The sequence below is a fragment of the Carcharodon carcharias genome, chromosome 22 (assembly GCF_017639515.1).
Source record: "Carcharodon carcharias isolate sCarCar2 chromosome 22, sCarCar2.pri, whole genome shotgun sequence".
NCBI classification, from domain to species: Eukaryota; Metazoa; Chordata; class Chondrichthyes; order Lamniformes; family Lamnidae; genus Carcharodon; species Carcharodon carcharias.
Genome location: NC_054488.1, coordinates 53,457,942 through 53,564,158, shown reverse-complemented (window position 1 = coordinate 53,564,158; position 106,217 = coordinate 53,457,942). Strand labels below are relative to the sequence as shown.

The 106,217-nt window shown below is 40.6% G+C and overlaps 1 protein-coding gene across 5 annotated transcripts; it reads right to left on the bottom strand.

Annotated features, from left to right (window-relative positions):
- Nucleotides 1-29,938: 29,938 nt before the first annotated feature.
- Nucleotides 29,939-105,998, bottom strand: LOC121293544 (endonuclease V-like). 5 transcript variants are annotated; one of them, XR_005946550.1, is made up of 11 exons: nt 105,879-105,998; nt 99,960-100,131; nt 97,331-97,465; nt 94,168-94,207; nt 89,672-89,784; nt 77,852-77,920; nt 77,117-77,245; nt 43,710-43,798; nt 42,014-42,130; nt 40,739-40,904; nt 29,939-30,882 (listed from the first exon to the last, which is right to left on the bottom strand). XR_005946550.1 is itself a non-coding variant. In XM_041216569.1 (9 exons), the coding sequence occupies exons 1-8, from the start codon at nt 105,977-105,979 to the stop codon at nt 43,748-43,750; spliced, it is 810 nt and encodes a 269-aa protein (XP_041072503.1). In that variant the 5' UTR covers nt 105,980-105,998; the 3' UTR covers nt 29,939-30,882; nt 43,710-43,747. The 5 variants fall into 5 exon arrangements, 3 of the variants coding, with proteins under 3 accessions (XP_041072503.1, XP_041072504.1, XP_041072505.1); XR_005946551.1 differs by lacking the exon at nt 29,939-30,882 and having other exon boundaries at nt 40,745-40,830; XM_041216569.1 differs by lacking the exons at nt 40,739-40,904; nt 42,014-42,130.
- Between the last annotated feature and the right edge of the window lie 219 nt (nt 105,999-106,217).

Here is a 106,217-nt window from a genome sequence, read left to right as displayed (position 1 = left end):
ATAGGAGAGGGGTGAAATATAAGCTGGTTTAAGGGGGCAGGGGGGGAGGAGGGGGTGGTTGTTGGGACAAGCAAGCAGTGATAGGAGGAGATAACCAAAAGATGTCACAGACAAAAGAACAAAGAGGTGTTGAAGGTGGTGATATTATCTAAAAGAATGTGCTAATTAAGAGTAGATAGCAGGACAAGCAAGGTACAGATAGCTCTAGTGGGGTGAAATAAGACTAAAAGGGCATAAAAGGTATAGATAAATGATCGGTGGATTACATTTAAAAATAATGGGAATAGGTGGGAAAAGAAAAATCTATATAAATTATTGGAAAAAACAAAAAGGAGGGGGAAAAAATGGAAAGGGGGTGGGGATGGAGGAGGGAGTTTAAGATCTAAAATTGGGATTTGATTGTTACAACCAACCTTTGATTGCCTCAGATAAGTAAAATGCAAAACAAAAACAGAATTACCTGGAAAAACTCAGCAGGTCTGGCAGCATCGGCGGAGAAGAAAAGAATTGTCGTTTCGAGTCCTCATGACCCTTCAACAGCTGTCGAAGGGTCATGAGGACTCGAAACGTCAACTCTTTTCTTCTCCGCCGATGCTGCCAGACCTGCTGAGTTTTTCCAGGTAATTCTGTTTTTGTTTTGCATTTCCAGCATCTGCAGTTTTTTTGTTTTTATCTAAGTAAAATGCAGCTGTTTGAAGCGACTTCCAACCACCAGAGGCAGGTATTGACTACTTGGTATAATCATTATCAATGGACCTCCAAGGTCTTTTTGACATTACAATGTCATGTAGAATTACATCTGACGTTGGTCAGAAGAACATTTAATTTACCATGATGCAAAGTAATTTAGTGCTGACAGTAAATCATCCTTTTAAGTCTTCAACACTGCAACTTCTCTTCAAATATTGTAATTGTCTTGTTAAAGTTCTGAGCCTCTTTTGTAAAATGTAAAACGTATTTAGTGAAGATGCTAAAAAAGCAAGCACTTGTACAACATGAAGGACAAACAATCTTCATTGTATGTCCTCACAATTGATTATTGACTTGGCTTTTTCCTAAGATTGGCTGTTAAAATCTGACATGATTTTCCTTAGAAGGAATCCTGAAGATTACATGCAGCATCTAACAAGTAAATGATTGTCTACTGCAGTTGTTATATATCAAAGTGACCACTGTAGGCAGAGTATATTGCTACTAGATGTTGACTGCAGCTGGTTGGATAGGGAGTTGCAGTCCTTTAATAATGACAAATATCTTCAGATCAGGAAGGTGGTCAAAGTGGATCGACACCAGTCAATTTAGAGACTGTAAAAGCAAAAGACTAACTGTAAATCAGGAATGTTGTTTGCAGAAAGATGTTATTAAAACAAACGTTTAGTTTTCTATTTTCCTTTGAGGGGCCGTGGCTATTGAAAAGTACTTTGACACTTAAAGCAATTGATTATTTCATTTTGAGCCAGTCTATACAAAGGCAAAGTGATTTAGCATGATCCTGTTTGTAGTTCAGGAAAGTATTAGTTTGGAGACATTGCCATATTCTCTGACATTGTACAACTATGGCAAATTTCCAGCCCTGACAATCATTCTTTTGTTCTCAGGAGACTTTATCTAAAAGAAAAATTAAGAGAAGAAAGTTATAAAATTGCCTTCAAATTTTTGTAACAAGTGAGCTTTATTTAATGCATAAATTAGCACAAGGTTAGCATCACAGAGAAGCTTTATAAGGCTGGCTGGTGTAGAAAAAGGAAAAATTGTTACCTTGGTAGAGTAAATGTTAGATTTTTTTATGGGATGTGGGCATTGTTGGCAAGGCCAGCATTTGTTGTCCATCTCTAATTGCCCTTAAACTGAGTGGCTTGCTCGGTCACTTCAGAGGGCAGTTAAGAGCCAACCACATTGCTGTGGGTCTGGAGTCACATATAGGCAGACCAGGTAAAGACAGCAGATTTGCTTCCCTAAAGGACAATAGCAAACCAGATGGGCTTTTGCAACAAGTGATAACAGCTTCATGGTCACCATTACTGAGGCTAGCTTTACATTCCAGGTTAATTCACTGAATTTAACTTCCACAAGTTGCCATAGTGGGATTTGAACCCATGTCTCCAGAGCATGTGTTGGGTCTCTGGATTACTGGTCCAGCAACATTAGTGGCTATGCCACTGCCTCCCCATTTGCTTAGTAGCAAACTCACCTCAGAGTCAGAAGGTTGTGGGTTGAAGAGCCTCTCTAGGTCTTGGGTGCATACGCACACAATTTAAGTGCAGCATTTCGGGGGTTCCGCCTACTGGATGCGATATTAACCAAGGCCCTGTTCAGGCGAATGTTAAAGATCTCAGGGTGCTACTTGGAGAGTAGTCGGGAGTTCTCCTGGAGTGCTGACCAACATTCAGCCCTCAAGCAAAACGGATCAAACTGTTAGTGGAACCTTGCCATGTATAAATTGGCAGCGCATTTACCTAAAAAATTACTGTGACTACACTCCAGCAAGTAATTCAGTTACTATGAAGTGCTATGGCTTATCCTGAGAATGCAAAAGACACTATACTAATGCAAGTTTTTTTTTTAAGAGGCTGCTTCTCTGAGGCTGTGCTTGAGGCAATTTGTTGATGCAGAGTAAAAGGGAAAATTTATCTCCCATCTGAGATGGGCTGTGCCTAATCAGGGAGTGTTTGGCATATCCACTCTGCAACAATGACACCCTCTATCCTGAAGTAAATAAAAGGCTACCCTAAAACACAAATTTAACTAAACTATGGTAGGGGACATGGGCAGTAGCTCGTCAAAGTATCTTTAAAAGGATATACATATTTTTAAACATTAAAGTGCAACCACAAAAAAAACACAAGAATGATGAGAACCTTATGTAAATCCTCTCAATGCATATTTAATGATACAGCAAAGGAATGAGTACTTCCTATCTTTCAAACCTGGAACTTTACTTAGAAAACACATCATGGTAATTCAAAATTAGAATGAGTTAAGTTCATATCTTTTTTATAATTTAACCTAATTTTACAAAAGTTATTTTTCTGATCAAACATAAGAGTGCAAATATGGCTTTAACAGTATTAGAAAATGAATTAAAAACTTAAGCCAGTGTAATAGTAGATGCGTAACTGCTACAAAAGTAGTTTAACAAATTTGCTAACTAAAATTAAAAAGGCAATAATATAAAGCTATTAAACTAGCAAAGCTCATGTGGTATTGATTTAGGATAAGCAGGACAAACATTATAAACAACTCAAACTGAATCATTAATGTGACCATTAAAACAGACTGCAAGCCAGCACGGTGGCAGTTCTTGATGTACCTCAGCTTTAATTTGTACAGAGGTGCCTCATTAAAAAATGTTTAAAAGATATTTACTCTCAGGAACCACCATTCTACTTTCTTGCATTAAACAATATCAGAGGTGAAGTCAGTGTTGGAACACCTCAGCCATTCAATAATGGTAGAACATTTTCATAGAACAATAAAAAAGGGAAAAAACGCTCAGTTCCAGCATTCCTGGCAGGATTTCAGCATCATTGACTGTCTTTATCTCCTGTCTTGGGGATTCATTACTGTGAGTGACATTATTTTCTGGGCCATCTCTGCAGTTTTATGTGTGAACTGTGTATGAAAGGGGACAGGAGTACAGTGAGCACCTTGCTGTACATTAAAGAGTTTTTAACAAGTCTCAAGGTTAGACTGGGGGAAATTGTGTTGAAGTTTTGAAGTGCCAGTAACTTCACTCAATAATTTAGATTCAGCTGTCTCAGCAGTCAGCTCACATTATTGCTGGGAGAGTGGGGAATTCAGTCTCAGATACACCATGTGCTTTTTGCAACGATGAAATTAATCCACAGAAGGGATGCACTGATCACAGAAACCTTCCATACTGTCCTGAAATGAACTCAGACCAGTTTGCCTTTCCATTTTCCACTTAGATTTGTAGTCAGGTCTGGTGGAAGGTTACTGCAATTGATGTTATCTTTTACATTTGATGGGAGAGCTCTTTGCAGCACCTTTCAAAGTAATAAAAGCCATGTTTGTTTAAGCTCAGGTAAATATGCAAATACTCTTCAGCTATGCAGTGCAAACAGATATATCTACAACTGAGAAAGTACAGCTTGTGCCAACATATTTGAAAGAAAGGTAAGAACAATTAAAACGGGGGAACCAAACATGATCATTAATGGTCACAAAGGGGTTTGAAATACTTAGAAATACTGGAAGCTTTTGATTCACTGAGACATGGTAGAAGATCTCATCATTATTAGTACCCAAAATTTCAGAAACACTTTGATGCAGATAAATCAAGGTTTGCAGAATTATAGCTTGAGGATTAAATTGCATTTTCCAAGGAGTATGGTATTCAAACATACTTTTATGGCAAACAAATTTTAAGTCAACTCCTTCTTAATAAATCATATATTATGCTGCATCAATTTGGTGCATTAATCCCTGGGTAGCATTATTAAGAACCAAAAAAGTTATACTGAAAAACACATTCAGTTTAAAGATTGTTTTAAGTCCAGTTTGCTGGAGTTCTACAAAGTGCAGTTTTTGCTTATGCTTAAGATGTTCCCTTTGATCACTGCTCCTGTGAGAATTGTCAGGCTTGGCTGCATTATTAACAGGAGATCCCAACTGGGGTCCAGACATTTTCCGACAGGGAAAGATGTTGAATAAGCTCATGCCTTAGCCACCACCAGACAGAAAAATTAAGCATCAGCATTGGAAGAGGGAGAAAAAAAACCCCAAAAAAACTGCGGATGCTGGAAATCCAAAACAAAAACAGAATTACCTGGAAAAACTCAGCAGGTCTGGCAGCATCGGCGGAGAAGAAAAGAGTTGACGTTTCGAGTCCTCATGACCCTTCGACAGAAGAGGGAGGTTAGATGTAAGATTTAGGATGTAGAGTTTAAATACTCCATGCTTTAGTTTTTGTCACAGTGCCTGAGTAGGTAATCTAAAGCCTTTTGTTTTTAAGTTCTACAACATTGGATACAGCTTGTTAAGCTATAAAGGCTTGCCTTCCAAGTGATAGCTTAAAACATGAAAAATGAGGATCTTTCTGGTCCAGTATAAAATGTTTATATCACTTTTATATTCGTCATTGAATAATTTTTTTTCTGTACTTCAGACAGATCCTGGGTTTATCTACGAATGTACATGTTCATGGTCCAACATCTGTAACTGCAGTTACAGTCAGTGATATGGCAGATGGTTCTTTTTATGAAATGTACAGAACTGCAGTCACTACATGCTGTGACTCAAGTTGTGATAAAACTGGTCTACAACGGAGATGAGCGTGAGATGGTGCTATTCAAGTTTGTGATGAGGCGAGATAACCTATTTCTTCTTGTGTCAACAATTCTGCAGAGGCTTGACATAATTAACTGATTTTGAGCTGTTAAGAAGAATTAAGTTAATTTTTGATCTGTCTGGAAAAGAATGTTAATAAATTCTGTCAGCTGTCATATTCCTTGTGAATCCAATGATCTAAAACAAAGCTATCACTGAATATAAAGAATGTAGAGTGGTCAGCCATTGTCTCATTGACTGGTGTAACAGGTTTGAGAAGTTAAATGGCTGACTTCTGTTCCTATGTTCCTATATATACTTTGAATCCAACAGCATGATAGTTTACAGGCCAGTTAGCTTAACATCTGTCATAGGGTAAACGCTGGAAGCCATTATTAAGGATGCTATGGCAGGGCACTTAGAAAAATTCAAGGTAATTAGGCAGAGTTAACATGGTTTTGTGAAAGGGAAATCATGTTTAACCAATTTATTAGAGTTCTTTGAAGGAGTCGCTTGTGCTGTGGATAACGGGGAACTCATGGATGTGCTGTACTTAGATTTCCAGAAGGCATTTGATAAGGTGCCACATCAAAGGTTATTGTGGAAAATAAAAGCACATGGTGTAGGGGGTAACATATTGGCATGGATAGAAGATTGACTGGCTAACAGGAAACAGAGAGAAGGCATAAATGGGTCTTTTCCAGGTTGGGGGGATGTAATGATGTAACAGGGATCAACTTTTTACAATTTATATAAATGACCTGGATGAAGGGACTGAAGGTATAGTTGCTAAATTTGCTGATGACACAAAGATAGGTAGGGAAGTAAGTTGTGAAGAGGGCATGAGGTAGCTACAAAGGGACTTAGATAGGTTAAGTGAATGGGCAAAGATCTGGTAAATGAAGTATAATGTGGATAAATGTAATATTGTCCATTTTGACAGGAAGAATAAAAATAAAGCATATTATCTAAATGGTGAGAGACTGCAGAGCTCTGAGATTCAGAGGGATCTGGGTGTCCTAGTAAATGAATCACAAAAGGCTAGTACATAGGTTCAGCAAGCAATGTGGAAAGCGAATAGAATGCTATTGTTTATTACAAGGGGAATTGAATACAAAAGTAGGGAGGTTGTGCTTCAGTTATACAGAGCATTGCTGAGACCACATCTGGAGTACCGTGTACAGTATTGGTCTTATTTAAGGAAGGATGTGAGTACACTAGAAGCAGTTCAGATAAGGTTTACTAGACCAATACCTGGAATGGGCGGGTTGTTTTATGAGGAAAGGTTGGGCAGGCTAGGCTTTTATCCACTGGCGTTTAGAAGAGTAAGAGGCGACTTGATTGAAACATATGAGATCCTGAGGGGTCTTGACATGGTGGATGTGGAAAGGATGTTTTCCTCTTGTGGGAGAATCTAGTACAAGGGGCCACTGTTTAAAAGTAAGGGGTTGCCCATTTAGGACAGAGATGAGGAATTTTTTTTCTCTCAGAGGGTTGTGGGTCTTTGCAACTCTCTTCCTCGGTGGAAGCAGAGCCTATGAATATTTTGAAGGCCGAGGTAGATAGATTCTTGATAAACAAGGGGTGAAAGGTTTTCGGGGAGAGGGAATCATCCCAGATTTGTACGGTGGCAGCAGGCATGGGAAAACCTACCAGCCGCAATGGCACTTTACGGGCCGTATTGTACCCTTTCCGTCTCATTAACCATGCAGCCTTAGGAAACACGACATCTTACTGGCGGGCAGCCTCCAATTTGCCCGCCAATGCCATTCTTCCTCTCACAGGGCACCATATTTAAACTGCAGCCACGCGCACACTCCTCAAAGCTTGCACACTGCTCTGGTGAAGACATGGCCCCAAAAGCCAAGAGGAGTGCAGCGCGCCCCCCCCCCCCCCCCGATTCAGTGACACATCCCTGGGATGCCTTCTGGATGCCCGCCACAATGCCCTCTACCCCCCTCTCTGGCCGCAGGAAGTCTCATCACTCCGGCTTGGGAGGTGGTGGTGGACGTGGTCAGTGCCAAAGCTGCGCACAAGAGGTCGGCTATCCGATGCAGAAAACAGGTGAACGATCTCATCCGTGTCACCAGGGTAAGGCAACCATCTCATCACTCTCAACTCACACACTCACAAGCCCATCACACATTCACTGGCATCTCACTTACTGCCAGCTCAAAGGACATCGCCACTCACTCTCTCACATGTCCACCTGGCCTCATCTCCTCTGGAGGCTGCCTCCTCAGCCCTCACCATCTTGAGGCCACTTGCTCAGATCAGCGTGTGCACCCACCACCCCCACCACCCCCCCCCACCACGCCCCCCCCACCCGCCACACACCCTAGGATACCCCCCCTTTCCCAGTACAGCACTCACCCTACAGCCTCTTCCCTTACCTGAGGCCACTTCTCCCCCTTCCCCAAGGAAGCCTTAGCCCTGCAGCTGTTGAAAAGTCACCACAGCCTTATGGCTGGGCTGATGGGTGGAGGCCTGCCCCTAAGTCCCCCTAAAAGTGATGTGGCGCTGCCTGCGAAGCCTGGCACTGATGACCACACATGCTGTCTGAAGCAAGGTGGGCAAGCAAACCTCAAAGTCCTGAGCGAAGTGCAGCTCACCAGGTGCATGTCGCTTATGTACAAATGTGAAACATGTTGGGGTACAATCAGGCCGAGGTGTCCAGATGGTCCAGCCAGGGGGGGTATAATTCCAGCGAGCAGGGCTTATAATGAGATTCCAAAGTATTGAAATTAGGTTCCCGACATGAAGCGGTGGAAAACAGGGCCTGCAACTGGAGCAGACGATCGCTTTTTTGGCTTTCTCATCATATTGTCCACTCACGCCCGCCATGAGGATTGGACGATTCCGTCCATAGAGGTTAGGCAGGGATGTGGACTTAAGGTTACACTCAGACCAGCCACAATCTTATTGAACTGCAGAGCAGGCTCGAGGGGCCGAATGACTTACTCCTACTCCTAAATCGTAAGCTCATATGTTGACCGTGCCATTAAATTTGTATCTGGGTGCTTCATCAGAGCAAGGAGTTTCTGATTTTGGTTCAATCATTGTAAGACACCAAAGGAAGATGCTGGGGTGAATTAGGCCCCTAACTCCCATTACCAGAGCTCAGAGTAACTGCAGGGAGGCTAACAACATCACAAAGGAACATTAGAGCTGAGCCATTCTATTCCATTTGAATACATGACTGCTTTGGCAAGAAACTTTGTACTTGAACTCAGAACAACACCTGGCCCAACAGTTCCACAAAGGCTCCGCTTGTTGCACGCTCAGTTTTACTCTGTTAAATGTAGAGTAAAATAGCTAGTTGGGAATCCCGAGATCACTGACTATTGAACCTAAAACAGCCAGTTAGCTCCGGTGTATCTGACTGCGAAAGACACAACACCAAAATAACAAAAAAAAACTTTGGTTGAAATGTCGAAGATTAAAGATAAATCTACAAACTAATACTAAATCATGCATTCCAAACAAGTCCAAGTTGACATAAAAACTACGATATAATGTGAGTCAAAGGCCCAAAAAGATAACAGGGCAAGTGACACATAATTCACTTCACATGGCGCTTGATACTTGGATGAAGAGTAATCCAAGAGAGCGAGGAACCCACAGCTACAGAAAGACAGCTCTATTTTTTTGGAAGGGTGTCTCTTTTAAGCAAGACTAAAGCTTTTTATTCAACAGGCTACGTGTCTGTAAACAACTGGTTTTATCTCATTTTCCAGCAGAACATGGTCAAACACACAAATTATTTTAAAGTGGTCGGTCCCAGTGGAAGACCCTGTAACTAAAGGCCATGTTCAAGTGTTCTGGGAATAGCGGTTGCTGATTTCTGTGATGGGAATAAAAAACTTTTTCTTAAAAGGATGATCAGAGGTTCCTCATGAAATTAAAACAGATCAGACAGCATCGATGTGGAAAAAGAATCAGAGTGAACGGTTCAGGTTGGTAAGAGGACATTATGTCAGTTTCTCTCTCCACAGATGCTGCCTGACCTGTTGACTAATTCCAGCATTTTCTGTTTTTATTTCAGACTTCCAGCATCCATGATATTTGGCTTTTGTAGAAGTTCTTTACGTGCAGATTATTTTTTATTCATTACCCCAGCCAGCATTTATTGCCCATCCCTAATTGAACCATATTCAGAGGATGTTTAAGAGTCAACCCCATTGCTGTGGGTCTGGAGTCACATGTAGGCCAGAACCAGGTAAGGATGGCGGATTTCCTTCCCTAGTGGATTGATTTTTACACCTATTGACAGTGGTTTCATGGTCATCAGTAAACTTTTAATTCCAGATTTTTATTGAATTCAAATTTCACCATCTGCCATGATGGGATTTGAACCCTGGTCCCCAAAGCACTACCTGAGGGTCTCTATAATATTAGTCCACTGACAATACCACTATGCCACCATCACCTCCCCTTGCCTTCCCTTGGATATGAACTTGTTAAAACTGGAACTCCAATCTGCAGTCCAACTAGACCCTGTTAAAAGGCAGATTCTTAATATTTCATTTGGTTACTTTGCACACAAACAATATCCTTCTTTTTCCAATTGGCGGCAGTAAATTTTAAAGCAGTGATAAAATTGCAATGCATCATGCTTAAATATGCAACATAGAGCCACAATTACTACAGATGTATCTTACTTTGACCCTCTCAGCATCCTTAAATCTGAACAGTGTGCCAAGTATTCTTAATTATAATTTAACTTATGATTTTGTGCACCAGCCTCTTTGTTTCAGACTAAACTACACTGATAATCACTGAATGTGACACCGGATCACATCACTGGGAGTGTATAAAGATGTATGTCGGCTACAAACTGATAACGAAGTTTGACTAAAGTGAAAGTCCTGGTGAACAGAAACAATGGCCCATAACTTCTGCCCTCCCCAGTGTCGGATTTGGGGGGAGTACCCCAAAGATGTGCTGGGGAATCCCTCTGGCAAGTTCCCAGGCAAATGTTTACACAGCAATTTAAAACGTCATCTAACTTCTGGGTAACTATTGTAAAAACTCAGACCGACACCACAGGGCTCCCCCACAGCCCTGCGCCCCCCCCCCACCCCCATAAGGTACTCCCCTCACTGATTTCAGCTCCCCCCTGATATCAGATCCCCCCGCCCCACCCCAAGACCTCAGAAACTTCCCCAGACGCTGGACCCCCTTCCTAGACCTCAGATCACCACCCCACCCCCAAACCTTGGACCCCCAGACACCCCCAACCCCATATCCTACCTACTTACCTTAGACACTTACCTTCTCCCCGGCCAGTCAATTTCCCTGGCCCTTTAAACTTACCTGCTTTACGGCAGCAACTGCTGTAAAAAAGGGGGCGTAGCCTCCTGGAATACGCTGGATCTTGATTCGCTGGGACCTGTGAAGATTCTTTCAATACAGGTCACAAGCAGCTCTGGCGAATAGAGGTGGCAACGCAATTTTCAAGACCAGGTAAATGTGCACCTTTATTTCTCATTTCTGCAGGCCAGCACTTTCCGACGATAGCCGGAAGTTACAGTCCAATGTTCTAAAAGAAGACAGAAAGCTCAATAAAGACTATTTTGGTGCAGTGATACTACTATGTGTGTGTCAGAGTGAAGCATTTTTACATGTGCAATGATTCTAAACTCAGTATTTGGAATAAGATATGGTTCCTCTGTGAACTAAACCAAACAGCATGTGATCACATATCCAGTAAGCCCTCTTACATCAATTATATTCCAGATCAGGTCAAAAGTGCCAAGTCAGTTTGTTAGAAATGCTTTAATGTGTGCGTAATGCTTTGTTCTATAACAACAAAATGGGGAAAGAACCTGTATGTGTTTACAAGAGCTCCCTCAGTCAGGGATATAACTTGGTTCTACTGACCGCATCCTGCTCCACAGGTAGAAGTCTAATATAATTGCACATTTAAAGACAGATCTATGTACTCTTCACTCCATACCTTAAATCCTGACTGTTAACATCTGCTACCATGGCTCATCTTTCAACTGTGGAATGAGAGCAAATCTGACATTTGGAAAATCAGGAAGTAAGAAAAACTTGCATTTATATAGCATTGTTCACAACCTCAGGATGTCCCAAAGCACTTTAAAACCAATTAAATACTTCTGAAGTGTAAGTAAGTAATTAGCCATAGTCCACAAGGGACCACAAGCATCTCTCTCCATTAGAGAGAGACAACTCGTTTTATAGCCTTGGGGTACCATCTCCACAAGCGAGGAGTCAGGCCTCCAAGAACTATCACGGACGGTTATGGGAATTGAATCCCGATTATGGGAATTGAATCTGCGCGTTGGCATCATTCTGCATCACACTCTCTCCAACTGATCTAACCAACCACCCCTGTCACTGTTGTAATGTAGGAAACATCAGTTTGTGCACAGCAAGTTCCCGCAAAAGGCAATGTGATAATTGTAGTATAAGGATAGGGTTAATATGGGACTGAGTACAGTGCCATCCACACAATGATGTAAGAGAATATATGACCTGCACCTAAGGCTGTGTAGCATTGGACAGAGCCGTGTGTACATGCAAGCATGGAGACAGCTCCTAGTTTGAAAGTTTTACAGTATATATGTACATAGTTCTTGTAGTTAATAAATAACATACAGTCAACCTACTTAAGACTACAGAACTTCATTAAGACCTACCAAACAGTATTTGACCCTACAACAATAATGATCAGATATTCTGTCCTAGGGATGTCAATTGAGGGATAAATATTGGCCAGCACACCAGGGGGAACACCTTTGCTCTGCTCAAAATCTTTTATATATATCTGAGAGGGCAGATGGGGCCTTGGTTTAACAAGTCACCCAAAAGACAGCACTGCCCTAGGGGTGTCTGTCTAGATTTCTACACTTGAGTCTCAGGAGTGAGACTTGAACTCATAACCTTCATAAACTCAGAGGTAAGGGTACTACCAACTGAGCCACAACACCAACTCACAGAGTCTGTGCTTTCTGTGAAGTTCATGATAAAATGAAAACAATACCAGCAAAAGTATGTGAGAATGGGGACAAACATGTAACTGCCTCCCAATAAGGCATTCTGTATGTATGAGAGTGCCAACGTTCTCTGACTCTTTTTACAGCACATTGTATTAGCACCTTGATCTCTTTTTCTGCTTGGGAATTCTAGTACCCAATAGCTGTAATAGCATATCATTCTGGATTAAATGTCCATCCATAGGTTCAACCTTTTATTAGTTTCATCAGTTCCTGCTGAACATATTGAATAGTTTTTTGCATCTAATAAATTCAGGGTTATTGGAGTGTTTAGACTGCAGGCCAGGAAGATGAGAAACCCATCTTGTGTTGTGGGCTGTACATCTTCCTTTAATAAACCTAATTTAATCACTATTTATTGTTTTATTACAACATCAGTTGATACTTTAAACAGTATTTTTATGGTTGTGTTGAGCAGGGATATCGATTACAGGCTTGTTCATCTTGTCTAATATCTAGCCATAATTAAAAAAAACTAGCTTAATTTACTCATCTACAATTTGGCATTCTTTGAAATGAAGACTAGTAGCATGGGTTCTGGGGCTGAATGTGGATGTAACTGTCTCTACAGGTGTCAACCTTGGCATGGAGATAGCACTGTGGTCTCTGGGTCAGTAGTTGACGGGTTCGAGACCGCTGGCTCAGGAACCCAAGCACAACCTAGGCTGACGCTTTAGTGCAGGCCTCAGTGTTAGAGATGCTGCCTCTTGGATGAGATGTTAAATTGGAGCCTGTACCTCAGGTGGATATAAAAATCAACGTGTCTCTTGCCAATACAACATGGCCACTGATAGCTGTCTGTGTACACGCACTGGTCTGCACATTTTTGGAAATCCAATGACATCAACTTTGCTGTGCTCAGCCTGCCAATAGCCTTCTGTGCATGCATCAGTGATGTTAGTGCATCCTCAATGATATCACTACATGCATGTACACAATCCAAACACACCTCCTTCCTCCTGCTCATCCCCAACTCCCTCCTCACTTTATTCCCCATGACCCTCCTCATCCCCATCTCCCTCCCCCTCCTCACTTTATTCCCCATGACCCTCCTCCTCCTCCTCCCCATCCCCTTCATCCTCATCCCCATCTCCCTCCTCCTCCTCCCAATCCCCCTCCTCCCCCTCCTCACTTTATTCCCCATGACCCTCCTCCTCCCCATCCCCCTCCTCCTCACTTTATTCCCCATGACCCCCCATTCCCCTCATTTTAACCCTCCTCACCCCCATCCACCTCCTCCCCATCTCCCACTCATCCCTTCCCCATCCCCCTCATCCCCGCCCCCTCCACCCATCCCCCTGTAATGCCCCCCTGCCTGACTCCCTGGGGCCCCGATCCGGGACATGGACTCCCTCTCGGTGAGTAACGGGCACTCCGGCCAATCCGCACAACCGTGATGACTTGAGCAGCGCCATCTTTGGTCCTGGCCGCCGCCCACAGGGATGTCACGGAATGAAACGCTAGAACAGCGCATGCGCGGCGATGGTTACAAACACAGCCCAGAAAAATACTGTGGGGGGTTTTTAAGGAAGAGCGGGAGAGGTGTCCTGGCCATCATTTATATCTCAATAAATCTAGTTATTTATTACATTCTTGTTAATGAGACCTCACTGTGCATAAGTTGATGACTATATTTGTCTACATTACAAATGTGACTGCACTTCAAAGATACTTCATTGGCTGATAACTACTTTGGAGTGTCCCGAGAATGTGAAAGTAGTTATATAAAAGCAAGTTCTTCTTCTTTCTGTATGTTTACAGTTACCTTATTTCTGTTTGTGTCATTACCCCAGAGAAGGAAGTCATTTGGCCCATTAGTAATTTTTGAATTAGCACCACAGGGATGTTTATCGTCTTGTCCCTGGACAGCCTGGGGTCTGCAGCAAGCAAGTTGGCTAGTAAGAAGTAACTCTAGCTACATAGTATTCAGCCATACTAGGGAGGGAAACCTGTTTTACATGGTTTACCTGTTTTATTGGTTGCAGTCCTGGGTTTTGGTAACACTGGACAGATGGCCATAGAATTTGTCAAAACTTGAGTGGGTGGGCTGGCATTTTGCAGAACTTGGGGGGGGGGGGGGGCGCGGTCCAGGAGGTTGGCAGCAGTAGAGTGTGGGTGCCAGGATTTGGCCACATGGAGAGGAGAGGGGTGCTCGTGGTCTGCCATCAAATTGGTTCTTCTTTGCTGCTGTTTTACTTTGAGCTAATTGACAAGGTGAAAACAAGAAGTGCATGCTCGACACAAGACTTTTCATACATTCCTATAGATGTACAGTTGTGAATTAGCATCTCTCTGGCTATTTGACTTGACCAAATCCTGGTTTTGAGAACATTAGGGTTGTGTCCAACTCCTCAATTTTGATCATCCCTTGACTACCTAGTATATGATAAAAGTGTTTCCTTTCGTTATTAAGATCCTCTACGCTGGATTTTCATATTAGTTGATGGGACCACATTCTAATGGATTAGTTACACCCTCCTACAACATGACCAGTGTAAGGACTCCGGTCTGGTGCATCATTTTAATTTTTTATATAATTATTTTCCCCTTGGATTCTTTGCTGATTATCTGCCATAGAGAACAAAAAAAAAAGCGTAGAAGCAAAAGCTCAGTTGTTAGCACTCTCGCCTCTAAGTCACAAAGTTTCAGGCTCAAGTCCCACTCCAGGGCTCTGGAGTCAGAAAGTTAGTGTGTTTGAGTGCCACCCAGAAATGTCAGCACAAAACCCAGGTGGCACTGAGAGAGTATTGTTGATGATGCTATCTTTCGAATGAGATCAAGGCCCTGCCCTCTTGGATGGATATAAGGATCGACTGGCATTGTTTTCTAGAAGGGTAAGAGAGATTTTCCTGGTGTCCTGGTCAATGTTTATCCCTCAACCAACATCACTTAATAACAAAAATAACTCTGTCTTCCTTTCCACAGATGCTGTCGGACCTGCTAGGTTTTTCCAGCTATTTTTGTTTTTGTTTCAGATTTCCAGCATCCGCAGTATTTTGCTTTTATCACTTAAAAACAGATTGTCCTGTAAATACTACCTTGGTGTTTGTCGGAGCTTGGTTTGAGTAATTTGACTGCCACACTTTATTCAACTGCGGCTATACTTTGAAAGTACTCAGTTGGCTATAAGGTGGTGCAGATGAAAACAGGGACAAGTCTTTCTTTCTTCTTTAATCAGCATTATTAAAATGAAGGCCTCTGAACTTGTTACCACCTAACTGCTATTCTTTGATTTACTGCAAATACTTTCCTACTCTTTCAAGTTTATTGGTGTCTGGTGTGATGAGGATTGGCCCTTTTTACTCTCAATCTCTCCCTGACCTTCCTCATACGCCTTCTGATTTCTCATTTCTTTCATTCTTGTTTTACTTCTCCCCTTCTCACCGTTACTGATGGATTCGAAACCAACTTCTCTGCCCTGATTGTTACAGAAAACAAAATGCCTGTTGGGGATCATGTTTACATTTAAGAAGTTTATTTTGCAGTTCATTGATCAAGGACAAGCAAATGGGTAGAAACTCCAGCTCTTTAGTCTGATTCTGTGGTACTCAGCAGAAATTGTAATACTCCACATCATGAGGACTCGAAACGTCAACTGTGCTCTCCTCCACCGATGCTGCCAGACCTGCTGCGTTTCTCCAGGTATTTCTGTTTCTGTTTTTGTTTTGGATTTCCAGTATCCACAGTTTTCTGCTTTTACATCAAAATATTGTCCTCCCTTCTCTGTTGGATGAGGTTTGGGGTCAAATTGCTGGCAATATTCATAGCTTGCAGAGATTACAGGTTATTTACATTCATGCTATATTAAACGTTATGGCAATGTAACTAATGCCAGTTCTCTGATTTGTATTTTGCTCTTTCATGATTGTCCTTAAACTCACTGGACTATTATTGAAAAATAAGAGATATTAATTGGACGTGATCAATATCATTGCAAGTAACGTGGCTGTTTGTTCCTAGAAAGCTTGTACAAATCCCCAGTTTTGTAAAATGATTTCAACATTTCTGGAATACCAATAAAGGTGGGACTGAATATCAAGTATTTCACAACTTTTAGGGATAGGATTTGCATTAGCTTCATAAAAAGTACAGCACAGAATGCAGTGCGATCCTGGGTCCTATTGGGAGGTCAACTATATTCCTGCTTAAAGGTTGGCACTTTATAAATAGAAAAAGATTGGGCATCTGCTAGGAGAAAGCATATAACAACTCTGCATTGTAAGTCAGCACCGGTCATCACCCTGCCATTAAGTCTGTGTAAATTCAGCAATCACTGTTTATTTTAAATTTCCCAAGTGCTGTACGGTTCTGTCAATGCAGAGTAATTTAATGGCTGTGTTACAAAGATAGGGATTCCCTAATTTATGATGATCAGGGTACATATAATGCTTAATGTGCAATAATAAAACAGGGCCTTTTGATCCCAAAGTTTGAGTGTGTTTTTAATTTAGACTGGCGATGGCTGGAAGGAGCAGGGAATTTCCTATATTCTGAGTGAATAATAATAACATTTCCATTAGAAATACTGAGTGATTTGTAGGCATGAGTGTCGTTTCTTCCTGGTTCCTCTATGTAATACGGGACCGTGTATATTTTCCAGTAGTTGATTGTTGCTTTTGTATTTATGAATTGTAATATTGTTATGTTTTCCTGGTAATCCAGTTTCAACGAGAAGCCACTGCAGTTCTGACAATTTCTGTTGTCAACGGAAGGTTTAATTTTCATTCCCAGTGGGAGGGAAACATTTCAATTTATGTTATGCTAATCATAAAATGCTGAACAGGCTTGAGAATAGAAAACTAGAAAGTTAATTTTGCCAATGAGAGCAACTTTATCTTTGAAAAGGCTATTTCAGTTCTGCAGAAGCAGTTCTTACAATTAACCTATTACAGGGTTTACAAAATTGATATTTGTTAGAATGTTTTGTACATATCACTACTTATTAAATATAAGTAATTACATTAACTATTTTAGTTTGACTAAATTTCTGCTATTCTGAAGGGTTTTTGACAGAGTGACGTGAGACCATTTAATTCAGTGAAAAGTTGAGGGGATGCGAGAGTGACTGCCCTTGACATCAAGACAGCATTTAACCAAGTGTGATATCGAGGAGCCCTGGCAAAATTGAAGCTAATGGGAATCAGGGGAAAACGTTCCACTGGTTGGAGTCATATCTCCCACAAAGGAAAGTTATTGTGGATGTTGGAGGCCATAACCGCATGGTCATCTCAGCTTCAGGACATCGCTGCAGGAGTTCTGCAGGGTAGTGTTCTCGGCACAACCATCTTCAGCTGCTTCTTCATTGACCAACGTCCAACATAAGGTCAGAAGTGGTAATAGTAGCTGATGATTGCACTGTGTTCAGTACCATTTGCAATTCCTCAAATAATGAAACAGTCCCTGCCCACATGCAGCAAGATCTGAACAACTTTCAGGTTTGGCCTGATAAGTGTCAAATAACATTCATGCCACATAAGTGCCAGGTAATACCCATGCCCAACAAGACAAAATCAAACCATGATGTCAATAGCACAAACATCGCTGAATCCCAACCATCAACATCTTGGGGATTACCACTGACCAATGGAGAGGCTGGTGGCATATTGGTATTGTCACTGACTAGTATTCCAGAGACTCAGGGTAATGCTCTGGAGACATGGGTTTGAATTCCAGCACAGCAGGTGTTGAACTTTGAATCCAATAAAAATCTGGAATTAGAAGTTTGATGATGACCACAAAACCATTGTCAATAATCATCAAAACCCTTCCATCAGAGAAGGAAATCGTCCGTCCTTGGTCATGTGACTCAAGGCAATGTGGTTGACTCTAAACTGCTCTCTGAATAAGGGGGCAATAAATGCTGGCCACAGTGACACCCACAACCCAAGATCAAATTAAAAAGAAAGAAACTGAGCTGGTCCAGCCATACAAATACTGTGGTCACAGGGGCAGGTTGTAGAATTCTGTGGTGAGTAACTCATCTCCTGACTCCACAACGCCTGTCCACCATCTACAAGGCACAAGTCAGGAGTGTGGATGAGTGCAGCTCCAACAATACTCAAGAAGTTTCAAAGCAGCCAGCTTGATTGGCACCCCCATCCACCACCTTAAACGTTCACTTCCCCCACCACTGGCACAAGGATCCTTTGACAGCACCGTTCAAACCTGTGACCTCCACCACCTAGAAGGACAGGAGGAGCAGGATGCATGGAGACACCACGACCTGCAAGTTGCACACCATCCTGACTTGGAACTATATTGTCATTCCTGCACTGTCACTGGGTCAAAATTCTGGAGCATCCTCCCTAACAGCACTGTAGATGTACCTACACCACATGGACTTCAGCCGTTCAAGAAGGTAACTCATCACCACCTTCTCAAGGGCAATTAGGGATGAGCAACAAATGCTGGCCTTGTGAGCGATGCCAACATCCCATGAGCAAATTTAAAAAAGGTGAATGTAAACCCTTAGATTACACAAAACTGATTATGCAGATTACATATAGATACAGTTTGTGGATTGTAGGGAACCCAGTCTGTTAACAGCAACAACCTTGAAATCATTGAGCAAGGACAATCATTGAGGTTGGGAGGGGAATGGAGGCCAGAGAGGGGTATCTGAGGACGGGGAGGGGAGTCGGAGGATGGGGATTGAAGGTCGGGGGGGGGGTTGGAATTGGAGGTAGGGAGAGAGATGGAGGCTGGGGAGCAGGATCAGAGGCTGGGGCGGGAGATTTGTGGCTGGGAAAGGAAATCAGAGACCAGAGAGTGGGACTGGAGACCAGGGCAGTGGAATGGAGGCCGGGAGGGGAACTGGAGGCTTGGGAGGGAGATTGAAGACTTGTGGGAAGGGGATTAGGGAATGGGATCTGAGGTCAGAGAGAAAAAGTGGAAACAAGGAAATGTGACTGGTTGTAGTGAAGCTTTAACAGATAACCTTTCATCGACCAATTCTTGTTCCCACTACAGCCAGACACCTCTCCCAAATCGTGTCTGTGCTGGCTGGAGTCTGTGAATAAGTTGGCTGTAGGGGTTCTGCAAAGCATTACAAAGTGTTGATGTACTGTGAAATTGCAGTCAGTAATTTCAGCCTCAAGAATCCGAGACTCTCATGACTGCACCATCCACAAACAATAGGCTTTTCCAACATTGCTAATAAGTTCAAGTATCCAAGCATAAATTTGCTGCTGGTTACATGCATAAACATGAGCATCACACAAAGATATTCTGAGTTATATTTAGATGAAATATTCTGTAACTAAAATGATTACTCCAACAAAAATGTTCTTTGTCCTATTTCTTTCAATTATCTTCACCTATCCGGATTTTATGGCATTTGTTTAATTATAAATTGCTTCTTCATGGTGTAGTCATTTTCTTGCTCTGAAGCTCCTGCCAGGATCACTGAAAGCATCATGGGAATCCATAATCTTTCTGCCTTGTGAAATTGCAGAAAGAGACATCTACTTAACTGTAAAGTCTGTGAACACCTGTAGTTGTGTCTAATGCAACATCTGCTAGTTTTTGCAATGCTTCTACCATGTTCTACAATTTACGAAGTACAGTACATACATGGGAAAGATCGCACAGGCAGCTCTGGGAAGAAGCAGTGACAGTTATAATCAAAGAGGCAGGAAAGTTACAGAACTCTTTCAATTGTATTCTTTAAATTGTATGAAACCTGGGCATTTGTTCTGACCTTTAACCCCCAGGCTGACATTTTGCAGCCAGGAAGGTGAATGCATTGTCAGCTCCAATTCTGCCACCAAAACCCTCTGAAAATAGCCTCCTAGAGGGTGTAGTGTGACTTGTGCCCTTCTATTCCATTCCCTCCCCCACCCCGTGCCATTCCTCATCCTTTACCCCTTCAGGGAAAATGAAATGTCTCTGACTGTTTTGCACAATCAGTTGCTATTGAAGTACAGCGACTGTTATTTAGGCAATGGTCTCCCTGGAGTCTCTTCTCTGACAACATGCTCAGATTGGAACTGAGTGGGACAAGGATTCATATCCATCTCTGACCTGAGGCATTGCCTACTTTAAAAAAAAGACGAAAGCATATTTCTTTTTTTATGGTTCTGCTCCTTTAATCAAGGGCTGGGTGGAAAGAATCCATTATAGCTTAAATGGCAGGTTTAGTATTGTGAAATGCCCCCAAAATCTTCGCAAGTATGACCCGGCTAATTGGATACCGCAGGCCGTTAGGAGGGGTAAGGTGAAGTGAATGAACGTTTTAATCAAAGAGGCAGGCTTTTGAAGACAAGTAGAGATACAGCAAGGTGAGGGGTGAAAGTCTGAGCTCCACAGTGCAGGGCTGAAGGTTTTATTACTGATAGTGGTGCAGAGGGATGGCGTAAAACAGGGGGATGCACAGGGGTCAGGAGAGTGGAGGGTACAAGTTGGGATCTGGGGCTGGAGAAAATAGCAGAGAAAAGGTGCAATGAGGCAAGGGAGGGATTGACAAACGTGAATGAAGGCGTAAAAATTAATTCGCTGGGAGTGGAAGACAGGGGAGGTTGGTAAAGACAGGGCTGGCAAGGGAGAGGAATCATGTGTAGGGTAGGATATGATTGGCAGCGCACTGAATGAGTTAAAGTTTATATAGGATGTTTAGGAAGCTAATGAGGAGAATGTAAAGTTGTAACAATAGTGGTGAGCTGCTGTCTGCTCCAGAGGCAGCTCAGCCATTTGCCAAGATCCAATTCCTCATCAGCAATGACCCTCAGATTGACTTCTGGAGGAGGAGCAGGGGGGCAGAAAGCAGGAGTTTGGCAGGGGGAGGGGGGGAAACTGAGCATGAGCTGGCAGTGGCCCATAGTAATTTGAGTTAGGATGAGCACTCCTTTTATTTCCCAGTTCTACATTTAACATATGCGTAAATACAATGTCCGTTTATAGTAATGGCCTCATGTTGTCCTCTTAAGAACTGCTGTCTAGGTCGTGTGTAGACCAGGCAACACTGAATGGAGTGTGTCTGGCACCTACCTGCTCTGCGCTGCCAAGTTTCCTGGAGGGGTTCTGAAACAAATGTTATTCCCTCATTTACATATGAAGGGGGCTTAATGTCTGTTTCCAGTAGTACCACTGACCAATGTGGCCCATACCCCAGGAACGGATTGGGCATGAGACTTCTTCCTTCCTCCAAAATGATTCTTGTTGCCCCCATTTTATGCCTGGAAAGTGAGCATAACAATGACCAACTCCCAGCCCCGACCTCCAACAGCCCATGTCTCCTGCAGGTGTCTATCAAATGACTTGGAGCACAAACCAAAAAAAAGACAGAAGCTGATCAAAAAAAACATCACACATCCACAAACAAGAATTGTTTGTTCTTTGAGGCTGAAATGAATTAGATCTTTTTAATAGGTCAGTGTTAAAATAATGGTTAGTGTGATCATTTCTAGTGTGTGAAATTTCCCTAGAAGGTTTGCATTTTGAAGGAAATGAATGGGTTATGATCTAAAGGAGGCAGCATATAAACAGAAAGGCTACATGCTATGAATTATAGTTTTGATATTTAATATCTCTTGTAAAAGTTGTAGGGTGGAATGCTCGGTTTTCAAATGCCAACAATCATTTCAAGGATTATGGTTTAAATGTTGGATGTTGAAGAAGGAACTAGCATCACAAAGTTACAATATGCTGACTATGGGTCAAGAAAGGAGCTGGACCTTCCTGTACCCTGTCCTTATTGTAACGATCCAGAGGAACTTATGGAAATCCAGCCTGCTTCAAGGTAGCAGAGCAATGGGCTCCTCCAGACCACAAATAAAGATAATAATTTAGATTTAATTGTTTTTTTTTAGTAACTATGGCTACTTCCAGGCTTTTAGCCAAAATCTAACCCTAAAGCACTAAGCTTCAGCCTGCAAATGACTGTGCTGTTTCAGCATCGAATGTATGCCAAATTCAATTGTAATACTGCCTATCAGATGCAATGTTTAAAGCACTACTACTTAAGGCCCTTTTGAATAGGAAAAAAAAAACATATGTTTAACACTGAAATGGATTAAGGTTGGAGTTCTTTTCTTCGCTCTGCATTTTTCACCAGATAAAATACTGCAAAGTTGTATATGTACTGCTTGCTATAACTAAGATATATGCAGAGCCAGTTTGGATATGAGTGATGAATGACCTGCTTAAATATCTGCCCTCTACCAAATAGGAGACAGTTCAAGGACAGCAATTTCTGACTGAGTATAACCCAAGTCTCCAATTCAATTCAAAGCAGCTGTAGATCTTTAAGTCTCACTATCAATGAGTTAAAAAAACTGTGTGAGTACATTGCAGAGACTGGCTCAGCCAAATGAGCTGCTACCACCAAAGGAAACTACTAAGAGATATTAATAAGTTGTGGGAATGGGGTAAAAAGTGGTGGATGGAATTCAATTTCAATAAGTGTAATGGTGATATATCGTGGTTAAAAAAACAGCAGTAATTGGAAGTAACTTTGGTTCTGCAGCTGAGTTGAGAGACTTGAGGGTTCAGGTTCACAGAACAAGCAAGGCAGCACCTCAGGTGGTTAAGGCTGTAAAAAAAAAACTAATTGAATTCTAGGTTTTATCTCAAGAGATATCGAATATAAACGTCAAGAGGTAATGATAAGCCTATATAAAACCTTAACAAGACCTCAGCTAGAGGACTGTGTGCAACATTGGGCTTCACACTACAGGAAAAGTGCTGAGACTTTAGAGAGAGTATAATGCAGATTCAGAAGAATGCTGCTGGCTATGAGCAAGTACAAATACAAAGAAAGACTTGAAAGATTTGTCTTTGTCAGAGCAACACTGAATATTGGGTGAGATAAAGGAAGTTGAAAAATCATGAAAGGATGGGGCAGTTTAGATCAAAACAGACTGTTTTCCAGTAAATCAGGGATTGAAAACGAGGGGCTGTAGATCGTGAGAGTTTTAGAATAGAGGGCAGGAGAAACATCATTCAGAGAGTTGTGAGATTGTGCAGTTCACTTCTAGGGTCATTTTGGAAGCAGAAACAATGTCAATATTCAAGGTTATATTGGATAGGGGAATGAAGGAACAAGTTTTGAAGGGATATGGGAACAGGGTAGGTAAATGTGGGGGAATTTTTTTATTCTGTTGGCGTCACTATTGTCCATCCCTAATTTTTTTAAATTCATTTACAGGATCTGGGCATAGCTGGCTAGGCCAGCATTTATTGCCCATCCCTAATTTCCCTTTAGAAGGTGGTGGTGAGCTGCCTTCCTGAACCGCTGCAGTCCCTGTGGTGTAGGTACACCCACGGTGCTGTTGGGGAGTTCCAGGATTTTGACCCAGTGGCAGTGAAGGAACGGCGATATACTTCCAAGTCAGGATGGTGAGTGGCTTGGAGGGGAACTTCCAGGTGGTGGTGAGCCGCCTCCTTGAATTGCAGACGTCCACCGTGCTGTTAGGGGGTTCTAGGATTTTGACCCAACGGCAGTGCAGGAACAACAATATAATTCCAAGTCAGTATGGTGCGTGGTTTGGAGAGGAACTTGCAGGTAATGGTGTTCCCATGCATTTGCTATCCTTGCCTTTCTAGGTGGTAGAGGTCATGGGTTTGGAAGGTGCTGTTTAAGGAGGCTTGGTAAGTTGCCGCAGTGCATTTTATGGATGGTACACACTGCTGCTACTGTGCTTGGTGGAGGAGGGAGTGAATGTTTGTGGATGGGGTACCAATCAAGTGGGCTGCTTTGTCCTGGATAGTGTCGAGCTTCTTGAGTATTGTTGGAGATGCAGTCATCCAGACAAGTAGGGAGTATTCCATCACACTCCTGACTTGTGCCTTTTAGATGGTAGACAGGCTTTGGGGAATCAGGTGAGATACTCACCACAGGATTCCCAGCCTCTGACCTGCTCTTGTAGCTAAAGTATTTATATGGTTGGACCTGTTCAGTTTCTGGGCCGAATGGCCTGTATACATGTTGTAACTTCTATGTACCTTTACCAAAGGCAGAAAAGAGAAAACAGCTCCTGTGTAATTCAAAGTTGATCAAGTTAGAGTTGCAAGATAATAGGAGACCCTAACATAAACTAACACTGATATTATGGAAATCTGAAATGAATCTACAGTTAGTATTGAAATCACTGCAGAATTTAATTTTATTACAGCCTATGTTCCAATCGTTCCCTGGAACAATGAATATATTTAACTAAATTACCTAAGATCCTAAATAACTGGCAATATTTGTACATGACATTTTCTCAGTCACGGCCTGTTGTGTAAATGCTAGCTGTTGTTGCCACTGCTACTGTCCATTTTATGTTTCAGTATTGCTGGTTAGGGGCAGCCTTAGAACAGACACTTGCTGAAGAAATCTTGCTGTCACACAGGGATAGAGAGCCACGTATAATGAAGGAACTCCAATGAATGGACTAAACTAACAATCGGTAGGAACTCACCTAAATCATTTAAAAAAATTGAAATAAAATTAGTTAGTTGAAAGTATGTCTTATTTTTAGGGTATGACTAAATAGAATTTATTGTGGAATAAGACTTTTGAGCGCTTTAATGCTGTGACACTGGCAACTTAGTATTGAATTCTTCCGAGGTCTGAATGTGTTTTCATATTGTGCTGTTCCAGCATAAAGGCTCAACTGAATACATGAATCAAGCTCATTATGGTTGGTAGAGATCCACTTGAGCTAAGGTTCATGTACTCATGCCTTGAGAAGTTGAAACAAACCTTGAATATCCTAGTTCCATCCAATGGCACAATTGCACATGCAGAGGCATGGGGCAAGGACAGCACGTCAGACAGGAGTGAAGCAGTATTGGTTAAACACTGCTTCAATTAGGAAGATAAGGAACCAAAGTAGGGCATTTCACTCCTCGATCCTGTTCCTCCATTCAACTACATCAATGGTGATCTGCAACTCAACTTCACGGACTGGAATATCCCGGCCCCTTCCACCAGTAGGATCTTCCAGTCCCATCGAAGTGACTGGAAGTTTGAATGGCCCGTCACATCTGTCCTGGCAGGATCTGCCTTCTCAGGGCTGGAAAATCCCAGCCACTGTTCCTCCTTTGCTCCATATTCTTTGATACCTTTACCCAACAAACTCTCTCCACAGTCTTTTGGGAGAATGTTACAAATTCCTATGACCCTATTGTGGAAAAAAGACTTCTGATTTCCCTCCTAAATGGTCTAGCTTTAATTTTAAGATTATGCCCTTGTTCTTGAGTGCTCCACATGGTTTCTACTCTACCAAATTCAATTAACATTTTAGAAACCTCGATCAGATCACCTTGCAATCTTCTACACTCAAGGGAACACATGCTATGTTTATGCAACTGGCTGCTCCCATAATTAAACCTCACATTATATGGACTCAACCTGTATTGGTTCTGCACTACAACAACAGTGTAAAAATCCAGTCTAATTCTGTGTTGACCAGTTACATTCTCTGTTTTAGTACAACTTCAACACATTTTACAGCTTTATTATGGCATTGAATAACCCCCCTGCTACCTTTCATTGGTCAATCCAATACATATCCTACCATAGGGTACACAAATGCACTTCCTTGGACTTCCAAACATCTCAGTAGAATCTAATCCAAACAAATAGTTCATTGCACCTTTCCAGTTCTTTGTGGAGCCTATCTGAGGCAGGTTCTAGCTATCTGTAACTTCACGAAATGTTCCTGGATAAACATTTGCACTTCTGGACTGAGTGCTACATTATCGTTAAGGGACTCATTTGTAAGTATGGCAGCAACACTAAATGGTGTTTTGCATCAATCCAGTAAAATGTAACTGTGCATCTCTTCCTTGTAGGTCACTGTAACTGTGCATCTCTGCCTTTAAGGTCAGAGGCATTTAATCCAATGGGGATTTAAAGAAATCTCTGAACATTGGGAGGCTGCAATAAAAAAATGTTGGCATTGGGCCTGCTGACACCAAGAAGAGAGATTCATGTTATGGGTGGAGGTTTTAGCCAGGATGTTAACTTGTCCATTTTTCTTTCAGAGGCTCATTGACCTGCTTTGCATTTCTAACATTTTCTGCTTTTAATTCAGGGTAAATAAAATATTCCAGTAACTTGTGAATTATTCTTGTTTATTCATCATCCATTGACATTTGTGAAGTTTACTAAAATTAGATGAGGTCCCCCCCCGCCCTGAGCACTGCACAAAACCTTCCCTTGATAGAAATATCAACAGCAATCCTTACCTCATTTACAGTAAAAATTATCCTTAATTCATGTTTAATTGATTTCCTCATCAATAATTCAATCCTATAGCAGGATGGCACTTGATGAATCTGCATGACTCCCTTTTTCAAAAAATTTCAGCGAGAGGGTTGAGCAAGTGTCTGTGAAACCGGATACCGATGTGTATCAAACACAGGAAGATCAAAAACAATGGCTACAACAGACCCTGAAGGATTCTCTCTAACACTAGTGCAGTGACGAATATACTATGGAAATGAAGCCTTACTCATGAATGTTAAGAACAAACATCATCCAAGATGACCTTTTCTCCTTCGCTTCTCCACCAGAGAGTTAGGCAGATGTGTTAACCGAGGAGGAACAAGAGCTTTCATCCTTCACTCACTCCTGTGCAAGTACCTCATTATTACATAACGAGCAGCCCTATGAATAAATAATAAGCAAGGATCTCTGGGTACATAATGCAGATTTGACAAGGTCCTCTGTACAAACAGTCCACATACTCAATCCCAAAGATGATTTTATTAAAATTACAGTATTATATTGTTAAGAAAACCTTCCCAAAAATGCTAACCAAGTCTGAAATTCTTAAATTTAAACATTCAGATAATTATCCCAAACTGAATTTTGTGAACTTGACCATTCCATTTAGTAAAATGAATCTCTGGGTTCTGTGACCTTAGCTACCACTTTTAAAATATGAACTTTCCTTACCTCTGATCATTTATAACCATGCCAGAAATCTGCAATCTGATATAAAATTAACCAAATAAAAATAACAGTCAGCGTTTTCAGCTTAGAAATATATATATTTTTTTGTGTCCAAATTCAAAATAGTCTCTGTGTCAGCAATGGCTTCACAGTATGAAAGACTATATTAAAACAATTAAAGAAAAGGGATCATTCTCTGATTAATTAGCCTAACACTTTATTCCAAAAGAGAATGAAATAATACATTTCCTCTCTGCAGTGTTACACAATGGAATTATTAAGTGCAGGATTTGAAAATGACTGCAGTTGCTGCTGTAAGAGTCCCTGCTGTTTCAACCTGCACATGGCATAATCTCCTCGCCACCAGATCTCTTGATTCCTAACAAACAGTGCACACTGTTACACACATTCAACTCAAGATGGGACTTCAGAAATGAGTCTGTCAATATTCTTGTCACTAGCAGGATGTGCACTTTGTTTCCAAATTTCACATTCACTTAAAGCAACTCCTCAATGTTTCAGCTTAATTCAAAATGTAACACTGAATGATGAAAATGTTTAAGCAGTTTCTAGTTAAGGTGGTGAGCATTAGAGACACACCAACTGGAAAGATTGCAGGTGCATTCTTTGGTTTGTGCTAGAGTAGCTAGCATTTTTGGGGAGGCAAGTAGTGGTTTAGAGAGCAGAAAACTAGCTAAGGCACCAGCTCCTTCTTACTATCTAGTGACCTCTATTGGAAGTCTGCAAATGTACCGACGTCTGGGAGGGGAAAGATCAGGGTCTACTATGATGTCTCCCAAACACACACTGTGTAAATTCACAAATGAAGAAAGGTAATGTCAAATAGGGTGTCAGTTACCTGTGGAACCATGTCCCAGTGAGGAGTCAACACATTCAGGAAAGTAGGATAGAAAGAAAGAAAACTGTAAAGGTAGATAAAAGGCTCATTAATATAAGTTGTGTACTTTTATAGAAGCAGTGTTAAGTGCACCATTAAATAAAGTCCATTTATGTTGCTCTTTAATATTGCTGGATGCAAAAACTTAACAGCATAACCCAATTATCCTCCAATTATGACCTACTTCACAATATAAATTCAAACTATTTGGAGTAAAATTACATTTGTGTAGATGTAGGGCAATTTAAATTTTGCTGCATCTTAAGGTTCATGTTGGCATTACCATAGTTATTGCAATATCAAGTGGTACAAACCTATCTATAATTTCTTATTGAAAAAGCCATTGGATTTGTAATGCTACAAAAATGCAACAAATTCTCAAACAGAAAGAATCCATTAACTGTTAACAATGCAATACACATTATTGAGTTGCTGATTAAAAAAATCATTTACCTTCACCAAATAAGATCATTGGTTTCTCTCCAATTACAAACCTGTCTTAATATTTTGCTGAGCAGGCATAATTTTGAGAATACAAGAAAAATAACAGGAAAGAAGTTACAAGAAGATATAGCAACTTGCAGGTAAAATGTTATAATGATTTTTCTGGAAATTAAACACTCCCACCCCACTCCCAGAAAAACACATTTTTAATAATGCACTAATTCCTCCAATTCTAGGTCAAAGATCACTATCAGTTATTGAATTAATGAAAACACCTTATTAAATTGCTTTTATTTTTTATATAAAGTGTTCGCATTATTACAAAAGAATGCACTTTTTTTTAAACTGAACATTTGAACAAATAAGAGAATAATGTTTACACAGGAGGGATTACAAAGCAATAATCTAATTGCGGGGTTTAGATAATAATTAGCTGCAGTTTCCAATACTGTCCGAGTCCTGAGATAAGATTATGCCCTGAGAATACTGCAATTCCTACTTATCTGCATCTCCGCTTGCTAAGGAGCTCTGATTTCACTTTGGTTGCATTTTTCCCTTGCTACTTGGCATGTGCCAATGTTGACTCTAAAATTCAGTGTGTTGTGACACACCACAGTGCATTATCATGCCAAATCACAAGCTAAGTAAAGATTAATGCTTCCACATAGAAAAGTAGAGACTTTGGGGGCAAATTTTCCAACTGATGCTGTTACTGTTCTATTCTTTAATGCCCAACATATTAAATTTCTCTCAGCCCTTTTTTAATACAGGCGAGAGCCTCTTTATTTTATGTTTGTGATCACATGTCCTCAATTTCAGAGATGTTGATCTACCTGTCTTACCTACACAAATTTTCAGAAAGTTGAGCATTTCAGAATCATTGAAATTTCAGCACGAGGCCATTCAGACTATTGTGTCTATGCCAATGCTGATAGGTAGGAGAGTAAGTTGTGGAGAGGACATAGGGAGCCTGCAAAGGGATATAGGCAGGTTAAGTGAGTGGGCTAAAATTTGGCAGATGGAGTTTAATGTGGTAAAATGTGAACTTGTCCACTTTGGTAGGATGAAAAGCAGTATATTATTTAAATGGAGAGAGATTGCAGAACTCTGATACAGAGGGATCTGGGTTTCTTGGTGCATGAATCACAAAAAGTTAGAATGCAGGTACAGCAAGTGATTAGGAAGGCAAATGGAATGTTGTTGTTTATTGCAAGAGAAATTGAATATAAAAATGGGCAAGTGTTGCTACAGTTGTACAGGGCGTTGGTGAGACCACATCTGGAGTAGTGTGTGCAGTTTTGGTCTCCTTACTTAAGAAAGGATATCACTGCATTAGAAGCAATTCAGAGAAGCTTCACTTGACTGATTCCTGGGATGAAGGGACTATCTTATGAGGAAAGGTTGGGGTCGTATCCATTAGAGTTTAGAAGAATGAGAGGTGACCTTATTGAAACATATAAGATTCTGAGGGGCCTTGACAGGTTGTAGAGAGGATGTTTCTCCTTGTGAGAGAGACTAGAGCCTGGGGAGATGGTTTAAAAAAAGGACCTGAGATGAGGAGAAAGTTTTTCTCTCAGAGGATCGTTAGTCTGCGGAATTTTCTTCCCTGAGAGCAGTGGAGGGAGGGTCATCAAAAATTTTTAAAACTGAGTTAGATAAGACTCCTGATTGGCAAGGGAATCAAAGGTTCTAGGGAGTAGACAGGAGAGTAGAGTTGAAGCCACAATCAAATCAGCATTGATCTTATCAAATGCTGGAGCAGGCTCGAGGAGCCTATATGTTTGTAATTAACTGCAACTATCTAGTTATGATCCCATTCCCAGCTCTTCCCCATTCCCTCCTTACTAGAGTCATTTCCAAAGTTATTTCCCTTGTTTTAAGCCGTTAATACAGCAATCCATTTGGCACATTGAAAAGTAGCAGCCTTGAGTATCCACCCACATTCAGATATACACACAGGGTGATCTTATTAAAAATATACATCAATTTAGTGTATTAAAACATGTAACTCTGAAAATATCACCAAATTGTACTAAAAATAAAATGAGGGATACAAAATAAATCAAAAAATATTGGCTAGTTGGGGCCAGGCTTGGTTCTGAATTCCTGTTGATTGTAGGATACCATTAATATTGAGGTAGGTGAGGAGTTCCCTAGCTTTGAAGTCCTGATCAGAAATAGAATCACAAACTACAACTCCTCACCCGGGTGGATTCTGAGCCCAGCTGGCTCGTTTATGTAAAAACCATGAGATTTCGCTACTGATGGTTATGTTTCTCTGGAATGTCCTTACTTTCTCCTGGAGGTAGTGCTGGCAGACTTTTGGGAGCAAGTACTCTGCACTGGAAAAACAGTGAAGAACACAAGCAAATATGTTAATCACCTGATAGTGTATCAGTTTACTCAATGGTTGGTAGAATGACTAACAAATGCTGAACTGAGCCATACACTCAGGCTGGATCTCACATCTGTGCTAGTTTAGCTAATTTAACTAAATTGGTAGTCTGTAATTGGCCTAATACATGGAAACGACAGTCATGGCCCACACTGTACACTATTCATTAATTCTTCTTGGAAAGTGCATGTGAATAACAGAGGAGGGCAGGATTAAGGTTGGCTGTGATGCCCTCCAAACAGCACTCATGCAGAACAGCCAGTTTCTAGGTCCTTATCCAAATGTTCATGTGCAAGCTTGACTGTTAACTGCACAATTTCAGGTGAAGAAAGAATAGATGAGGAAGATAAAAACAAAAAAACTGCGGATGCTGAAAATCCAAAACAAAAACAGAATTACCTGGAAAGACTCAGCAGGTCTGGCAGCATCAGCGGAGAAGAAAAGAGTTGATGTTTCGAGTCCTCATGACCCTTCGGCAGAACTTGCGTTCGAGTCCAAAGATGAGGAAGGATGTTAATTGGATCCAGATGGTGAAGTATGGAACTAGACACAAATCCTTTTCTTGATAATCAGTTGATTTACAGAATACAGCCTTACAAATGTCTGCCTTCTGCCTATTACCCAGTGTCCCTCTTTATATGTTCTTTTAATTATCAGCAAAATAAACTAATCAACAAATAAACTAATGAATACATTAACAGCCCCTTAAAGGGGCATTGTAACAAAAAGACAAAACTATAAAGGAAACTTACTAAATTGAGTTACAATAATGTTCCTGAGGAGTGTTCTAGATACTTTATTAAACAATGACCTTCACCTGTGTATCTTAATATAATTAACATACAATTAACAGAGAATACGTTATCTGTTAATTGTTTATCTATATAATTCAACAACAACTTATATTTGTTTTATATAGTCTACTCCTGATAACTCCATGTGGTTTCTCTCACTAAAAAAGTCACATAAGTCACATAAATATCGCAACAAAGTAGGGATTTGGTGGTGACTTTGCATTTAAAATGGACTTACACTGGATATTCCAGAATATACTGTTAAATAATGAGCTGAATAAGCTTCAGCAGGATTACCACATTTGACATTAACATTTCTTACATGTGTTATTAGTGATCACGGCTGTCACTCCCTTTGTACTTTCCAGAGTTTGATACTTTGGCAATGTGGTAAATCTGTGGCAGTTATGACAGTACTGACATCCACTCCAACAATAGCAAACAAAACTGTCAGAACAAAGCTGCACTTTAAACAAGTCTTAGTGAATCCTGCAATAATGAGGCCTGCAAACAAATTCCTGAAATCTTAACAATGGCAAGTCTCAGTTTGAAATGTCAGAATCACAGTGAGTGCCTGAGAGAAAGAACGGCATTGTGATGAATCCCTGTGAGAAACGTCTGCAGAGGTAAATGACAATTACCGTTTCTGTCTATTACAGAAGAGACAAGCAAAAGCTCATCTTGCAGGAAAATTCTGCAAACGTTTTTGAATAGATCTGTGTACTAATAAAGTCAGAGAATTTTTTGAAGGGAATTGTCTTCATGCAACAGTGTTTGGCAAACTTCATTTGTTTCCAAATGCAAAACACGATGGTATAAATTATATCGGCACACATCAAAATACCGAAAATGACACACTGATCTTCTTTAGCGGCAAAGAAAAGCCATCATTAAAAGATAGGGACAATTTTAATCAATGGACAATTTCCTACAATTACCCATCCTCTTTCAATGGTGATGACTCTTGCTGGTTTATCTTTCAATGGCTGGCACCTATCCTCTGATATCCCCCACCACTGCTGCCTTTACGTGTAAGCCCAAATCTTGAGTGTCTGCAGGCTGTTCAACTGAGGCCAAGCCTGGCTCTCACCTCATCCAACGTCCACAATGGGAGTAACTTTCATCTAAGCAATGGCATTATTGAATTGGCTGCCCATTATAGTCTGCCCAATATCCCCTTCCAAGTCTTGAATGTACAGCAAAATCGGGCATGGTGTATACAATTCAATATTGCCCATTTACACCATTGCGCAATGTTAAAATGAACCCCTGCATTCTCACAGACATTACTGATGTGCAGTCAGGACCTATAACTGATTTTTTTCCTCTCCCTATCTCAGAGGTGCCAGGACCACTTGTAGCAGCGAGAGGAGATCAGCTAACTCAGCACAGACCAGGGTCCTTCTTGATTTGTGTGGCATCAACCTAGATTAAGCAACAAAATTCCCAACTGAGCCACTGAAGAAACTCAGAGTATTTTTTTTAAGTTGGATGGGGATAAGAGAACAAAAGTGAAAGTTAATTAGAACCTTTCTTAAAGCACGGCGATAGTTCAATACAAGTTGAGTTCATTACCAGAGCAGCTCTGTTCCCCTCTTCCAAACTCTCCTAACACCTTAGGACCTCTCTTACTGATTAGATGGCATTGGTAAGCAGAATTTAAAAAAAAGTTAATTAATAAAATCTACATTTTGGCCTCTGTCCTATACTGTGGTCGTAATTGAGCACATTTAGGTAAAGACAATAAGCTCTAATTTTAAAAGTTTTATTATTTTTTAAAAATTTAACCAAGTCCTTATGGTACCAAACTCTAGATTATGTTTGGTTCAGCCAATATCCTTTGCAGTCGGTGACAGATGATGATCAGAGGACACTCTGCTGCCCTTGTTTTCCTGCATTCTCTCTGCAATGCTGTCAGGAGCACCAATCTAATTCTGCAGCTTTCATGCCCGTTCAGTGTCCCTACCATGCCTCAAAATTTGAAAATGTTAATGAAGTTATTCAGGATATATTAATGGTAAATGCTTAAATATGTAATAGTTTCATTCTAACACCTCTCTGATCTGACTTTTAGAATCAGAACTGTATTGTTTTAAACTATTTTTTTCCCCTTATTACTATGAATTAACTGCAATTCTAAATAGGATTCCTGTTTTGTTTCCCAAAAGAACTCTGGAGGACTAGTGGGAAACATAAACCAGGACAGTTGCCAGTCAGGGGCTAGTTGCAAGGAACACTGGGGACTGCCGTGATTCCTGCATGGAGTGAACACAACATTAGAACATGGGAAATAGGAGGAGTACGTCTTATACCCGTCGAGTCTAAGATCATGACTGAACTTCTACCTCAAGCACACTTTCCCATCTTATTCTCATATCCCTTGATTCTGTTAGTGCCCAAAAATCTATCAACCTCAGTAGTGAATATGCTCAATGATTGAGCGTTCACAGCCCTCTGGGGTAGAGAGTTCCTCAGAGTCAACCCTCTGTGAGTGAAGAGTTTTTCCTCAGCTCAATCCTGTATGCCCAACCCCTTATTCTGAGGCTGTGACTGCCGAGTTCTCCACTCTCCAGCCAGGAAAGTAGCCTCTCAGCATTTATCCGGCCAAGCCCTTGAAGAATTTTACATTCAATGAGATCATCTCACATTTTCCTCTCATTATACAGTGATTCTATCCTCCACCCAATACTTGAACGTGGCCACTTTTCAATATCAGGCTCTGATCAGGACTGGAAACCTGAATCTCAGCCCCCTCAATCCGCCAGTGACAACAGAAAGGAAAATTTTAGGATTCATTGTCTTTTTTGAAAAGTGTCCAGCAAATTATTTCTTCCCCTGTCATTTTAAAATGTTAAGACACGATGGCCCAAAGAGCATCGCAAGTGTATCAAAGAAAATTAACTACATGCAGCTCTTATTCTATTCCTCCATTCTATATAAGGGAATGATAATCTTACTAATATGGGTCAAATGCTTTCTTCTGTGTTATAACTATTCTATGGTTCTATATGTTGCTTTGACTTTTTTTTTAATAGCTCTGTTGGAGATTCACTTGGAGACTGTTGGGTGGTGTCTCCCTTTTTGCTGCACTGCTCCAGTTACCTTAACTGTGGGGAACCTCCTTCATGTGCCCCAGAGTGCCTGCAACACAGTTAACATTCTCCAGGTTGCAGAGTGGTTCCCTTAGTGCTTTTAATTTGCAATCTTCCTCCCGTCACACTCTACCGGAGCTGCTCTGGAATGCTCTCCTGTTAAGAGACACCTTCAATTTATTTGACAATTCATTTAAGTGAACGTCAAAGATACATCTGGTAATTGTATTTTCATGTGTAATAAGGGGTAGTGTTGTGAACAAAAAATGCACAGTTCGTGTATTTTTCATTGCTTTCAAAGAATGGCATAAAGTTCTGAAGTGATAAAAGAAATGCATAATTGGTTCATCAGCAAAGAAAAACTTCAGAAAACAGGTTAATATTTCAGTAGGCCCTTCAGCAGGATCTAATTCTAACCTATCTTTTCTCTTTCAGGAACTGATTGATTGCCCTAGTGTGAGTTTCCATCATTTTCTGGTTTATTTCACCCTCTCGCTTTTAAGCATTTGAGGCTTTTCCTTTTAACTTTGAACGGGCTACCGCTCAGGATTATTCCCTTTCGCCGAATGAAAAAAGCCTAGTCTTCTTCAGAACATACAACAATATTATCACATTCTTCAGTCGATAGCTTGACACCAATAACCTCACAAATCTGAATCCTATTTTCCTAACCATTCTCTAGATGGGTGCCACCTCTTGGTTAAACGTGATTTTACATTATAAAATAATAATGAGGTTGTCTGGTCCCAATGCATGAGTACCCATAATCATCAGTGAAAGCACTAGCAGATCGGCTCATATGATTAAGCATAATTGTAAATTTTCAGTGCAATAAAACTAACAAGTGAGAACACACTACTCTGACATAGTTGCTGTAAAACATTTAAGTGTAAGCTTTGAATATTGCACTTATCTTAAGCTGTATTTCATCACACACTAAACCTTGTGTCTGCTATGCAGTATTTATGGATCACTTCAATGTCATTTCCACCAGAATATTAACGAGATCTAGTGCATTCATCTCAGGTTTGCTTTAAAAGCCGGTGTAGCGAATGGAGCATGCACATAAACAGAAATGTGCCAAATTGGAATTTTGTATCTTTATTACGTTCTGAAATATTGCTCTCTGAAGAATCAAGCATTGTGTTGTTTTGTGCATTCAGCAAATTTTTAGAAAGCAATACTTCTGTAATCATAAGGGATGAGACTGAAAAGCTGTGAACAGTGCTCTCAGTATTCCTATTTATTGCTTAAACACAATAATGATGGATTGAAATGGATTTCTGGTTTGTGGCTGCAAAAAACATAATAAAGAAAATGCGCTGTATACTAAAAATTAAAGGATAAGGAAAGCCTAGGGGGAGTACTTTCAGTACAAAGTACTCCTACATCTGTATAATTCACAAATAAAATTGAGGAATATGTTTTCTGCCCATGGAGTCCTGACATTTCTGATTTTCCATGCCGAGCTGAGTTAATAGGGATGGTTTTAAGTGCATCCAGGAACAGCTCTGCTTCTTTAAATGGAAATTAGCATAGTGCACTGGGAGGAAATGTCTGAGCCAAGAAACGTTAATGTTAGCCGGGTACTACAGTCAATAGGCTATCTGGATGTAAAGTTTTCTTATTATGGTCTCCTCTCCCCTACTTCTAATCAGTACAAAGGCCTGATATTCCAGTCTCATTTGCACTAAGTTTCTGATGCACTCTCCCTCTTTCCTCACAGGGTAGTGGTTTATGATTCAGTGATTAAACAGATTTGAATGGGTTAGTAAAGTGTTAGGATCCAATGTTAATAAATTACAATTGATTCCCCACAAAGAGAGTGATCCATGTGAGCGTGTGTTAGAGAGTGTGAGCTAGAGAGGGCGAAAGCAAGAATTTAGGGCTGTCATGCCACAGCACTTACTCTTTAACTTGCACTCTTGACTAGCAAGGTTGCACCCCTGAAATTTAGTGAGGTGATTCTAACTTCTACTCCTTCTGGGACGGAGATGAGGCATCCCAGGAGCAGAGGGGTTGTAAATTGGTGTAGAATCTGTTGGGTTTTCTCCCTTTCTTGGGTTGCGTGGCAGGTTCCAGTGGAGGGCAGAGATGCTTCCTTGGCCCACTCCTTCTCTTCTAACATCAGTTCTGGAGGCATGTCTGGGGAGGATCCTAGGTTCCCCTCAAAATCCAGCCAGACATTTTATCGATGTGATCTGGATGAAGGAGGGATGTGTCCCATTGTGGGTCCCACTAAGAATCCAAAGTGTTCAATTGTGATTTGATCATAGAATCATTCAGCACACAAGGGGGCCAATCGGCCCATTGTACCTGTGCTAGCTGTGGATGAACTATCTCATTAGTCCCAACCTCCTGCTTTCTCACTGTAGCTCTGAAAATTTTGCCTTTTCAAATATTTATCCAATTCCCTTTTGACAGATAATATTGAATCTGCCTTCACCACCCTTTCAGGTAGTAATTCAAAGATCATAATACATTGCATAAAAAAATCCCTTGTTATCTCCTTTTTGGTTCTGTTGACAAGGAAGCAGCAGCTAAAAGGTGAATGAGGAGACAGGACCTCTGGCCACATTTGTTTCACTCTCAGCAGAGAGGCAAGGAGCCACATCGTATTCAAGGCAAATCTTTGAGTGCCCTTGGAACACTGGTATAAGTATGGGTCTCCACCCTAATACTTAAGCAATCCTAAGCCTGGGATGTGGTCATGCCAGAAACAAGGCATAGGGTGGAAGTTCCACAATGCTACACTTTCAGGGGTGTAAAGACAGCAATGTAATTTCAAACCCCATCTTTGAAAAAGTAATAACAATAGTGGTATAAAGATGCTTCAAGGAAGCTTGATTTTCCCTTTGGTGTCAAACATGTCCTTTGCCCTCAAGGACAGTTAATTTCCTGAGAATGTCAAGTCTATCCAAGGACTGGATAACTGTCTGTACATCTCATTCAGGATACAAGAAAAAAATTGTTGTTGACAGATAATCTCTCTTTGATTCTAACCTGCTGCTTTTCCATCTCTATACAACCGATATTATAACTCTCCAGACTTGCTCTTTGCAACTCTGGTAGATCTTGTTCCTTCGTCAAAGTTTCTTGGTTTTAAAAACTCATGGAAAGAATATAGAAATGGTGAGCAGCTATACATGCACATCTGATGGCCAGACACTGCTGGTGTGTACATGAGGGTGGGTCAAAATAGTATTAAGAGCTACAACATTCATGTTCTGTAGTTCTACTGCCAAAATCTTCTATTTTGGGGAGGTACATGTGTCGTAAAAATTTAACCCAACATTCAGTTGCTACAAAAATTCTGATAGTTGATTTCAAATTATTTGTAAAATTATACAATTATCCTTCAAACAACTGAGTCAATGGCAGTGGAACTATGCATCAGAAGCTGCCAGTAAGCTTATAGGGCAGTTTGGTGCTCCCTTCAACTAAACTGTAATTTTAACTACCACTGTTTCTGACAGTTTCCAATATTGACTGAGACAACAGATATTATGACATTAATATTTAAATAACATTTCATTATGTTGGGCAAATGATTTTTTTCTGTCATAAATATTCACTACCTTCAAATCCATAATCAATCCTTCTATATTATTGATACCTACAGGCTGGCACAAGCTTTAATATTATGTATGTTAACACAGGCTCCCAGCCTACAAAACTGCAAAGTCAGATTTTAGTCTTGTTAACATTATCGTAATCCTTATGTGTTGGAATCTGTGGTTTCAAATCTTGAATTTTTTTTTGAGATGGACTTCAAGTGAAAAGGAACACAGAGAAAGGAAACGGACTCTCCCGTTTCTAAGGAAACGAAAACTGAAACTGCGATTGGAAACCAAAATTTCTAGGGAAACTGAACCTGTTTGAAAGAATATACAAGGATTCGGATCAATCCAAGCTCAGTAGAAGCTGGTGACTAGTGGCTAGCTAAAGTTGATGAGTTAGGCAGGCTGAAGAAGACAGAGAAAGGATCCAGAAGCTGAGATTAAGCAAATACATAGTTGTTGCTGTCGTGTCTATTACTTTAAGACAACATTGGTGGATCTACGCCAATCAGACTGAGTTGAGGAGCTTCTGCAGACTTGTGGCATTTTTGGTGAAGACTGTGCACATGGAACTCAGCTTAATTGTGCGCTGCTGTCGACTGGGGTATCAGGTTAAATCCTAGAAGGAGAGGAGCTGAAATTCTTCGTGAGGAAGACAGCAAGTTTTGAAGCACTTTGTGACTGAAATTGGTGATCCATATGCTGAATGGACTGCTAAGCCAATTTGTAAGACTTGTCTTAGTTGTATCTGTCATTTAATGTGTAATTTCTAGTTTATGATTGACCGCAATTTGCCTGTTAATTCATGTTTAACTTAGCTTCATTCTGAGTTTTAGTATATAAGTGGTTATCTCAGATATTATTTAGTGTTTGTTTTGTTTGGCTCTTGTATAGTAAAAATGCTTCTGTTTAAACCATAGAATCTTGTGGCTTCATTCCTTTGGTAAATAACAGATTTTGGATCTCACTTTTTTTTAAGACATGTTATTGGTTTTGTCTGAGATCATAGCACTTACTACTAAATTTCAAAATGCTGACAACCCAAGTGCCATCAGAGTGGTAGCCCCTTTCTCATTTGCAATCTCCAAGCTCTTATTTATTTACTTAATATAGCAATATGTTTTTCTTCTGCTGGATCAGGATTAGATTAAAGTAGTTTTTTTTAATACAATTGAATAGAATTAATTAAATAGAATTAATTGCAAAGTTTAAATATTTTCAAGCAATAGGGAGATGGCGATGTAATAATAATGTTACTGGACTAGTAATCCAAAAGCCAAGGCTAATGCTGTAAGGACACAGGTTTAAATCCCACCACATCAGCTGATGAAATTTGGGTTCAGTTAATAAATCCGGAATATAAAGCTATTCTCAGTAATGATGACCATGATAGCTGTCATCGATTGTTGTAAAAACCCATCTGGCTCACTAATGCCCTTTGGGGAAGGAAATCTGCTATTCTTACCTGGTCTGGTCTACATTTGACTCCAGATCAAAAGTAAAACTGTCCCCTAAATGGGCTAGCAAGTCACTCAGTTCAAGGGCAATTTGGGATGGGTAATCAATGTTGGCCTTGCCAAATCCCTTTGAAACAATAAAGAAGAAAAATGTAAACCTCAAAAGTACACTGAAAAACTTTTTCATACAGTTTAATGGAATTGGAGGACAAAGGAAGGAGTTGATTTGAACTTACTGTAACAGGAGGTAATCAGTATGCATACAACATCAAATTATTATAACTCTAGATGATCGCTGTCTTGCACAAAGGGGCTTGAGAGCAGATGAAGCAGGGTTGGGGAAAATTGGACTGGGGAACAAAGATGTATTTTAGTCTCCTATTTTAACGTGTTCTGTTCCTATTTTTATATATTCGTTTGGTTTGTTTATTTTAAATTTAGAGGTAAGTAGCAAAGTTAAATTGGAATTAAGCAGGCAGGTAGAGTTTGTTGAAGCATTGGAGGGCCTCTGCGTACAAGCTGAGGCGTTGGAGATGCAGAAGTGAGGCACTGCACCACCACTGGTGGCAGGAGGGCTTAAATCATTGTAATGAGGTTAAACAGGTAATTTCTCTAATAAATAATGCAGGAATCTATTATAGAGAACATGTGGCAAAAACATGGCTGGAAGAAGTAAAGCTTTGTAGACAAGTGGCTCTTGTTTTTAATATATTCATAGATGATGTAAAACAAATTTCCCACATCTCTGATATATGGGAACATCCTGACCACTCTTCAGTAACACACGCATAAGCGTTTGTTTCAAGTGCGTGATGTGTGATCATATGTGACACTGATGTCACCAGTTGATACAACTCTTGGGGAAGAAACTTTACAGGTGACCCCCAGTTCTGTACTCACCAGATGTTATTGGACAATCATCAGGAGCAGAAACCCTGGCTGATATTTTTCCTCTTCCTTAGGCAAGGGACGCTGAGGTCAACTGCTCCCGGCTGAGATAACATAACACCGCATAACTCAATAGTGCATGACATAATGCATTTATCCATTGAACCAATTTGGAAAGCTGCATAATTGATTTTTAAAAGAACATCAAAACAATGTTTAGTGGGAACTTCCTCAGGAAATGTTCTTTAAGGCAAACGATGGTAAGGACTGCCAGCCTGGTGATTGGCATGCACATATCACATTATAACATCAATGTACATTAATAACCCTTTAGAGTACTGCACAAAGTCAATTCTGTACAATATCCATAAACTATAAAAGATGAGAACTTTTCAATTTATTTTGAGAATGCAATTGATAACACATTCCAAACTTTTCCTGTATAATATTCTTTAATATAATTCAAAGAATTTTTTATTTGATAAGCTCTGAAGGAAACCCAATTTGTATGCTTCAAATGCAAAGAAATTCAATATATTCTTATTACACGTTCCTTCCATCAGTACTAGCCTATATTAGATTCCAACAGTAGAACCAGAATTTAAGCTGCACTGTCATCTATTTATGTTCTCTGTGCAATCAATGCAGTCTTATAGAATCATAGCACAGGAGGAGGCTATTTGGCCCATCATGTCCATGCCAGCTCTTTAAAAGAGCTATCTAAACGGTCCGAATTCCCTATTCTTATAGCTATGCTACAGTCTGTGTTAGCAATCAAAAGGTTGAAGAAAATTTTAAAAATGCAAAAAAATTACTGAATGTATTAAATGATAAAATTCCAAGTAGAAGTTCACTGAAAGTGAAGGTAGAATAAACACTAAACACGCAACCAAACACAATGGTCATCTAGTTGGGTTGTAGGATAATTTTCCAATTATTGAAGTCAATATATGAATGCTTAATGTAATAATTCTATATTCCTGCGTGGGATGCTTTACACAGGCATTAACCCATTTATTTAAAGTGGGTTAATGCCTCATAAAAATAGCTCATACAGATATGTGCTATGAGCAGTTAAGCACTGTGCGTGAACTTTACCGATTAGAGATTCTACACAACTCAAAACAACGCTTCATATTAAGCTAGCATAAATGCCTGATAACAAATCGCAAGCACAGTGGATTGCAGTCACTGTTGTCCTGTAAGAAAATGCAACAGTTGATCTGCTCATGTGCATGAGGAACCACTCTGTCACAGGCTCCCTGATGAACATTAGCCTATACTTACAGGAATTCCTCAGGCAAATCAAGGTAAGTGCACTTCTGCTGGTATAAGTAGTTGAGAGAGCAACAGAGTAGGTGCAGTCTTGTCTTGTGCAAGTCTCCCTTTTCCTTGGAGAGATTTCTTTCAAAGTGGTTAAACGTAAACAAAATATTTAAAAGAAATATGGAAAAGAAAATAAATACAAGCAATAACATAATAAATATAAGCTGATGAGAGTGGAAAAAAAATGGTGAGAGAAGAGGACAGTAATACGAACTGCCAAAAATAAATTCTAGGTATACACATCATGAACACAGACTTAGGGAGCAAAGGCACTTAAAAAGTGGTAAGATTTGTGTTAGACACGGTTGGGGGTAGAACTTTTAAATAATTTCTCATCAGTGTTCAGAAGATAACTTTATGTGCTTCTAACAGAATTTCTAACTTAACTAGCTTAGTAGTGGAAGCGAAGCTATAAAAGGAATGGAGATATTGAAGACGATGGAACACCAGGTCTGGTTGACAAAGAGAATCCCCTGAGTTAAAAATGAATTAGAAGGTGCAAATTGAAGCTAGTAAACCTTACTCTGATTTTGACAAAAGGCTAAAGAAATGGCTGCAGCAATATAGTCCAGCTAAACCTCTCAGTCATAACATATAAATTAAGTGGACTTCTCTGAAGATATCATAATGTTAGGCAATAGCGAAATAAACTTGATTTTATTTGATACAATTCTTTGCAAGGCGCTTAGAGAAATGCCACTGTGTAATACTTGAATTAGAAAGGGAAATTAACCAGGTAATTACAACTGCTCATCATGGGAATGCAGAGACCAGAGGAGCTCCACGGTGATCAATCTTTGGATCTTTGCTGTTCCCAGTCTTCTCAAATTCCCCCAATAACAGAGTTTGTAAACAATATCTGACTTTGATGATTATGTTATATTGTGTGGGAAGACAAAATGTATAATTGTAGTATACAAGAGAATTCTCTAATGAGTTCTTAAACAGCCCCTGATCTGAGAGATAATTGATTATGTACTAAATGCAGTATTTGGAATGCATACGCCATCAAAATCTTTTATTTTAAATGAGCTTCAACTGGTGTCCGTTATAATACCCACAGTGCCTGTTATGTGTAAAGGTTGTGCCATGATAGGAGTTTTTAATATTTTGGTGTCACCTCTTGCCTGTCACAGATTCAGCCAACTTTTAACTCTGGCCCACAGTACTTTGATCCCTCCTTGTACCTGCTGACTCTGTTGCCCAAGGCCCTAAATTGCTTAGCTTTATTTATGTTTAAAAAAAACTTGCAGGATGATTTAAATTTTTTTTAAAGTACAAATTATTTATTATCTTATGGAATGACCTCCATCCCCCTACCCTCACCCTTTTATTGATCTCCTGCCTTCTCACCCTCCTTAGCATGAAGTGAGGATTTGAAAACAAAATTGCGTTAACGTGAAATGTATAGTGTAAACAGCCGATTAAACTATGTTTTCTTTGGCTGTGACTGAGTTGCTTAGAACTTAAGTACTTGAACTAATTGTGCTAATTCATCCTACTTTTTCTGTTGCTTGCATCATAATCCAATGCTTTCTGCTGCACTACACATGGTTACCTCAGTTGCCTACCTAATACAATTACTGCAGTCCATTCTGGGACCAGATTTCAGTTTCAATCTTACTGGCTACTTATCACGTTTTCTAGTCGGACCTACCTTGTGAGATTAACTTGAGACCGCTATTTCCTCAAACTTCAAGATGTGTTGACCCTTCCCCGAATATATTCTCTGGACTTTATGTCAGCCTGAAATGTGAACAAGAAAAATATTTACACCAGAATTTCCAGGATCAGCTCATTTACTTTTCTGTGAGAAAATTATTTGCGTAAAACACGTGTAAAATGGGAGGAATCTGCTGGGGTGCATATGAATTAGAATTCAGTCTTTAAAAATCTATTCCAGGCTGGAGATTACAGAAATAGTCCAGGGAGCATCAGGCAAGGATGTCTCACAATTACTTTTGAGCCACTTCACAAAAATGTCCAATACAGAACAACCTGGAAGACGCAGCCTATGAAGGGACAAGTGTATAACATGGAGGCACAAAGAAGAGATTTTGCAGAGTCTGATCTGCAAACCCTTCTGGATGAAACACAACCTATGGGAAACTGTGTGGCTGTGACAGAAAACCTACCTACAGAAGACAGAGAGTTGGGATTAATGGATCTTTCTCAGGTTGGAAAGATGTAACTAGTGGAGTGCCACAAGGATCAGTCATAGGGCCTCAATTATTTATTATCTATATTAATGACTTGGAGGAGGAGGCAGAGTGTAATGTATTCAAATTTGCTGACGATACAAAACTAGGTGGGAGGGCATGTTGTGATGAGGACATAAGGAACCTGCAAGGGGATACAGACAGGTTGAGCGTGTGGACAAAAACTTGGTGGATAGAGTTTAATATAGGAAAGTGTGAGGTCTTGCAATTTGGTAGGAAGAATCAAAAGGCAGACTACTATCTAAATGGAGAGAGACTCCAAAGAAGTGCAGCACAGAGGGATCTGGGTGTTCTTGCGCATGACACACAAAAATTTAGCATGCAGGTGCAGCAAGTAATTAAGAAGGCAATTGGAATTTTGGCCCGAATTGCTAGGGGGTTGGAGTTTAAAAATAGGGAAACCTTGTTACAACTGTACAGGGTGATGGTGAGGCCGCACCTGGAGTACTGTGTACAGTTTTGGTCCCCATATTTAAGAAAGGATAAACTGGCATTGGAGGCAGTTCAAAAGAGATTCACTAGGCTGATCTCTGGGATGAAAGGTTTGACTTATCAAGAACGGCCAAACAGGTAGGCCTTCATTCATTAGAGTTTAGAAGAATGAGGGGTGATCTTATTGAAATGTACAAGTTTCTGAGGAGGCTTCACAGGGTAGATGTTGAGAAAATGTTTCCACTAAAGGGGGAATCTCGAACTATAGTTACAGAATAAGGGGACAATCATTTAAAACTGAGATGCAAAGTAATTTCTTCTCTCAGAGGGTAGCGAATGTCTGGAATTCTCTAACACAGAGAGTTGTGGAGGATAGATCACTGAAAATATTTAAAAAGGAGGTAGATAGAATTTTGAAATATCGGGGAGTTGAGGGTCAAGAGGGGCTGGCACGAAAGAGGAGTTGAGGCCTGGGGAAAATTAGCCATAACCTTATTGAATGGCGGGGCAGGCTTGAGGGGCCAAATGGCCTACTCCTGCTCCTATTTCTTATGTTCTTACCAAAAAAGGGCACTTGGGTCATGTCAAATTAGGTTGCATTGGCACTGACTACCAACTTCCTCACCAGACTGCAGAGCAATGCCAGAAAAAAGTTTAATAACCTGATCAGGGCAGACAAGCCTAACAACATCCTGCAACAGAATATCTGGGCCATCGAAACCCAGAAGTCAACTCTGCTCACTGCCCTTTGACTGTACTGAAATGATAAGTCATTGAAAAGAGATGACAGGACAGTGGTTCATTAGATTTGAAAATACATACAGCATATGATGTGACTTTTTTAACATTAAAACTTAAATTTAAACTTTAAAACTTGAAAGTTCAAAAAGCTTGCTATTCATTGGTTAGTTATAATATAGCTGCTGTATGTTGCCTGTGGTGTAATACTCCCTGTTCCAAGTGAGCTCCCAAGCACTCTTATTATGCCAGATCTGTAAAGTGATGCTTCAAGGCTTGCGGCAGAGACAACCTCAAACACAATACCTGCAAACACAAGACCTGGACTGTAACGATGGCATAATGGGGCTAAAATGTTTCGAAGCAGGTTATCTTGGTTTCTTAACAGACTTAGGACTGGTGTAGGTTGTTCAAAGGTGTCACTAAGCAAATGGTGATATACAACCAGCCTGACAACTTGTGAATGTGGAACTGAGCCACAGACTATGTAACATTTCCTGCAATGCCTATCGCTAGAGGAACCCTGCACTGTTGCAGATCTTGCCGAATTCAACAACAAGGCGCAAAAATGTGTCTAGTTCTGGCTGGGCCATGTATAGACTGTCCGTGGACACAATAAAAAAAAACAAATCTTGGTTTCCACGTTTACTGTTAAATACAACAAATAACCTCTTTGGTAAGATTCATAAACATTGTATTTCACATTTCAGAGTGCAAGACAGAAAGAAATGAAAGACTCAGTCACTGTAGAAAAATTATTTATTCAAATTTTTGGTACACAGTGATCCAATCAAATGTAATCTTCTTATCTGGCTACAATAACTTCACTTTAATTACTCTGAGTCCCACTGACATGCCAAGTTGACTGAATTAATTAACTTATAAGCTTACAAAAACACAGCTTATGGCTATTTTGCTCCGTTTGCTTTGTAGACAGCCAATCCATTTCCTTTCTAATTTTAGTGAAAAAGCAGACCTAAGTATAATGTGGGAGAATGCTGGTAGAAAGCCCTAATAAGCTACTTGGCTGTTTAGTGCACTCTGACCATTCAGATCCCTCCAAGTAGAGATTAATGAACGTGTGTAAAAAGTGAAACAAAGATCTAATTTGCTTGCAGAAACCATTATTGATAAAGATATTCCTGTTAGATGAATTTGTGCATCATTTCACAGCTTTGCCGCCAAGCAAAAAGGCTAGTCCCCATTGGGTCTGCTGCCAGTGGCTTGAGCTAACAGTATTACCGCAACATTGAGAGAAGTGAATAATGCATAGTGCACAAAGATGCTCAAGGTCACCAGACTGGCCAGGCCTCAAATGTATTACATGATCCATGAAGAATTGTTGGGACAATTCATCATCTGAAATTCACTACCAGTTGCAATAAATATCAAGACTTCCTTCAATTAATGCCAGGCCCTAAGGGACCATCTCACAGGGAGCCACATTGCTTGCGTTTTTGTCAGGTGATGATTCCCTTTCTTCCCATCCAAAGAATTACAGATTGCAAGCCAATGGAAGTGAGTCAATGCAATTGAATTCTGTAGTGGTCATAGTGTGCCTGTTTCATGCATGTTTCTAAAGTGCTTGCCTCTTGTCCTTTGTGAACATCTCTGGCTTGTTGTACATGTGGCATTCTACCTTGTACTCCCCTAGTTCAAGGAACAGCATTAGAAGCAGGAGTGCTTCTACATGTACATGGCAAATCCACATTAGTACCAGGAGTATCCTTTGCTGGAATTTCTGTGGGATCAGTTTGGTATGAAGTGGTGCTTAATGTCACTTGTGCGCAAAGCTATGTTGTGACACAGAACGTTCACTGACATCAGAACAAACCAGCTGCTTCTATGCCACACCATACATTCCAATGCTGCAGGGAATCGACTCGTCATTCCCCCTGATTTGGGTCAATGTAGAATAGTGAACATCTATGACATCCTAGACTCCCTCACTCATGGCTGTGTGTCATGGACTACGTATGTTGAAGTTGAAATTTCACCTTTAAGTTTGAACTTCAACAAATATGAGAGCCTTTCCTAATGTCTTGACATTCAGTAAAATGCAAAATTGTGTTTACGCATCAATCCAAAGAGGTTATCGATTACATTTAAAAGAATATATATCAATCGAACTGCCGGTTGGCAGAAATGGTCGATCTTAAGTATATATCTGAAAAAAGACTTCCATCAAATTGTGAAATGTTTTTCTTCAGTGAGGAATTGGCTACTTATAACAGCTTCAATAAAAAAGTCATTTTCTATAGGTTCCAGTTTGACTGCAAACTTCCTAAAATGCTGCTAAAAGTGACAACACACCACATAGGAAAGCTCTGAGTGGCAGCAGTATTTAATAATTGATTACTGTGACTTTTCAAATTTGACAGGTGTGATAGAGATTGTGATGAGCAAAGGAACTTTTCCTCAATACACTTTTATGTTGCTGTCCACAGTCTAATGTAGAGAATTTATATCAGACGTGTTGTGGCAAAACTGTGAATATGGAAACTTGATGGCTATTTGCGCCCCTTTATAAATTAGAATGTGAATCAGATATAATGTGATAAGCTAACTGCACTGATGTGATTGATGTTATTCAGTAATATATTAGAGTATATATATCAAGGGCCATTAACAAATCATAATGTATAAACTACGTTACTTACAAAGAGCAACAATGAGAAAATGACAGTGGGTGGAATTTCCTGTTTATTTGCACTCAGATCTGGCGTAAGTGCACAAGATCATAATGCACAAGACGTGCATTATGCACGTAATCACACTATCCCGAATTTCCTCACTCCTATATGCTTGTCTGGTGATCCTGGTGCCTGGAGGCATTTTGACTCATTATAATGGCTCCAAACTCCCAGGCTAAAGAGTCTTACATGTGAATTATCTGTAATTACACTGGTTCAAAACAAGTGCAAATGACATCCAGAATTCTAAGCACAGCAGAAAACAAGGCATCTTGCGATGTTTTATTCTGATTTATTTTTTAAGTTCTTCCTCACTGAGACCTGCTTTGTGCTTTTTATTGGTTTCTTTGAATGCATTTTATTGCTGAGAAGAGAAATATCTCTGAAGCTTTTCGTCTTGCAGTCATCAGGACAAACGCAAGAATGCCGAATTTCAAAGGTATGCTATTTCCCAAAGCTGCTAGTACCAAAGTGTCCAATTGGCTTTGTATAAATTCCATCCCTTAACCCATCTCCATTATTTTGGTGTGTTTGGATGCATTTCACCTAGGACAGTTTAATAGTTTTGTTAATGAATATACAGCATAGTTACCAATGCTATAATTTCTCAGGTCAGCAAATAAAGGATTAGGATAATAAATACATAGCATATGAACTAAAACAAATCAGAAAACAATGATGTCCCAGAGAAAAAAAAATTTTTTTTAAAACCACAGTCTTGTTTTCTACATAAATTGTATCAGAGCCACTCTTTAATGAAGGTATCATCACTGGTCAACGACATGCACAGGGTATGCTGGCTGTCAATTCCAGTGTGCAACTGTTTGCAACAAAGGAGAGGGAACAAAATTAAATTTAAAGTACAAACTCAGTGTATATATTAAAATATACAATGTATGTTTAGCAAGGGAAATTGAATGGTTCTCACAACTGAGTTCCTATCTGCATCCAAGGGGAGTAAGTTCCACATCTCCTACATATTTAAAAGATAGTTAGATCTATAAGGCTCTGCATTTAGTAATACTTCAGTGCTAATTTTATATATGGAAAAGTATGAAAAAGTACTCATTGATTCGATGATTTCTAAAAAGAGCTTTTCTTTTTATTATGTATGTAGCCTCAGACAGGTAATAAACAATCTACTTTTTTTTTACTGGAACGATAGGTTCTTATAATATTCTTTAAAATGAGTAGTAGATATATATCTAAAAGAAGATTTTCCCCATTTCTCTATTGCAGGTATTGGCTCTTGCAGAGGTACAGAGTCATGGGTGCCAGCAGCCCTCCGATCCATGACCCAAATGGCTCTCTCTCATTGTTAGCCATCAAAGGGATGATTTTAACTTTGCCCATCTGGGCGAACCAGGTAGATGTGCAGTTAAAGTGGCTCATGTAACTTATCCATACTGATCTCGCTGCCTTACTGCAAGTTGCAATCAGAAACCTGCACTTGTGAGCAGACGACAGAGGCACCACTGGGCAAAATAGAGGGCTCCTTTCTTAAATATGCAGAATGGCCTCCTGTGAGGTTATTTTAACCAGAGGCCTGGGTGGGGAAGCAGCTGTGGCTTCCCAACAGGCTAACCTGGTGGCAAGAGCAGCTGAGCTAGAAAAAAGCCCCAAAAACGTGGATTTTATTTAAGTTTCCTGACAGGCCAGGGGGAGCAGCGGTTTTCCCTGTCTCAGACACCTCTACCCCTCTCCCATCTGCAAAGGGCCTCCTTACCCCACGCCCCCACCTTCCCAACACTTACCCGAGTGCCAGGGACCACTCATTTGGGTCCCTAACAGTGGCTTCCTGCTAACAGGGGTGTTCGGTTTCTGGCCAGGTTTACAAAGGAAACCAATAGGCCCATGAGGATAAGGCCCAGCAATTAAAATCCCCTGATTTCATACTGTGCAAGCTTGCACAGTTTGCAGTCACTTGGGTCCCCACCTGCACAACTCCCACCCCCAATTAATATCAGGCCCTTAAGTGTCAGCAAGCTATTAAATCATGGGGGGCATCATGGCTGATCCCGATCCTGTCCTCATCTAATGTGCTCCCCACTTTCCAGCAATATTCGCTGGAGAGCCATAAGTGGCTGATTTCCGTCCTGCCTATATCAAGGCCATTGAGGCCACCATAGTATCGTTACCACCACTTCAGTAGATAGCAGCTAATTCAACAGAGGCCAGGATTTAACTGAAGACCTTTCTGGCCTTTACAGCTCGTCAGTGCACTTACCAAGGAAACCATCTGGGCAGGCAAATGTAATTTTAAACCTTTGATAACACAGCTATTGACATTTCAGTTGATAGCAATATCTTCACAGATTCACATGCAATATGATACAACTTAATAGAGGTCAGAAACAGGAATGTCAATCCAGTTCATGTGCAATCTTACGTTTTGGTATATTTCAGACCAAAGAATGGATCAAACAAGGAGTTCAAAGGGCTTCTTATGATTTGTGGCACAGAGAGATTATCCTATCCTCAGAATTGTGAGCAGCGCAATGAAATTCACAGGAGGTAGCAGGAGTGAAAGGCTGGTTTTTCCGAAGGATATCAACACCATAATGAAAGACTTAAAATACATTGTGTAATTCCTGACTGGATTAGCTTTTGGCTTGCAATGTATCATATGTACCTTACATCGAGTACTGGTACAGTTTGTCCTTTTATAAATATAACCTATTCAGAAACTTAAAAATCTGTCTTCTTGAAATCCAAATAACTTGGGTTTACTTGGACAAAGTGAATCACTCCATTCCTCACGGTGTTCATGACAATCATTAACTAAATTTTGACCATCGGGGGTGGGGGTTCTACCCAACAGGATCTCAAGAGCATTAAACTCACAATAACCTGGTCAAATTGTGGGAAATGGGTCAATAGCCAGCTTACATTAAGCTGAAGCCAAATCCATACAGATCCCACTTCTGTAGTACAGCGTTTACATTTGGCATTTGCTGGGTTAAAGGAGTACTGTGAGGAACCTCACTACAAACTCACTGACGTCACAAATACATAGAAAGCTAGTCCCACCAGGGCACGAGCATCACTGCATTTCATGTATTATTCAGGAGAAGCTGAAAAACATACAGCTCAAGAAATTACTAGTGTTTCAGAGGATGAGTGATAAAAATAAAAACAACTGGGTATAATGTAAAGTGATTCATTAAACTCTGCCCAGTAGATTTGCATGTGAAGATGGGTGTCACACACACTCATTTTATTCACTGGAGTCATTAACAAAGAAAATAATCAGTGAAATGTCTTAAGCTAACCCGGTTACAGTGGTTTCTGTCACCACTGCACAGCAATGGTATACAAATCGGTTTTGTTGAGTTTCCAGTAAGGACAAAGGCTGCCACTAAATATCCAAATGTGCCACAGCACAGTTACTGGCCACCTCTAAATTGGAATGAATTAAGTCTTTTTTTGGTTCCTCTCACCTTCCCTTACAAATTGTAATATTTTCTGATTGAGCAGGGAAATAACCTACTTCGGAACCACACTAATGTTTCTGGTCCATTGTGTATAGAGGCACACAACAGATAAGCATTTCCTTCTGCCTCTCATTACCTTCTCTCTCTCCCTTTTTAAAAAAACATGTTATCTCCTCCAGACTGTTCATTTAAGATTAAGAATTGCATGGAGAAGCAAATCCACAGTTTATGTCTTTTGAGCATAGCCCTCCTCTAACATCAAGATGCTGATCTACTGGTTTACCTGGGGGCAATCTTTGAAAGAGAACATTTTGCTTAGCAGCTTGGACTGTGACATGCAGGCCTGTAATATCCTGATGTGTGCCTAATAATGCACCTTACACAAATGACACAAACAGTAAGTAAAAGCAGCAGGCATGAGTGCGCCACATTGAATAACTATTCCACATATTTAATGACCATTCCCATTCTCTCAAAAGAACAAAATTAATAACTGTTCAGCCAAATATTTGTTTTTTGCTAATTAGTATTTGCCGCACAGTTACCTTATACAATAAACTGAATCAGTGATAAATGGGTTAATCACATCCTAATGAATTTACACACTCAATACACCTTCTTTTGATAAATGACGGTGACTGCGGTGAAGAACTTTAACATCTGACTAGTTTAACAATTAGCCCTTTTGCCATTCTCTTGCTTTAGCTGAAAGGTTTGTTTTATGGTACTAAGCCTAACTGTTGAGAACAATTTGTTTTCATTTTTTGGATTAGTATTTTTACAATTTAATGAAAATACTTCCCTTTTTGCTGAAAAGACTCTGTATGTTGAAGGTAAATGAACATGTGTAGGTTATCCAACCCCTCTACAGGTATATAAAGTTGAAAGGCAGGCAAACACCAGCTGGTGCATCAAGCTTGCCGCACATAAAGATGGAAGGAGCATTATGCCTAAACAATCTTCCTTCCTGACTTGGCATTGACAATTTCTTGGCCAGAAGGGTCAGGAGAGGGGTAGGTCAGTGTAAGAATTCCAGATTTCCTGGTCTCTTCACTTTGTTCTAAGGTTCTAGTAACGCTGCAGTGAAGCCAGCAATTGGAAGGCTTGAGAAAGCAGCTCAGGCTGTTTCTTGTTCTCCATTTGCTTGCCACCTCCCTACACTGGCACAGCTGAGGCAGGGAACACAGCATACACAGTTCTCTGAGTGTCTTTCTATTCTGTAGTGCTCCAGATTAATACAGCTGCTCCTGTGTTTTCTTAAATCTGCTCCTTCGTCTAAGATCGCACACAGTGAAACAATTTGAAGTACAACACTTAGGAAACTTGACAAGTTCACATGTAGATTTATTGCACTGATGAGGTTAAATTCCCAATCACAGGTTCAAAATGAACACTAATGACTTATAGACAAGTGGCACACATTTCCTCAATTTATGTCTTAGGAAAGGTCACTTTGATGGTTCAACATGTGAACAATCAACCCTGAATCAAAAGGTCAGAAGGCCGAGACCCAGGGGAGTGCATTGGCCAAATTTGCTTCTCTTGATTGATTGAGTTTAATCAGCTCTTGGCTGTATTGCTAAATGAGGCAACATATCATTGTGAAATGCTGCACCTCCAGGAATGAGAAAAAAAGGGACATCTGGGGAATGGTGTGATTTCCGTGGTGTGGAATTGTATCTCCAAATAACTAATCAAGTGTGACATTGCCAGGAGCTCACAGAGAATGAACAAAAAAGCAGTAATAGTAGTAGTGCCAATAAAGTACAGGCTGGGCCACAGGGACAGCTAGGAAATCTATAAAGATAGTGCCAGCCAAGAAACTCACCCTGCCAAAACACAAACCCAGCCCTCAAAGTTGCTCCTGCCTTCTACTGCTGATTGCAGGGAACAAGCTACAAGTAGTAGTACAGGCAGTTCTGTTAAAGAAAGAAATGTCTGTATTATGACACAGCTGATGGTAAAGGCTGCGTTTTTCTAATCCCAGAGGGAAACGTGAAACAACTGTCATAACCCATTTTTGCCATTTGTATGTTTCGAGATGCAGGCTTTGAATTCAGTAGCGATAAGACCACTGAGTCTCAAGAGGTTTTTTCCATAAAACTAAATATTTATTAATACAAGAAACATTGTAAGCACGTACATATATGTCTACAAAATTATTATAACTACAAAAATCCCCTAATTCATCTGACTCTGAGTGGGACCCCTGGTAAGGCAACAGAAAATAACAGATTTAAGCAGGCTCCTGGCAAAGCACACCCTGAACAATCATATTCAAAATGAGTTTCCTTCAGCTCTGGGTCCTTTGCAGGCAAAGTTGAGGCTTACAGGCTGGAGGCTTTAGATCTTAGAATTCCTCCTCCTTTTACCAACAGCCTTCTCTTCCTTTATACATATTTTCCTCTTTGAATGCAAATTCTCATTGTCACTAGGTTTTATTTAACTTTAAATCTTCTAACAATAAAACCCTTCCATAATACCCAATTTACTGATGAGCTTTTTAAAAAAAAAATTGTTTCTGTGTTTCATCTGGTTAGGTGTAATATTTCACCTGCTCTTTTGAATGGTCTATTTAAAAATGCAAATTGCCCCCTTTACACCTCACCCTATGTTTATCTAATTACCATTTCAAGCCTACTTCCCTTCTAGACATCAATGCCTCTAGACCAGCTGGCTTTAATCCAATTAAGACACATACATATACATAGACACAGACCCACTAAACTCTATTTTAATAATAACTTCCAATAACACTATAGACATTATTATATCTTCTTGACACCAAACAGTCATGTTAATGCAAGAAATGCCAGACAGCATTAGCAAGGGATACATGTAGTTCTATTAATGTGAGAATTCGAGGCAATCCTATTAATGCTGAAGGGTCATGAGGACTCAAAACTTCAACCCTTTTCTTCTCCGCCGATGCTGCCAGACCTGAGTTTTTCCAGGTAATTTTGTTTTTGTTTTGGAATTTCAGCATCCGCAGTTTTTTGTTTTTATATATTTTAATCCTATTAAGGTGTTGGACACAGGTATTGCTATTAATGTTAGAAACGCAGACAGTGCTTTCAAAATGAGGATCCCAAGCAGCCCAATGAAAGGACGAAATTTTGAACAGCCCGCCATGGGAATTTGATTCTCATGGAACTTATGCAGAGCCTTTAAATTTTGGGAGCACTGGCCTCAATAGCATCACTTCAACGTAGGTCCCGCAGTGGGGTGGAAAACGCACAGGCTTTTAATGACTTTTACTGAAACAAATTCAAAGTTAATATCAGCAGTTGGGGTTCTTTACAGTAATGCTTGAGTCTGTCACAAATGAGCACTGATCATGCAGCGTATTTTAATCAAGAACATTTGCAAATTTGATGTAAAACTGAATTAGCTGTCACCATTTAAATTGATTATTTGTTTACGCCATTTGAATACTTAGAACATCATGTACTTTTTGATACAAGTTCCTCTCTCTGCTGCATACCATTGTCTGAGCCAAGAGGACAGCAAGCACACTGCTCCCAGAGCCCTATTTACACTGAAAATGAGCCAACTACTGCGAGATACACGGGAGTGGGGTGGATTTTCTGTGTCTGCATTTTATTGTGCCGCTCAAGGAGCACTTGCTGTTCCCTACCAGAGGACACAGCAAAAACACAAGCGCTCAGAATCAGATGCTAACATATTAACATTCTAACCTGGAATGCTGTGCCACCAACAAACAAGCTTCACCTTCAGGATGTCCTCCCATGTTTTATATAGACTGTAAAGCATGGAAACTGGCCATTTGGCCCAACTGGACTATGCCAGTGTTTATGCTCCACATGAGCCCCTCCCATGCCTCTTTATCTAATCTTATGGAGACAGAGAAGGCTTTACAGCACAGGATGCCACTTACCTGATCATGTCATGTCTGCACCAGTATAACCTTAACTGCATCTATACTGTTCATCTCAGCCACTTCAATCAAAAGCGAGCTCCCTATTCTAACCAGTCTCTTTTAAATTTACTTTCATGTTTTTCGTAGCAGTTTCTCAACAGTTTGCTCCAAAGGCAGTGGGATCAAAGAATCAGCGTGCAGATGATTAAATGATTTACATCAGATTCTCTTTATCAGAAAAACCTGCACATTTTTGTGAATGTCAGAGATTAGAATGGAAAGAGTTAAACAGAGGGGCTGTAGCAGGGCCTGATTAATTCGAATCACCCACTGTGGAGCCTCCTTGTCACCACGAATGGTCCCTGTGTGAATGATTCACTACCTGATTGCCTTATGACTAATCATCATTTCAAGGAACCACAAATACTTGCAATAGCAGTATAAATGCAATTGACCCCATGTTGGCTTACTCCTCCAGTAATCTGCATCTTCAATGTGTTAAATAATGCATGTACTGTGGCTTTGGTTGGCGATATTCTTAAAATAGTAAAATATTTATTAGGTAAAGACAGTGCACAGAGAAACACATCACATGGTCTCATTTCTCATTCATGGTCTGTGTTAAGTTTGGTGATCTCAGTCAGAGTGATAGATGGGGTGGTACAATTAGCTTCGATGCCCCTTGGCAATCTTTGGGAAGGGGAAGGAGTGGGAGAAAGGAAGCTTCTTCTGAAAGCTATGAAGGGACTATTGCTGAAAAATTAATCTGTTTCTTTTCTTATTTACTCATTCTCACGACGTGGACATGACTGGCAAGACCAGCATTGATCGCCCGACTCTAATTGCCCTTGAGAAGGTAGTTGTTAACCACCTTCTTGAACCACTACGGTCTATCTTAGCAGTTTTGATGCATCTGAGTGGTTTGCTGGGCCAGAGGACAGTTAAGAGTCAACCACATTGCTGCGGGTCTGGAGTCACATGTAGGCCAGACTAAAATGAGAGGTTTCCTTCCCTAAAGGACATTAGTGAACCAATTAGGTTTTTAGGACAATCCAATTGTTTCATGGTCACCACTGCTGATAGTAGCTTTTCATTCCAGGTTTACTTAAATAATTGAATTTTAAATTATCCCAACTGCTGTGGTGGGATTTGAATTCACATCTCTGGAATACTAGTCCAGCAACGTAACCATTATACTATGGCACCCAATGACAGGTGTACAGGTTTTGGCTGAGAGCAGAGATTGGGGCTGGCTGTGGCGCTGCACAATACCGAAGTCTGATGTCAAGGCTCAAGTGAGGAATGGGTAATTCAGAAACATCATGGAGGATGGTTGGCAAATGCTTAGGTTTGCCAACCCTCCTGGAATGGCCAGGAGTTTCCTGAAATTGGCATTAATCTCCAGATGGCCAATAAAAAATTCTGGAAGACTTTAACCTGCAACTCAGTGGCGAAGGGAACAGGCACGCAGACCAGACTTTGCCAAGACAGAGTTTTCCTCTCTCTTCTGTGTCCGTTTGGCTTTCGCCATCTTTAATGCAGGTGCCTGACACTGCATGTGTGGGGCCCGTGGCTGCGCCCTATGGGCTTGTGGTGTCAAGAATTGCAGCCACCTCTCACACTCAAACTCTTGGCCAGTTACCCTGGCTGCAAGAGTATAAACTTGCTGGATTTGGTGACATCCCACACAAGACCTCAGTCTGGCAGCTCTGAGCCAACTACGAAGTGCGGACTCGGCGGTAACTGAAATCCTGGCAGCAACCTTCAGTGCTTCCATCCAGAGCAGCCACAAACCGTTCTTCAACAGCCGGAGCCCAGAATCGGCCCACACAACGTACCTCCAGCTCCAGAAAGGACAGGGTCAGATGGAAAGTGGAAGTGAGCAAGCCTAATGGTGTAGAGGCTCTTCTTCCCATTCAGGGAATCGAGGATTTACTTCTAGACTGGGCACCACAGCCGGCTGGAATACAGCAGGAGAGCAGGGCATGCTGCTCGACAACCCAAGCTCTAAAATTCTCTGGGACAATCACCTCTCCAGCAAGTCCAAATACACCGCAAAAGCTAAGGCTTCAGGAATATACTATATGTTGGCATTGGATGATCGCAGCAAATTTGTCTTATTATGTATTCAATAGCGTTCCACTGACAATGGCATGTGTCTGTTTAGCACAATGTACAGTTTTCACAGGTAACATAATTCTGTTGACATTCTATTTGCATACACAGTTTAAGCTATAACATCAAATTATGTACAGTATATTGCAGTAAGATTCCTTCAAAACACTGCTACAATATTGTTCATATGTAATTAGCTGCTGTTGAGTTTATTGCAGCGAATTTAAGGAAGAATTTACAGGAACAGTGTGATTATGTACATTCAATAGGACAACCAGACCTGCTTGTGCCGCACCACTGGCTGCTTGTTCCACACCCAAAACTGAATGCACACCTGAAATATTAAACACTACTGCCTAATGACAGTGTTGCCTGATTTATTGCGTTCCATGTAGACTGCTCCAAAAATGACTATTCCTATCTCTGTCACAATTGGAAGCAAGGCAGACTACAGAGATCTCAGAAGCTTTAATAGGGCTTTGCCTATTATATAAACTGTCATTAAGTACCACAGTGCATATTTATGAATCTATTTATACATTTATTTTGCTATTCTAAAACTAAAGAATTGGCCTGTTAATGGGAAGCAAACACAATAAAAAGATAATTATAGTACTGACTGTGAAACAGTTTAAAATTAAACAACTTAATATTTATAAATATTTAATCTTCGTCACCTGATAATTGAAACATCAAGAATGTGTGATCAGGGTGATTAATCTTCACTCCAGTTACAACATACAGATGGAAAGAAAGCAGCTCGAAGAAGTTCCTTATCTGATCATTAAAACGCACAATATTTATTACAAAATAAGCCAGCACAAAAACAATAGCTCATCACTGACAGCAGTTTGTCACAGAGTGTGAACTTGGGAATTTGGTGAGTAAGGGAATTTGACTCAGTGAGGAAGGAGGAAAGCAGGTAAATGATTGGCTGGTGAGTATTTCGCTCATTTATCTTTCAAAACTCTGGTAATTTGACAGTAATTGTAAGATTTTATTAGAAGTAGTAAGGTTTACTAGCAGTAGTAAAACTCATTGGAAGAAGTAGGGATTATTAATTATAAATTAAGAAAATAATAATAAATTAATTAAAACATAATAAAGATGGCAGGGCAGGTGATGTGCTGTGACTGCAGAATGTGGGATTTCCTGGGCACCAACATGATCCAGGGCAAACAAGTCTGTACAAGTGTCAGTGGCTTGAGGAGCTTCGGTTCAGGGTCATTAAGCTGGAGGCTGAGCTGCAGGCACTGCAATGCATCAGGGAGGGGGAAAAGTTACCTGGACACTTATTTCCAGAACCCCTTGGGTTAGCGTCTTCTGACTTGATTAGTGGTCAGGGACAGGAGCGTGTGACTGTGAGTAAAGCATGTAAGGGGGTCGAGAAGGTTGAATGGAAGAGCCTCAGCCCTAGCAATTGTCCAATAGGTTCAACGTTCTTGCATCTTGTGGGGATGAAAGTGGGAGCTGCAGGGTGGATGAGCAAGCTGACTGTGGCACTATGATACAGGAAGCCATTCAAGTGCAGTGAGTTAACAGGAATGTAGCAGTAGTATGGCACAAAATATTCAGGGGGATTGGCGCAGTTCTATGCAGTCGAGAGTGAGAGCCCAGATGGCTGTGTTGCCTGCCAGGAGCCAGGGTTTGGGACATCTGCTCGGGGCTAGACAGGAACTTGTGGTGGGAGGGAGAGGATTCACTTGTCATGGTCCATGTTGGTACCAATGACACAGGTAGGACTAGGAAAGGGGTTCTGCTTGGGGATGATGGGCTAAATTAAAAAGCAGAACTTCAAAGGTGGTAATCTATGGATTATTACCTGAGCCACGAGCAAATTGACGTGGGGTAAATAAGAGAGATGAATCCATGGCTCAAAGACTGGCGTGAGAGAAATGTATTTCGATTCATGGGGTACTGGGGAAAGTGGGACCTGTACTGTTGGGACAGTGTTCACTTGAATTATGCTGGGACCAGTGTTCTGGTGAGTCACATAACTAGGACGGTAGAGACGTCTTTAAACCAAAGAGTGCGGGGAAGGCACTGTGTGAGAGCAGATGTAATAAATCAAAGGGTAACAACAAGGTACTACAGCAGGGTAGCGATTTGGGTAAAGATAACCAGAGTGCTTCAAGAAGGGACAGAGAGTACGAAATTAAGAGGGCACCAGCAGATATGGAGAGAGATTTCAAAAATGGTAAAAAGAGAGTTAAAGGCTCTGTATCTGAAAGCGCATAGAATTCGTAACAAAATGGGCGACTTGTTAGCACATATAGAAATCAATATGTATCAACAGCCATCACAGAGACATGGTTGCAGGATGACCAAGGCTGGCACCTGAATATTGAAGGGTATTTGACATTTCAAAAAGATAGGAAGCTAGAAAAAGACGGCAGGGTAACTCTGTTAATTAGTCAACAGTACAGTAGTGAGAGATGACCTTAGCTCAGATGAGTGAGATGTAAAATCAGTTTGGGTAGAGGTAAGAAATAGAAAAGCTAAGAGATCACTTGTGGGAGTAGTTTATAGGCCCCCTAACAGTAGGTACACTGTAGCACAGAGAATACAGGAAGAAATAATCATGGGTGACTTTAATATACATGTAGATTGGGCGAACCAGATTGGCAAAGGTAGCCTGGAAAGTGAGTGAGTTCATAATGTATATGCTGGACAATTTCTTAGAGTAGTACATTCTAGAGGCACCCGGGAAGCAGGCTGCTGTAGACCTGGTAATGAATAATGAGACAGGATTAATCAATAACCTCATGGTAAAGGAGCCTTTAGGTGACAGCAATCATGACTTGATAGAGTTTCATTTTCTGTTTGAAGGGGTGAAGTGTGGGTCTAAGGCTAGTGTTTTAAACCCGACTCAAGGCCACTTTAAGAGTTTGAAAGCAGAGCTAGCTAAAGTGAACTAGGAAACTAGTTTAAAAGGTAGGAAGGTAGAAGTGCAGTGGCAGACTTTTAAGAAGGTGGTATTAACACAGCAATGATTTATCCTAGTAAGAAAAGAAGACTCTCTGAGAATAAAGAAGTTAAGATTGTATCAAATTGAAAGAAACACTGTACAAATCGGCAAAGATTAATGGCAGATCAGAAGATTGGTCAGATTTTAAGAACTAGTAAAAAATGACAAAAAAAGAGGGACAAAGCTAGTTAGTAATATAAAAAGATAGTAAGAGTTTCTACAAGTATTTAAATAGGAAAAGAGTAACTAAAGCAATTGTTGGTCCTTTAGGGAGTGGGTCTGGGGAATTGATAATGGAGAACAAGGAAATGGCAGAGGCGTTGAACAGCTATTTTTTGATTGTCTTCAATGTAGGCAACTTAGAAAAGTTCCCAAAGATATTTGAAAAAAACAATCACCACCATCACCAGGGAAAAGATGTTGGGAAACCAATTAGACCTAAAGGCTAACAAGTCCCCAGGGCCGATGGCCTGCATCCTAGGGTCTTAAAAGGAACGGCTGCAGAGATAGTAGATGCATTGGTTATAATCTTCCAAAATCCCTTAGATTCTGGAAAAGTCCCAGTGGATTGGAAAATAGCTAATGTAACGCTGCTATTCAAGAAAGAAGGGAGACAGAAAGCAGGAAACTACAAGCCAGTTGGCCTGGCATCTATCATAGGGAAATTGCTAGTCTTCATTATTAAGGAGGTTATAGCAGGATACTTAGAAAATCATAATGTGATCAAGCAGAGTCAACATGGCTTTGTGAAAGGGAAATTGTGTTTAACTAATTTTTCAAGAGTTGTTTTGAGGAACTAATAAGCATTGTGGATAAAGAGAAACCTGTGGGTGTATTTGGATTTACAAAAGGCATTTGATAAGATGCCACATCAAAGGTTACTATGCAAGATAAGTGGGGGTAACATATTATCATGGATAAAGGGTTGGTTAGCTATCAGGAAGCAGAGGAGGGATAAATGAGCCTTTTTCAGGTTGGCAACCTGTAAATAGCAGAGCACCACAGGGATCAGTGCTGGGGCCTCAACTATTTACATTTTGTATCAATGATTTGAATGAAGGGACCGAATGTTTGGTAGCTAAATTTGCCAATGACACCAAGAGAGATATAAAAGTAAATTGCCAAGAGGAGGTAGAGAGTCTGCAAAGGGATAAAAACAGGTTAAGTGAATGGGCAAAAACATAGCGACAGAGTATAATGTGGGAAAATATGAACTTGTCCACTTTGGCAGGAAGAATGGAAAAGCAGTGTAGTATTTAAATGGAGAGAGATAGCAGAACTCAGTGGTACAGAGGGATCTGGGTGTCCTGGTACTAACAAAATGTTAGTATGCAGGTACAACAAGAGATTAGGAAGGCAAATGGAATGTTTTTGTTTATTGCAAGGGGAATGGAACATAAAAGTAGGGAAGTTTTACTGCAGCTGTACAGGGCATTGGTGAGACCACAACTGGAATACTGTGTATAGTTTTGGTCTCCTTATTTAAAAAAAAATATATAATTGCATTAGAAGCAGTTCAAGGAAGGTTCACTTGACTCGTCCCTGGGATGAAGGGTTGTCCAATGAGGAAAGGCTGAGCAGGTTAGGCCTATACCCATTGGAGTTTTGAAGAATGAGGGACAATCTTATGAAACATAAAATCCTGAGGGGACTTGACAGGGTAGACATCAGGAGGATGTTTCCACTTGTGGGGGAGACTAGAACCAGGGGACACAGTTTAAGAATAAGAGGTATCCCTTTTAAGACAAGGATGAAGAGAATTTATTTCTCTCAGAGGGTCATTAATGTGTGGAATTCTCTTCCACAAGAGCAGCGGAGGCTGGGTCATTGAATTAATTCAAGGCAGAGTTATACAGATTTTTGTTGGACAAGGGGGTCAAGAGTTATGGGGGAGCAGAGAGGAAAGTGGAGACCACAACAAGATCAGCCATGATCTTACTAAATGGCAGAGCAGGCTCGAAGAGTGGAATGGCCTGCTCCTGCGTCCTATGTTCCTATAACCAGTCTCAATGCATAAATGGCTCTTTTTCTGGTTGTCAGGATGTCTTGAGTGGTGTGTGCCACAGGGATCAGTGCTGGGGCCTCAACGTTTTACAATTTATATAAATGACTTGGAGGAAAGGACAGATGGTATGGTTGCTAAATTTGCTGATGACACAAAGATAGGTAGGAAAGTAAGCTGTGAAGGAGGCTACAAAGTGACACAGATAGGTTAAGTGAGTGGGCAAAGATCTGGCAAATGGAGAATAATGTGGGAACATGTGAAATTGTCCCCATTTTGCCAGGAAGAATAAAAAAAGCATATTATCTCAATGGGGAGAGGTTGCTGAGCTCTGAGATTCAGAGGAATCTAGTGGTCCTAGTGCATGAATCACAAAAGTATGCAGGTACAGCAAGTAATTAAGCAAGCTAATAGAATGTTATTGTTTATTGTGAGGGGAATTGAGTACAAAAGTAAGGAGGTTATTCTTCAGTTGTACTGGGCACTGATGGACCACATCTGGAGTACTGTGTGCAGCATTGGTCTCCTTATTTAAGGAATGATGTAAATGCATTGGAAGCAGTTCAGCTAAGGTTTACTAGACTAAGACCAAGAATGGGCAGGTTGTATTAAGAGGAAAGATTGGACAGATTAGGCTTGCATCCACTGGAGTTTTAAAGAGTAAGAGGTGACCTTATCGAAACCTTTAAGATCCTGAGGGGTCTTGACGGAGTGAAGGTGGTGAATATGTTGCCCTTTGTGGGAGAATCTAGAACAAGGCGTGACAGTTTAAAAGTAAGGGGTCGCTCATTTAAGACAGACAAGAGGAGAATTTTTTTTTCTCTCAGAGGGTAGTGAGTCTTTGGAGTTCCCTTCCTCAAAAAGCATTGGAAGCAGGGTCTTTGAATATTTTTAAGGCAGAGCTAGATGGATTTTTGATTAATAAGGGGGTGAAAGGTTATCGGGGGTAGGCAGGGGGTTACAATCAGATCAGCCATAATCTTATTGAATGGCGGAGCAGGCTAGAGGGGCAGAGTGGCCTACTCCTGCACCATGTTCATATGTAATTAACGTATCAAGGTGAGCAACGTCAACACTGAGCCATATCATTAAGTGGTTACAGACGGAGCATACCATTGGCTAGAGATGCAACTTTCACTATACTCCCAAACTTAGCCTTAATCTCAATATTAGAGGGCCAGCTATTATTGCAATACGTACTGCAATTTTTTCTTAGGACATTTTATTATGTTAAAGGTACTATGTATAAGGTGCTGTTGTTCAACAGCTTACTTACCTCACCTACCCCATCACACACATTTTTGCCTCACCAGATAAAGATTCAAACCACATGTTTTTAATAAGTATATAAATGACACAAATGATAAATGCTCATCTACATTATAGTGGAAGCTAGGAAAGCAAGACTTTGCAACATTCCATGTTGTTACACACTCTGTTTAATGCAATACAAACACAATGTTATGCCTCCTGCTTAGGTCAAACTTTCTTCAATTTGCATAAAGTTGTGTAGTGCTTTACCAAAATATGCAAAATAAATTATTCAATTTAAAAATGCAATGGCTGTTGCAGAAGTGACAGATGCTGGGATTTAGTGCATTTAGATTCCCTGAGGATATGACTTTAAGAGTTGATTATGTCTGAAACCACTGTTCTTCATAATTCCCAAAGTTACATCCGTTTTATTTAATGGTTTCCGTCTTAAAGGAGAAATTAGATCATCTGACATTTTTGGATTTATTTCCGAGAAGAGTGGAATTTGTTAATAAGATTAATTATATTATTAAATATTTGCTGAACTTGACGATTCAGCAGGAAAGGCTGTGCTTCCCTCTTGTGGCCAGCTGCATAAATGCAGCTGTTCTCAAGCAGTGGATCATTGCCTGCTGCTTTGATCCCTCCGAGCAGGAGCCACTAACCAGGAATCCTTGGGCGAGTGGGGGTGGGGCCCGCTCACCGATGCGTTAAATGATGCGCGGTGAGGTCGGGCGGAGCTCCGGACGTCACCGTGCCCCGTTTTAAATTTTCAGGAAGGCGGGGGCGCAGCAAAATCAGCTGCAGGCCCGACGACCTGTCAATGGCCAATTGAGGCCATTGACAGAGCAACTGAAGTAATTAGTGGACCTGCCCGTCCAACCTTAAGGTTGTCGGACAGGTCACAAGCCCCGGCGGGAAGTAGAAAAAACATGAAACCTCATCCACAGGCGGGATCAGGTTTCATGTAGGGTTTTAAAAATTTTAATTAAGTTTTTTTTTGGAAATTATGAACATGTCCCAACTCATGTGACATTGAGGGGACATGTAAGGGAATTTTTTTTTTCTATTATTAATATTTTTGAAAGTACTGGCAATCTCCCTGAGGCAGCACTTAGCCTCAGGGAGCACATAGCCCGCCCATGTAAAATGGTGCCGATCGGAAGCGCGTCCGCATGTGCCTCCCCATCAACTTCCACCCACCAACGCAAAAATTCCATCTGCAGAGGGTTCTCCACCAAAACATTGGTGTAAAAGGCTGTTTTCAACCATTTCCCTTATGGCTATGGCAAGAGATGAGGAGAAATGCCATCCCACCCAACTGGAATTCAAAGATTCCTATAAATTAATGCATCAAATACTTACACCTGGTGCAAACACTAAGGCCTAGAAATGTGCATGCAGGGGGCAGGCCAAACACCTGAAAGCAAATGGGAAATTGGTGCTGGCAGCTCAGTATCATGGGTTAGGCATGAAGCCAGTGCGACCCATATTGCTTTTGGATTGCACGCCTGTTTGGTCTTAAAATCAGGATTCTCTGACACTACTTAAAAGGTAGCTTGCATCTCTTAGAGGGGGTAGTGAACTGTGGCTTCAGACAAAAAGAGATGCTCATGAACAGAGAAATGGTTGCAAGGTGTGTTGCTTGAACCCTTAGGCTTGGCAATGCTGCTTTTGAGGGTGTTTGGAGAACAGGAGAGAGGAGTTGCTGCTCCCCTCAGGGGACAGAAAGCCCTCCTGGCAACACCTCCAATGCCGCTGGGACAATGTGACTGAAGAGATGAATTCAAGGACCCTACCTCCCAAGCTGTGGCTGCCAAAGGTTACTGACCGAGCTGCGTTGTCATGTTAAGAATCCTACCTCTCATTAAACTCCTCTCTCCCCACAACATTCCCCTCCCTCACCATCCTTCACTCTCCTACAATCACTTCGCTGCACCACACTTCACATTCTACTTCCATCCCCTCCTACTCACACACTCCGGACCTACTCTCACCAATATTGCTGTTATGTTAAGCCAATGATTACAGTCAACAGTCAAAGGCTTGAAGCAGTCGACAAATTTACCTACCTCAACAGCACCCTCTCCAGAATAATTTACATTGATGACGAATCAATGCCAGAATAGCTAAGGCCAGAGTTGTTTTTGGCAAGCTACAAAAAATTGATGAGAGCGAAGAGGAATTAGCTTTTCAACAAAAGTGAAGGTATCCAGAGAGGTTGTCATTCCCACTCTCTTGTATGCTTATGAGATGTGGACAGTTTACTCCAGTAAACAAGCAACATCACTTTCACATGACTTGCTTGTAGAGAATACTCAAGATCAGATGGCAAGACAAGGTTCCTAATACTGAAACTCTCCCTGACTGACATGCCTAGCATCACACTCTGCTAAAGAAAGCTCAGATAAGATGGGCAGACAAACCTCTTCTATGGTGAATTAAGGAAGACGTTCACATGGAGGCCAGAAAAAGCACTTCAAGGATACCCTGAAAATCACAGAAGAGTTTCAACATTGCCCCGAGACATGGGAGAGCTTTGCACAGGATGGCTCTATTTGACAAACTCATCAGCAAAGGTGCTACCTTCTATGAACCGAATAGAGTCACATTGGCCATCAAGAAACCGAAATGTCGAAAGACCACACCAACAATAGGTGGACCCAACATGCAACGGATCTTTTTGTGCTCAAATTGGACTGATTAGTCATCTTCAAATGCATCATTGAATTCCAGTTGATGTCATGGTCATCTTTGACTACGAAGAATGAAACCACTGCAACATTCACTTCCCACATCTCACATTATGCACATATCATCTGCATTATTCAATCATGACATTCTCAAAACAGCTCACAAGGCTGTCACTCGCACGCTTCCCTATCTTTTGAAGGAGAAAGTCACGCACAATATGAAGCAGAGGATGTTGACTGGAATAGCTGGGAACCAACAGCACGTCCTTTTCCCACCTGAAGATGCTGTGCTGGACATCATGGCAGGTGGCGAAAAGCAACACTGGAGGAGACGTTATGTAGGGTCACGGAGTAGCTAAATCCAATATGGCAAGTGGGGGGTTGCACCTCTGATGCAGGACAACTGGATGCATGCCTCCTCTGCACCTGTAGCTGATCCAATTTCTAGATTTAGATGTTGCCTAGGTGCGATCTTTATCTTACGGTTTTGATAAACGTTTGGTACATAACTGTGTCTTACAAATCCCAGAGATGTTTGAAGTGCACACTGAGTTTAAAGTTCCTGCATTGAACTATCAACTTAACAAGCAAATGATATCTGTGTAATGGATGCACAGTTGTACAATGCTGCCTAATTTTACTGTAAGTTAATATTTGTACCCATGCAAAATGCTTTTACCCGAACATAAACTGTGACACAGGGATTTTGCCCTGGTATCCTATCCTTGAAACACTGGCTCCCTGAGGCTAGCACAGCTGTTCAGATTGCAGCACAGTGGCACTACACAGGGGTTGCGATTCAGTCATATCTGTGTTCCCAGCACTTAGCTCTTTTCCTTTCAACACCAGGGCAAAGTAAAGAATTATCCATTTCAAAGGGGAAGAACTGAGTAGCACTGAAAATTAGAGCACATTGACATTTCATATTTGGGATCCTTATATAAATCCACCTAGGGTGTTCTCACTGATGAAATCAAAACCCTTAAAATAAATTTTAAAAAAAGAGTGGCTAATGTGGAAAAAGAGAATACAAACATAAGTGCTGTGAAATAGATGCTGTCTGTAGAGTCGCCTAAGCACAGAAGGAACTTTATATTTGGGTTAAGCTAACTGTGGCCTGATGCTAGAACTGGAACTAAAAATTCAAAAGTGTTCCTTTTCCATGTACTTTTATCTTGACACCTTTTATCTTGATAGCCAAATGTTACCTGAAAAGATAGCCTGATAAGTGCACAATAAAAATGACTGAGTAACCAAGGGAGATAAATTAAACCTGTTCCAGGGAGACAGGATTTGAATCATGATTACAAAGCTAGGTTTGACGAGTTAACAATGCCAACAAGGACACGAGAAGTAACTGCTGCTTATGTTTAGGATAGGCAATTTGTCATGATGAAAAATGTCAAAATTATCAGAACAGCCCTTACCTGTCTGGCCTACGTGAGACTCCAGACCCACAGCATGTGGTTGACTCTTAAATGCCCACTAAATGAGAGAAATTAGGGATTGGTAATAAATGCTGGCCTAGCCAGCGACACCCACACCCAATGAACGAATACGGAAATTTGAAGATCCACAAAAAAATGAATGTCACTCAATAATGAATGCTAGTGACTATTTGCAGTATTTTGATAACAAAGTAGGAACGCATCAAATTATATCTTCCGGTTGAAACACATATTTACTGTGTGCAGCCAATTCATATAGGCAGCAGGTCTGGGATTGTAGTTGTGGACTCTCAACAACTTGCTGTGCTCCAGTAAATATCTTATTTACTACTGAATTATTTTGATCAGAAAACCTATTACTTCTTCCAGCTAATTTGCTACTGGAAAGTGCCCAGGATTCATGATGCACAATTCATGTTCAGGTTGCTCCCATGGCCCACATACCTAGTGAAGAGAGGGGCACGCAAACATCTTATTGACCAGGCTTCTGCACTGAGGAAGTGGCTCGAACAGGAATGGTGGGCGTACATTACTTTGTCAGCCATGGCTCAGTGGGTTGCACTCAAGCCTTTGAGTCAGAAGGCCATGGGTTGAAGACCCACCTGAGATCAAAATCTAGGCCTGCACTCCAGTGCAGTACTGAGGGAGTGCAGCAATATTGTCTTTTGGATGAGGCCTTAAACCAATGCTTTGTCTGCACTCTAAGGAAACCATAAAATATCCCATTGAAGAAGTGCGGGGTGGTGGTGGGGGGCGGGGGGGGGGGGGGGGGGGGGGGGGGGGGGGGGGGGGGTTCTCCACAGCATTCTGGCCAATATTTATCCCTCACTCAACACCTAAAATCAGATTATCTGGTCATTATCACATTGCTATTTGTTGGTTTGCTGTGCACAACTTGGGTGCTGCATTTCCCATATTACAACAGTGATTACACTTCAAATAAAGTACTCCATTAGCTATAAAAACTTTGGGTCGTTCTGAGGTCATGAAAAGCACTGGCCCAGACCTTTTCTGATGGGGATAAGGAACCCTATTTCTAACCATGATCAGGCAAAAAAAAAAGTACATTTACCTTCCACCGATATTTCAGGGCAGTCTTCCGCTGGCAGATCCTTCACATTTGACCCAGTGCAGCAAACCTTAGGGAGCAGCGCAGAGAATCCATGCAGAAACCACGCCCCCTTTTTACGGCACTAGCTGCTGTATTTCGCTAAGTAAAGAGTATAAATGTCCCAAAGTTGCTTTGAAAATAGCTATGGAGAGAAGGTAAGTATACAAGGTAAGGGGGTAGGGTGGGTAAGATAAGTGGGTAAGGGGGTAGGGTGGGTAAAATAAGTGGGTAAGGGTGTAGGGTGGTAAGGGGGTAGTAGAGTGGGTGAGTAAGGTAAGTGGGTAGGGTGTGTAGGGTAAGTGGGCAAGGGGGTAGGGCAGGCAAGGGGATCGGGTGGTCAGTGGGCTGATGGGAATGGCCATACTGGAAAAGGGTACCAGAAGCTGTAATTTTTACTGGCTTTGAGGCATTTTCAGAAAATCAAGTGACCCAGGGTTAAAACTACACCATGGGGACAAATTTATCATGGAAAGTCATACTGAAACCAGTCACATACCCTATTTCTGGTGTTAGCCTCTTGAAGTCATTTCACCTGCCACATCCAATAAAAAGCACAGCATTTTGACTTTTGTATGATTGAAGTACTAGTTTTGCACTATTTAGTAATAAAATAAGATTTTTCTATCAAAGTAGAAAAGCCCTTTATTCTCTGCAAAAACATGGTTCAAAAAAATCGGAACCTTTGAATCCAAGGCGTTGGAGTTAGAGCAAATTTATTATTTAAAACATCACAAAGTAATAATTGTCAAAGCTGACCATTTTGATTTTGAATGAATGGATGGATGTAAAATGAGATGTTTGCTGTGGGTTTGAGTCTTTACAGTGGAGGACTGGTTCAAACCAGTTTTCCCAGTTGGCCTTTACTGGATCTGGATTGAACACAATACATGCATCTTAAAGACTGGAGAACATTTATTTGAATAATATGAGTGCTTTCAAGGCAGTCAAATTCAATGCTGGCTTTGAATATATAGCAGAGTCATATATTGAACTGCCCGTATTATTGTGGTTCTGTCACAAAATGTAATCTGTGCAATTTATACAATGAACATTATAATCCCATGTGTGATTAAGATACAAATGAAATTATGATACATCAAAGAAAATGTAGCAACTTTGTTACATTAATGTTATGTCCCAATGCAGTTGTTAGGTGTTCAAACATTATTTTGTACTATAAAAGCCGTATGGAAAGGGAAAGCACAACTTGACAATTGGCACTGGATGGAAGGAAGGTTAATTTATTTTGTTAGATGTAGCAATATAAACCTAGAAACCAGAAGCCCAGTTTTTTTTTGAGGTCAGCTTTCTACTTTTTAAGGTACAGTTTCCCCTTTCCTCTTTCTGGGGGTATCCCTGCTACATTTATTGCTTCCCATCCCCAGAGAAGAAGTGGCAACCTGTGCCAATCCCCCTTACAGGCTGGGCAGCAGGGATTTTGCAGTAGCAAATTCAGTGTGTCCGATCAGCAGCTTGTCAAATATCTTTAAAAATATTAAAATGGCAGAAGCATTGAGTGATATTAGAGACTCTAACTGATCTGAGCACTCTTAACATCTTTGTTCCACAACACCATAAACTACTTAGCATGCATCCCACTCAAAGCTACTTTAGCATCATTCAGTATGCTGTGCTACAACTAACATGGATGCACAGTAACAAAGGAACACTTTTCATAATGAATGATTTCAAATTTGTCAAAAACTACTTCTACTAAGAATCTATCATCCCAGCAGAAGATAATTATGAATAGAAATTGTGAAGAAATGCAGAATGCATTATCATCAACTGGCATAGCACGGCTTCACTGTGATACAGGTTGTATTTTGCAAAGTATAGTCACCACCTGGGGTGTAGTTCAGGGCTGCAAGCTGTATTTCTTGTTACTAACTTTTAAGAATCAGTAAACAATCCTATTTCTTCCTTGTTTTCAGTGGGAGCAATTTTCACTTTCACCAACATTGCTGAATCCACTCAATTTTCATCCCATTGAAATGAGATGGAACAAGTCATCTAATCCATGAGGTTACTGTCTAAGTGGAGAACTTAATAACCACCCTTAGTCTTTAAATCCCATTGTACTTCCTATTTGGCTCAATTCTGAAAATTATGACCAATTTATCACAACGTTAAATAGTACAGTATGTAAACCTGTTGCTGAAATGAATAGAGTTAGTGACAGGGATTTTGTAATCCACACCTTTCTAAGGATATTCATGTTTTTTCCATCCACGTCATTTTTTTTCCAAAATATATTCACATATTGATTATATTTTTATTCACAAAAATATTTACACCAACTTCTGCATGAAGCCACAATAGTATTGCGCTTTTGAACCAACTTCTAACTATGTCTTACAATACAGCTCAGCAACCTGACACTTAGGTCTTAGCCAAGGTGGCCATTGAGAAAATCCGAATTTTTTCACATGCTAAGAACGAGTGGGAGCTTTTCCAAGAGAGATTTCTATTGAGCGACTGTGGGACATGCCAAAGCAATATTCTGGATTTTTTTTTTGCATTTCGGCTAAGAAACATGGCTGCTCTTCTTAGTTCAAATTAAACAAAACACTGAACCTACCCAGGCTCAGCCTATCTGCTAGAATGGGGCATTGAGGACAGACTCTGCTCTGGCGCTTGGTCTGGCAAAGCAGCTGGCATTCAACCCCCTCACGAATCCCACATGCGCAGGGGTACAATCATGCCTGTCTTTACTCTGGAGACACTGTCAACAATAGTCATGATTCACTGAAAGGGAGTCTTGATGCATCATCGAAGTGGGAGGAAAATTGATGCGGTACTGAAGCAGAGCCTCTGGAGACTTCTGATCCTCTTCATCTCTTTGATTCTGTGCTTAAGGACCAGTGCTTTGTTTTAAGCCATGTATTTTTCAAACATACTTCACATTACCAATAATTTCAAGGAGTCAATTTCTGCTGTCACAAGTACATGGGAAATTAGCACCTTTGAATTTCAAACCATTCTTGCTTTCCCATTAGAGTGCAGGATTCAGTATTTGTGCACAGTAACCACCTAGCCTTTCTGTGCAATTACAAGCAAAACAAATAATAAGTCTAATAAATACTCCACCTACATTGCCATTTATAATTTATGATATCCAATAAGAGCCAAGATTCTAACATCAGTACCACATAGTGCCTATAAGCTGCTAATGATCTCTCCAGGGTAGTTGATGATTGCAGCCAGGAATTGGAAAATGTCCAATTTGAAATTATCTTTTCAATGTATGGATAAAACAATGAAAATTAATTTCTGGTGGGTGTTGATATCAAAGTGTTCTGCCTATTAATGAAAGTTTTTTGAATTGCAGAGTTTTTATTCACAGGGCTAGAAACAGCTGTTTATTATACAGACAGGACACTGAAACAGGTAATGTGCTGAAACCATTCAAAGTATTACTGCAGGCACAATATGTAGAGCTAACAGTGTATTGTTATACAGAATATCAACAAAGGCAGTACCAGTACTTATATTCTCGTCTGAATCCCCCAGAGCAGCAGAATAACATAAGCTTCTTAGCCTGTTTCAGCATTATAAAAATACCCCATTATAAACAGTTACACCTTTTATAAGTAACTCTTTATTGTGATTATGCTGACAGCATACTGCTTCAATATGTTCTTGTAGATAATCCTGCCCCTTTTAACCAAAAGCTGCACTCACTAAGCTGAAGGCTGTTTTAGAAAGACTTTCATTACTTCTTAATTGCTGACTGTAGAAAGGATGCACTATATTCTCCATAGGGACCAAATTTGGCCACAGTGCACTATTTAATTATTCAGAAGAACAGGCCTTTCTGAGCTTCCCAAAAATTCAGATGGGAAAATCCTTTCAATCTTCATCCACTTATTTCACGTCAGAGTTAACTTGCTCCACAGCAGGGAGATAGAAAGTTATTCTTAGTTCATCATCCTGAATACACAATTCCACTTAAAGAATTTATAAGTCTCATAACAGAAGGCAGCAAACAGTACAAACCTTCCATCCACCAAACTTTTTACCCTCATGTTGACCGGTGTCCACAAATACATTTCCCCTTGGTTCTCTCTTAGTACAACCAGCATATTCCTTTTTGAACTGGGTTCCTTCGGTAATGTTTTCAAAATGGTTATCCTCTCAATTAACTGCAGACTTGGTTCCTGCTGATGATTGGGAATCATTTCAATCTGGATTTGAAATCATTAGGACAGGGGCGCAACTCACAGAAACAAAAACAGGAAAGTGCTCCCTTGAGTACCTCTTCTCTACTTTTACACAGAATTTACAACACGAAAATAAGCCAGTTGGCTTAACTGGTCCAATGTTGCTAATGCTCCACACGAGCCTCCTCTCATCTCATTTGGTCACTTTCGTCAGCACAATCTTCTATTCCTTTCTCCTTCATGTGTTTATCTGGCTTCCCCCCCCTTTTACTCCTCCTTTATTTGCCTCTTTTGCAGGAAACTGCAAGTAGCTCAGAAAAGAACTGGAAAAAAAAGTCAGCCCAACTGCAGCAGCCAGATTATAGCACAGCAGGTTCTTGGGACTGGGATAAGCTTGAATGGGGAAATGGAGCAATAGGTGACAGTGACATGTTCCCCTTCTCCAGTGCTCTGTTAATTAAATGACAACATTCTCTCTGACTTCAATCCAGGCTTCTGCTGTTGATTTTAAATCTCATTTTCGAGGTAACTATCCAGTTCGCCATTCCAATTTGATTGAAGTTGGGAGAAAAAGTTGCCATTTAAATATCACAGCAGAGCACGATGAATTCCTATCCGCTATCACTCTGCTCTGACACCACTGTGACTTTCACCTAGTAACTCTCCAGGCTTCAGCCAAGGCTCCTGACATCAGCAGATTAAGATGGCCCTTACTTTTGTCCCCAAACAGGGTGTAAATTTTGTACTTGAGAGTATATGATAGTTCATTTAGAATGCTCACTGCTATGACTCTGGTCCTTTTGCTCTGAATCGTATGTTTTCATCACTTACATGTTCAATCAAGGCTCATGTTTAAAAAAAAAAGCAATTTCCCACCTTGAAATAACTATATAGGTTACTACATATTCTGAAACTATTTTATGTTATTCATTCTTGTTAGGCAAGGGAATCAAAGGTTATTGGGGTTAGATGGGAATGTGGAAATCGAGACATGAGATGATCAGCTGTGATCTTATTGAATGGTGCAGCAGGTTCAAGGGGCTGAATGGTCTACTCTGTTCCCTTTTCTGATGTTCCTATTCATAGGCAGTCCTCCTTTTACACACGGAATGGAAAGGTTCTCTATTGCTTTATACTCAGATGTATCTTTTGGTAATGATTACAATAAACCTATTTCTAGCAGTCAATGTCAAGAGGTAGATATGGCCTATACTGATTAAAACCACTCCCGATCATAGTAGTTTTTGGCTTTGTCCTTTCTTTGTAGTATTCTAGACAATAACTGTAGATCAAACTAACAGCAGTGCTTAAATTATACAGCAGAGACATGCTGTCCAAAAATAATTTATTACTCAATTACGAAATATCAGCACGCAATGCAAGGAGCGCCAGGCAACGACTTTAATGCTTCTCACTTTCATGGATAGAAACAGATTCTCAGTTTAGCTCTAAAAACAAACCTCATTATACAATGGCAGCTGTTAAATTCACATGAAAAATGGCATTTGCTTTTAGCCCAGTCCAGAGCAGCCCCTCCATAAAAGAAACACAACAGAAAGAGATTCGAGCTAAGCACTTGTTTAGCTTAGCTTCTCACACCAATTTCTAGCTGTATTACTGCCTATTCGGTGGCAGGTGCAGTGGTATTTCATACTCCCAGGGACGGAAAATGTTTGGATGAGATGTTTGATCTTCCAACACAGCCAGCTCTCACTATAGCAGAGGAAAGATTAGCTCACTATACCAAAGCTGCTGCTAATTTACTGCTCGAATGTACCAGGAGGCGGGGGGTCGATAGCGAGCGAGGGGAGAATCAGTTGCAAGGAGGGCTGGCAGTATTGCTTTGCTTCCAGCATTCAGGTATCCGTGCCATTTCTGTATTAGAACCTATGAGCTTACTTTGTTTATCCTTAGTTACCCTACCCCTATCTTAATTCGTCTTTTGTTACTTATTTTCCCATAGCTATATGTGCCCTCACTCCTTGAATTTTTTTGTTTCATATTTTTCTCTTAGCCTTCTCTTTATCTTTTCATACCTTTACTTAGCTCATCATATTCCCTTAAGAACCGAAGATAAGAAATAAAAGCAGGAGTATTTTGCCCTTTAAGCCTACTCTGCCATTTAACAGGATTACAACTGGAGTTTTTTCTCAGCCAAACCTTACTGCAGGATCCCCATATCCATTGATTCTCTTAGTACCCAAAAATATAGCAATCTCTGACCTGAATATACTAAAACTGAGCATCCATGGCTCGCTGAGTTAGAGAATTCCAAAGGTTCACCAACCCTTTAAATGAAAAAAAATCTTATCTCAGTCACAAATGGCTGACCCCTAGTTCTGGAGCCTGCAACCAGGGGAAACATCCTCCTGGCATTAACCCTGTGTTATTCAATTATAAAAGCAAAAAACTGCGGATGCTGGAAATCCAAAACAGAAACAAAAATACCTGGAAAAACTCAGCAGGTCTGGCAGCATCTGCAGAGAGGAACACAGTTAACGTTTTGAGTCCGAATGACCCTTCAACAGATTTACTTAGTTCTGTTGAAGGGTCATTCAGACTCGAAACCTTAACTGTGTTCTTCTCTGCAGATGCTGCCAGACCTGCTGAGTTTTTCCAGGTATTTTTGTTTTTGTTCTGTGTTATTCAATGATGCTTTCTGCCCCCTCACCAATTGTTTACATTCATTTTATTTGGTGCAGTAATATTGCCAATAGGAAGATGTGTACGGTGTAGAAATTAAGTAGGCATTAATGTGTCACCACAGTCAATGATGGTTGGCTCGAAGAGAAAGAGAACTTCTGGGTTTGTGAGATGATGAATGCAATCATTTTCATTTTCTCATGCTTGCTTTATATAAAAAAGCCCTTAAAGAGATACTAATGTACAAACATTTAATGGGTACATTTGAAATTTATCTCTGTTTTTTAGCGGAGCCTTTAGCTCATTAAATAAATAGCTTAATGCATCTGATAAAATAATGGAGAGAAGGATTTCAAACATGCACACTTAAATGTTTTGATACTAATGCACCACGGCATAATTTCAGGGACAAGATGAACGACAATCATCCTGTCGTTCTTTCATACAATTATGAATTTGTGATGAAGCCTGGAGTAAGGTAACAAATTTAGTATATTATTACGAAATCCAAATTTTAGAAGTCAATATTTTACTTTAAAGTGGAAACCACTGTACATAAAAAATGAAAACCCACTCCCTGAAACCCAGTGTACAGATCTAAACAGCTCAGCAACGTTATAGGGAAGCTGAGGCATTAAATATACTGTGCTGAATGGAGAAAGATTCATCTCTCTCCTCACCAATGTTGTTGCTCTCAGTCGAGTCTCTACTTGATTGATGTGCCAGTGTCTACGGAGAAGATTCTTTGGTCTACCTGCTTCGCTCAGTTAGTAGCATTCTCACCTCGGGGTAACAAGACATAGCTTCAAGCCACATATGTAATTCTATTTAATTTAAGGTGATACTCCAGTGTAGCACTAAGGGAATGCTGTATTAGGAAAAGGTGATATTCTTTGAATGAGAGGCTAAACCTAAGCCTGTTTTGTGTGGTTCTTTCAGTGCTCTGGTCAATGTACTTCCCTTGACTAATACCATGCAAATAAATTGACAGATCATTCATTTCTTTGCTGTTTTTAGGAGGTTGATGGTTTAGAATGGATGTTACACTGGCTAATGTAACAAATCACTGCACTTTATAAATAATTCATTGCATAAAATGCTTTGAAATGTTTCAACATGACAATCAGATATATAGCTGCAATTTTTCCTTTGTGCAAAATTTATTATCTCAATAATAATAAAGTTAGCGTTATGATATAAAATATAGTAATCTTAGTAATCACAGCATTGCATCTCAATATACAAACCAAGTACGAAACATAAATACATACCTGCCTAATTGGTTCTGGTACTCTGTATTTGCAGCAGGAGTGAGTCAGACGTAAAGCAGTGTCCAGACTAATTCTGTGACCCACAGATACATAAATGGGTTTGGTGCTTTTCTCACAGCTTTTAAGGGCCTGGCACAAGTAAATAAAGATATAAAATTAGAGTAATCCCATTAACCGGATTAAGGACTGAAATACCTAACCTGTACATCTTGCTTTAGTAGTTACTTGATCACTTTTATTTTATTATTATTCTATCTATGGTTTCTGCTAATTGAGGAATGCTGGAAATGTGTTATGTTACAACATGTGTCAAGGAAGAACTTATATTGATACAGCTCCTTCCACAACTCAGGATGTCCCAAAGCACTCTAGAGCCGAGTAAGTACTTTTGAAGTGAAGTCACTGTTGTACTATATGGTTCTGATGAAGTGTCTACATCTGAAATGTTAACTGTTTGTTCTCGCCACAGATGTTGACTGACATGTTGAGTGTTTCTAGCATTTTTAAATTTTTTTTTACATGAATGCTTCTGTTCACTAAAATGCCCTTCCTGAAACATTACCAAGGTGAGTGATTGAGAGTTTCTAAACATTCTGCAATAAATTCTAAAACTACAAATTCCTCTTAAAAGTGACTTTTTCTCTGTTTTACTGAATTTTATTGATGTACATTGAACAAAAAAAGACTTTTAAAACTATTTGCACTGCACAATGCAGCATATAAATATAGACCTACCATGCCTAACACCTTTCCGGAGTTTCCAGTTAGTGAAAACGCATTACCTCCTTTCTGAAGGTCTTTGACCTACAAAACAGCAATATGTTAATAAAAGCAAGTTTTTACAAGAAATATCTTCTATTTCATAATTAGATTACTGACTAATTTAAGCAACAGTGGATAAATTCTCCTCTCATATCACTAATGCCACTGGCTATGGATTTTCTAGTTCATCAATTTATCATTTTCCAGTCTGATACAAAAACAGAATATTTAGTTTTCATTTACTGTTTCAAAATCTGACTGAACGGGTAATTTCCCAGCCCCCAGCCCCCAGCCCCCACACACCCCCCCCCCACCCACCCACCCAAACAACTGTGCTACTAAGTTTCTAAGAGTCCTGTCACATCAAGGCATTTCGTTCATTCATGGGACAGACATAGCAAATTTAGGTCGTTTGACTCAGACACCCCTGGCTCAGAGCCAGAAGCTCCAGGTTTCAGTCCCACTCTGGAATCTGATGGCTGTGGAAGGTGCGTTCATAACATGGCTAAACAGGTTGATTATCAACTGTAAACGCTACTGATATGCCTATGGCAGGTGGTAAGAGCGGAAGCCTCTCCTGGTCAGCCAAAACCATGTGGTAGCTGCAGCATAACAGCTTCCCCATGTTAAAAGGCTCCATGTAGTTCTTCCCACAAGATGCACTCTGTGACAGTCATCCTCCTTGCTTCAAGGGACTATCAGAGAAAAAGGGACGTTGCAGGCAAGGCCAACATTTATTGCCCATCCTTAATTGCCCTCGAGAAGGTGATGGTGAGCCACCTTTTTCAACCAATGCAGTCCATGTGGGTTAATAGTTTTGACACAACTGAACAGTTTATCAAAACTGAACAATATGAAAACATCAGTGAACATTCCCACTTCTGACCTTATGAAGGAGCAAAGGTCATTGGCGAAGTTACTGAAGATGATTGGGCCTAGGTCATTACCTGCAGCAATGACCTGGAACTTAGACCACTGGCCTCCAACTATCACAACCATCATCATTTGTGCTAAGTGAGACTCTAGCCAGTGGAGAGATTTTCCCTTGGTTTCCACTGACTTCAATTTTACTAGGGTTCCATGTTGCAACACTGGCTGAAATGCTGCCATGATGTCAAGGGAAGTCACTCTCATCTCCCCTCTGGAGTTCAGCTCTTTTATCCATGCATGAACTTAAGTTATAATGAGGTCTGGAGCTGACTAATCTTGACAGGGCTCAAACTGAGCATCGGTGAGCAGATCGCCGGTAAGTATATTTCAATGGATAGCACTGTCAACCACGCTTTCGTCACTTTGCTCAGGATTGAGCAAAGCTTGGGGCACAATGGGTTAAATTGGATTTGTCCTGCTTTTTGTGGATTGGACATAGCTGGGCAATTTTCCACATTGTTGGGTAGATACCAGTGTTGTGGTTGTACTGGAAACCAAAACTGGTTAGGGGCCTGGCTAGTTTGGAGCACAAGTTTTCAGTAATACTGCAGGATGTTGTTGGGGTCCATAACCTTTGCTCTATCCAGTGTGCTCAGCTATTTCTTAATAAGTTATGAAGTGAATCAAATTAGCTGAAGTCTATCATCTGTGATGGTGGGAACTTCAAGAGAAGGCTCATACAGATCATCCACATGGCACTTCTGGCTGAAGATGATTGCAAGTGCTTCATCCTTGTCCTTTGCACTAATGTGCAAGACTCCCCGATCATTGAGGATGGGGATGTTTGTGGAGCCTCCTCCTCTGTTGTTTATTCAGTTGTTTAATTGTCCACCAGCTTTCATGAGTGGATGCAGCAGGACTGCAAAACTTTGATCTGATCCACTGGTTGTGGGATTGCTTAGCACTGCTTATTGTGTGCTATTTCCACTGTCTGGCATGCATGTTGCTCTTTGCTGCAGCTTCACCTCATTTTTAGGTATGCCTGTTGCTGCTCCTGGCATGCTCCTCCTTTGGAGGCACCACAGCAAAGATTCGCTGGATTGGCTCATGGAATAAGAGGGTTGTCCTCCAACGAAACGTTACCAAGGTGTGGTCTAATGGGTTTTGTGTAGCTGCAGGATAGCTTCTATGCCCTTGTATTCTATTCCTCTAGATATAAAGATCAGCATTTCATTATTTTGATTAATTTCAGAACCTGTTAATACTATTTTAATGATCTACGTACTCAGACCTCCGTGTATCTTTGGACGTCCACTGTTACTAGATTTTCACCATTTAGAAGGTACTCTGTTCGCTCCTTTCTGGGTCCAAAGTGGATAACCTCACGTTTGCCCTCAATGAAATCCATTTGTTACAGTTTTTCCCATTTACTTAATCTATCAATACCCTTTTGTAATTTTTACGCTTCTATCTATACTGCCAATGCTACTTTGTGTCATCGGCAAATCTGCCTGATCTGTTCAGAATCTAATCCATTTAGCACGTCTGTAGTGCCACACAACACTTGGGAGAGATTGTGGAATGGTTATTCCTTCAAATACTGTCAGGGACAGATGCATCTGTGACCAGTAGATTGGTGAGGACGAGATTAAGTAAGCTTCGCCCTTGTCTTAGTTCTCCTACCCCCTGCAACAAGCAGATATGCCCTTCAGGACTTGGCCAGCTTGGTGCTGCTGAGTCACTCTTGGTGATGGACATTGAAGTACCCCAGCCACAGTACATTCTGTGCTCTTGCTAGCCTCAAGTGTCTCTTCCAAATGGTGCTCAACATGGAGGAGTGCTGATTCATCATCTGAGATGGTGCAGTAAGTGGTAATCAGAAGTTTCCTCACCTATGATTGACCTGATGCCATGAGACTATTGAGTCTGGAGTCAATGTTGAGGGCTCCCAGGGTCACTAACTCCCAACTGTGTACCACTGTGCTGCCACCTCTGATGGGTCTGTCCTGCTGGTGGGTTGCAGTTTGTTACAAATGAATGTCTTGCTAGCCATTTCAAAGGGCAGTTAAGAGTCAACCACATTTCTGTGGGTCTGGAGTTATACAAGGGCCACATTAGGTAAGGACAGCAGATATCCTTCCCTAAAGGATATTAGTGAACCAGATGGGTTTTTACAACAAACTACTAGTTTCATGATCAGCATTATTATTAGTAATACTATTGACAGTAATTCCAAATTTATTTAATTAGTTGAATTTAAATTCCTCAACTGTTTTGGTAGGATTTGAGTTCATGATTAGTCCAGGTCTCTGGATTGCTGGTTCAGTAACATTAATACAAGGCTACCATTTCAGGTCTGGCTTTAAACCAGAGGAGAAAACCAATTAGGATTGGTGGGGAAGGCTCACCTTCAAGCTAGAATTGCGGGGAGGGAAGCAATCCTCATGAGGTGTAATAACTCTGAATCTCCAACAAATGGCTTAGTCAAACATGGCCCAGGTAAAGAAAACGTAAAAGTACAAGTAATTTTTCAAAGAGAAAAAACAAACTATTTGTCCCTTGGTGTCTGTCAATGCTGGTCTTCCACTACTCAGTTGATAGGTACATAGAAGACAGCTAGGTTGAATGAGTGACCTGGTGACTCTACTGCTAAGCTACCCATTACAATCCATTGTTGCCCTTGGCGACCAACCCAATTAAGACCAGGAAAGAACTAAGCGATAAAAACAAAAAACTGCGGAGTGAAGGGCCACACTGCTGGAGGAAGGCCACATTGATTAAGGGATGGGGAGAAGGCGTTGACGCTTTTCAAAAAAAAGTATATGGGGGACCTGAAAGGACAATGAAACTTACTCCTTTGCTACTCCATTAGTTTTTTAGTACCTGTCACCACACAGCAACACACTGTATGTTAAGCTGCAAACTGCACGAACAAAATGCTCCTGCTTCCCTCCCCCATGGCCATTGTGGCAATTCTAGCTTGAAGGTGAGCCAACCCCACCCATCCTAACTGGTATTCTCCTTTGATCTAAAGACAGATCCGAACTGGTAATTTAGTGTTAATGTTACTAGACTAGCAATCCAGAGACTTGGACTAATCATGAGTTCAAATCCCACAACAGTTGAGGAGTTTAAATTGAGTTAATGTAAGGTGATGGAAACAGATTCAATTGTAGCCTTCAAAAAGGAAATTAGATAAATTGAAGAGGAAAAAATTGCTGGGATATGGGGGAATGGGACTAATTGGATTGCTATTGGAAAGAGCTGGCACAGACTCAATGGGCTGAATGTGCTGTATTAGTCTATTCTGTAATTCTAAGATGAGACAAATATGTTCTATGTGCAGGCAGGAGCATGGGAAGAAAGGAAAATGTGGAAAAGTATATTGTTGTGCCTCTATGATTGTCCACTTGACAAATATGTATTTTTTCATTCACCTGGACTTAGACTGATTATTAGGCAGGTATGTGGCTTTGGACAACTGATACTGGTTGAGATGGCTGCTAAATTTTTAAAACTTTCTTTCCCTGTAACTTGTTTTTCTTTCCATTTCCCTTGCCGTAATAATGTTTCTGAAGGAAGATTTTACTAAAGGGTGACAGTAAATTTATGAACAATCATGATTTTGCAATCAACAGCACACAGATATTGCTGCTCCTCAACAAAGACTAAATTAAACAATCCTGCCAACAGGCTTGTAAAGAAACTCATTACTGGACAAAACACAGGAAATAAAACATAAGGTCTTATTACAAAGTGACTTGAGGATGAGAACTGGCAAGTACTTTGTAAATCCTGGTCATTTAAAGCATATGTACTTTTCCCTTTCTATTTACATTTATCTATTTTATTTAGCCGAAGGTGTCATAGCAAAAATTCTCTCAGATCTTCTTATCACTATCTCCTACTTATCCAGCCTGAGCACCAGCTTACTTCATTCATAAAGATCCCCGTCCAACGGTAAAAGAGTTTAGAAAAATTGGCCTCACAGCACAATGTAGAGGCTGTTATCCTCCTGCAAGGACAGGAGAATTACCAAATCCCTTTCCAAAAGAGACAGAGCTGTAACTTTTCTATGGTTCTAATCCAGGTGACAAGAGACCAGTTAATTTAACATTTGTGGCAGGAAAAAAAGTGGAAACTTTAATTAAAGGTTAAATGACTAAGTATCTAACAGAAGTGAAAATAATTCAAAACATGGTTTTCAGAAAGGAAGATTGTGCTTGACAAGCCTACCTAAAGTTCTGTGAGGTGGCAGCAGATATTGTGGATGGGGAAATACATTGGATGTCGTTTTTAATGGACATTCAGAAAGCCTTTGCCAAATTACTGCATAGAAAACTATTGGTGACAATTAAGGGGTATAGAATTAGGGGACAATAAAAACTGGTTAGAAGTGAGGAAACAGAGAGAAGTCAATGGCAGTTTCTCATAGGAACAAAGGATGGAAGTGGCTATTGATGTTCAACAAGGTTCTGTTCTGGGATAACGTCTGTCAACTGTGTACATCAATAATTTTGGCCCATGACTAGAGGGAGTGGTGTCCAATTTGTAGGTGATACTAAAACAGAAGGGCTAGGTTCTGATATCCAGAAGAAAGGGGATCACATAACATAGCGGAATGGGCAAAAATACCAACAAATGAGCGATGTTTCTGAGGCTGTGGAATGCGTCACGTAAGTTAGTGATTAAAGCAGAAACCATGTCAATACTGAACAGTAGGATAGATATGTAGCTGAAGCACAGGTGGTTGAAATAAAGGGAATAAGGGGATATGGTAACAGCACGGGCACATGGGATTAAGACTCCTGCTTGTGTGAAGGCTAAGCACCAACACGGGCTGATTGGACCAAATGGCCTGTTTCTGTGTTGTCATGTCTAAGCACCTCAGGTTATTAATATTCTAAACCAGCATTTAACTAATTTTGATTCATGCCAATAAAGAAAAAGAAAAGAAACTGGAAGTTCAATACTTCAAATAAATAAGTAATGTGCCTCGGCACGTTATATAATGCACTTCACTCTGAAGAAAGCTGCGTAGTGTAGGAGCTACAGGTGGCACGGTGTGTTGGTAACTGTAGACAGGCACAAATTAGGCCTACAATCTTGGTAACAATTTGTAAATCGTTCTGTTAATATATCCATTAGAACGCAAATTTGGTAGAAGTTAAAAGAGAGAACAAAGCTCAGCAGCATAGCTTAAATTTAATTGCATGCTTTTCAAGTTTATCTTTTGGAAACTTTTCTTTCCTCCTCCTCACTCTAGCTTGTCCCATACTGTTAAGGTTACACCTATATGGGGAGGCAGCCACATGAAGACCAATATAATGGTGCACCCTTGAGAGATTTTTGAACTTAACCATTAATTTGCAATATGCGACTTTGTCAAAAGCATTTTGAAACATTAACTTGCATCCATTAAACTTCTCTTGTCCTTCATGGCAGAAATACCTTAAATTAATTCCAGGAAGTTGGATAACCCAGAACACTCCTTCCTGAGTCTATCACTTGCCCAGAGTTAAATTCAGGCCTCACGTTTGGTTACTTTATCAAAAACAGATTTCTCACATCGTCCTCCACTGGTATTTTATTGATGCCTCCAACTGATGAGAAAATGACTTGTTTTTAGTTTCCAGTTATGTCTCTTCACACTGATTTACTGAGTTATATTTGCCACTTGCCAACGGATCTCTCCTAAATCTAGTGGTTTAAAAAATGCCAGTTTAAGCCTCCCTTACTGCTAACCCCAAATCTTTAAAACTCACTGGTATAGATGGTTGTTAAGAACATTAAAACTAGTTAGAATAGTATCTGCATCATCCAATCAATACCAAGCTTCACCTTGCAACCTTTGGCAATCTGATCTCAGACTTAAGTACATCTGCACCCTTTTCCTCCTGACAGGAACGCAAAGTCATTTTTAACAACAGAAAGTGCCCGGCAACTCAGCAGACCCGGCAACACCTGTGGAGAGAGAAACAGAGTTAGTGTTTCGAGTCCAATATGACTCTTCTTCGCAAATTGGACTCAAGGCATTAATTCTGTTTCTCTCTCCACATACGCTACCAGACGTGTTGAGGTTTTACAGTGCTGTGTGTTTTCATTGCAGATCTCCAACATCTGCAGTATTTTGCTTTAAATCATTAACATCATTGCCCTTATCCCTTCACCTCAGTGACCAGCAATAGTGTTTTCTTTAAATGGTCCATTTTTTAATGCTTTGTCAACAGCATACAGTGGTGGTCTCTGTGCCATTCCTTGAATGGCTGGATAGAGGACCCTTTCCCTGCGCTAACATTGGCAGTCAAAGGCTGGTGAATAGAGCTCTGCTCACTCAGCAATGTAAGTAGGCAATACTGCTGAACTGTGGGCTCACAGCACTATTGATTAGATATATTCTTCATACAGCACTGGCTGGTGAAGTTTTCTCCTGTGTTGTCATAAGAAATGTACAAATGAATAGGTGTAAGACACAAAAGCAAAATATTGCAGGTGCTGGAAATCTGGAAAAAAAACAGTAAATGCTGGAAATACACAGCGGGACAGATAGCATCTATGGAGAGAGGAACTGCTAACATTTCAGGCTGTTGACTTTTCACCAGAGCCATCAGAAGTGAGACATACTCTCTTCCTGAGAAAAAACACTTTTATTCTAAGCATCCTATTCAAGTTAAACATAAGCTTTTGTCGAGTTCCAACGTTGTATTTTACCAATCAGTTCAAACTTTGATGTTGCCAAATTATTGCCTGAAAAGTTGAAGAAAAAGCTTCTACATTAACCATGTTGGCTTAAAGTTAATCTACACGATAATAGAATTCAAATGTAACCTATTGGACAATAGCATTTTGATAAAGCATTGGGCTATGGGCCCTGACATAATCCCAGCTGCAGTATTGAAGACTTGAATTCCGAACTAGCTGCAGCCTTAGCTCAAACAATTCCAGTAGAGCTAACCACAGGCATCTATCTACCTGACAACATGAAAAATTGCCCAGGTCTGACATGTCCATAAAAAAAAACAGGAGAAATCAACTCTGGCCAATTATCACCCTATTAGTCTATTCTCAATCATCAGTAAAGTGATGGAAGGTGTTTTTGACAGTGTGATCAAGCGTCATTTATTCAATAACAACCTGCTCACCAATGCTTAATTTGAGTTCCACCAACGCCACCCAGCTCAGACCTCATTACAGCTTGGTCTAAACATGGACAAAAGAGCTGAATTCCAGAGGAGGTGAAAGTAACTGGCCTTGACACCAAGGCAGCAATTGACCAAGTGTTTTTTTTTTTAATTATTCTTTCACAGGATGTGGACATCACTGGCTAGGCCAGAATTTATTGCCCATCCCTAATTGTCCTTGAGAAGCTGGTGGTGAGCCAGCTTCTGGAACCACTGAAGTCCAGGTGGTATAGGTACACACACAGTGCTGTTAGGGAGGGAGTTCCAGGACTTTGATCCAACGACAGTGAAGGAACGGTAATATATTTCCAAATCAAGATGGTGTGTGGCTTGGAGGGGAGCTTGCAGGTACAGGTTTTCTCATGCATCTGCTGTCCTTGTCCTTCTAGGTGATAGAGGTTGCAGGTTTGGAAGATGGAATCAAGGAGCCCAGCAAAATCAAAGTTGGAAAACTCTCCACTAGTTGGAGTCATACCTGACACAAAGGAAGATGGTGTGATTGTTGGAGGGCAGTCATCTCAGTTCCAGGACACTGCTACAGGGGTTCCTCAGGGTAGTGTCCTCGGCCCAACCAGCTTTAGCTGCTTCATCAATTAACTCACCTCCATCATAAAAGGATTTTCAATGATGATTTCACAGTGTTTAATACCATTCACAGCTCCTCAAATACTGAAGCAGCCTGTGCTCATATGCAGCAGGACCTGAACAACATTCAGACTTGGGCTTATGAGTGGCAAGTAATATTCGTGCTACATAAGTGTCAGGCAAAGACCATCTTCAATAAGAGAGCGTATCCAATAATATTCCCTTGACATTCATTACCATTACCATCACTGAATCCCCCACCATCAATATCCGGGTTTTCCCATTTATCAGAAAATTAAGTGGATCAGTCATAAAAGTGGCTACCTGAGCAGATTAGAGGCTGGGAATCTTGCAGCATGTAACTCACCATCTGACTCTTCAAAGCCTGTTCACCATCAACATGGCACAAGTCAGGAATGTGATGGGATACTCCCCACTTGCCTGGATAAGTACAGCTCCAACAACACTCAAGCTCAACACCATCCAGGACAAAGCAGCCCACTTGCTTGGCACCCCATCCATCAACCTAAACATTCACTCTCTCCACCATCGGTGCACAGGGCCAGCAGTGTGCACCATCTGTAAGATGCACTGCAGCAACTTGCCAAATCTTCTTCGGCAGCACCTTCCAAACCCACGACCTTTATCATACAGAAGAACAAGGGCAGCAGACGCATGGAATGACCACCACTTGCAAGATCCCCTCCAAGTCACAAAATATCCTGACTTGGAACTATATCACTGGTCCCTCACCCATGCTAGGTCAAAAATGTGGAACTCCCTCCCTAACAGCACAGAAGGTGCTCCTACACCACAACGACTGCAGCTGTTCAAGAAAGTGGCTAACCACCACTTTCTCAAGTGCAATTATGGATGGGCAATAAATGCTAACCTTGCCAGTGATGCTCACATCCCAGAACAAATAAAAAAAAAAACACTTGGCTGAGCGGAAACATTGTCATCTCTGAAAACTCAGAAGTTGTGGGTTCAAGCCCTAATCCTGAGACTCAAGCACATAATCTTGGCTATCACTTCAGTACAGTACTGAGGGAGTGCAGCACCTTTGGAGATGCTGTCTTTTGGTTGAGATGTTAAGCCAAGGACTCGTTTGCCCTCCTAGGTGGATATAAAAGATCGCATGGCTCCTTTCAAAGGTCAGTATTGAGTTGTTCTGGTGTTCTGGCCAACAAATACACTAAGACAAAGAACTTGGTGATTTATCTCACTGCTGTTTGTACGATTTGGGTGTAAACTGAATCATTGGCTGTGTCACGCTTTGAAACATACTGAGGTCATGAAAGATGCTGCATAAATGTAAGCCCTTTCATACTTTAAAAATTTAGGAAAACTCTTCAAAGTTGCTCAATAGCTTTTCCACATTTAACGTTTGTTCCTTTTCTTTACTTCTCTATTTCACTTGTTTTCATAATTGTTCCAAATTTGCTTTCCAGAATCTTTACAGTTTTAAATGATTTTTGATTGACCCTCATACTACCCCTTACATAATCACATTGCCTTGTCAAATGCTTTGGCATTGGATGTTTTTTGAATGGAATTTTTTCAACACATCCCGCTTTTCCATTATGATTGTTCCCTGCACTCGAGATCGCTTAGATACTCCCTAGCTTCAATCTTTTATTTTTCACCATGCTTTTACACATTATCTATGATTAACTCTACAATACCTGCCAAAGTACATCTGAAAGCAAACCAATCCTACCCTCAGGAACAGGAGGATTTCCTCATTCATTCCACTGGTGTTATTCTAGTCATTCTGAAGGTAAGCAAAATGTTGGTGACTGATGGGCTGTTTTTTTTCTTAAGTCTGCCGTTTATTTGTAATAATATTTCTTGGTGTAGTTTATTCTGCTGTCCGGGATATCTGTAATGTCTTTTATAACTTCAATCCAAATCGTTTCCAATACGTCTTCCAAAGCACACAGAGGTGGTTTAACTTTTACACCGAGCGGAAAACAGGCGTTAATGGATTGGCCGCTTATTTTCATTTCCATTGGTGGCGAGAGGGAAAATTCAGTCCACAGATACTTTCTACTGACACTCAGAACCATTGTTGCTTTATTGTGCACATCCTCCCTGCTAAGATGAGCTAATGTAACATTTATAATGAAATAAAAATAAATAATTTAATAGTTTTAAGTTCATACTGTGCAGATATTCTTACCAACAGGGTCCTGTATCCTATCCTAGATCTGCTTCTGGCTTTCAGCTGTCTTTACATGTGACTGACTAGATCTCATCAGGTTTTATTACTCCATTTACCGAACAGATGGAGAGCTGAGCTCCTTTTCTAGGACAATTCTAATGCAGTCCCAACTTACTTCAGCAGAAAGTTCAATGGCCATTGTGGCCCATTGTCTTTTTGAACGTACTTGCCAACTTTGAACGCTTGAAACTGCTCAAATTCATTTCACATAGGATAATGGTAACTTGCTGAGATCGTCAACACAGTTTATTAATCTGGGCTGGATTTGAACTCTGATCCAACGGGTTAAAGGGCATTGTGTAAATCTGCTGCAACATCTAACTTTACATTCAAAATAGACCTAATATAGCACTGTGATTTAAATAGGAAAAATTAAAATATATGTTCCTATTTGCTTATGGGTTCGACTTGGAGATGCCGGCCGATGACACACTCATAGCCTGATGTAAGGAAAAAACAAGCTTTATTTTTGCACAGCAACCAATGCAAAATTTTGAAACAAGGTATTTAGCAGTAGGAACTGAGAAAATGGCAGGCTCAGCCGCTGCAGCTGAGTAATTTGGATCATATGTGACATGTATTTGGGGAGTTTGTAGACCACAGGCGTGGCATAAAGAACATTAGAAGATTTCCTCATTCATTATATTCACAGAATAAACTGTAAAACTGCAACATGATTATGTTATTAATGTTTGTGCTGAAATCCTTCTTTCAGTATTTGGATTTATTGTACCTTATGGGTATTAATGCTGTCACCCTTTCTAAGGAACTACTTCCTTTTGCATTGCTTTTGTGACTATAAAAAATGCTAGAGTCAGATTGAATTCAAATTGAAATTCCTGTATGGATGGTTTTAGGGTATCTAACTTCAATGGTATGTGACATTTCAATGTAGCTAAACTCCTTGGTGCATGGTGCATTGTTCTTTCATACCTTTTCCTTCAGCAGATTCTTTTCTTCCAGACCATCCACATACAGGAGATTCTTGGCAACCCCAACACATGGCAAATCTGTGAGGACACCTAAGTGGCATGCCACACCAAACTCTGTTATTCAAAAAATCACAAAGTGGTAATAAATACTCATGTGAAATACTGTCTGCGAGTATCTAAGCACTATCTTTTTCATTTGTGCATTACACTAAGACATTACACAAGGTATTCATTATCACAGGATAACACAGCAGAGGAAGGCCATTTGGTCCATCACGTCTGTACTTGCTCTTTCAAAGACTTATTACAATCAGTCCCATTCCCCTATCCTTCCATCCCTGCAATTTTTTTCTCCTTCGAGCATTCCCTTTTGGAAGTTATTGTTGAATCTGCTTCCACCACCCTTTCAGACACAACAGAACATAACAATTCATTGCATAAAAAGATTTGCCTCATCTTGACTATGGTTCTTTTGCCAATTATCTTAAATTTGTGTCTTTTGGTTAATGATTCTTCTGCCACTAGAAAGAGTTATTTATTCCATATTTATTCCAGCAAAACATTTCAAGATTTTGAACACCTCCATTAAATAATTTCTTTACTTTCACTGCTCTAAGAACAACAACTCCAGCTTCTCTAGTCTATCCAGGTAACTGAAATACTTCAAACCAGGCATCACAATGGTAAATTTCCTCAGCACCCTCTTTAAGACCTAGACATTCTACCTAAAGTATAGTGTCTATAATTGGACACAATAGTCCAGCCAGGAGCCTAACTAATGATTTATAAAGTACACTAAATCTCTGTTCATAAAGCCAAAGGTTCCTATGCTTTTTTAACACACTTCTGAACTTGCCCTGTCACCTTCAAAGATTTATGTACATCTAGGTGTCTCTGTTCCTGCGCTCCTTTTAAAATTGTTTACTTTGTTTCATTTTATTCTTTCTACCAAGATGCATCATTTCACAATTCTCTGCGTTAAACTGCATCAACAAACTACAAATGTATTAAAAGGCCAGTGAAATCACATCACTATAAGTCCTGACAGAAACGATCAGGTGATTCGCACGGGGTGAACTGCAATAGCAAACGGAAGGTGGGTCAACTCGATTTGTGTGTAAATGGAGTCACTGTGGCCCAAAACATATGACTGGAGGTTGAGTCACTGTGGCCTTCTGCTCGTAGCCAAACTTCCATTCTTACAAGAAACTGAGAAGGATTCTGACTTTTACAATTATAGGTCAGCACAGAAGGAAACTCTGAGGGGTGCTGCTTTTCTTTTCAAAGAACTCTCTCATTTTATGTGTTGCAAAAAATATCTTGGATCTTTTAAAGAAACAGATCAATGTTATCAGTTCCGTGGAGTTCCACCTTCCAAAATTGTGGTTTCCCAGGAACAGGTGGCTTTGAATTGGCTCCATAACGTCAGAGGGGATGTCACCAGAACAGCCTCATCGTATGCCTAACATGTGTGGTGATACAAAGCCTACATCTGAAAAAAAAATCTTAAATGTTAAAAACAAAAACTATTCCAAACAAAAAATATTTTCACTACTTTCCTTCTGCTTTAAACAGGGAAAACTATACCAGTAGAAAAAAAGACTTCCCCTTACATTTTTTAATTTTGCAAAATAAAGCAAGGACCCCCAAACATTCAGGTTCAACTTCTTGTACCCAGTTCCATTTTGAAATGAATTTCGCCCTTTGTAAAGTCTCTTCCTCACATACATCATTCTCTGATGACAATGGCAGACTGGTAACCATCTCCCGGTACTTGTGTCAATGCTTTACTGAGGCACAAGGTGGTGAGAATGAGTCAGGATTTCTGCCTTCTCTTTAAATGAGGAAACTTTTGTAGTCTTCATCCTACACGTTCTAGCGGAGATTGTTGTGTGAGGAATTAGTACACAGGCTTCTCCTTCTCTCATTTTAACTCTTATTTTTATGCATTTACAAAAAAAAACTTTTGAAGAAAAAAAACTTTCGAAGAACCCGAAGGTATTTTGGAAAATCCATTTAAAAAAAAAACTAAAACAACATGCCGATGCCAAAATCTCATTGTACAATAAAAAATACGATAGGATGGAATTTTGTCACCAATGAGGAAATCCTGGCATTGGAATGCAAAGCGGATAGCATGGTTGCGCGGCGGAAGAGGAAAGGGAATTTTATCAGACCGTTAACTGATGGTTGACAAGTGTGGGAGCTGACGAATAACAGGGCGCAGGTACTATATTTGAAGTCGGGGTGGGGGGGGGGAAACGCTTTACTGTAAGGCAGCACCAGCAGAGGTGACAGAGACCTGTCAACTTTTATCCCTACCAAAGTGCTTGCCAAGTTTGCCTAGCCTCCATCTTATCACTTCTGCGCTTTATATGCAGTCTCACCCTCTCTGTACTACAACAGCGCTGTTCGTGATGGCTGCCAACAGTGGCCTGCCCACAGAGCTCCCACCTTCTTATAGACGGTGAGGCTCTGAAGCTCCGTCCTTCACTCGTGACCCTGGGAAAATGCCCGTTAATTGGCTCCTTAACTGGCTCAATTGCCTGCCTGCTGATAAGCACAGTCCCTGTGCAACCCAGACATCTCTGGGGAAACTTCCACAGTGGTTGGAACATGTCAGGCTTCCATCACCATCATGCTGACTCACCTGCCTCCCAGTTCATCACTGAGTGAGAGAGAAAATTTTGCCCGAGGCGCAAACATCAAAACAACTGAAGCCACTTTTGCTTTTTCTTAGTGTGAATTTTTTAAAAAAAAAACCTGTCTGTAATGCCTCAAAATGAATGAATTCCCATTACATTCACACACATTTTTCACACGTCAATCGTTGGAAGATTTGGGTTGGAGATAGTTGTTGTGAAGTCGATGCTGTTGCGACGATAAAGGCAAGGAGTGCCATTGCTTTTATTTATCGTTCTAGTGTAACCCAACCAATTACAGGCAAGTAATACCTTCTTAAAGCATTACAAGTGTAACTGGAGTGTCTCTTGGGAAAACACAAACATCTCACTTGGCTCAACGTTAGTTGAAAGGGGAAGATTCAGCGAATGGCATTTTCGTTTCAATTCAGTAAATTGATTAGGCTGGTCAAGGCTTTCCTACCCAATTCTGCATTTTCATGCCATAATTTTATATTTGGGGTCCTACAACAATCCAGGAGCCCAATTTGCACATTTAAGGAACCTAACACGTGCTTCAGATGGGCACACTGAACTAAAAATTGCCTGAGGCAATAAATTCATGTGCACACTTGTGGTCCAGATTGGGTGTGACAGATTCGGAACCCTCGCATCCATTTTAAGGGAGACCTCACATCAATTTTAAGGGTGCATAATGGGCTGCCATAAGTTAAATTTCTCCTGAGTCTATTTATAGGACGTAACAATAAATTTCTCACATGTTCAATAAAACTATTTTAAGTAACTGAGGTTAATCTTTGTATTAAGGTTTTCACTTGTTGTGACTGGCGAGCACCTTTTTTTTTCAACCTTTATCAATCTTCCTCATCCCCACACACAATGTTTGCTTCATTGTTGTTTGGTTATTTTTTGCTTTGCTATTCGCCATACTTGTGAAAATCCTTTCAATTTTCTCTTCAATCATATTCTCACAAAAATGTAATTGACAGTTTCTCTTCCACCTCACTATAAATCTTTAAAGATGACAGTAATTCTCATTTCGAACCCATCAGTCCCAATTCCCACTGGTCTCCAATTTGAGTACTAGGGGTCAACTCTATCATTTGTAACTCAACAGTTCACTACCGTAACTCCTTAAAGATGTGGAACTACAGCTAATAAGGTGCGACATGCTAATTCAATGTGCTTTTCTGGAACTGCCTTGATACTCTTTCTGGAAGGAGAACTACATAGTTGACTCATGGGAGATTAGCCTGGAAGTGAGATTAGTCTCTGCACTATAAGCATTGATTTTTCCCATTTTCTGCCTCCCTCCAGTCTGAGCCTCAGAATTAGTCAGGGAAGCATTGTCTGTATCTGACTTAAAGCCATATGGGGGTGCTGCTGCAAAACACAAGTGGAATTTCTGGGATCTCAGAGAAAGACTGCTGTAAACAACAGAAACTGAGCTTGAGGCTCTGGAGTATCAGTGAGCAACATCATGGGAGATCTACTAATTACTGTTCTGAAATAAGGACTGATTAAAGACACTGAAACAGATTGATGAGTTCCAACATGTAGGGGCTAATAGAAACATATTTGCAAGCTTGGCAGAAAATATTAGTTTTTAAATTAATGAGATAACACCTCATATTTTACAGATATGTGAATGCGACATTCACACAGGCTCCAACATGTTCATTTTTGAACAAAACCCACTGTCAGTGTGAGAAAAATTTTAGTGATGAAATTTGTTTAAAATCTGCATAATGGTCAAATCATTAATGTGGTAAGGTTAATGTTCAGGTGGATGGACATACAATATAAATGATGTGTAAATAACTTAATACATATTCACAAAAAGTGGGCTCCTTACCTCGGTGATGCAAGATTCCATTTCCATCTGCAAAAATAACCTGAATATGAATAAATAATGTTAATTAAACAGATTGACATGGCACTGCTGCAATGTTATATTAAATGCCATAAAAATCTACAAGAGGTAAGCTTGCAAACTTCAGACCTGTGAGCTTAAATAAGTTTAACTGGAATTTATGTTACACATTTAAGCCCTTTTTAAACAGTTCATTACTCTCTCTGGATCAAATTCTTTTAAGGAAGAATGTTCCTATTATTTTTGTTACAATTTGATCGCATGAAATCTTCATGCCTTTTAACACTATATATGTAATAATAATGATTTTTCCTGCGATACATACTATGAAAAGTGATGTGGTAATACAGCAGGCCTTCTCACAAGGTTCAGTACACTGTCAGTCCTATGTCATACAATCAATAATAGCCTTCTGTCACGTCATTACTTTCATCTTCAAACAGCATCATAAAACATTCACATCAAACAAATAGACTGTTGGACGACCCCACGTCACCAAGAAAATGAATTTCAACCAAAAATTCACTATCTCACACATTTGTTATAAAAAAAATGACAGATACCTCCAGGTGACTTTAAGGCACTAATCCAATTTCAGGTTTCCAATGACATTCATAAACTACTCAAGCTTTCCTCCTATATTTTATCACTTTATGTTAACCCTTCAATTCCTTTACCATCTTTGGATTCATTTTCCATTATTTCCTACCAACCTTTCCCATTGGTAAATGTTCACCTTGCAGAGCTTCACAGGGCAAGCTGTTCTTTTTAGTTTGCTTGCAAGTGACTGTTTTATTCATTTAGAAGGATTCTGGTTTAATCTGTTGACTCCAGGTCTATTTCCAGTCTAAGTTAACACACTAGAACCCTTTATCAGTGAGGACTCAGAGCACTTACTGTGCATGCCCTAGATGCACAGATTAACTAAAAGACTATTTAAAAAATGATCCAGGTAGTATTGCCATTGACAGAGGACACTGAAAAAACCCATGCTGCTAAAATACAGTTTGCAACAAATGACACACTTCTATGAGCTTGAATTTGTTCTAGAAATTTCCAAACCTAATTCTAATTATTATGTAATATGTAATACATGCTGTCATATGTAATTCTGATTTTTGGAAGGATGATTTAGAATTAATAGATTCATGAAATTGACAGAGAAAAAATGAGTTTCCTGAATAGCTCAGAATTAGCATTTTGAATTGAATTAAGAAAAGGAGGATTAGTGATTATTCCAAATGTTTAAGGATTTAGGGATCACTGAAGTGAAATAAATACAAATTTTTTTGTTTTGAAAATTCTGACTTGTGGTTACTACTTCACAAAGCATTGAACCCAGTCGTCTTAAAAATTACATGATAAAGCTTCATTATCCTGGAAATGGAGATATAATGGTAATGACATCAATTCCAGACATTTTCTGGAGTTTGACTCATTCCTTATGTTATGAAGAAAGGTTGAACAGCTTGAGCCTATACCCACTGGAGGGTAAGAAAAATGAGAGGTGATCTTATTGAAGCATATAAGATCCTGAGGAGATTTGATAGGGCAGATACCAGGAGGATGCTTCCACTTGTGGGAGACACTAGAACCAAGGGACATAATTTAAGAATAAGAGATTTACTATTTAAGACAGAGATGAGGAGAATATTTTTTCTCAAGGTCTCTTTGGAATTCTCTTCCCCAGAAAGTAGTGGAGGTCATTGAACTTATTCAAGATAGAGTTAGACAGGTTTTTGACAGACAAGGGAGTTAAGGTTACAGCGGGCAGATGACAAAGTGGAATTGAGACCACAACCAGCCATGATCTTACTGAATGACAGAACAGATTCAAAGGGCTGAATGGCCTACTTCTGCTCCTAAGTCCTATGTTCCTATGTAATTTATTGGCCAAATTTTTGGACATGGGGAGTGACCTCAGGCTTAATTTAGGTCACTGATGGTTGTCAGGACCCTGAGGAAGTCCTGACATGTGCACATCTGCAGTCCTTATGGTTACATTTCTGATTGCTGGTTTTAGACTGTCCAGTTTGCTCAGTGAGTCCAATGACAGTGTGATCGGACAAGCAGAACCACAAAGACATAGGGTGTTTGCACTATACTTACCCTGGTTTTTACACAGATTTTTTTTTTAGCTGGTATAAAACCAGTGTAACTCTAAATAAGTCAAAGCACAACAGCACCCCAGCAATCCCCCCACCCCGGGCAACATTCACCCCTGCCAACAGTACTCAGCACCACACCACCCCAGCAATGTTCACCCCCCTCCCGGCAATGTAGACTCCCAGCAATGCTCCAAAGTTCACCCCCTCCCCCGACAACGTTTCTGGGAGCAAACAGAACATTCACTGGCCCCCCAAACCCCCCAGAGAGTGCTCACCCCCTCCCACACCCCTCTCCTGGCTCACCTTTCCGAATCCCTGGCTCCTGCCCGGCTGATGTCCGAAGACTCAGCATTTTCAGAATTGGGGTTGTGGGGGTGGGGTGGTGGGGTGAACATTTTTGTGGGGTAAGGGGGATGAACATTGTTAGGGGGATGAGGGAAAGGGATGAAAACTATTGAGGTATGAAGGAGTGGAGTGAACACTGTTGGGGGAATGAACATTATTGGGGTATGAGGGAAGGGTTGAACACTGTCGGGGGAGTGGGGGGAGGAAGCAGGGTGATCACTGTTGCAAGGTGGTGGGGGGGAGAGAACATTGTCGGGGGTGGGGCATGAACACCGTCGGAGGGTTAACATTATTGGGTGGGGTGAACACTGTGGGAGAATGAACGTCGTCAAGGGAGTGAGGGAGAGGGGGTGAACACTGTCAGGGGTGGACACTGTTGGGGGACAAGGAGGTGGGGAGCGACGGGTGGTTAGCGCTGTCAGTGAGGGGAGGCTGAGCAGTATTGGGGTTGACGGATCCATTTAAAACAATGTAAGCCAACAGACCTCAAGGGACGTGTCTTCAGTTCATGATGAGAAAAGCGAGCATGGCTGCGCTGAAATTATGCTCGACAATTTGCCTCCTAACTGTTCGCCCTGGCATTGGAAAGTGCCAAGGCCCCAGCATAAAATGGTAGATGGGCATATTAAACAGCTGTCGGCCACGATATCTGGGCCATTCGCACATCTGTAAGGATGCTCTCTTGTTTTTACCTGAGGGACAAGACTGGGGTCCTTGACTTGTAGTCTACTCAAAGCTTCTTCCAGGGATGGTGTCTCCCGAAATGCCAGAAATCCTGGGATATAAGGAGTATTCAGACAAATCATCTTGCATTCCTCATAGACAACCTGAGTAAATTTTTTTAAAAAAATGGAAATCGCAATTATGAGTACTGAATTTAGGAACTGGTGCAACACCCGCTTCAGTTTATTTCACAATGCACACATTACCATAGTCTTACATAGATAGGTATAAAATATGGAAAGCAGAAAACCTATTGAAAATGTGAGGGTCTGTATGCAGCAAATGGTGGCCAGCCCTGTTAATTCTCTTTCTGTGCCAAGCATTAACACTGTATGAGAGGAGAGCTGCACATGCTCATCTGTCTGGAATGCTATGAGGGGTATGATGCTGGTATATATGATGCATTCTAGTTGTTTTAGGTATGGCACCTCAAGCTGCAGTTTCAATGTTTCATTCCCATAGGATGCTGGCATACTGTATGGATGTGACAGTGTAAAAAAGAAACTGTTTTTACCCCTGTGGTCTCATATATTCTTTAAAGTCTAAAGAGCTTGCCATACAAAAAAGTGCTTGAAATCTGAAATAAAAACAGAAAAAGCTAGAATACACAGCATTCAGTATCTGTTAGGGGAAAGAACAGGGTATCAGATCTGGGTGTGAAACCTTCAACTAAAGCAGCTTTTCCCTTCAAAGATGTTAACTTTATTCTGTTTTTGAGTTTATCACTAAATGTAATAAAAAAAAATTCCAAAATAATTACCTTTCAGGAGTGATTGGAATATTTAATGAAAGCTTGCTTAGAATCTGCTCTGAATTTTATCACTGGTTAGCATGAAATAGGAAAAAGATATAAAATTGGTTAACTGTAATATTTACAAATACAGATCAGTGTCTATTTTGGAATTACAGCATCTGAACCAGTTTTCTGAAATTGGAGCAAATAGTTTCTATGGAGACCAGTTTAAAAAAAAACACTGAAAATATACGAATTGTTCAACATTTCTACACTGGGTACCATCTGATGCTGGCTAAGATGAAACTGGAGATTCAAAAGATTTCCAAAGACAAATGTAAACATTTCATGTTATTGTGATATCAGCATCAGTTGCAAGTTTCGACACTTCTGATCTCTAAGGAATAATAAACAATTTTCGTGACAATTGATCAACAATATTAATATATGCAGGTATAGCAATGAATGACTTAATTACTAGCAGACGATTATATTGCTTGCTTTGTTTGCATCTGAATCTTTGAAATGAACTATTTCCTTTCCATGAAACAGAACACTAAATCATAACATTTTTGTTTAAAACTGATGCTTGTCTGTGCTATAATTTTTTAAACCTGGTTTATCGTCAGATAATTATATTTTTCATCATCTCCCTTTCCTACTATTCCTGAATCATTTGCTTACACTCCTCCCATGTAATATCATAGAAACCACAGAGAAATAGCAACATGCTGTCCAATTCTGTTAGCTTGTCCATTTCCTGTTTAATTGACTTATTGCATAACATTTTCAGGTGCTGGCAGGGCAAGTTAACATGACCACTGCATACAATTGAACTAGAATGGATAAACATTGGTTTAAGAGCTGTCAACTGTGAATAAGCATTTTTTTTTAATCATAGTCTTCTGCAAATAAAGCCAATCAGCAAGACAGCCGATGTTAGAAATATATGCCCAAAACGGAGTGAGCAAGCCTCTATTTCAATTAAAAATGTGACCCGTTCACACACGCTTTACTTTCAGATCATCAGTCTCACACTTAACATCTCCCAGAAGCTGTCAGCCCTTCTGCGTTCTTTAAAATACAGCTGCTAAAATGTTCTTTAGAAATAAAATCATCTTTTGATCATTGATGCAACCCTTGGGCAATACACTGCCGCTATAGCAGACTCTATTTGCGTGCTGCTGCACAATCAGGACACGACATTTTGAGGTGATGGCCCTTGCATGACTAAATTAAAACTGCTTTGTGATTGTTTAGTTGGAACTGTGCATACAGATATGCCTGACAAAAGTTGATTCCAATCCCCGAGATAAAATAATGTGAACACTCCACCTTGTGGCCTGATCAAGCATAAGGCATTCATCACCTTGTTAAATTGAAAACTGCAAAACCCTTTAAATGTACGATGCCATCTTTCCTGTCATTAAGAGCAAGGCACATTGAAATTGGTCTTTTTCAGCTCGGGGCCACTGTTCTTCAGGTTGGTGTCCTGTGTGTATTGCCTTTTCTACTGCTCCATGAGCAATAGCAGAGCATTAAGCTGCCTCAGCTCTATACTCGGTGCCTATCCTGAACCCATTCCTTTCACTACTCGTTCCCCACATTCAAAAGCCTCCTTAAAACCATGATTTTCCTTTTCATCTTTACCAAATGACCCTAATTTTTTTAAACCCTGTCTCACCATCTGCTTCTCCTCTGTGAAGTGCCAAGGTTGCTTTGTTAAAGGCTGTATAAACGTGAGTGGCTGTTGCAAGTTATTTGGTTTACCAAAGTGAAGGAGAGCGGCCTTTGTACAAATCTAGTGTCACTTATTACATTTTGTATATCAATCAGCTACAGTTTTTTCAAGTGTTTGATTTTACCTTAAGGTCAGGATAAGTGAGAACCACTAATGAAGAACAAGCGTTGACTTCATCTCCCTTGATGTAAGATAAATCCACACCACCAATGCGCTCTAACCCTTCAAAGCCCTCATTGCTTTGCCAGTCCTCAGTGTCATGGTCAATCATTTGCTGCTTCAGCTCTATCTGCTGCCTGTTAGAAGGAAGTCAAGGTCAGTATTTAAGCATCACAGCAAATCCATAAATAATTCATAATAGTAAATTCATTTTTCCCCCCATTCTTTCATGGGGTGTGGACATAACTGGGAATGTCAGCATTTATTGCCCTTTCCTAATTGCCCTTGAACCGAGTGGCTAGATAGACCATTTCAGAGGGCACTTAAGAGTCAACCACATTGCCGTGCATTTGGAGTCATATGTAGGCCAGACTGGGTAAGGATGGCAGTTTTCCTTCCCTAAAGGACGTTAGTGACCAAATGGGTTTTTATGACAATTGCGACGGTTTCACAGTCACCATTACCGAGATAGGCTTTCCAATTCCTGATTTATGAATGGAACTTAATTCCTACCAGCTGCTGTGCTGGGACTTGAACCCTCGTCTCCAGAACATTCTTCAGTTCCAAAGAAGAGTCACACCGGACCCAAAACGTTAACTTTGTTTCTCTCTCCGCGGATGCTGCCAGATGTGCTGAGTTTCTCCAGCACTTTCTGTTTTCCTTTCTCCAGAGCATTAGCCTGTGCCTCTAGATTACTAAGTTAGTGATATTAACACCATCTCCCCCGAAATGAAACATTAAAAGATGGATTTAGAAACCTGCCAAAACTGGTGGGTCAATGCTGCTGTGTGTCAACGCAGGCCAATGCAGGGGCCCTTGGCTTTCTGTTCCACATGTGATGCTGTGCTTTTTTTCTTAAAAAGTCAGATTCAGATCTGCAGAGGCATGAATTTTAATAAAGCAAGCACTCCATTCCCATCGCTTCCGGTCTGGAGGAGGCAGCCCTCACTCAGGCAATGAACTGGCAAAAGCCTGTTAACAGGGCCATAGTGCAGGATTCATTGGACTCGGCTAAGCAACTGCTCTCGGTGTAGGCTGAAGTTGAAAGAAAATAAATGGTGTAGCTGAGGTCTATACATGTACGCAAGTGTATATACTTCACCAGTAGGAAAGAGATGTCGTGGCCCTGACATCAGGAGTATTTTTTTTGAAAGGTAGGGGCCATTATTTTAGAATTTTTTCAGGCGTAGGTCATGAAAACTGGAGTACTGCAGGATGAGTGTGACATTCAGGAGACGCAGGAGTCAGAGAGTAGGAATAACGGGCTGGATATGTCTAGAGGCATTCCCTAGGGATCTGGGTTGGGGCCTCAACTGGTTACCATATTTATTAATGATTTAGATGACAGGACAGGAAGCCACATACCCAAGTTTGCCACAAAGATAGGTGGCATTGTAAGCAGTGTAGGTGGAAGCATAACATTACAAAGGTCTGAGTGAATATGGTAAAAAGATATCAATATTGGCAAGAGTGAGGTTATCCACTTTGGACCTAAGAAAGGATACAAGCACTTCCTAATCTTTAAAAATTCTTTCATGGGATGTGGGTGTTACTGGCATTTGTTGACTAGCCCTAATTGCCCTTGAACTGAATGCTTACTAGGCCATTTAGAGGGCAGCTAAGAGTCAACCACATTGCTGGGGGTCTGGAGTCACAGGTAGGCCAGACCAGTTAAGGATGACAGATTTCCTTCCCTAAAGGACTTAATGACCCAGATAGGTTTTTACAATGATAGTTTCATGGTCAACATTACTGGGTCTTGATTTCAATTTCAGATTTTCTTAAATAATTGAATTTAAACCCATGTCCCCAGGGTATTAGCCTGGACCTCTGGATTACCAGCCCAGTGATATTACCACCATGCCACTGTCTCCCCTTTTCTGAATGGTGAAAGGCTGGAAGCAGTCAAAGTCCAAAGGGCCTTAGGGGGTCCCTGCACATATTCATGACCTCTTAATAGACTAGGTACAAAAATTAATCAAAGAAGCCAATGGGAATGCTGACCTTACATCTAGAGGATGAAAATGCTGGGGGGAAACCAATCTGCAGCTATAAAGAGTCCTTATCGGAGCATATCTGGAGTACTATGCTCAGCTCTGGGCACCATTCCTTAAGAAACATATTCTAGCCTTCAAGGAAATTCATTATGTATTTACTAGAATGAACCCTGGACTTGGGTTAAATTACGAGGAGAGGTTACACAAACTCGGGTTTTATTCCCTGGAATTTAAAGGGTTAAGGGGTTAGTTGATTAAAGGGAACTGATAGGGTAGCTAGAAAGAAACTATTTCTACTGGTTGGGGAATCGAAGACTAGTGAAGGTTGCCGAAAAGTTAGAGCCAGCCTTTCAGCAGCAAAACACTTCTACACACAAAGGATGGTAGAGATTTGGAACCCTCTTTCACAAAAGGGTCAATTGATTGATCTATGTTAAGCAAAGGTATTAAGGGATGTGGGACAAAGGCATATACATGAACATAAGAAAGAGGTGCAGGAGTAGACCATATGGCCTGTCAAGCCCACTCTGCCATTCAACATGATCATGGGCTTGAACTCCATTTTCCCCATTCACTCCCCATATCCCTTAATTCCCTGACAGACCAAAGATCTGTCTCTCCCAGTCTTAAATGTAAGACGTTAGGTTGCAGATCATTGAATGGTGGAGTAGATACCAGGGGCTGAATCATCTACTCCTGTTCTATGGTAAGTACAAGAATTAGACACTCAAGTACATATTGCAATGGTTCACAATTGCCTTTGCCGTCTAAAAAAAGTGAGAAAAAACAAACCTCTAATACAGCCAGCTGACTCAACTTAATAAAGCAAGTATGTGGGATGCTCCGTCACATACAAAATAGTTGATAATTTTGCTCAATATTCCGAAATCAACGTTGTTTACTTAACTTCAAATGATTTGTGTATCTCACATGGAGGAAAAGTCTGGATGTAAAATATTATCATTGAATTTTTGGACTCTTGTGTTTTTCTGCCAATTGCAGAATGATGATACAAGTAATATGTGTGTCACCCAATGATATTGTGGTGTAATTAAAATGTTTGGGACTTATTTTATTATTTGGGTAAACATTCTTGCAGCGTCATTATTTCCATATTTCTACCCATTTGCATTCACATGGTCAACTACGAGAAAATGTGCTATGGGAACAAGCAAGTGCATGAATCTGGTGTGAACCATTAATCCAACTGTCAAAAACAGAAAAGTGGAAAATACTGAAAGCGCACGGCAAGTTGGTCAACATCTGCAGGACAGGCAGGTTAACAGGATAGTATCAGAAATGTGAGGAGAGGATGAACAAACTAGGTCTCTTTTCTCTTGAAAGGGGAAGGCTGAGGGCTGATCTGATAGAGGTCTTTAAAACGATGAAAGGCTTTGATAAACACAGAGAGAGTGTTTCTGCTTATGGGCGGAGTTGTGTAACCGAGTCATTTTCTCCCAAGTCAAGTCACGAGTCATTTTTTTTTAAAAAGAGAAAGTCAGTAACACATGTTTTTACTCTTAGCTAGCAAGTCAACTTTCAGTCACTTTGCTGTTTGAATGTATTTGTAAATACACATTCTACGGGGTCACACATTCTTCACTGTCATCCTGCTGACAGATCAAAATGTAATCAAAACCATGTTTCAAAAATGAATGTTTTATTGACTTGAAAACAACACTGTTTTTGGTTACAAATGGGCTATTTGAAACTGATAAAAATTGAATATGAGGTGTAAACCACACTGTTACATGAAACTTCCAAATTCTATTGTTTCCCTTCTTAAGTGAAAGCAACCCCAGCAAAGGAACCTTTGGACTTAATTTTATAATATTCAACACAATAATTTTGTTCACATAAACACTGCACATTGAGAGCATTTTTCAGTCATTGTGCAAATGTGAAATAAAATTAAAAACCCTGTTGTACATACTGGACATCTCTTGAGTTTAGCTTGACTAACTGCTGCACTTAAGAAATATCAATTTGGACAACACCTTGTCACTAAGTCGAGCACAGTGATACCGTGACACACTCCAGTGGTGAATTGTATGCAGGAATGGCCAGAACCCTCATGGCAAGTGGAACCAGTTTGGGCAAGCTGTTTCTACTGACGCTGCAAAAGCAAATGCATGCGTTGAGGTCATTGACATGGCAGCCCTCACAGTTCAAAATATCCATAAACTGGGTTGTCACAGATGCCTCACCATCACTCTGCTGTTTCCGGCTGTACTTTGCAAACAGACGAGGAACTTTTATATCATCTCCTCATGCTTGTTTCATGCTACTTTTGCAATTTGCATGATTCAGAAATAACCAACTCTGAATTAAACATTAAAAAAGGAAGGCAGGGACATCAACCTCCTTCGTTCCACATGTTTTCCAGACAGTTCTCCTGGTGCCTTACTTTTATAACTTAAATAACCAAATGATACGACTTTTGGTGGTGACATAATTGCTGTATAGTTTGAGAGAGCAATATGTTGTTACACATGAAGCAATTACCTAACTGAACTCAACATTTCAGCATTTAGTACATGGAATACTAATACATTTAACGTTGTCAAGGCTTCACTTGTGTGTGCTGATGCCCTGCTCCCCTCCCTCCTGTCTCTCTCCCACTCCCACCCCTTTCTCCATTCAGGCATGTGGCCATGGCCATCGAAGGCTCGGGGATGGCCACGGAAAGCTTTTCTCTTCGGGCTTTGGGGCGGGCAGTGTGTGCTGGCTGGAGAAGCTTTATTTAAACTCACAACAGCAAGTTGTGCCCTCCACAGTCTAGGTGTTTCCACTAATGCTAACAAACAACAGACCAACAAACCTCCTCCCACATGGGGTCAGTGAGAAAGGAGGGAATGGGGAATCTGGCATGTGGACAAAACTACTTGGCCGGTCACTGCTGTGGATCTGGCAGTCCAGTTTCCAAATCAGCCAATCAGCTGTGGCAATGACTGGGATCAGGCAGGTGAACAAAACCTGTACTGGATTACATACGCCATGGTTCTCACCAAGCATCAAATCGAAAAATACCGTTTTTTTAAGGAATACTGCCAAGTCCATTTTTTTCCAAGTCAAGTCAAAAGTTTAAAAAAGTTACTCGGTCCAAGTCACTGACTCAAATCAACAACTCTACTGATAGGGAAGAGCAAAGGTTGTCAACTAAAGTTTATCAGCTTAACATAGTCACCAAAGAAAAATCAAATAGGGAATGCAGAAGAAATACCTCTACCTAGAGAGTGATGAGAATGTGGGACTCGCTACCACATGGAGCAGCTGAAATGAACAGTATAGATCCCAACTGAGGGGGAACTAGAAAAGCCTAAGTGTTTCTGTGGTGTAGTGGCTTTCACATTCGTCTCACGCGCGAAAGGTCCCCGGTTCTAAACCAGGTAGAAAAGCATAAGGAAGCAGAGGGTTATGCTGAGGAAAGTGGAAAGAGGCAGGAGATTCGAGTAAAGTAGAATTGTCAGCATGCTCTGGCTAAGCTGAATGGGTCTGCTTGTCCTGAATACTCAATGTAATATTTGAAATTTACAGCACTTTGCACTGGATGAAAAAAATCTTCATTCAAACCGAATGGTTGTGTAATTCCAGTTTTGCCTGTTTGTTTGAGTGTTTTAAAGCAGTCCTGGTCTAGCTATGCTGATAGATACACTGTCTGCTGGAAAAGTATCCAAACCAATCTGGGGCCGCGCGGCATTGTGGGTGTTGTAGTTCTCCCGGTGACATCAGCCTACAACCCCCCCCCCCCCCCCCCCCCCCCCAAGGAAGCAGTGCAGTCCGGGGAGTTTGCGGCAGCTGCAATGGGGAGGAGATTCCTCTCTGCGTTGTGCGCTTGATCTCACGGGGGTTTCCTTCCCCTAGAAGAGCAGCAGCAATTACTGTACCTCTCCCACTGCCGAAGGAGCAGCTCCTGTTCCTGACTCTCCCCCTCCCGCGTCGCCGCCATTGTTGAGGGCGAACGCCTCAAGAGACGAGGGTCGACCATGAGTGTGCGCACGCGCGCCGCCCCTCTCTTTCGTCATTTCCGCCAGGAGCCTGGGCTGCGACACGTGCATCTCAGTCCTGGCTGTGAATGGATATGAGACAAACTTCAAATTGAACAAATGTATTGCAGTCATCAAAGTGGTTGGACAACATTCAGGGTCATTACGTGTCCCACCAGGTCCGAGGCTGGGCAGATAATACAATTCTACCTTAAATTCTTATGGTTGCTGATGAAAACA

Excerpts from the sequence above, each read along its gene's own strand:
- LOC121293544 (XM_041216569.1), bottom strand. The coding sequence starts at position 105,979 with ATGGTCGACCCTCGTCTCTTGAGGCGTTCGCCCTCAACAATGGCGGCG. Across the intron at positions 77,921-89,671 it reads AGAATCTGCTGAAGGAAAAG|GTCAAAGACCTTCAGAAAGG; the intron begins GTATGAAAGAAC and ends GCTGTTTTGTAG. Across the intron at positions 43,799-77,116 it reads TACCAGAACCAATTAGGCAG|GCTGACATAAAGTCCAGAGA; the intron begins GTATGTATTTAT and ends TTCACATTTCAG.